Below are 121,896 nucleotides of genomic sequence, written 5' to 3' on the forward strand. Positions count from 1 at the left end.
TTCATTGAAGTGGGAAGAACTTAAGAGCAATGGGGCTGTAATAATTCAGACCAGTTGGAGATCCAGTCTCAGCAAAACAAGTCTTATACTCAAAGTTATTAACCCTCAAGAGTCAATAACATATATGCTATTAAATTGTGAGACAAATGTGTATCTTAACAAGTAAAAAAATACATTGATAACAAGACAATCCTGATTTTAAATAAACCTCAGACTGAACTTGCCCTACAGGTGTTTTGTGTTGAGGAGAAGTATCTGCCTACTGCTGTCATTTACCTCACTTCTTAGGCACATAGATTTCAAATCTACGAAAATTGAAACAAATGGTTTCAATTTGGCAGCATCAAGGTCCTATGAAAAGCAACCTCCATAGAGATACAAGCTATGAAATTATATCTAATAATTCACTCTCTTTTCTGTACCACTCAGCTGGGCATGGAGCGGATGAAAATGGACATGGAATAGGCAGAGTCCCATTAGCCATCCCAGCATCATCCAACAAAGGTGAGGATGCATCCAAGAGGAAATAATAGTATGGCAAACAGAACTGGGTTTTTTCAGACAACAAAAGAGCAACAGTCTGTTTTTCTTTGCATACCTTCTGCAGGGAGGGGAAAGTTACATGTGTTCCATAAGCAGCATGCTCTATTCATATGTTGATATACACAGCAAACAACCATATATTTTCTTCCAATTTCAAAAAGATCAGCCTAATTGTAAATGGTAATTAAGACATAATTATTCTAACCCCACATCCATTACCATAAAAATTAAATCTTCATGACATTTGTAGTTTCCAGCAATACAGTAAAATAAAGCTGCAAAGAAACAGGGCTTACATCTGTTATTTTAACCATGGGGAAAGAAGAATGGTACATATGTTAAAGATTAATCCTGATCAAATTACATAGAAATCTGGGCTCATAGCAATGCCAAAGATGAGGAAACTGAAAAAGCTATCAAGGGTCATATCTGAAATTTAAGAATCAGAACATAACAATCTTTCCATTTTAGTTCAGAATGCATCACTGACCCATGTAGGGACCAGCACTGCAGTACCAGAAACAATATAATGTTGTTGGTTTTGAGGCTGAACTTCCTGTGCAGGTTTTATTGGTATAACATCCATTTGATATCAGTAAAGACACTTCTGAGCTGCACCAGAATAACAACTTGACAGCTGCAGTTATTTAAATTGCTACCATTGCCCTTTTAGCTAGCCACAGCACAGAGCTGAACATCATCTTACCTGTAAGTGTAACTAAATTTTTTCTCTATACAACCCCTAGTATCAAACAGCAGTCCTCTTTTGACAAAAGCAAAGCCTACTGTCTTGTCTGTCTGCAATTAAAAAAGAAGTGATCATAGGAAAAATGAAACCATCAAATTAAATATCTTGATGACTTAATGAATAGAGTTATTCATGTGACACCAACTTCAACTTTACAGCTCCAGTCTAAAGTCTTTCAAAGCTAGCAAGACTTCCATTCAACCAAAAGGCATAAACATCATCCTAACAGTGAGATTCTCAAGGATTTAAAACACTTATCACTATTACAGCTACACAGGCTGGGAAGTGAAAGGCAGGAGTGTCTTTCTGAGCTGGATTCAATGGTTTCAAACTCCAGGACCCAGGTTTGAAATACACAGGCTACCTGGAAAAGTCAGGTCCAGGCAAGACCCACTCTGACTCTTGATTAAAAATCGAGTAGGGCATTTAGTGTATAGAGTGAACGTCAGTTCTTTCTGGCTGTAATTTTCCTGCACCTAAAGTACAAAATATATTGTTTTTTTTTTCAAAATTCAGTTTCTTGTCACATACTTGTTAGGCTGCAGATCCTTCCTGAACTATACCTGCAAGGTAAGTTAAGTGGTATTGCTTTGGCACTTTCACTGTATGGCTTCCCAAAGAGAAAGTGATCGTAACATGTCAAAGGAAAAATTAAACAATCCTCAAAATGTGTTCTGTACTCTATTAGTATTGTGACTAAAAATCTCATTTTAAACTTCTACATGTACATTCCATGTCATTCTTTGATTAAAGAAAATTCTTCTATATAGGAGGTCTCCACAAAGACCCTGTGAATAATACGTGTAACTTGATGCACAGACCACTAGTGAGGGTTGGTCAGCAGTGAATTCATGGAAAGCAAAAAGCAGAAAAAACTAAAATCAAGTCTGAATTAGCTTTTTATTTTCCTTTCTGTCCCAGACCCTAGTCCTAGCTGTAATTCAAACCTGGATGGTAATGTGCCAGAAATATCAGGACAGCTGACCACAACTGGCATCTTCTGAAGGGAGAATTGTTTTTGCCAAATCATACTGAACCAAGTCATTAGTTCCTCCGCATATACTACTGAAGCCTAAACAGAAAATCATAACCACAGTAATACAGGATTTCAAAACAGCAGCTTAGTCCACAGAGACAGCTAGATCACAGAATCTGCAGTCGATCTGGTGTTCACACAAAAGGAGTGAAACAGTCGAGGTGAAGAACTTCTCGGACATGAAAAACAAACTATATCTATAAGGATGAAATATTTGCCTGAATACTTTTAAATGCTTATTTCATTGTGACTGAGTAAGTTTTTTTCCTTCCCAAACCATTTTATGCTGCACTATTAAGGATTAGGTAAATGAGTTGTCTTGGGCCACCAATATGGAGATTCAGCTTCGACCCACAAAAAGTGTTCAAACAACTGTTGCTTTGAAAGCATTCATCCACTGACTACTGTCAACCTGGGATTAGATCTAGAAGTTTGTTACTCCCATCTCAAAAATACCTTTCACCATGCACTGTCTGAAGAGAAGGTGATTACATATAACATTAACAAATGTTTCAATTTCTCCTTCTGTTTTTAAAAACAAATAAAAAATACTGAAGTAACTAGACAATTCCAAAACGTTCATGTTGTTACAATTAGAAACTTTTTTTAAAAAAGAAATAGAATTAGTTCTAAATTTATGCATGGCTATTTGGTACCATTTGGACAGTATTAGGTGAAGTACAAAAAGAAGTTCTTCTCCTTCCTGATATAAACAGTCACAATAGCCTCTTCAGCTTTTTGTTTTTGACACTGAATAAGTCATATTTCTTCATCTCCTCTTGTACAGGGAGTTCTCCCTTCTTCCGATGATCCTGGCTGGACATTCCAGTTTGGATCCACATCTTTCGATCATGAGTGATTTGAGTTGCTCACAACATACCCAGAGGTCTCCTGAGTGCCTGAACTTGAGTATCAGTACTCACGCTTTGGGAGTATTTCACTGGATACACATTTCATTTTTTCCATGGCCATGTCACACTGATGGTTCAATACTCTTCCTGTGTAGGAAGACTATGCAATCAGTGTACACAGATCCTCTTCTTTTGTGACTACTTCCAGCTGCAAGCCTCCAGAAGAGATACATCGATTCCCAGGTGCCCAGCCTTGGGGTTTATTTTATTGATTTTCTATTACTTTGGTTTCCAAGGCTGTCCTGTTCTTTCCTTTATAGTACAAAATAACTGTCTTTATGGTCCCTCCTAAATTTTTGTCATCAATAGATTTCATCAGCATAATCCCATTGTTTATGCCAAAGTCATTAATAAAAAACACAGAACAAAAGTAATTCTCCCCAAAACAATCCTTGAGGAAATAAGTAATCTCTATCCAGACAATTTTTTCATAACTATTAGTTGTTGACATATTTTAAGCAGTTCCTTATGTGCTGTGTACGTTTTCTACCACTTACCATCATAACTAATAATTTGCCATTATTTCTCCCAGTCCCTAACTAATAGTTTCCCAGTGTTAGATTTAAATTGCAAAGACTCCAGAGAATAGTGAAGTATAAAGTATTTAAAATTTCTCCATAAACTGCTGCATTGAAAATATTAACTCTCTTGTTTGACCCATGGGGTGTGAATTATTCTCTTTTCCCTCATGCAAAAATAGATGTAGATCCCAGTTCCGATGAGACTTTGAAAAGAGCAGACAACTACGGAAACCAAACTTGCAAGAATATTTACAATATCCATCACATCCAGCAGAAAACTCAGAGAGTTCCAGCAGGAAACTTCTACAATATGGAGTTAAAGATTTTTCAAGGAGAATTGCATTATCTAAAACAAAACCATGTTGTATTTCAATTTCATCCTTCCTTAAAAGGGCCTCCATTAGATATCAGTATGTCTGAAAAGGCTGTGCTATGAATCCTTACTATGGTCAGCTCTATTTATAAACTGTCAGTTACATATTCAAACTTTTATGAACACGAAATCCAGAGAGTAATTTTGTATTCATTTAGGAATTATTTTTGAAAAAAACCTCACACATTTCTACAAACATTTACTTCCTATAAAGCAGCAGTCTTCATATATTTAACCGAAGCTTCTCTCAAAGAACACTCCACCCCCCAAAAAAACCCACCCAAACCAAACCACCAACAACAACTCCCCCCAGGTTTACAGTTCCCTGAATAAACTATATTTCATAGTTATCTCCTAGATTTTTTTTTATTTCTTAGATGTTCTAACTCAAAACCATTTTTTATTATTATTTTTGAGACTAGTACTTTGGTCCACCAGTTCACTATTTGTTTACTCATTCACCATTATTTTTGCATCTTTTCTAATATTCACACCTTACAAGTTTAAAAGTCAGCAAGATTCATCCCAGTCTCCAACTGTATGCATGAAAATGTTTGCACTGCACCTGCAGCATGGAAGTAACACACGTGGTAGGTGATAACATTTCCTAAGGTAATAAAAGTTCCTACGACAATGTTAGCCACGTGGAGTGGGAATGCTGGAACACAGTCCTTAGCCTCTATCTCTTGCGGTTCCAAATATTTTTAAATTAAATGCTATAGGTATTTGAGAGGTCCTCTCTGCAGTAGGCTGCTAAAAGCAAGAGATATCCATTAGCAAATTCCAAAATAGATTGTGCGAGGTCTTTCATATATTTTCAGCTTTAAAGACCAACAGACTGTTTTAAATAAAGCAAGGCTTTGGCAACGAATTTAAAGTTTCTGGTTTTAGCAGCACTAGCAGAAAGCCACAGAGGTTACGGCACAAGGGATCCAGGAAATCGATTTCTAAACTCAGTTTCCCAAGCTCAGAGAATAATAGCAGTTTTTGCTGTAAGAGTCCTTGACAGAATGCCCCAGTTTTCATACCCTTAACAGTCTGATTTTCAGGGATACAGCCACCTAAAATTCCAACATTTGCAAGCACTAGGAGCCTGGTCAGAGCCTAGGCTCCATGAGTCTTTGTATCTCTAGGAACAGTTTAAGTCAAGCTTTGTCCATCACATCCTTATCAGACAGCTGGAACCCAAAATGACGACATCTATTGCCAGCCCCCATTACAGCTGCCACTTTGCAAATTCTCACTACAGGTGTCTATCTCTTGCTAAATGTTAACTCTTCAGAAATCAACAGCATAAATATACCCCAACACATTTGCACACAGGAAGAAATCTTGGCACAGAATTTCTGGTAGCAACATTGTGAACAAAAAAACCCCAGGGCTTGCAAACTATTAAAAAAATTCTGTGCTGTGCTGTTTCATTTGCATAGCCTTTCCTTGGGAATCCATTCCTGCTCAGGAATGACTGGGGTTCACCATTTGCTTCTTCACATTTTTCTTCCAAAACTACCTTAGCTCTCCCATCACTGGGAAGCATGTTCACTCCCTCTACCAATCAAAGCTTATGCCCCCCAGCTTCTCTTTCAAAGACCTTTTAAAATTATTTTTGTAATGGTTTCTCTTGTTATCAGTAACTTTCCAAAACTCCAACCACTGTTTCACTATTTTAAAAAATACTGGCAAGCTGTTGCTTACCTTCTGTTATCCAACTTTCTAGAATACCGTACACAACAGCAGACTTCCACTAAAAATAAAATTTCATTAAAACCTAACATATCCATTAAATAACAAAATCCTACCAACTTATAATGAAAATATGTAATGGAGATTCTTGGTCCTTTTGCATATTCTTACACTTATCACATGTTATTTCTATCTTTCATTTCTTCCTCTATAGTGCTGGAGCAATACTTCATTGTTCCTGGTTTTTGACTGGTCTCTAGGCTCAAATCCTGCAATGTAGTGTATTTCTGAGGAGTCCCAGAGGATATTTTTCCTACTATATGTTTACAGTACCTTGCAAAAAAGGATTCCAATCTTCAATAAATTATTTCAGTACTATTTTAATATAAATACTGCTGCAAATATGTAAGAAAGTACCATAAGTTAAATGATTTCTTGTGTGGTCCTTGGGATCTCAGCCACAAATACCAGAAAAAGTACAAGAAGTAGTCTACAGAAATAGAAGGTTAGGAATTAGATTAAAAATAACCCAGGACAAAAGAATACCTATCTTATTTAAACTTAGGTTTAAAAATAAGATGGTTTTATTCTGTAGTATTAACCAAATACTCCAAGTCAGGTCTTGCCATGAAAAGAGAAACAGCATGAGTAGCAAAAAACAGCCATTAGAATAAACACCAGTGAATTAGTTTTCCATGGAAACTGAAAAAGAAAATAAAAGGTGCAAAAGCACAAAGTTCTGTAGGGAAATAAACTCATGACAGTGTATTGCAGTGGATGTTACATGTGGTCATTGGTCATTATAGTATTGTGAGAATTTGTCACCACAAGATTTCTGTAAAGCAAGGAGCTGATGGAGCCACTGGCTATCCTGAAAGATAGAGCTTTGCCAAAAACAAAAATACGTGAGGGTGAACAACAGAATAAAGGAATCAATAATAATTTGTAGTCATTAAGTCCCAATCACAGACTAGCAAGGATGATATATACATACAAAAAAGTAACATTATTATATAAAATCAGATCTGCCATGTTGGACCACAACAATGCAAACATACTGCCTCTGACTGATTTTAAGCATTTCTCCAGAGGCAGCCATCATCCCCCAAACTAACAATTGCAGATTAGTTTGTCCATAGACATTCTTACTTTGATTCCAATGGCTACATTTTCACCACCGATAAAAACACATTCCAAGAACGTTCTCAGCACTGACTCGTTCTCCATCCATATGGTCAATACAAAGGGTAGGAGAACCATGAAGTAGGGGGATTTGGCATCTTTAGTGTATCACAGGTGCAGCAATCAAGGAAAGAGTTCCCAAGTAGGTACCTCAGAAGACCTACCGAGCAGAAGGACACCACCTTATCAAGGAACTCAAAAATACCTTACTACTTATGTCTTGATCACCCAAGCACCAATACTACTTGCCCAGTTCCCAGCCCACCCTTTAATACAACAATGAACAGTTAAGTACATCATATGCAAGATACTAAAGTGCCTATGCTTCTCATCAGCACCCAAGTAACACTACCTGGAAAACAACGTAGGTAAATAATATTCATCACCAAATTGCCCTAACAGGCTCAAATTCAACTTTTTATTCCTTTTCCTCATGAACAGAGAGCATCTCAGGAGCCAAGAGTTGGCCTGACCAATCCCAGTAAAACTGGGACGTCAGGATACTCCTACCCATTCACCAAAGCCCATATACACCTTTAAAATCCTTTCATGGAAACAGAAGTGTGGATGTTTTGTGGAAGAGCTTAGTCTCATTCTAAACAAATATGGCAGCATACCAAAGCAGGCAACCATCAGCAAAGTGAGAAAGCTAAAGACATTAGCATGCATCCAAAGTCAGCATGCAATCAGCCAGATTTTCAGCTAATACAAAACAGCATTAATCTCATTAACTTCTTTGGCTCGTAATCGTCTTCTAGATTTACAGCACACACATACCACACATGACTTCCCCCATCAAATTTTTCATGAGCCAAATCTCAGCCTCACCCACCTCCTTCTCCCACAGCCCCTCGGCTGTATCCTGTTACCAACACAACTGGGCTTCATTATCACATCTTCCGCAACCCTACAAAAGCACGTCCTGCACAAAGTGCTTCTTTTGCTTCTGTCTTTGTGCTAGAGAAGCTTGAAAGCACCATCTAATGGCACAAGTAGTATCTTTAATATTAACTTTTAAAACTGCTTCTAGAGTACCTTAAGGAGATATGAATTCATATAAGTAATTTTAGTGGACGCTTTCCATAGAATGTAAGGTACAAAAATGGGAAATATTATTTACCCCACGTCAAGGACAAGGCATTGTACTTTACTAAGCCATATTTATAGAAAAGCGTACCTTTCTATATTGTATGTCAGAGTTTTCTGATATCCTCAATTTCCAAAATGGCTTAAATATGAAGTTCATTAGTGCAGTGACCACAGTTCTGTTTCTGCATTTAGAAGTGAACTGAGTGAACTCTACTGGAGATAATAAACAAGGACATTTCTGCTGTTAACTGTATATGAAACAAAACAAAACCAACAACAAACAAAAAAAAAAGAAAAAAAAGAAAAAATGTGCTGCACAAGATATTTCAGGATCTTAGCTGCGGGCTGTCTCATATCGCTAGTACTTACTAACAGAAACTGGAACAACTGGAAGCTGTCTGATTTCTTACTTTATCCAGACTTTACCACTTGGCTACTGTAACGTTCCCAACTACTTTCAAGAGTACAAATGAAAAGGAACACCGATTTCATTCACAACAGTTTGGAGTGGATTTTGGCAGGACACTACAGATGGTTGTGGTCAGCCTCTGACTCTGAAGTAAACTGCTTATTATTTTATTCAATCCTGAGCAGACTGAATAAACACCCTTCTTGCCACCATTCTCACCACAAGCAGCCAGAACAGCAGTTAGTGATTTGCATATGCCTATTTATATCCTTTATATTTTAGTATCCAAACATGCAGACAAGTGGCACATTATGACAAACAGAACTTACATTGCTCCAGCACCATCAGTATTTTTATCTTTATAGAAAGAATTATGCAAGATGAACTGATGATAGTCTAACAGTAATAACAATTCTACCTTCTCATCTCAAATGTTTCTTTTCTGCAAAAATACTATTTCTGCAGGTAGAGAAACACAGACAAAAAGAAATTAAAAGATTTACCTACATTTCACACAGCAGGTCAGTCGCAGATCTAGAAACAGAATGCAGTATCCCAGCCCTGTTCCAAAGCTCCATTCACTCAACATATACAAAGCATATGTCATGCAATGATTTTAATCAAAGCAATAGCAAAGCATCATCTTCCCAGCTTCCAAGTCTTTCTCAGATGAAAAACTTAGAAATATTGGCAATGCCATTCTTCTGGTTCCAACTCCTTGATCTAGCTTTATTTAAAATAAAAATAAAAAAAAACCAAATAAATTTCCTTTGTGAAAGCAAATATGCATAAAAGTAGGTCTCCAGCATTGTTACAGGAACTTGAGTGGCCTACAGGTACTAGACGTTGGAAATATGAAACGTAAATAAAAATGTCAAGAGAATAAGGGACAAAAGAGAACATTTTCTTTTTCTTTTAATAGAACCAGCTTTAAAAGTGAGGGTGTTGGAACAATTCTGTCATACACAGGAACTTTCTTCCATGTAGAATTTACAGCTGCCAGCAGGCTATAAACTTTTAATACGGAGTGCACGACAACCAAACGTTCAGAAGTCACACGGCCTCCTCTGACACAAAGGAACAAGTGTTATTCCCCCTTAAAAGCTATACAAACATGGATCCAAACATGAATGTACCTGTACAATCTTTAATGTCAGTTATTCTTAGCTATTGAGACACAGATGTTGTCTCTAGCTAGGGGGTATTTATTTTTTCTTTCCTTCATTTAAGTCGTGTAAATCTCTTATTCTGATCCCTATTTTAATTTCCATTTGATGTTGCTTTATCTGTCTCTGACGAATGGCTACCAAATGAAGCTTTTGGAAAGGAAAAAAATCTACCTACTTTGAAATAAGCTGATATTGAAGCGATTTCCATATGAACTAGCAAAAAAAGGTACCTGTAAATCCTTATTACCTACACTGCAGCTTCTCTATACAGCTTTATTTGACTTGCAAACTTTTTTTATTAGCCAAGTCATGGTTTTCCCACATGAAGATCTATTTCATGGAAGATTCACTTCTCTTTGGAACCTCAAGGCTTTCACTAAGACCAGATCCAAAGCATTTTGAAGTTTGACTAGGGCTTTGGAGTTTACAGTGAAAGATGTTTCTATTTGACTCAGATGTACTAACTATATGTTAGTCTCATATTTGCTTTGTTTGTTTTGGGGTTTTTTTTTCTTATTCTGACTGCAGAGAGAAAATACTAATACTAGCCAAATGAACAGAGAACCAATCCGAGCCTGGGATCATCTACAAACAAGGAATAGAGAACGAAAAATAGATCGTTCCATTTGTTACAGATTATAGCATATTTTTACAATGTGTTTTAACTTTTCCATGCAATTGCCTGTTATACTGGGTATATGCACTAAACCACAATATTTATCATACTGAGTACTGCTTGTCTATCTTGTATTTAGAATTGCTTGCTGTGTTTATGTTTAAACCAGATAACGCAGATGGTTACCCCCTCCACAACTGAATAATAAATCTAAACTGTAAATCCCTATTTATTTTGACTGTCTTGACAAAACTTCTTTGAAATTATCATGTATTTCATTTAAAGGATTTTTTTGATTTTCCCATGTTAAAGGAATCTCCTGGGAAGGAAAAAAAGGCACCTTCAAAACAAATAAGTTCTATTAATAGAAAAATATTTTTAAATGGTAAAAATGGAGCAGATTCAGAGCTTACTATTTTTTGTCTACAAATTGTTATTGGGGTATTTTTCTGGTTTTTTGTCCTTTAAATTAATATAAATAGGGCTAGTGGGAGAAATTTTTTTGCTTGGGTTTTATAGCTTGAATTGTAACTGAAGAATTACGTGCCATTGCATATTACAGTCTGTTTTCATTTTATCTCTACCAGTTCAACTGATGGTATGATTACCAAGTGGCTTAGCAGGTAGACACCTGGAAATTGGAAAATCTGTGCTCTACTTTTGTTTCTAGCACTGTCACTCAGTTTCTCTAAAACGCACTGGCATTACACAAGAAACAACATACTAAGTTTTGTCTGTTCAAACTTCATAATAAACCACAAATATACAAGGGGGAACAAGTTATTCAACGGATAACAAGTCAAATTATTATGACAAAGTCCTCAGCTCCAGTCATAGGGTATATCAGATCTCCTTACAAGATATTTGCCAGTCAGGCGTGCTAAAAAAAAAATAGCATAATTAGATGTAGATCAGGATTGTTATTTAATTAAAATTAGGATCAACAATACAATGGACAAACATAAAATTGTTAAGAAAGTGTAAAAATATTATGCTGAATTCACCATAAGCATACTTCTGCCACTCTTGGAGAGGAGCTGCATTCACTTGGAGAGTGATTAGATACCCCGCAACACCTCCACACCTATTTCTTGTTCACAGAGCTCAAAGGGCTTCTGAAAAGCAAGAAAATTATAACTAGGTTCTGTTTACAGATGGGACAGCCAAAGGGCAAAAAAAAAAAAATATGTTCATGTAACAAGTCATTAGAAGAAAGAGGTATTCAACTAGTTATCAGGCCACTAACATTCTCAGTTAAACTGTTCACAAAAAGTCAGCGCATTACAGCTGCAATGAGGTGCTTGGTCTTTTTTCTTGCCCTTTCACGGTCCTTACCACACCTACACCCTAAATGTATTTCTCCACGGCAGTTTCATTTAAGAAAAACATGAAGTGAAAACCAGAAAGTGAGAAGGATGCTATAGTGAAGACAAGCAGACCAGAAAGGTCACCATGAAGAGGAGCTTGGCAATCAAAGATGGAAAAAACCCCACTCTTCTGAGCAGTCTTCCAAGGAAGTAATTCTTGCATGATCACATCAGCACCTCACACTAACTTTAGAACACACTGCCCAAGTTCAACCAAATCTGACAAAGGCCTGTAGGTTTCAGACAAGAACATTCTGCAGCAAATGCCCGGAGGCTTTGTACAGGCCCATGGTGTCCCTAAAGCCACTTATTTCAAGTGCAGCAGCCAAGAGTCAGGGCTTTCCACAGACTTTCCAAGCAGTCAGGAGAAGCAGCAAACTTGAAAGAACATTGGCAGGTCAGTCTTTATATGCACAGCCCTGGTATTTCCTCCTGTCCATAGGCAGGAGAAATGTGATACCACACACAATGTAGGGAAGCCAAGCTTTGTTAGTTTTATTACTCCGAGTAATTAGTCATATGACTAATTATATGCAGAAGAAAATCCACAAAGGAGAAATAATAGACATTGTAGACTTTTTTACTGTTCATATTGATAAAGGGCAGGATGACTGGTGATAATTTCTTCTCCTTTACAGCATTTACTCAATTAACCCAAGCCCCTTACCCATATTCAGGGTTGTATCACATTACAAAGTGTCGAAACCTAGAGTAGAAAATTGACCAGATTATACAGACAGTACTCAATGTCTACATAGGCATGCCTGCCTGCCACCCTTCATATTTCCATGTTGCCAGGAACCAGCAAGACTGCTGGCAATGCTGACATTTTTTTCCATATCACATTTTTCCTCTCATGAATTGATGCTTAGGATTTCACTCTAACCTTTGGAGGGTGGGGGCCAGCACCTGGCCTATTAATTCTCCATTATTCTAAACATATATAGGAACAAAATATTATTTTTGCCTTTCATGGATTAAATGTTTGGTTTTTTTAAGTGGTGTACCTGAGAGTCCAGATATCCTCGCACATCATGATATCTGATGAAATACATCCCAATTTAAATGAATATGAGGGTTGGGACAGACTAAGACTGGCAAAACATGCTTAAAGATCTGTGGAGATGCATGGGAGGTTGCATATCCTCTGAAAGAGGCAAAAACCAGGACATCCCTTAAAAAAAAAAAAAAAAAAAAAAAAGCAGAATGACTCCCAGTAGTTAGTTTAAAAGAAATTTGCATGTTTGCTTCTGACAGAAGCTAAGAGAGCACCAACATGGACTTTAAGAATGAAAATATTAGGACAATATAAAGTAATCACCATGCACTTGCCCTTACTAGCAAGGATAGTTATTTTTTTCAGCATAAGAACCAAAGTTTCATTAGATTTCACTAAAATTCTTTTTTTTAAAAAAAAAAAAAAAAGAAAAAGAAAAAAGAAAAAGCAGTTCTGGAACACTAAAGCATTCTGACTGAGTTCAAGTAAGGAACTAAGAGATTTACTCTTTAAGTTGCTCCATTTCTTTAAGTAATAAAGGGAGCCTTTCCATTACTTCAAGGGAAGCCAGATTCAGCTCCCACAGAGTTCAGGTGGAGGTTGGGCACTAAAATCCCATAACACACACAGAAGAGAACAGCCTTTTGTGTTTATACCAAACACAGTCCATAGAAACCACTCAGTGATGGCAAATTATAACATTAAGTGGACACACACACAAAAACAAACCCCAAAACACGTTCTCATAGGAACTGAAACTAAATCATTAATTTGGTTCTAGTTTGGTAAGTTTTGTCCAGCAATCATTTTTTAAAATATCATATGTCAAAACACTTCATTAGCTCATTGCCCAACATTTCAGTGCATTAACAAATGGATTTTGCTTTGGACATGATGCCTTAGAAGATACCAATGCCTTTGCAAGTATTAAATCAGCTGTTACCATGCAGCTGAGAGGATTTGCACCTCAGTCTTATTTTGAGCTCAAGCTTCAGGTTGGGTGTCTCATCCTATGGTCAAGACTATACTAATTACTGCCTCAGGATGTCCCTGGGTGGACATGCCCTTTGTCATGCAAGCAAGTCATATAAGTGATGTAAAATTTGTAGAAATTGCCTGGAAAGGGGGGAGGAGGGGGAAAAAAAAAAAAGGGTTATCTGAAAAAATACCACTAATCACACAAAGCCACCATTAACTTATAAAAAAGAAATGCTGCCTACGCTTATTCAGAGAATGTAGCTCACCAAGAATGCCTTTTCCAAATAACTAAGAGTAAGAGATCGGTTGTGCCAAGAAGGAAAACACATTATTTCAAAGTTGTCCAGATCAATGGAATACAGGTTTGGAAAGATGTCAACAGCGTAGGAAGAATGAAATCTTTCTGTCCCTTTTATATGCTTCAGTTAAGCTGAATTTGCAATGCAAAAAACCTTTCAGGTATTCTCTGAGCCATTTCTATTGGTTGCCTTTATGCCCTTATAAATTATTTTTTTTAAATGTTTATGCCCCTCTCTCCTTCCAAGTGTTTTAACTCCACTATAAAAATCAGATGCTGTTTCACAGACAAAGATATCTTAGTCAAAATAACTTCTGGAAGAAGCACTTGAATAAGCCTAAGCAAACCGGTGCCAAACCTCCTCCTGCTTCTGTGCTGAGGGGGAGCTGGTTGGATACACCAGGATTACAACCACGTGACACTGCTCCACAAGAGCTCCATTTTGAAGACCTTTTTAGGATTATTTTGCATTACTCCATCAGTTTGCAAATCAGACTGTTCTTAAATGAAAGACTGGGGGTAGGGGAGGGCAGAAGACCATAACATTACCATGTGGTGAATGTTTTTCTGTTAGCTGATGAACTCCTACAACACTTCCATGGATACCTCTTAGATTATTTTATATATCTATCACTAAAAGCAAAACCTCCACAAACAGATTTAGATTGGTAACACAAGGCAGTAAAGCAGAAAGCCTAAGAGAACCAGATGCAATTTCATCTTTAAAACGTTTCAGTTGACTTTATGGATTTTAGATTTAACTATTTTATTGCACAGCAACAAGGACTACAAGTGAAGGAAGAACCATTTCATAAAAGGCTGAATATATCCTTTGATACCATTTCTACATTGTCTTTGGTTTTGAAGAGTTTAGTAAAAAAGGCAGATCACTATACGTAGATACATGTTGTGGCAAGTAGATCTAATAATTCAGTACTGAAAAAGTTAGACATGTATGTTCAAAGGCCACACCACACTTAAGCTCTGTTTTTATAGAAACTACCTCAGCACATATAAACACCCCTTAAAAGGTCTGCTAGCCAGAAAATTATGTCGGCTGTATGCTATGGAGTACTGCATTGGGTCTGGCTGAGCCCCACAGCAGCCCCCGTAGTGCTGTGCTTGTGTCGGTAGCTGGGACGGTGGTGGTGACACACCAGGGTCTGGCTGCTGCTGAGCAGCGCTCACACAGCATCAGGGCTGCTCACCAGTAGGCTGGGGGTGGGCAAGGTCTTGGGAGGGGACACAGCCAGGGCAGCTGGCCCAAATTGACCAAGGGGATGTCCCATAGCATATGATCTCTGCTCAGATATAAAAGCTAAGAGAAAGGAGGAGGAAGGGCAGGCATTTGTTACTAATGATGCGACCGCTACCCATATTGAAGCCCTGTTTCCTGGGAAGTGGCTGAACATCACCTGCTGATGCGGAGTAGAGAATAACATCTTCTGTTTTCCTTCACTTCCACGTGTGCAACTTTTGCTATTCCTTCATTAAACTGTATCTTGACCGACAAGTGTGGTTCTCCCACCCACCCACCCCCCACCCCCATCTTATTTTCTCCCTCCCTGTTCTGCTGAGGAGAGGAGTGGTAGAGCAGCTTGGTGGGCACCCAGCATCCAGCCAAGGTCAACCCACCACAAGTACAGGTGCACTGTAGGACTGCAGAACAGAGTGCACCCTCTTGTGCTGTGCATGTCAGTCTCATATTTCCAGGGCTGGTATATAACTTTCACATATGTAATCCACTTCACCTTCCAAGCAAGAGTAGAGCAGAGGCTTTCCTTTTGTAACATGGATTTTGGCCAAAATGTAATGTTTACGAAATCAAGCATTTGAGAAATTTTATTACTGAGTATATTCCCAGAAAGAGGGGAAGCTTTAAACCATGCCTTATTCTAGAGTAGAAGTCAAGCTGAAACACCTAACTGCCTCTCCGCTTCCTGACATTTATTAGGTTGGCTTTATAAACCCAGGACAAAGAACACGTAAAAGTGGTTGGACCCACTCTTTCAACATTTGTTAGCAACAGCTTTTCGCAATTATTTTTTTCCAGAAAATTCATCAACTAACAAAAATTGTTTATCAGCAGCTTGCAGATGTACGCATAAGAGAAAAGCAGTTCATGGATCACAAAACAGAGAATACAATTCAGAGAAAGCTTGGAATTTTCAGATCTACACAGAAATCCCCACTTGCACTGCTGACCGATAGCTGCAATACACCCATGGCCTCCCTGCTCTCCTTATGAAGCATCAGACCACACATTCCCTACCTTCAGACCCAACACACAAATGCAAGGCATCAGACATGAGCAATTCACAAAGCCGGCGTTTTTGACTTTTTCCACAAAACAGCATGTGCAAAAAGTGACTAAAGCCATTTTTCATGCAGAAATATCCTGCTCCAAAGCATAGGGCCTCTAATATTAAAGTTCTCTAAAATATACCCTCCTGTTAAAAAAAAAAAAGAAAAAATATTCTCTCAAAATTCAATACACAGTTCTGACTAAAAGCTTGCAAAATTTTTCAGTTTCAGATGAGCAACCATTACAGAAAATAGCAGAGCACACCAAGACACAGCAATGTTGTAACCATCCAAAAAGAGTAACAGGAAACAAACATCCAACTTTTGATCTGTACTGCAAAACACTCAAGAACAGCCTACAGTCCCAGCTCTGCAATAATTCATTAGGTACTTACTGTCAACTGGACCAAATTCTTCATCCTATTGAAGTCAGCGGCGTAACTCCCAATTCGCTACTCTTCACATAGCTCTCTGGCCTCAGTTTAGCTTGGGGATGTTTGTTTTAAAAAAGTCTTGAATGTTTCAAATGCGCCTCGTATTATCAATCAGCAAGACATTTATATTTCTCTTAAATGCAACATCTGGTATTAATTACAAAATAAGAATAATTTACCCCACATACCCATTCAGGAGCTAAATGGTTTTCCCTGGAAACACCAGCTTTATTGTGCTGTTGGGAAAGAAGAAAGCTTTAAAATATTACTTTCTGAATTAAATTTAGACACTTTCTGATTTCTAAATCTCATCCCCCTTACTGAATTTAGTAATCGATCCAGATACTTTTCTTGAAAGTTGTTTTTCTCCTGTCTCAGGGATAACAAGAGTCCTGAATCATCCATTCATTCCTTCATTTTTCACACATTTAAACTCAAATCTCATAACACTTCAGCTCTGACGCCAAGGGGAAATGACCACAAGTCTGATTGATGCTCAAAGAAAAAGCATCAATTGAACTTTACAGTGTTTTCTAAGACCAAAATGTTTCCTTCAGAGGCTTTAATAAAGGTCATAGGTTTCATTTAAAAATGGAAGAAATGTTTTTAATTTAAGCTATTAAAAAAATGACAGTTTCCACTACTAACACAAGAAAAAAAATCCTATGAGGCTGTCTTTAGTGTAAAAATCAACATCTCTCTTTTGATGAATCAAAATTAGGTATTATTATAGGACCCTGACAGCAACCAAAAAAAAAGATCAGAAAACGAACTCCTGGGGGCTGGAGAGGTGGATGTACTTTGCTTTACTATACAAGTACAACAATAACCAAAATCCTTATCCAAATTAAAATGTCCAGCCACACTACAGCTCAAATAAATAATATTACTGGAAACAAGAGTGTAGAATTTGGAGAAGATCAACTACTTTGTGATGCTATAAATGCATTATATGCATAAGGTGGTCCTTCATGCACACAGACCAGCTACAGGGCATTGCAAGCCGCAGCATGGATTCCGTCCTGCTGTTAGCTGGGAAGGATTGAAGTACCCTCATTAGCATGGGCCATTCATAAGGTCTGTAAATTGACTAAACTTCTGCACCTTTCAGCTAACAAGCAAGATTGCATACCTCAAGGTTTACGCATACTTTTAACATCTTGTGTCTGATATGCCACTGTTCTGCATGGCTACACAGCACAAACACAGAACTTCACTTTCACCAGCTAGTTCCCATACATGGGTAGAAGTTGTACTGTGCTTACAGTACCATAGGTACAACAAGAAATCCAAAGAATTTTAGTCTCTTGACCTGTTCCTGATAACAAATGTTCTTTGTACCTCCTTTAAAAGCAGCCTCGACAGACAGCTCACATTATTCTTTAATGCCACTGGCCCCATGGCTCCAAATCTTTGTTTGCATCACTACTCTCAAACATATTACTGACATTTAATACTTATGGGAGAGGGAAAAGCTACGACCTCTTCTATCAGGAAGTTGTTCATCACTGGATTTTATCCAAGGGGAATGTTAATGATGATACAGAAAAGTGGTTAACCATTTTTCATAAATATAAAAGGCATCTCCTGTTAAGGATATGTTTCCGGCTTACTGTGGGAAATACACTAAGAGGTGACATATTAACCTCAGTTTGTTTATATGAACTCTTATCTTCAAATATGGACAAAACTGCTCCAAAATTATTCTACCTAACAGCTGAGGGACTATTCCAATTTGTCCACTCAAGACAAAAGGAAGGTTTAGACTAATTATGTGGGGGATTGGACCAGGTCCCTGTGCATACATTGTACTGTACACACACACTCCACACAGCAGCAGTAAGAAAAACTATTGAGGAGAGTACATCAGCATGGTCTCTGCAGCCACTCTGCCTTGCGCAGTATCTACAGCTTACCTTGATTAGGAATGCCAGAGGACACATCTCTGCCTATTCCCTTTAGCATCCTAACAGATATGGGCAATGGTCTCTGCCTCCCTCTCAATAGCCTTCCCAAGAACATCCAACATTTTGTTGGCTTTTTTGACCATTGCACGCTGATACAATGATTCCGGGGAACTGTCAATGATAGCTCAAAGACTTTCCTGAGTTTTAACTGCCAGCTCCAAGTCGAAGATCATGCAGGTGTGTTCCCTCCACAATGCAGTACCTGCACTGCTTATGCTGAATCTTATCTACCACCTTTTTGTCCATGTAGTTTTGTAGAGTTCCTCCCTATCTGCTCTAAGAGTCAGTAAACTCAAGGCAGTGCTATCATAACACAGACACATCAAGTAATATCTGGTAACTGAGTGGTAAAAATGGATAAATTAAAATCCAAGGAGTTATTCCGGTTAAAAATGAGAATTTTGTTTAGAGTTATAATAGGCAATTATTGTTATATTTTTCATTCAGATTAGTAAACTAGGAATTTAAATATAGTCATTCCTTTCATGCAGTAAGTAACTAGGACTTGTGGTTGAAGGAATAAATTAAAACCTCATTGAGTTGTGTTGAAAAAAAGAACGGTAGCACCAGCTCCACAGCTACTTACACAGTGAATACATACACGTAGCTTTAATTGCTAAATCATGACTTTGGCCAGACTTCTCTGCACCACTAGAGTTAGCTTGGGCAGCAGTTCATACACCGCACAGCTAAGACCAAGCAGGGTCAAATACACGTCCCATGATATAGCTCCCCATAAGCAACAAAGCATCAAGAACGTGACCTACAGTGTATCAGGTTTGACAGCACTTTATAGCTCCATCTCTGCGGCACCTGTGCCGTTGGAAGGGCACAGCCATTATGCTAGTGAAAGGAGCCAGCAGAGCTGCAGGGGGCTTTTTGCTTCCTAAGGAAGGATTCCTCTCACTTGCTGTTCTCTTAAGACAGCAAGCCTGCTCTCTCACACCAAGCATGCTGAAGCACAGAGCAGAGCCATAGAAGGCAGTCGATATTGCAAATTTTTTCGAAGAATTTTAAAGAAAAGTACTTGTATCCATTTTGGAGATCTCTTGGTCCCTCTCCAGCAGTTCCCTTTTGCTATCCAACTCAGATAATAGGAAGGTGCTCTTCAAGTCATTCTTAGTAAAAAAAAAAAACCCAAAAACAAAAAAAACACAATCTCCTCCTTCACCATACTGGAAATGGATTAATTTTGCTGAACTTCAAAGCAATCAGCAATTTTATCAGTGTTAAATGAAATCAAATCCTTATTTACCAATGGAGCTGTTCACACAGATGAAGACAGATTACACAATAAAAATGTCCAGAGTTATAGTCCTAAATAATGTCCAATTACCATTAGGTTTTGTGTTTCGGACTTATTTTACAGAACGTTGAATACTGCTGTATTACAACATATTTAAAATCTCTGCTTTCTGAAATGTTACTGGCACAGCGTCTCCTGTATTTCAGAACTAAATTGTTTAGCAATTCATTAAATAAATCAGACAAATCAGATTCTAGCACAGCATGTAGCAGAATGGACTTGAGTCACTGGTATTTAAGATGCTTTGCAATTGAAAGCAAACAGGCCCTACCCAATTATTATTATGAGGTTTTTTACTTGTAATTTTGTTTATATAAATAGTAGCTCTTTATACAAACAGTAGCTGTTGAGTTGCATTAGAAGTGAATGTGTATACATGCAGAAGGTATATATAACAAGGATTTTTATATACTTTGTATAAAAAATTATATATATCTACACACAATGCACCTAAATTTTTGTATTAACAGCTTTTTTCAACATACTGTCATGAGTTATGAATCTTTATTAATTTAGGATTTAGTCTATTAGTGTCGTGTAAAGCCAGTTTATCAGCCCTTTCAAATCTACCAAGTTGTTTTATTAGCAATGTAAATCATTTGCTCTAAGTTGCTCTGCAAATCTCCTTTCCCCGCAAATGAAAATATGATTAGACACAGCACCATGCAGTACTTCGGAGGTGAGAACAAATGTATGAAGTGTGAAATAGATGTAGCAGTACATGAATCTCACATTCCTAACAGCTGTTTGGCAGTACAATGTGTGTATGTGACAGTAATGACAACACACTGTCCTCAAGAGGTAATGAGACTTATATCTCAATGAGCACAGAAGATACATCATAGTTCCAGGAAGCCCCAGGACAGACATCGTGCTGCACAAAATGCATCACTTTGGGTTACAGGAAACCAGGGAGCAAGCATCCCTACAAGCATTGGGGATTTCCCTACCCAGGTGGGAAAGCAGTATTGATTTGTGGTGTGATTACCAAAGTGGCATGGTTAGAGCTGGTCTAATAATATATTATTCCTTGCTGTTAGGTACTGAAATGCAGGTCTAAGGCCCTACTTTGGTCTCCTTTAGAGCAACTGTATATTTAATTCTATTTGAGTGAGTAAATAGGAAGTTAAAAATCAGAGCCTTTTTCTTTTAGAAACTTTTGTCATTGCTGACAAGGGAACAGGGCAACACAACAAAGCTGGGATGACTACATCAGAGAAACCACTGAGAGCTTCTAGTGGAATACGAGCAAACAAGACGGTCATGCAAAATCTACTGCCAGAAATCCCAAAAGACACATCCAGCACAGAAGGGGAACAAGTATCAGGAAAGCTTTTCTAGTTTCTATTATCCCTTCTCTCTGGTGAGGTCTTTCCAAAAACAATCCAGGTCATGAAAATTTAGAAATGCCGTAAAGACCCAGTCATCCACAGAAGTAACCAGGCTTACTTGTGAGAAACCATGCTCTCCTCCAGGCAGACTTTTCATTTATTCCTGTTCTATCGGAACCAGCACCTCAGGCAACAGGACAGGCACAGCTGCCCAGTTCATCACACAAGAAGGACACATCCCGATACACAAAAAGGGGATGTGCTGCCTTGCTCAGCTCAGGTATGAGCCTTCCAGTGTGCAGCACCACTGGGACTGCTCAGTGAAGGTGCAGTGTCTCTTCCTCAAGGACCTCTTACCTCAGGTACCACTAAGTCCCTTCTCTTGTGAGGGGAGAAACTATGCACAGGGTGCCAGAGATGGAGTGCAAGATATAAGGCTCACCAAAATGCATCTGATTTTCATTACCCAGCAAAATCATTGGTACATGATTCCTCAAGTGTAAAGCAGTTGATTACAGCTCTGTATCGTCACCTATTCATTAATTTAAAATACTACATAGCTTGAAGAAAATAATCAATAACAACTTGTTTTGGGTTAGAAACAAAATGCTCTTTGTCCTGCATAACATAAGGGAAGATATTTGTCAGCTCACAAGGTACTACTTTCTGTTGCAAGCACAGGGAACAAACAAGCAAACAAACCCCAAAACACCCACAAAAAACCCAAACAAAAATATGCAGATTGATGCACATTTATCAGCAGAAAAATGACCTGGAAGTTTCTGAAGGGCCAGCACTGCCTAAAAATTGTTGTTAAACCATACATACATGCTGGATCTCCTGCAAAGTCAGTATTTGATTGCACACAGACCAGCCCCATAGTCCTCACTCCTATCAACAACCAGTTAAAACCCAGTACTATTCTAACAGTATAAAAGTAATGCACTCTTCAATAGTAACAGAACCTGTGCAAAATATGCAGAAAAAAACAACTGTTCATTTAACTAGGCAATGCTAAATGGCAGACAAAAGTAATTCTCATTTTTCGTAGAGCTGTGCTCCCTTCTCTGTCTACTTTCCAAGCACAGTTTTCAGGACACAAGATGATACTTGTTGGTGTTTTGGTCTGATAAAAGTAAATTTGGGATGTCACAAGTCTAGATAGTATTCAGTCTTTCCTGACTTCTCATAAAAATCAGAATAGTTGATAAGGATCACGCTCTGAAAAATTTGACATCATATTTTTTAGCTAAGAACCTTTTGCTTTTTTGTTTACTAGCAATTTATCCAACAGCAGGGAAAAAGAATAATCTGCTGGTCAGCCATTGTATTTCAGGGGGATTAAATGGGTTCTTAAGAAAGGAAAAGATATTAGTGACGAGGAGAAGTGAGTTCTCCCCAATTACCGCTCTTGAGGGCATGCATGGGAAGGACAGATTCAGAGAATGCTGCAAGGCTAATTGTTTTATGAGGGTTAGGGTTTTTTTAAAACTTTTTTTAAAGCAGATATAATCTTATAAAGAATTTGCCCAGAATACAACCTGATTCACTTTGGAGCCAAATGCCATATTTTAACTATTTATAAAGCTAATATCTAGTAAAATTAGAATTTATCAACACTACTTACATATACATTAAATGTCATACTCAGACCATTTATACTTCAGGGCAACTGTCCTTCAGTCAATGCACCAAAACATGCAAAAATATTATTTAGCACACGGGATGTCGCAAGATTCAGGCAGACAGGCACTTGCTATTCTGCTAGAAACTCACGTAACGCATTGTGATTTTCTGAAACCTAAATTCTAAAAGCAAGCATGGCCGAAGGAAATCAGGTGTGTTTCAGATCAGGATCTTCTCCATATAGAACAGTAAACACCACACAGTGCTTGCCTGCAGATAAAATATTTCACCTTGCAAATAGAAACATTAGGAAGCAGGTGGTTAAACAGCAGCAAAGCATCACACAAGGAAGAAAGGAAGGCAGACAACTTCTCTTTAATATGTATTTCTATGATTCCTGGATATAAGAGAAACTAATTCCCAGAGTAAAACTGATGAAAGGGCCAAAGCCAGAGACATCTGAAGCAGTAACAGAGGTCTGCTTCCATCTGTGTTACACAGCTCTGCCAGAAGCTAAGTCTGAATATTTTCCTGCAGCCACCTTGATGCTAAGCTTGAACATCGAATTCTACCTTGGACTCCAAGGCAAGTAAGGCTCCATAGGCCATGTTAGCTCATGGAAAGCCAGGACTCGCAATGGTCAGGTTTTGCTTTGTTTAAAACAGACAAGCTAAAGTTCTGCTGGCAGGCAGGTGTCCAGGATGAGACTGCATTGCACTCTTCCTCCGACCGAGTTCAAGTGTGAAGAAATATGTTAATAAGACAAGCCAGAACAGGTAGATAATTAACCAAAGGACTCACCCAACAGTCTGCAACTGGAGACCAGAGAGGAGTCCAGAGAGAGGGAGGGAGCTTAACTGAACAACAACTGAAGTGTTTCAGTTTTGAAACACTGATAAGTAATTGCAAGGAGGAAGGACTCAGGTGACCTGAAGTGAAGGCTTCACAGCTTACAACACAACACACAGCTCTTTGCTAAAAAAAATATGTACTGAGCCCTATATTTAAAAAACACTGTTATCAAAAAAGACAAACGATGGGGTAAGAATGATTCATCACAGCAGGTACAAAAAGGACGGGATTAATCAAATACACAAGTATCCAAAGTTAACATCCATGCGTGGTAGACTAACATATTAACACAAAATAACTTTCATAAATTGACAAGGTGTTCTCGGTGCAAGGGACTGTAGAACAACCAAATACTGAGCAATTCCATATGGAACAGATTTTCAGGACAACATTGTGAAAGGTGCATCTTCCAAAAATTCATTCCATAAGTGAGAAGTACTTTTTCCTACCACTGATTTCATCATTCCGTCATGACCAGAAGATTTAGCAATAATCTGTGACATGCCACCTTCCACAGAAGTGCAGTTTTACAGTGCATCCAGATCCACTTTTTGCACAGGAGACAGAATTCATTGTAAAGAACCACACTCATTCAGGTACTGAGGCTGAGTATTAATTTTCTGAGTCTGAAGAACAGAACACAGCAAATACTGTTTATGCATTTCTAAACTTTAGTCAAGATCTCATTTATCAGTATTACTCCCTTTGAATTTGCTAGTATTTCTCAAAGTGGAACCAGTCTCACTGGATCTTTTATTTGGCTATCGACTTTTGCTGGTGCTGCCACTGACCACCTTGGCAAGCATGTCTGCTGCTGTGGCTATGACCACTGCATATATTCACACAGTAAAAGAACAATGCAACCTATGTTTTCACAAAACTGTTGTGACTAAGAGGAATGTGCTACTTATCATGCAATAAACACCATAATTAAAACCAGATATGTGTGTGTCCTTTATCCATTTTAATTAGCAAACTTAGAAACATGTAGGAGGCCAGACACAAGACAGACACTGACAAGGAGGTTTCTTATCATTTACTGCAAAATAAACAGCTGTGCACTTTACCACATTTGAGATTTTTTTCCACATACAAAACAAGACATGGCAAGACTGTACTCCAACCTGCCTCAAATGTATTTCTACAAAGCATCAAGTAAAACAGTTGACCATTTCATTGATACTGAGCTAGGTTGTGAAGTTCACTTCAACCAAAATACCAGCAACTCATCACAAGGCAATCTGGGATAATATTTTAATTAAATACCCCACGTTTGCAACACTTCCAATTTTACCAAAAGGACAAGTTAGCTATTGGTCTTGTGCTTTCACCACTCCAGTAAACCAAACAGAAAACTATCCTTGTCTCTCCCTCTCCTGCATGATACCATATCTTGCTCACTTAACTTCACAGTTATAACAAAAAGTGACAAGACATGCCAGACCTTGTGCTTCATTTTTTTCACAGGCCATTTACGTGCACGCTTTGGGAGAGATGGCCATATGGGCATCTGCAGTTCTGTTTTCAGTTTTTACAGTCCTCACTGATGAGCAACATCAGATAAAAAGCTATTCAAAGTCAACTGTGTGCCAGCAACAAAAAGAGAACTTGAAGGTGTCAGACAAATGACATTTCTCTTTATCAGCCTCATTGAAGGGGTCTTTTTGTATTATCTAGTCTGAAGTCTTAATTTTGGGAGGAATTGTCAAATCCAGTAACTTCAGTCCCTTATTGTTCATCCAAAGTCATGAAAATAATACAGATTTTAAACTATGGAACAAAAAATCAGATTTAATTTTCAATGGCTTTTCTCTTTAACATTTAGCAGTAGAGAAGACCATCATATCTCTATAAGCCACACGAAGGCTCCAAGGATTGATGGTCTTCTAGATAGCTGACACTTGTCTAGCACTGCTAATAAGTTAAAATTTTTAGATAAAAACCTTCAAATTTTACCTTACAGTGCAAGAAAAGTAATTGCACTTTAATCTTTTCATAGGTACAAATAAAAGCGTAACAAGACATTAATTAGTTGCTTTATTTCAAGTCAAAGTTAGCTATTCTTTCAGTAGAGTCCTACTCCAGGAGGCAGCAATGAGGTGAGGTCCTCCAGCAGAACATGAGTTACTCTACAGCTTGCTACCCACATGGCTCCTAACCCTGAAAGCACACAAAAGAGCCAAACACCTCAAAAAAGCCAGAAGACTTACCCAAATCTGACATCAAAGTTAGAAACAAAAGCTCTCTCTCTAAACTCCTATTTATTGTGTTTAGTTTTTCCTCCTGAGAGGCTTTTTGTAATAATCTGAACTTTTACACATCATTCATTTTACAGAGATTTAGAATTTTGCTAGTCTAGGCGAAGGAAACTACGGTTTTTAAGTAACATTGTGTCCTCCAAGAATGTGTGAAAAGAAAATGAGAAGGGCAATAAATTAAAATAAGGCTAAAATATCTGTGATTGCACATACATACTCAGCTATCCAGGTCTTACTCAGTCCAAGTTTCACAATGCATAAAGGTGTAAGAGAAAGTACATATTCTGAGAAAAGGAGACCCAAAGTTCTCCAGCCACTCTCAGAAAAAGACTAATTAAGGATGGCATCTTATCCTCACAGATGAGCCAAATTAAATTACAAACATTTTTTTTAAAAAATCACACTGCCTATTTCCTCACTAATAGAAAAGCATACAAACAATACAAAGTTCTCTGGTAGAAACTGCATTTAAGAATTATATGTACATGCCCACCACAATCTCCTTCAAATCCGTTTTTATAGATGGGAACATTAGCTTTCATTTCTGCCTCCCCTGTTTCCTGCTTTCCCTGCCAGTGTCAGACAATGTTTTTTCTTGTACCAGCACTGAGCTAAGTGTGAGCTCCCTAAGGCAAGACTAATCCAGTGGACCACATCTGCCTTACTAAGGGCATAATCCTTTCTCTGCAGTTTTAAAGGTCTTGAGACAACAGGTTGCCATTGAGAAATTTCTGGCTGGAGGGAACAAGGACTGTGAAGCAGACTTAACAAAGACAAATACATAGCAGTTAATCAAGAACATTTCTGCCAGCTGCTTTAATTTCAGTGTTCTGAGTGTATCATGAGGTATTACATGATCTAGTTCTGCCTGCAACATCCAGACAGCCCAGGTTGCGAGGTGTTCAATGTTGGAGCTGTACCCAGCCACATTTATAACCTCCCAGTTTACTAGTGAGCAAAAGACACCAAAACCAACAAATTACCACACTAAGAAAAAGAAACCCTGGGTTGCATCACCTCTTCCTACTTCAGCCTCCACTTCCAGTGTTTGGCATTTTTCACAGGTGGGGCAGGCAGAAGCTAACAGCACTCACAGCACCTCATTAACCCCAGGTGGGCTGTCATTACTTCAAAGCTGTTTCCAATATTCAAGCATTTTTAATCATCTGCTATCTATCCCCATCAATCACAATCACCATGAGTGCCTTGAAGCCCTTTTCAAATTGATAATGCCTTTCTAAGATCAACTCTGAAACCTACGTTAGAGCAAGTGTACAGAAGTCAGCCAAATGTAACACACTAAGCCAGATTTGGGGAAAGAAGGTAGTTATGCAGTTGAAAATACAAACATCAGTTAGCCAGCCAGATACAAAATTAATCCAATTCTATATCCCTATATGCTTTAGGGAACACTTACATTTCTTTTTAGCTGGGAACATCCATATTAACCTTGAATAACGCTGTATGCTCTGATCTCTCAAAGGCAGATAGAGCTCCTAAAGGTACGAAAAGACTGATTAGAATAACAAAATATACTTAAGCATCAGTTTCCACCCTTGTGGGCTCTACAATAAGACAACTGGCGGAAGCAAGTTACACATCTTGAGCTGCAGGCATCAAAATTAATTATTTTACACCAAAGCATGCCTCAAAAGGGACCACTGTAATTAGGATAATAAGCATTAGTGCACATTGTGAATTTTATATGTTGGGTTTTTTTAAGTTTATAAATCCCTTTTGTACATGATCGTTTTGTTATTTGAAATAAAAACACAAGCCAGAAATTTAAAATCTTATTAAAATATATGCAGTTAAACATGGACTAAAGTGTACATAATCCTCTCCCAATTTCAGACTTTATAGACAATATCTATCATTCTAAGTCTTTAAGTATATTAATTGCATGGATTTTAAGTACCATTAACATTCATTCAATATTGTTATTCCAGAAAGCTTCCAGCTAGGATTAAGACCTTTTGGAAACAAAATTTAATTTGCAGGGAAGATAATCATAACATTTTAATCTATTTCAATGTATTAAAATTAAAGAAAAAAAACCCCAGCCAATATTGTTTTTAAACACTGGAGACCTGGCCCACAGTTTACAGAAATTAAAACCAATCCCTCCATTGATGGCAGAGTGTAGACCACGCTATAAGCTAACTGGGGCCCCAGTTGGGGTAGTTCACTACTTATTACACATTTACTGCTGCATGGGGGGTGCGAGCTAATGCACCTTTTCATACTCTCACCACCTCATCCAAGGCCCCTGAGAGAGGGAACAGATGCTGAGGTGGAAGCAGACAGTGCATTGATTGCTTCTTTTAGGATTAGCATTAAAGTGTGTAATATATAACATTTAACCCCCACAAAACACCCTCTGCTCCTGCACCTTTTGATCAGCCACTAGCACACTGCACAATGACAAAAAAGAAAGATTTTACCTTAAGCCAACAGAACATTTATAATCATTTGACTTTGTAGGAACAGCATAGATTAATCTTGCTATTGTTTTTGAATGTGGTATTTGTTTGCTTTCAAAAGTGCTACAAGGCAACATTAGGTTGTTGTGCCAGATACCATATTTATAATTACATCTCAGAGTCAGTTTATAAAACAATTTGTTAACATACAAAAACTGTTGCTGGTAGAAGGAAAATTTTTGAAGGACAGTTCTGCATGTAGTCACTATGAAATTCATAGTGATTTCTCTGAAATTTATGTTTGTTAACCTCAGTCTTCAAGCAATTTTTTCTAATTAATTACCAATTTCCTCCCTAATTTTCTCCAAAATTTTAGTTGTCACAATATGTGCAATTTCCTCCCTCAGATTATTTCATCATATCACAATTAGCTTTAAAACAACTATCACTTTCCACTCAGAACTTGCTATGTTTTAGAAGTGAACAAAATTTTTTTTTCTACTTTTAGATCTGTTGTAAAACCTAATTAACATCTGTAAAGTACTCCAATATCTTGGATACAGACTAAGTAAGTGTAGGAAAACAGTTGTTATCAGTGCTCATTAATTTCTTCAGGAAAGTGGAGGGGGAATTCTTCTACCAATTTCTTTCCACTGTTCCCTTTTAATAGGAACATTATATGGCATAACATTTGACAAAAAAAATCACAGTTTTGTTGCGAAGAACTGTGACATGTGTTCTTTGAAATATCCCCTTTAGAGAGGGGATGTGCATGCTGCAAGTGCTGCCTGAAAGAAGAAAGGAAAATTCCACTGAGAATTTAATCTGCCACTTACCATTGCTGAAATAACGGCTGATAACACAGATCACACTAACTAATCACACTGTTAACATCTCTTTCCACATAAGTTTCAATATTACTTAGATCTCACACCTGAATCCATCTTAGTTGTTTATGTTACAGATATACCCTTCAGGGCGCAAGCATTTGTGATCCAAAGCTAACGGAAACCTTTTGCTTTATGTTGGTGGGCTTTGGGTAAGTCCCCTGAGCTCCAGACAGTGACAGAACACGCACCTGGGCTGTATGAGCCAGCAGCTATGAAGTCCTCATCTACAAAATAATAAAGGGAAACCTCACAAAGGTAAACTTCCAGGACTAGTACCATAATCAAGTAATCTAAGGATGCAAAACCAGCCTCAACAAGTTTATGTGCAGCAGAACTAGAGCATTTTAATTAACTAACAGAAATGTTAAGTGGTGGGGTTTTTTATGAAGTAAATAAGACACACATCTGTGAAGACCTTCAGAAGACACATTTCATTCCATGTGTAGGTAAGGAGAAACAGCGAAGGGAGGCAAACAAAGCATTGGTGATTATATGACACTCACCAGTGTGAAAGAATACAAGGAAGATAAACTGAACTATGTAAATTTTAATCAGCAAAACAAGCGTGTTTAGATTTGTCCCAAATGAAAGGAGGGGACTGACTGCAGTAGTATCTGGCTTATGGCAAGCCTCACATCATAAATGCTTTGGATAAATATCTGCTGACCAAACCCTGACTTGTTCAGGGCTTCCCAGTAATCATTATAGAACAGACTAACTTTGGTCTGCTTCAGAATCTGTTTGTAGCCTACACGAGGAATGCAGACATACTGAAGACTAGCTGAATATTGCGATTCATGCTTTCACATCTACCTGAATGGATGACTGCCATTACCACAAAGAAAAAAGCAAGCTCTAAAACAGGTGAGAGGCTTAAAAACAGGAGGCGGCCACTCCTGGACATATCAAAATTGTTGATAATTTTTAGGAAGCAGAACAGGAAAACAGCCGAACAAATGCTGACACTATGCAATGCTTATAATTCATTTCAAACAGGTGGTGACCAACCTCAGCACACACAGGAGTACATGAGTCATTATAACTCTATACAGCTCCTAAACTCCAAGAGTACAAACACTGGCAAGGGCCTCTCTTCTGAACTCTGGATACAAACCAGAGGTAGAATATTGCTATAGGGAAGAAAGATGCTACTGTATAAAGCATTTTACAACACAAATCAAAACCCCCAGACATTTACAAAGGAATACAATTAGACTGTGGTAAGACAATATACAATCCAGCTGCCGCTGATAGCAGGGTCTGGACTTGATAGCAAGTTGAACTTCCTACAAGCCTATACCCCAAGACCTCAGTCGCTTGGTTACCCCTACACAGGCAAAATACAAACTGCCTAAAAAGGCTGATAGAAAATGCATTTTCCTACTACCTACCTACTGCATTTCTGAGAAGTTACCAGGCCTTTTCCTAACATCTCTATCAAATGCACATCAATTTGCTACATAGCCTATAAAACTAGCTTTTGCCACTCCTTCTTTGGCTACCTTTTGGAAACACAACTACAATTTACATACTCAATCACTAGTTACATTTTAAGTTTCCAGATACCTAATGGTTCTAAAGCAATTAACTTCTGGAAGTCACCACAACAGTAACCGTAACACATTTTGTTCATTTCCATATTCCTTACCTGGATCACCACATCCATTTTTCTCCAGGTGCTTATGCACCACCTGAATTCTTTTCTTGTATTGATTGTATTTAAGGAAAGAGTTTCATTACATTTCTGCAGGTCAGCCCCAGTTTTTAATAACTTTATGCCTTGCTGAGGGAGTAGCTTTTGACACACACTACAAGCAGTATCAAACCTTTTTGAAGTCAGATACATGTTTACATTTCCTCCAGCCACCTACCTTTTTCAATTTTTTTTCCAGCTTACTTATTCCCCCACTCTAGAACTGGCATTTCATATGCTTACTCCTTATAAAGCCTGTTTTCTTTCAGATGCTTGACCCCTAAGTCATTGTTTCTCTCTATCACCCAAGTTTTGCAGCTGTGGCTCCTCATCATTCAGCTGGAGTTCAGCCCATTCAAGCCCCTCATGAGCTGGAGGATTTAACCCTGAAGAGGTCCTTCCATTTTTCTACAGCTGACAACAGTTACTCTCCTTAATGAATCCTAGTTATGGCTGATTTCTACTTCCTCTTATTTTCACTATCAGAATAGGTCCTCACCAAGTTCTTCTCTTCTTTCCCATCCGTTTATTTCCTCCTAAGTGAGGCACATGGATGCACTTTGGTGAGATTATCGCAATTTAGCCCTCTCTCCCATCTTTCCACAACTGTATCAGCTGCTTCCTTGGGGTCTTAGCATTCCTATTCCTTCTTCCATAAAATAACTTTGCTGTGCTACATTTTAAGCATTCAGAATATGCTGGTTTATCATTTTCAAAAGAAAGCCAGCTCATCTGGCTGCTCCACCAGATGGGACTCTTCCCACCGCGTGACAGGACCCACCATACCTCATGTATACTCCAGTCCCTGCTAACGACAGAATTTAAGTACTCAGCTCCCCCAGACAGGAGTTTCAGTAGCCAGATTCAAACATTGTGGAAGTTCTGCCCATGACTCTTAGAAACTGTTAGCTTTTGTTTGTTTACTTACATAGTCATGGGGTTGGAAGAGTGAGCGTGCCCTCCCCAGGTGCATGGTGTTGACTCCCTCTAGGTACCATCTTCCAAACCTTTTCTGTAACCTTTTATGCATTTCAACCATTTTTGTTCCCCAGTCGCCATCTGTGTGTCCTCTCATTGTATTTAAGCAGAACAGGTTTATTCATTCCTCTGGATTTGTAAGCAATTTTTCAGCTTGTGAAAAGCTTCAAACAAAAGCTGCCATGTGATTTGCCTTTTGGATGTGATAATTGAGCTATCCCAATTCTTTGTTCACACTTACCCTGTTGGGTTAATGTATAGCTCTAGTATGATGTCTCTCTAACACAAATAGTTGCCAGCAAACTGGTAAGCTGAGGCACATTAAAAAAATTAATACTACAGGAACCTCCCACTTTCTCCATAAAGCAACTTATCAAATGGACAAAAACAAACAAAAAAAATTATCTGTGAGCTCCAGTAAGTAACTACAGGCACCCCAGAGACAACACAGGACAGCATGAAATACATCAGGTAGTTCACACCTTTTTTCCATAAAATCATACCATAAGAAAAAGGAATATGGAGTATTCATGTTCATATAACCCTTGCATTTAAAGACATGATAGAATTTGGGTGTCTGAATTGGCAGATATTCTTTCCAGAAATATTTTGGTTTTCTGATCAGTTCTTTTTCCATTTATATTTTATTCAATTCCACCACTTTTTTTTTAAAAAAAAACATTTTAAATAAAATCCTGTTGCTATTTGTTTCTGCCAATTTTGTTCTACTGAATTCAGTTTTGCCTACAGCAGCATTTCAATTCAGACTTACGACTTTCACTAGTAAGGCCAATTAAACTGCATGATTCCACTTTCATTTAACCTAAACAGAATTAACAGCTTACCTCAAAGCAGATTGGTTTTTTCTAAGTCATATTTTAAGTGATACAGGAATGTGAAAAAAAAACCCCAGCAACAACAAACAGAAACAAAATAAAACAAGACCAAGTTACAGATAAGAAAATACTGTGTTGTCCAAATGCATTTGCGAGCACTGGCTGTTTTAAGAAATGTATTCCATGAAAGGCTCAAAATGAGCCTTGGAGATACTGGAGATAGAATATTGTAAGCATCGGTGATATTTCAGCAAAATTAAATACAAACATGGCCAAGGAGAGAAAAAATAATAGTAATAATTTCTGATTTAAAGAGCCTCCTTATCAGGGTCTGCTCCTCCTTCACAAGCAAAAAAGTGTCCTAAACTCTTACTATGAGTTCCTACTATCTACATCCTACTGTACTTAGCTGAACTCTTGTTTTTACTACAAGTTTCCCCACTACCAACAAGCTATAGACATATCACTAAAACCAGGAAGAAACATACCAGACAGGATTTTAATCCTTGTATTTTCCTCACATTATCTCTGTGATCTGCCTGTAACAGAGAGACTGCATCTCCAAGAAAGCACATTGCCACTCAGCTGAAACAACCCAAGCCATTTGCTTTTCATTTACCCTAATTTAATACATCTGGGGGCAATCCAAAGACACCTGACACTGGTATTTGGTTACCAATTTTCAACCTGATCATCCCTGTATTAGGTTTTGGGATGCACGTACTCTCTTTCCTCGGCAACAATATAGAAGGAAATGATGAGCACTTCAAAAACTTGCATTAGATTCACAGACCTTAATGCTGCTTTAAGATACCGGGGTACTATAACAATAAAATTAAAGCAAACCAAAAGGCTTTTTTAATTGAGAGTGCATGGAAACAGGCAAAATACCTGCTTGTGAATTTATGTTCTTCCTTCTCTTTCATTTCCTGATTATGACAGGCTTTTCTACAATGCTAATGCTCTCTTGAAATAGCTCTTAAAAACAAACTAACCTTATGCTTTTACTTTCTTCAAAGCACACAAGCAGAGGAGATCCCAAAGCAATGAGCAGAGGCAGAGAAACCCTGTAAGACTCCCTTCAGTGAAGAAAGGGTTGGAGGTGCTAAGGCAGCAAAAGTATGAGGAAGAAAAAGCAAACACAGTTAATGGAAGAGGAGAGCAAAAAGACAACAAAAGAGATGGGACATGATCACTGCTAAAAGGTGGGGTATCTTTTACAAAAGACAATGTAGTAAGCTGGTTGCAGGCAGCCTTCAATCAAGATACCTATGGAGGAAAGTCTGAGGAATGCACAGCCAGGTCCTGCTTTGCCTTAGAGCAGCCTGCCCAAGAGCCACGTTGTCAGAATGTCCAGAGGCTGATCTCTGTGAGACTCCAGCTTCTGAAAACCATCACTGCCTATTTCTGTTTCATCCCTGCTTCAGACACAGCATAAAGAACACAGGAGCAATGTGGCAAGTTTCTTTTCCCAGCTATGAAAATCTCTCCCTGGGTGCTATTGGTAGTCTGGTATAAAGAAACAGACACATCCTAAATTGCAACACAACTGTCAGTCTGACCCAAGATTTTCATAGTTTGAAATCTGTTGTACACATATTATTCAGTGAGGCAACAAATGTTCTTCCTCCCATCTCTGTGACTTTCTTAAAATCAAGGTTCTCATAAGTGTCAAAGTTTGCAGTGGAAGTGAGACCTGCCAGATGTGCCAGATAGCTTTTGTACTGCCAGCTTCTCCACATGTGATTCTGGAGAGTTTGTATAGCTGTAACTTCTAGATAAGTAAAAGCCTATCTTCCTGACACCAGGTTCTCCCACTTCACTCCAAATGAAGACTAGGTTTTTTTCTTGAACAAGCACATAGAAATAAATATGAAAACCAGAAAAGAAAATACAGTCCGGGGAGAAAAAGAATGGTATGTTTTTGGCTCTAAAATAAAAAATCAGAACAAAGTATACTGTGCTGATTTCATGTTGCTCAGATACAAGGCAAATTACCAAGAATGTTGCTGATCCTGTGAATTGACAAAGAGTTATAATCTTACATAGCTGCACTTTCCTGTATGGATTCTCTTGTTTTGGGTTAATGTAATTAAACTAGAACAGACATTGTTTGCAGTTAACTTGCCCTAATGTTGAGGTAAACGTCCTGTGGTTATAACCCTACGCTCAAAGCTAAAAACCCAAATACTGCAAAGGAAACAATAGTTCTTGAAAAACATGCATAATCTTAATGCCCATATATAGTTTTTGAAATATGAACAAAGACATGTACCTCACACTTTCAGACAGGTTTATAGGGTAGTATCAATTCACCAAGATTTCTATGTGCTTATATTTTAGAGTTACATGGCACAACTGGGAGGTAGTAAGCATGTCTTCCACCAGTTGTTCAAAGCACTCTACATTCCTTCAGCGATAAAAAGACTGTTCCAGCTGAGCTGTGTCAGCTCTTCCTTAAGAAAACAGTATCCAGATCCTCACAAATTGGTCAGGAAAACATGCTCTGGGCTGAATATAAACTGGGAATGGCAAAACCACATTGTTTCCCAGACAGTTCTGAAAATTGACCTTAACGGTTAAATGTGTTCATGAATACAGCCTCACTCCCCAAGTACCTGTAGGAAGCACACACATTTCATTCAGTACATTTCTAAAAGATTTATGTGTCTTTGTGCTAGTATTTTGATTTTAGCAATATTTCAACATATTGACATCACCCATTAGATGATTTCAACATCTAATGACTGCTGACTTCATAACACAGAATGATTCTGACCCTCTACATGTGTTTCAGAGGAGAAAATGAAGAACATCAGTCATTATGACCAGAATTGTCCTCCTAAGCCTAGTAGTCCAAGCTTCTACTATAAAGGGCAACCACATCAAAAACACAGATCTGTACTTTGAAAAAAAAGAAGCTGAATGACAATTATAACACACAGCATTCTTTTTTATATATGCTTATGTAAATGTACAGAGAATTTGGGTAAGTATAGACTGATATGCTTACACGTCTATACATTTTTATGTTTCTTTGTGGGTATACTAAGAAAGGCTTCAGGAAGTTATTCACCTTCTGTAATTCATATTTTCTAAAGACCAAAGCATTCTAAATGCTGCTACACTTTGGTGTTAAAAACTTAATAATATAAACTTATTCAATAAAAGCACTTTAAAGAAAAAAAGCTTGGTAACCATGCTGTGATCCTCTGCTGGTTTGTTGTTCTCATCCTCATATTTACATAGTTCATGTTAATCAGTTAAGCCAGCCCATCGCAATAAACCAAACATCACAGTAAACAAGCTGAAGTCATCTAAATTATGAACAAGCTAACATGTTCTTACCATTCATTAAGGTTGCCTAGGAACTAGTTTTACTTTTTTGAAAAACAGTCAATGTCTGGATAAACAACTCAGCCCGAAAAAAACCATAGAGTGAAAACAGATAACATCTGAAGGCAGTGAAACCAGTGTCAAAGGCACACCCTGGCCTGGCCAGGCTGTCTGAGAGCACTGACATAATGACTTACAAACAGGGATAACAGCGTGCCCTGGCCAAGAAGCCACCTAAATTGGACTTTTAAATCATATGTAATCATACAGAGATATGTCCCAATTCTTCGGATCATTAACAACCAAAATTAGCACAACTAGGTCTTCTAGACGTTCATTAAACATGAAAGAAGATGGTTCCAATTAGCCCCATTAATTAGCCTTGTTCCCCCACCCTCTGCCCCAGCAGTGTTCCCCATGCTTTTTAATGCAGTACCCTCTATGATGTGTGGTGGAAAAGCAGGGAGAAAGAAATGCAGCAGAAACGTCTTTTACTCCTGTCACGCAGAGCTCTTGCAGATAAGCTCCTGCTACATGAGCAGATACAGGAGATGGAGGGTTCTGCTACAGCCTGTTCACCCAGGTGCTTTTCCAACTCCACAATGGAGGGACTTCAAAATGCATGCTGAATGTGTAAACCTGTGAATCTCTGGTAGATTTTATGCTTTGAAATTTGGAGCAAAACTAAAGTTCTGCCTCCAGTGCAAACGCTCCAAACTGGTGGAGTGTTTGAAAATTACAAGCTGATCTAGACTTTCAGTTTTTGGAAAATATAGATTTGTGAGCACCAATACAATATACTGAGAAGTTAGCTTTTGTCTTGCAAAAGGTGATACAACAAGGATACTTGTTAAACTATTCACAGGAGTAATGAAAGTATAAAGGACCTGAAAAAAAGATAGGATCCAAGATGATTATTCCAAGTTCATATTTTTATGCTACAGTCATATGCTATTTAAACAAATCAAGTATTTCATGTGCACTGAAACACTAGAATAGAAATTCTCATTAGTGATCTCGTCCAATGATAGAATCATTCTGATCAGGTAAGTTGCTGCAATGAAGCAATGGTGTATTTTTAAAGGTAAAAATATTCCTTAGTTTTTATTCTGTCCTAAATAACACAGCATACTATTGTGTATAACTTTTACCACAACATCTATTTTATATCATCTTTCAGATCAATCCAATTGTTCTAGGCAAGTCTTTTCCAAACTTTTCCCTTCACAGGAGAGGCCAACTATTTGCTCCAATTCAGAACACACATTTTGAAACGTGGAGATTTCCTGCAAAATGGCAGCTTCCATTTTCTAGCCATTCACACATTTTCACATTGAGTATTAATTGCCTCTATTTTCACTCTGCCAGGACATTATTCTTAGCCCATATGTAGATGTAAGTAGTGAGATAAGGCAATGAAGACTCAAGCTCTTTGATTCTGTAGTTCTTACACACATTTTCAGTAGCATACTGGGTACTTTGATTAGATCTTGACTGAAGTGATGGATTTGCGAGGAAGGGTTACTTCCACAGTAAATCAGGTACCACTGCATAGTTGGAAACTCACACCTATTATCAACATGATCATTCTGATGTGTATTGGAATTTAGTTGCTTTTTCTCTTACTTTAGAAAATGTTTGCTCTTATTCATAATAACTTGATTAGAAAGTGATGATTCTCAGACCATAGTGGTTTGCACATAGCACTGCTCTGGGGCTGAGACAGTAGGGGGTTTGAATTTTCACTCTGCTATAAGCCTCTTGAGGATCTCCAGCAAGTTAGAGTGATTAAATGGCCTAATTCCCTTATAAGATGATGACAATAGTACTTCTGCCCTGTTTGTTTTCATCACACAGGAATAGGGCATGGTTAGGTTTCTGCCCAATATGTGCCCGGAACAACTGGGTGTTCAGCCACAATGACAATAATCATTATCCTCACTTTTAACTGCTTTGATGAAGGGGCGGGGTGGCGGGGGAGGATAGTTTTGTATAGAGAAGCAAAAGAAGCTGCTTAATACCTGTGCGTTAAAAATACCATCTTTTACTCTCCTGTTACTACATCTCTTCTTCAGAAACAGCAAGACCCCCTTCTAACTAGAAAATATTTTTTTCTCCAAGCAATCTGCACAGAGAGGAAAATCAATCTTTCTGTGCTTCTGTTTAGCTCAAAGAACACGGTAAATAATGTTAAGAAGGTATTATAGCAGTAATTCTTGGTAAATGTACAGAATTCCAAAAGTAAAAACTGACTTCTAAGTCCTTCCACAGTTAGATTGGAAAAAAGAATTTTTCACATAGTAATTATCACTGATAACACTGCACACTCTCCATTAAATTTTAATCACAATGATTACATTCAACAAAAAGTAGAGGCCAGCTCAAACACCAATTTTTGTTTCTCGTCTTGTTCCAAAGTATAAATGTGTTTTTATGAATACATGCTGTATTTAAGTTTACCACAGTGGGAAATCTTGTTTGTTGTTTTGAGAAAAGGCATTTTAAAAATTACTAATTACACATTAGTTCAAACCCATGTTTTCAGAAATGATTAAGCAACTCAAACAACATCTTTCTTTGCCATAACCACAGCCTTTTCCAGAAACTGATAATTTTATGATCAGTTAAAAATTAAATGGGATAGTTCTTATGACCTGCAAGAGCCTTAAATCACTAATGTGTCAACAGAAGGTGCCCAAACCATCCTGTTCTACTGCACAATAAAAGAAGCAAATATAGTCACAAATTTTACAACTTAGATTTCTTTATTTCAGTATTTAATGTTGCTTCTAAATTTTAACTCAGTGCTACCATGAACATAATTTTTACTTAAAGTTTGCTTCAGAATAGATGAATTTACTCAAAGGAAGGGTAAACAAAGGGCTACAATGTGTTCCCCCACTAACAGTACTCAATTCAGTTCACACGTAGCACCACATATTGAGAATAAATCACACAGCCTCTCCAAACATACTTTACCACCATCATCACTGCTTCCAGCTCTAAGGAATTTAAACATAATTCCTTTTACAGGAATACTTTCTTGGCTCAGATTCTGCCTTTATATCACTTGAAGCACAAATGATGCCACTAGCATGACATTGTGTGATCAGAGCTGAATCTGGAACAGGCACGACAGCTAGTAACAGAAATGGGAGCCAGGCTTCACAGACTTTTTGATCATGATCACATTCAGCGTTCACTGTCTTGTGCTGAATTTTGTAAAAATATTTTTTTTAATAACATGATCTGTGTAATATTTTATTTAACGGTATCTATCATTTTAAAAAACACATTTGAAATATAAAATTTTGCTGCCAGTTCCCAGAAAGAACATGGCCACCACGATCATGCAGAATGGGTGAACACCTCAAGGCCAGATTTAAATAGCAAAACCACGCTAAATTGTATCTGTGCCTGCGATGAAGCACTTATTAAAAAGCGAAGCCTGTAAGTAAGGCAAAAAGGCTGATTTCCAAAAGCATAGCAATATGTTTGATAAACAAAGGATCCCAAATACCTGCCTCCTCCCCAAAAATGGCATACTTTTAACTCCAGCCTGACATTTCTCTGAGGCACTCAAAAGAGGGCTCTTAGCTCTCTCTGCCCCAGTCAGGTAAAAGGCAGCATGAGCAGCCTTATCAAGAGTGCTCTTCGTTCATTTAAACAAACAGCAGATTTTTGACAGGAGCAAGACAGACAAGTGAGGAAGGTAAAGAAAAGGAAGGATACAAAAGAAGGAAACACGTCATGCAGTGAAAATCCCCTCATTCCTGTCAGCTTTAATATTAAACTACACGATGGGTCCAGCAAACCAGGGTCTACTTTACATCCAGTTTGGACACAGATCCCACACAGGAAGACAGGTATCTGCTTTTAGAAACTGCCAGTCCTGCAAGCAGCCTCTGTGAGGATGCAGATGGAGTAGCACTCAAGCAGCAATCTGGCCTCCCTGCATTTTCTGTCTGCATCCCACACACCTGGCCTGTGCCTGCACACTGACTGCAACCCTGTGGACTGCAGAGCAGTGCAAGCACAGTTCAGGGAGCCCACCCCAGTCCCTGGATGCTGCCTTGCCAGCCTGGGCTCGTCTGGCTCAGGTCTTGCTGGCCAGCAGCACAGCACCCAGTACTTGCTGCTGCTGTGGAGATCACTGCCTCAAAAAGATGCTGGTCTCCGTCATTCGGTTCCCTGGACAGTGAGAAAATGACATGGCTCTGTCACCTCTGCTTCCTACAGATCCTCTCACTCCCCTGGGAGCCCAAAAAACATCTATAGGGGGACACAAAGTTTGCACCGAGGCAGCTGGCATCCTCCTGTTGCAGAAAGAGCTCTGGGAGAAGGGTCAGGGTTCTGCATCAATATGGTGACCTGACAGTTTCATCAAGCATAGATTAACTCTAGGAATAAAGAGGAGTCTAAGTCCCCATCCCTCCTCTGCCCACAGAACCATCAAATACTACTTCCTTGTTAGTAACGGCAGATGCCCATGCAGGGCTGGAGGCATTGCACCCACTAGATACCCACAGGTCTGGTACAGTCTCACTGCAACCCAGACCTAGAAGGCAGCCAGCGTGCTTGTGCTGGCCACCTGCACAGCAACCCCTGCACTCCAAGCCCCATTACACATGTTATATCAGCCACTGAATTCAACAGTCCAAATCCCCAAAGCAGTTGCTGTTGTTGTTAAACTAATGACCTAGAAAAATTCAATCTAGATTAAAAATATGGTTCTATTGACCTGTTTTATAAACTTTAAAATTGAAGGCATCACACCCTTCTCACTCAGTTCAGCTTCCTAAATTCATGGTAGAAGACAAACAAAAAATCTACTACTTATCTATCAAAATAAACCCAGTTAAACTTTAAAGTGTTTAGAAAATGCTGAGATTTGAAACATTGGCTTCCTTAGAGTCTTCATATTTTCCAGCCTCTGCTTTTGCTGTATGCTATGATGATTATAAGGGATACAATTAAAACATGTGAGCTGAGGAAGACTACAAGTTAAAGCATATAGTTTCCTGGAAAGAGATTAACTATCTTAATTATTCAAGAACCTTAACAGAAAAAAAAAAAAAGTAATAATAATAATGTAAATTTCCATAGCTCTGGAGAAGCAGACCTTGTGGATATTAGCACCACTGCTGCTCAAAGGTCTGCATATGACCTCCCTAGCCTGTCCCAAAAGACAATTTTCACTCTCCGTTTCTCTCCTTCTGTCACATACACAAAGTGTCTAGTATCACTCTTACTAGAGACTGCTAGCTGTAGCAAAACCTTATGGTCTCACATACACAGCGGATGACAACAGTAATATATGTTTCTATTCCTACAAGACAAGCTGCTAACATTATTCCTACAGCTGATCAAAAGCAGGGCAGTGAGAATTACAATGTTAACCTTTTTTTCAGAATTTTCTTTCCTGAATATTTTCCAGTAACCTTCAGTTGTAGTAGACATGAAAGAAGAGAACACACTCTGAAAACACAACTCATTGGCAAAAGTGGATAAAAATTTCTAAATAATAGATGCACTGATTTGGGATCGATTCTTTGTACTTTTCTCAGAAAAAAAAAAAAAAGATATAGATATGTAAACAGGACATGACTGAAATACTCATTACGGTAGAAGGAGAGTCTTTTGACAAGTCTTCCTAAATAAACATTTGTAAGTTTTCTTATCTTCAGGCAAATCACTAGCACACTCTAAGCAAATGCACAGCTATATCCCATGTGCAAAAGTCCAACCTATTTCCTGAAAGAGGCAACAGTAGGAAAATGCATCAGAAATGCATATTCTTTTGAATACAATGAATAGAAACAGCATGCCACATATCTCACAACCTGTGGTGCTTTCCTTAAGGCCTGGCTCTTGACACCCAGAGGCATCTACATATGGAACATTAGCTTTCAACAATGAAAATAACTTTCTACTCCTCATTCTTGCAGAAGGATTATCTTGAAAATGTGAAAAAAAAAAACCCACAACCCAAAGGTTCAGGTGTGAATCATTGCAAACATATTAGTAAAAATCGGAGGGTTTCTAAGGCAATATGATATTGAGGTCCCAATGAAGATTTGTTTTCAACGATTTATTCTAAGTATAGTACTACTGATTTTAATAAACAATACTATTAGAAGAGATACTTAGTTGAGTTGATAGCAATAAAATTGCCCAGTCCAGTCACCTTCTTAATGACAGCTGTTTGCTCTAACACAAGCAGTAGAACGAAACCTGCTTCCTGAAGCCCTTTCTTCATTATAGACACCTCAATCAATTCTGCTGGGAAGAAGCCTCTTTATTTACAGCAATTCAATGAAAACAGAATTCTAATCATCAAGTCTATTATTCACTGGATGTTCCTGTAAATCACCTTTCTATAGTGAGTGCATGTTTCAATGGTCATAATGTTACAAATCTGTTACTGGGATTCCAGACACAAAACTGCTGATAATGAGGATATTTTCCCAAAATTACATGAAATGACTTCTTCTCTCTTATGCACATCCACCAGAAACAGACTGAACTCAACAGAGAGATGAAGGCCCAAATTCAATTTTACATGATTCTTTTAAAAAAGAGTCAATTTAAAAAACAAGTTTATTTTTTCATTTTATTCTTGTTAAAAATACAGTTATCATCTACTGTCTGCATCCCTTTCCTGAAGAGAAGTGATGATGGAAGGTAATAAAGTGAACTGATTCCAGGCAGAGATTCACACATCCAGAAGCATTTTGTGTCTCTAAGTAGTCTGTGTCTGATGCTGGCATTGGGATTTGGCTTCAGTTCTTTCAGCTCAGCTCTGAAACAACTGAAAGATCACTAGAGGACAAAACCCTGCAAGCATCACCTTATGGAGATCTCCTCCCTGTCAGCTCCATCCAGCAGGTTTTACCATAGAACAGCCTGAGGCAGAATTGTGCAATAACTGCCAAATGCATTGATGCTCAGTAGAGTTTTGTAATCAGTCACACATGTAAAAGAATTGTTTGGATATAATAAATATGTCCCATATGTCAAGAGCCGCATTTAATACAACCAACAACATACATGGGAATAAAAGAGCACACTGTTGTAGCCAGCTTCAGGGACTGTAGAGGCCTGAGTAGTACTTACTGGCAAGTGGCTTCCAGTCCCTGTCATGATAAATCTGTGAACACGCACATAGTTCATCATTAGAAGATATCTCAGCACGATCTCTCCAGAAAGGAAGCCAGTTACAAACTCCCCAAGTGGCAGGGGGTAGCATGCTGCCAATATAGACTGCTTCTATCCTGACTGCTGTTCTGATGAAAACGCAGATCATTTTTCTTGACATGACACAAATAAGATCAGGGCAAAAGATTATGTCACAGGTGAATTAGTGTGTCTGCGTAACGCACTCATGGCCCATCAGACACAGGCTGGAACAATTAAGTTTGTATCATGTGCCTCAGTTCTGCATTTCTATCTGAGCCTCTGATTGAGCTAACAGACTTTCAAAAACAAATTATAGCCAAACAAGACCCTACTGATTATACGTGTGCAGATGCTGAAAAGCAATTATTATTCCAGCTGAAGTTTCTACTGCAGAATCCAAATGTTTCGTCTTCATTTGACTTCTCCTAACACTAAGTAGATCCTAATTACTCTAAGTCACAAAAAAGTTACACCACCAACCCTTGAAAGATATTATCATCCAAGGTCATGGTGTCTTCCTTAAAAGGGCCTTCAAAAACACAACTAGGTGTATAAAAAGATTAGCCAGCAATCTGCAGTTCTGTGGTTCCCATTGGAAGCATTAGCTCTGTCTGGTACTATGGTCAAGATGACCCTAAAATAAAACAGAACTTCCGAAATCCTGTTCTTGATGAGCATGACAGCCTCAGAAATTCTGCCTGAAAAGTTGCTCCCCTCCTGTTTAAGAGACCAAGAGAAACAAACCATCCAACACAATCCCTTGTACACAAAGTCCTTTTTTTACATCAGCCAGCAGTGACATGAAGAATGCAGCTCTAGGACATGTATTCCAAGGGGGATTTAACATAGCTGTTTTCTTCTCCCGTCTACTCCCAGAGAATAAACTTTGACGGATTTATTGAAGCAGTTTTACATATATTGCAACAGTTAGTGATTCGCTAGTGATCTAGTTAGAACATTCACTAGTGATGTTCTGAACATTCCAGTTGTGCTTACAGGCAGCCCAGGGGATTGCGAGAGAAACTGAAAACGTTTGTACACCGCTTGCGACCCCTACTTCAGAAAGTTGAAGGCAAAAGGAAGGAGCGGGCATCCCGCAGCCATCCCTCGCACTATCCAGGCAACCTGGGCGAGTCCCTGGGCGCCGGCGCTGCGCTGCCCAGGGCCGGGAGACACCCGGCCTGTCACCCGCCTGGGGGACCCCCACGCAGCCGGCGGAGCCGTGCGGACCGCTGCCTCCGCACCGCGGCGGGCGGGGGGGGAGGGGGGGGCGCCGTCTGCGGGCGTGCCAGCGGACGGGGCGGGGGTGTAGGAAAGCGGCGGGGGGAAGTGGGCGGGAGACGGGTCAGAGGGGTCTGTCCCGGGAGATGGGTGGGGAGACAGCGGGCGAGCTGGGCTGTGCCGCAACGCCCCTCGCTATAAACCGGGGGCCGCGCAGCGGAGCGGGAGGAGCGGCGCGGCCGGGGAGGGAGAGCGCGGAGCGCAGCCGAGCCGAGCGGAGCGTGGTGCGGGGCCAGCGCCGTCGGGGCTGAGCCGCCCGCCCAGCCGGGCTGCGGCCGCTCCGAGCCCGGCCCCGCCGAGCCAGGTAAGGCGCGTCCCCGGGGCCGCCGCGGGCGCGGGGCCACCGCCGGCTCTGGCCGCCGGCTCTGCCGCTGGGGCCCCGTCGCGCCGCGAGCGCGCTGCCAGGCCCCGGGGGCAGGAGGGTGTCTGCGGGGCCGGGTGGCGCCTCCTGCTCCCTTCGCACTTGGTTTAGGTGCGCGGGCAGAGGAAGCCGCGGTGCCGGGCGCAGGGCAGGCACACAAGCCCAGTGCCCCGGCTCGCCCCTCGAGGCCCCCTCGCTGAGCCCAGACGGCCGAGTTACACCGGCGACAGCGACAGCCCCGCAGGCTGGGGCCGTGCCGGACGGGCGGGCTCTGGGGGCCTGGCAAGATCGAGCAAAGGCGCTCGGGGGCAGGGCACGGCGCTCGGGGCACCAACACCTTCCCACCACCAAGGCTCCCGGCAGCTTAGGAGAGGCAGCCTTCCTATCTCTGGTCAAGATCAGATGAGCGCTTGAAGTTTTCATTACTGTGCTAAGCAAATGGTATAAATTAATCAAAAATCACTAAAGGTGATGCTGATGACTTTTGAGACTTGTGCAGATGCTTCTGTTTGTCAGTTTTAACAGGCAGTACAACTTCCACCGGTTAGCAGCCAGTAATGGTTTCATCAAAATTGTGTAGCATACACCTTCCATGACCACACTTAGACCTTTTCTGCAGAAAAAACTGGAGGGATTGGAACCAGAGATTAAATTTTAGTTAAAATGCCCTTCTGTGGTTTTTTTCCCTTCCTGACATCAGCCAGCTTCTAAACTTAGCTTGGACTTAAAACCGAAACCAGACTAGAAGTTCTTCAGCATGGTCAGGTGAAACCCTGTAATGTATTTACTGTGCTCCCATTCTCCATGCATTAACACTTAAAATATTATCAGTTATTTACAGGCACACAAGCCCTGTATTCTTCCAAGCAAGTCAACTGGCATATCAGTAACTAAATAAGTCAATCAGATCACACTGTGTACAAGCAGTATATCTGCAGGAACCAGTTACCAGTTACGCCCATTTCCCTATTTCTGCAAACCTACTATAATTAATTAGATGTATGGCAATAAGCGACAGCAGGATTCTGTCCAGAGCATGCTACAGTTGACTCTAAATTTCCATCTCTTCCATTAAGTAGCAGTATTTGTTTCATTTGTGTTGTGGATGCATGGCATGGGACAGGCTAGTAAATGGGCTCAGCAAAACCACAAGCCCCCAAAAAGGATGAGGGTTAAAGAGGGATTTTTGTTAAGAGGGGATGTCTTCTCTGCCAACGTGATTAGATTTTTGCCTGAATAGGAGGACTGAGTATGGCCTGAAGCAGGTAATTACCATGGTGATCTAGAAAGGCTCTTCTAGCTCTGTTTTAGTGTCAGACCAATGTTTCGCACTTCGGAATACACAATCCATTTTACTTGTTGCCACAATAATCTTTTAAATTACAGCATCTTTCAAAAATACAATGAAGTGCCCACAAATTAAGCTTTCACTGATGTATTAAGAATTTTAACTATATACCTTTCCAGAAAGAACGTGGTTTCTGTGTGCTTTTCCTCTCTACAACTTGAACTACACAGCAGAGAAAACTCAGTTACAACTATGGAGTGCTTCCTAGTTTATGCTGGTAAACTGAGAAAGCAAAGTGGCCCTGTACAATTAAGAGAGGTCATGTTTATCATTAAATTTTAATATAGTTGGTTTCATTCTCCCCTTACTTTGTGTCAAGGTAGTAGAGAGAAACAGTTAATTCTCACGCTGGAGCAGAGCAGAAGCGTGCCCATTTTTGATGGTGTGAGGTGTCTTGCCTTCTTGCTTGGAAACACTACCTTGTTTGGGTTGGACAGCACATGAAACTGCAACGAGAAGATACTGGTTTAAAAGGCAGTAAATACCAGCCTGAAATGCCAGTATCCACAGCACTGCAGAAGTGAGGAGTGCTGCCTTTCAGTTTAAAATGTCACAACTCCACAACCTGCTTTTTACAGTCATCCTACAATAAGAAGATGCATGATTTTTATTTGTGTTACCCACTGAATGAATATTATCTGTAACTTTATTAAATATATGAAAATTTATCGCATTTTTTTGCCATTTATAATACTGTAAAAACAGAGGCAGATACAGAATGTAAACATGGTGATTATTTATACTTTCTAGCATAATTCTGTTGAAATGTATGGACTATCTTTGCAGATGTGGAGATATATGTCAGAGTTAATTCTGCATGTTTTTAAAAAAATATTTCAGATAATAGGCACTCACTGAATTCTCTTACACTCCTAAGTTTTCTGCAGGCTAACTTTATCCTCAGTGTTTGTTAAAGGAATACATTTAGGTAGTCCTTTTCTTTGGCACTGCCTATGGTTCCTTACCACAGGTCCAGTATTTAATATGTAATGTAAAGTTATGTAAGCTACAAACTCTCAATATACTGTTCTAGTTAAACTCTTTTTTTATACAGAAGTATAATATTAGTTGAAATGTTTAAGCAGTCATAAATTACTCTCCTTTGCTCACTACCTCTCCTTTTTCTCTGGGCTTTCTTGAGGTCCAAAAACTATTAGTCATGAGGAGTATACATAATGTCTCCCATGGCTATTACTGCCCAAATTTTAGGGCATCTAATCACATTGGGAGAAGCATCCAATTGTTTCTGAGTGGTTGGCATGTATCTGTGTTCTCTTCACTCCAAGTCTCCTTTTCTGCCTTGGTGAGTTCATGAAAGATCATGTTCTGTCTTGACTTGGATAGAGAACATGGATGTTTATGCATTATTTTATTCAAATACTATGGCTGACTCAAGTTAGGTGGTTGATCTGCTTTTTTTAGCTGAATGTAATGGTTATCTTCCGGGAGACACCTCAGTAAGAGGAGAAAGACTGAAATTTTATTTGGGTATGTTATACCTAAAGCTGAATTGAGGAAAGTGGTTATCAAGATTCATTAGCATATGAATAGAACTGCTTGCACAGTGTATTAGATACACCAAAGAAAGTTGCTGAATAGCTAAATCAGGGGAGGGGGGACAGATGGCAATGAAAAATAGATGCCTCACCTGTTTCTGACAGTAACAGTAGCAACTCAGGAACTATCATCTTTCTCCAGAAAGGGAAGTATAATATCGGAATCCTTTCAGAGTTGCAAGCATAGTAAGATTTACAGATTACAGCTGGGAGAACTGGGTCAGGGTATAGCCTGGCCACTACAGGCCCACAGCAGTCTGTTTGGGGTAGGCTCAATTCATGTTTAGCAAAATCTCTAGCCTTTGGATAATTTGTTTTTCAAGCCTTATTTAGTTTACTGCTGGTGTTTGTGCCTCATGCTTTCAGTTGTGCAATAATTCCAGCAGAAGCACAGTGACACAAATGTTGTGTTCTACCTACAATGTGTTCCTCAAATACTAATTAATAATTTTGCAGTATTCTTGGATAGCAGTTCTGATTTTTGGACAGTTTTTCCTAAGAGAGACTATGGTATTTTTAATAAATCAGCCTCTGTGTTGTTAGGATCAAGTCTGAAAACCTGGGTAAGGGAAAATTGCAGAGCATCACAAATAAATTTTTAGAATTCTTGTGGGATTCGGTAAACAAAATGGAAAACATGGATCACTTATGAAAAGAAAGTGGAAGTAAGACTTACTTTGTTCTGTTCACTAATGTGGGATTAATTTCCACCATACTAACAGGAATAAACAGGTTGCTTTGCCGATAATTAAACCTCAGCTACTTATCTGGAATTAAAATTTTATGTAAAGTTAAAATTTTGGCATGTATACATGAGGCGAGTTCAAATACATTGGAGAGTTTGAGTGGGTGGCAATGTCATTTACTCTTTGATCTTAAAGGTGTATAGAGCTCATGCGTGAGGCCCAGATGCTGCAGCCTGAAGATCAGAAAGGCTCCAGCAGAGCTGTTTTCTTATATACAGCCACAATTGCACAGAAAGTTACTTATCACAGTATCATTTTCAGTCTTCTCCTTCTGGTCCGAAAAGCAAGCTAGTGTGCTTTTGCTAACCACAATATTTCTTTTAGTTCCCTTTCCATCAACAATTTGTCTCCTAAGATCACTTTCACCAATAGACAGTCATTGTGCTCAGACCACTTGTACCATGTTCTGTACCATCTTCTAAAAAATAATTTGACAGATGTACCCTAGAAGAATCTATGTCATTTATGAACATTTTAGGGAATTTAACAAATCTGACAAACAAGGGGAGTTATGATACTTGAACTTGATATTTTTTTTTACCTCAGCTGTAACAAACAAGTGAAAAGAGGTTATCTTGGCTAAGTCCTAACAGCAGTGATTGTTTGAGACAAAGCACATATGAAATAGAATGGCTGGTCTAATAATTTATGGCCTTATCTTCAGATAAATGATGGATTATACTAAAATTACTTTGAGCTTTCAAGTGAATTGCAACTAAAGGTAGGAAAATATCACGCTCCAAATGGCATGCTGTTAGTATTCTCTGTTGCACCATCATCTGAAAGAACTACAAATTTTGGGCTGTCAGGTGTCTTTTACAATTTTCATTCCATTTAGGTTTTGTTTGATAGCAAAACCGTCCAGGTATCTGCTGTATAACAACGCTAGCTGGAATGCTTGGTTACTATTTGTGGCGTTTATCTCCTTTTATTGTAGTTGAGTAGCATTTTTCTTACAGGTACAGAAAATGGGTAATAACTGAAGCCGACCTCACAGCAGGAAGGCGAGATCAGATTGGCAATGCATCAGTGAGTGGCATGATTGAAGACAAGACAAAAAGTGGGCTACAGCAAAAGGTAACTGGCAATATCTAAAGAAACTGGTACTGAATTTGGGCAAGGTCAACATTTAGACTGTATTTCACTGTTTGAGTTGAAAGCTATAATTAGAGTTATGGCTAGAATAAAGAATGATTTAACCAAACACCTAATTTCAGCTAATTCACCTATTCCTTTCTTTACTTCTAGGTCATACAAGTTTGTCAGTTACTGATAGATTGTTGGCTAGTGGAATGAATGCTCACTAGATGAAGTATAGGAACAGAAATAGAAAATAAAACACCATTCCTGAGTCCCCTCAGTTTTCTGAAAATTGAGAGGGATACACTGAATGAGAGTACTGTGCCTTAGCATTTCTAGCTCAGAGGGACCCAAACAAATAGTAACACATTACAGAAAACCACTGAACAGCTGTACTTTTATGTTAGAGGGCTTATTCAAGGGAGAAAATTCACTCGTTTACTTCCTTTAAAAGACGCTTTTTTGGCAGTTTTCACCCTGCTTTAGCATCAGTACAGCCTGGTCAGACTCTTCACTTGAAGCAGGCAGCACGTACAAAGATGCAGCCTGAACTTGTTTATTGAGGATCCATGCATACCCCTCCCAATCCAAGTTTATAGGATGTGTACCTTTTAATGTTCTTCTGTATAAACTTCTATTGATTTGTGCCTTTTCTCCTTTCTCCCCTCATTCTTGTTATCCAAGCCTAAAAATTTTTACAATTCCCCCCACCCCCCAGCCCTGAGGTACATTGAGCCTAAGAGTTAGGCTGCTACCACTCACATCGCTCAGGATTTCCTCCCTCCTCAGGTTCTTTGCTTAATGTACAACAATCAGAAATGAAAAGCATAGGACAGGAATCAACATGTGTTTTCAGAGTGGGACTCTTGTTCTGCTGTTAGATTTCTGTCTATAGTGTTTTCCTTTTGGCTTTCTTATTAGCAGCTTACCATGGCAAGACAGTTTTTCTTTTTCTCAAATCAGGCTTTATTTCAGGTAGAAGATATTTCTTTACCCATGGCCTTCCTAAGAAGCACTTCAAATTAAAAGGGTTCAAAAATATTTTGCTTTCAGATATATTTTATAATGCTGTTCCATGTTCTTAAACATACCATCCAAAAAAGTAATGTCAGGACAGGACAGCCATACATCCAAGCATTTGCTCAGCTCAGTCGGTAATTTTCCTAGCATTAAAGTAAAGCTCATGTGGCACCTTTTGGAGAGCACCATGTTACCCTTTCCAGGCATCTGTGCAGTTTGCTTGAGAATTAAGACTGCACTTCGTTGGGGATGCACTGATTTACAGTATCATAGCTTAGCTCACACTCCGGCTTTTAACAAAGTTGGGGGGGGTTGCTCCCTCTGTTGCTGGTCCTTAGTATCCACAAGGAATGTCTCAGAGCCAGGACAGTAAAGAGGGTTCACACTAATAAATTTTATTTTACTGGAGCAATATATTTTACTTTGGGGAAAAAACAGGAAGCAAGCTGTACAAATTTGACAGAAAATCTATTTTGGTATCATTCTATTAAGTGTGCTGCCTTCCAGATGAAGCACGAAGGATCACACTGTCTTGTTTTTTCCATGGGTGATACCTTTCACACTGACATGGATTAAGGTGTCTGTATTTGACCTTTCATTCTCTTTGATTAACCCCTTAGCATCTCACTAGTCGAATTGACTTGTACAAAAGTCAGATACATTGTTTGTCTTTATATTTGGCTACTCAAATTTTCTTCTAGTCTTCATAATGATCTGCCTTTAACAGGAATTTTGTGCAAGTGAAAGCACAATTGGGCCTCTGTGTTTTCCATGTTATACTTACTAACAGTTACAATGATACTAACTTCTCTTGGGCTTAGCTGCATTACCATTTTAAAAGATTTTTTTTTGGTCTGATGGTCTGAATAAACTCTTGTACTTTACCAGTTACTCATGCTGTTTTCTTTCCTTTCTGCCTTTGGTTCCCTTTCTCTGACCCTAATGAGGTATTCATTAAGAAGCCTCCATGCTGATCCTTTGCTTTTAATCTTTTAACTTTTCCCTCCAGGCTGTTCCTAATATTCTCATTCAAGGAAGAAAAGTCTTTTCTGAGGCGTATTGCCATTGTGTGATATTTTCCCACTGTAAGGATACCTAAATTAATTATATAAAAGGAAAGTAATCAAGTGTTTCAATCAGACACAGTGAACCAAATCCTATTACGTATGGCTGAATTATGACACATGGAAGACAAAGCTTCCTCTGAACAAAACGGTGTTGAAACCTAACATCCATTTCTTTGCACAAATCCACAATACATTTGCTTTTGCTTCCCCAGTAAGCCAAATGCTATTTTTCAGTACAAAGTCAAAAGAAAGAAAAAAAATGTTCAACATGAAGTTGATTTTTCTCACTAGCCAAAGTGTTATGGCTTTGGGAAGTTAGGTGGAAATCACTAGCCATGGTATTAGAAATGTAATGATAAAACTTCCACTTTAGTTGGTTTAGTTAACATGACAGATACTTTAGACACTGGTGTGTCTGTGTCCACGTAGACATGCTGCATCTGTGTGTTTGCTTCTTTTTCAGTTAACATTTTCATTACTCGGAACAAAAGCTATCAGTCACTTCAACCACATTGGTGGTAGGTAAGAAACAGGGATGTGATTTGTTAGAGGTTTTTAGATCACAATGTGCAACATGAACTACTCTCATCCAACTCATCTAATTTCCATTAGGTTAGAAAGTAGAACACTGTGGAGACAGATCTCTCAATTTCCGGGAGCAGAAGCAGAGAATTTTATGTGTTTCTTTTCTCTCTCACTTTCTGGCAGATTTAACTGTATTGCTCTGCACAGTGCATGTCTAAAGCTTGTTATTCACTAATTTACACTTGCCTTCTATTTTTGCGGGAGGGTGGGGGAGTAAAAATAAAAAGCACATTCTGCAGAAGAGATTACATATTAAGCCTCTAGACCACTTAGGTGCATCATGGCTCCACCTTGATGATTTGGCTTCATGGCAGGAAAACGTCTTTTGAGGGTTAATGTATAGGTAAGGCCTCACACACATCAGAATGTTTCTAAGCCCATCAAAACGTTACCCATTTGCTGCACAACTTGGAGCAAATCCATGTACATAAGCTTTCCCGTAGCACCTTTCTTACTATTTTGCAAGAAAGTACGGAAAGGCAGTTCCTTGTACCAGAAAAGCAGAAGTAATGTTACCTTGCAGAGTTCATTGCTCATCAGGTTATTATCTCACTTTTAACTAAGAAAAGCTGTTCAGTATCTTAAGCTACATACATAATGTTAATTTTTGCCTCTGCATCTTCTGGCTTAGCAGAAGAGTAACATGATTGTGGGAGAGTAGGCAAGACAGCACCCTTGTCCCTGAGTAGACAGAACTACTAGGACAAAGCAAGGAAGCCTCTATTTGGACTAACTTGAAGTTCCACAAAGTCCTATCACCTCCCATCTTTGTCTGCAAAGTAATTAACTGTCCCATACCCTTCTTCCTACAAACATCTTTGCCTAGAAGAAGCAGCGGAAACCTAATTAAAACATCACTTTCAGTAGTTTTATACTAGTAACACCACTGATTGAGTCCTTCACAGTAAACCTATAAAATAGAAAAAGATTACAAAAAATCCTTTTGTCCCAGAAATAGGCAATTTCTTTCATGAGGAAACAATTGCAGCTTTGGCCTTTCTGTTACATTTTTTATTGTGGTCTCTGCTAGTGAAAGATAAGATTCTGACAGTGATTGGATATTGCTGTGAGCATGTCACCATGCATTAACCATTTTAGAACATTATCATTTCTAATTGGGATGCATGAAATCCCATTTTCTGCTAAATTATCAACAACCACTAATGTATCCAGGAGTGTAAACTTATGGAAATTTTACCTGTTTTCACCCAGAGGCTGGTAAGCATATACTTACTGACCTCACTCAGTACCTGGACTTTCAGAGTAGATTGTAAGACCCTTTCTTACAGTCAGTCCTTAACGGGCTACACTGGTATTTTTATTTTTTTTCTGTCTGCCTCTCTATGATTATACTTATTTTCTATCTTTAATGGCACATGTAATTTTGTTATTTTTACATTCTTAACATAATTTTAGAGGCATTTTATCCTTCACTGCATTTTTTTCCTCCCTGGACCAAAAAGCAGAAGAGGCCCAGGTTTCATGGCACAGTGTGTTTCATTTCAGACACACTCCATTGCAGTACAGCTACCCATAGTAAACTAAAAGATATAACCATTTACCTTCGTCATTGGCTTACCTCAATCAATAAAAGCAGTGAGTATGGAGAGTCTTCATCACGGGAGGCAGTGGAGTCTAGAGAAGTGAACTGTGTACCTGTTGCTTCTCACAGCTGCCTGTGGAAGTAGCACCGCATCCCTGTAGAAGAAGAGCCTGTGTCGCAGAAATTGCTTTGGCCAATAGCCATGTTAAGTGGTGCACATTTCTAATATTTTAGCATTCAACTTAAAATACAATGTTAGAGTTTTATATGCTGCAAAAACTGGGAGGAAGAGCCAATATGTACACATGTCTTCATGTCCTGCGGTAACAGTCTATGAGCAAGGATTCCCCATAAGACACAATGTTTTGGGTCTCAGTTCTGTAAGCCATAGTCTACGTAAATAGCTGTTACTCTCAATATCCCAAAACATTACTTACACCATAACTGTGACCATCAAATGATAAATCCCAGAATGCAAACAATAACCAAATAATAACCTCTACAGAGGCAAGGATTTCATTTGGCTCCCAAAAGTAAGATACATAATTCATGAGGTTACCAACCTCTCACTTCTTTCTACTGTATAAAAATATTTTCCATATTCTGTGAATTTTCATTGTGTCTTTTAACAAAAGATGATCTAACTCTCTCTTTCCTAATGCATCTAATTCATTAAAACCTTTGTGTTTGGATTCCTTAGCAAAGCCCAGTCTCTTTCCTCTACCCATCCAAAATGTTCTGTCTGCATCTTCCATATTGCCTATCCCCTTAATATCATGCTTCTCTGAAAACTCATTCACACAACACCAGAAGGGCAACAATCTACATGAGAGACTTCCAGCATTTGCCTGACCTAGTCTGTAGTGACCTTAGTAGGAGCTGCATCAACCTCTCCACTGAGGGTAGGTTTCCCAAAGTTTGGCTGAGTTTCAGGAGCTTTGTAACATCTACATGGTAAAAACACATAGTAACTACGTGCTTTTTTTTAAGTTAGCAAAAGCAGATTCCTTTTTACAACAGACTGTGCCTTTTGGTAACAGAAATGCATCATTTCTGCTAGAGGATTTTTTACGTTTGTACACTCCACGCTTTTCAAGAAGTTTTAAAGATAAAAAGCTCGCAGTGGGAACATGTTCCATCAAAAGGCTAGCCCCAGCATTGCTGCAAGGCAAGTGTCTTGATGCCTCAGTGAAACTAGAGAGGGAACAAGTGGCTGAAGTACAGACAAATCGGCTGGTTTAATCACAGAAGGAGATCAGCCTATAAGAAGAGAAATCCAGGAAACCTGCCTTGCCTTTCCTTGAGCACTGGAGGTGATCTCAGTTTGATAATCATATTGACACCTTTTCAATAGTTCTGAATTTCAAAATAGGCTTACAAAACTAAAGATCCTCAGTTCTGTAAAGGATCTTTATTTGCGAGTGCTGTTTGATCCTGTCAAAGCCAGTACTTCAGCAGTTCTTAGCACAAATTGCATCTAGAACTGAAACTTGTCTCTATAAATTCAGATGTAGTTAAAAACCAGTAAAGCAACAAGCTAATTGCTTAGACATCTCTGTGCTGCTCAGAGCATCACCTCTTCCTTGAACAGCAGAAGAGAAGGGGTCCATCTTACATTCGTAGCAGTTAGTGGAGACAGACTTTATTCCTCTCAAAAGGCCACTCTCCAGGTGATAGCTACCTTCTACTGACCGGTGAAGCCATTGACTAATACTGAGATGATCTGGACAGTGAAACTAAGAACTCTTTCAGTGTTGATTGCACAAAGACAGTCACTCCGGCAAGAAATAAGAATGACCAGAGACAAAACAGCATGGAAAATGTCTTGTAACCCCTTATTAAGCTCTGTGCTTGAAATCACAGTAATATAACACAGTATTTCTCCTACAAGCTGGGAAGGAGGAACAGTTGTTACTGCTATTTTGGTATACTTCTGGAGGCACCCACAAGCTTCAGTGAAGACAGCTGTATAACATTAAAGGCAGATTAATAGGTACATGAAATGTCCAGTAGGTCAGCTGGTGATTTTATATATGATCTGAAAGGAGGTAAGATATCTCACGCATTGTATCCAATCTGTTCTGTTAAAGAGGGCATAAGGGCTTTCAGCAGTGCTTTTTATTTCAGTAAGATTTTTGCTCTCTTCCCTCTCCACAGCCTTTTTAATACAAAAGGCTGCAATACAGATTTGGATCAAGCGCAGAATGAATATAAAATCCCTTATTCTCAGGTTGGAGGAGTTCACAGTAGAAGCTTAAGGTTCATTCCATATGGAAAAAATGGGAGCACTAGAAATTTTGGGTGTGTGGTTAGGTATCCAGAAACTACATTTGTGTACATTGCTGTGTAACTAAAAAAAGGATACTTTAAAACTTCTTATTCCATGGAACTAAGCTATTAGAATAGAAACTTAAAATTCATCAAATTATTTCACTCGCTTAACAAACCTGAATTTGATTTCTGTCTTTTATTAAAAATGATCACATGGGGCACACTATATTTTATATAGGCAATTCCAGCTGCAATAAAGGAAATGTGTTAATCCATTTGTTTACTATCATTCAGAGAAAGTAACCATGCAGCACGTAACCTTTCACAGCTCAAACTAATCTCACTTTTATTCGTTCTGGGACTTGATGGCTTAATTCTTGTTAAGTGTTAACTCTTTTGGGTACATCCAAATACCCTAAAGATACTACATAACCAAGCATCAAATCTAAAGTTACAAATGTGCAGTAAGCTGTATATTCATAATAAAACAGTACCTTGTATTGTGTTGTCTTTCAAAAAAAGCTTTTCATGTCAGTGCTAAAAACCTTAGAAATTCTAGTCCGACCTTGACCTGGAATAGATTTATCTTTTATTTCCTGGAATCTAATGTGCAATAAATAGCATTGTTAGCAATATGAGGAGATGACATGTCCTTGGTAGGCAGACTTTAGGATAGCCTGCTGATTATTGATCATTTTTATCACCTAGGAGGGCATAAATTTCCTTTTTGGTAAAGCTAATGGCTAGAACAGAGCTGCAAAAATCCATGCTAGATTGATGATAATCGTTAATGCCTTCATTTCAAAGTCTTAATATGTCCAAGTGTCTTCAGCCTCTGAGAAAGAGGCAATTCTTTACGCTGGGGTATAAACAAGAAGAGCAACTTCATCCTGATATAACAAATTTTCATATTTAAAAACCTCATTCAGCTATAGGTTTAATAACCTAGATAAGGAAAAGGCGATCTTCATTCCTGTCAAGGCAGAGCAACTGAGGTGACTGACACAAGGGGATATCACGTGGAGATTCACCTTTCAGGCGTCTTTTCTGAAGCTCAGTGTTTTCATGTCCAGTTTCAGAAGTACTGAACTAGAAATATTAAGCTAGAAATATATTTTACTTTGTTTAATTATCTTTCCAGTTTTAAGTTAACTGCAGTGCAGATAATTTTATGTTCACATTTCTTAAGACATATTAAACACCAGAGGGTTTGCAACACATTTGTGCAGCTGTGGTCAAAGAAAGAAAACAGAGATTGCTCTGATGGATAAACATGAAAGAAAGAGACCAGAAAATTGTGTGGAAAAAAATCTAAGATATCTGGAGTATCAGGTACACTGTCAAGCCAGAACCAGTGATCTTTAAAACCACCACCTCACCGATCTTCTCCAAGACATTAGATAAATACACAGCGTGTCGAGAATGGTTAATCCCTCAGTGTTTTGGAGTCCAGTTCTACATTTATTGAACTTAAGAATGTTTTTCATCCCCTTAGCAGAGAAAAAAATTACATGTTTATAGAGGAAAAACTCCCAGAAAACAATGTTTACTTTTAGACCTAAAGGATCTGAAATATAAAACCTATAAACTAAAATACTGGAACTTACTGTCAACTGAAAGACTTTTGGCTAACTATAATGCGTGCTGTGTGGATCAACCAGTCAACAAATCTTTGTACAAAAAAACCCTTAATCATTGGTATGCTAGCATTCACTAGACCCCTAAGTTCTAGTGAGGTTGAGCAATCCTGCCTTGGCACTAACATCTGCAAGTAAAATTTTATAGCAATATGTACATCAGGATTTCCCAAGGATTTCTGGGAAGAAAAAAAAAAAGAAACCATACACGAGAAGGGAATTGGCAGAGTTAACTTTGGCAAAAGAGCTAAGTAACAGGAAGAAATACTTTCAATGTGTCTGGACTCTGTAAGTACTATGAGAGTGCGTACAGAGAGTACACAAAAATTACCAAACTTTCACTGCTGCTGCAACTGCTAGAATTCTAACTGTGACATTATTACACTGTGGGCTGTTACAAAGAGCATGCAAAAATTTTGTCATGTGTTACATTGTAGTATTATTTAGCATTTAATGTCCCCCCAAAGTGCTCAGATTTTAGTTATTTCTGCACAGCCCTGTAAATTAGCGTTGTAGAGATGGCCTTTCACTTTACACCATTTTTTGCCACATCCATTTCTAACACAAAGTCCTTGAGCGTGCGAAGATTTGTTTTCTTTATTCTGCATTTTAAATCTAGCCAACTGCCTGCTAGTTTTCTATTTCTACATATCACTTCTATTCTCTGTAAATGCTCCTATTTTTAGCAGCTTCAAGATACAAATGTCATATGCTTATACTCAAACATCCCTGAAGTGCATAGATATGCTGACACTGTAGAAGCCATTTGACATAAATATAGGACAAGACACTGATTATATCTACGTGTCTGGCACAAGACTATTGTTAATATAATTTTTTTTTGTTCTACTTTTCTCATCTACTAGTTTCAATAAAATAAATGTCACCATAACAGTGTTACAGTAACACCTGCCTTCTCTATCTGGATTGAAAGCTGTTTGCCTTTACTAGCGTCAGAGAACTATTTAGGTAAAAAAAAATAATTTGAGACAGAGTAACAGACACTGACCAAAGGAGTAATGACAAACTCAGGTATATTAGTAAAAAAGGTGAGAAGAAGAGAGCTTAAAAGTGTTAGAGATGCTTATATTTTCCAATTGTGAAATTATGTACAATTCATGAAATATATACAGCACCTGAAGTCTAAAAATCACCATTTGGAATTTAGATAAAAAATGTGTAGGCCCACATTGCCTTTCAATTTCCAAAAATTCCTTAAATCCCTTTTAAAAAGGCAGGGGGGGTGGGGGGGGAGGAGAAGAGGGGCAGGGATCAGAAGTAGTTCTGAAATTATATTTTTAACAATAACAGTATCTTCCTCCAAAAAGGGAAATACATGTTTGAGTCAAGTTAACCTAGACTTGCCTAGAATTACTTTAAAGAATACTCCCTGGCTGATCCTTGGGGAAAAAAAAGTTGTATGATTAACAACATGCCTAGTTAGTTTTAAAATATTCTTAATTTGGCTCAGAAACTTTGGAGAGGTTAAGTTGCATATGTCTTTGAAAAAATGTCAGGAACTTGTTCCATGACTTACAGGTACAAGAACTGGACTGAAGGTTAGCCAAACCAGGAATGCACTAGAATAAAGGAAATTAGATATAAGCTAGTACATACTAAAATAAACTTAAAATAGTTCATTCTAGTACATTATATAAATGTAGAAGTTCAATGGTGGGTATTTTGCCTTGTGTTTGCATCTGAAATAATCTCGAAGGAAGAGGATATTTTGAAAGTGGTGGTACTTGAATATAAAGCAAATCTATCATTTTAAAATAGGAAATACAGACCTCTAGTGGTCAAAATATATGAGTTAAACCCAAGCGATTTAAAAGTCACTGTGCTTAACTGTGTTACTTTCCTTTTCCTTTACATTCCCCCCACCCCGCCCCCATCATTCAAAATCACACACACACACTTCCACCGTTCAGTCATCCCACCAGCATTGATTTTTCCCAGAGGAAAAAGCCCCTTCATCTGTCCTTTTCTCACATAAATGTTATGACACAAACTGAGTACAGTTGAAAGATAATTGGGAAGTGAAGGGAAAGTTAATGAGAGCAGTCTATGAAAACAAACACAAGAGAGATGTTCATTCTTTTCAGAATAAATGACAAACCCACAGAAGGTTTGTCAAACCCACAAATAAACAGAAGGACAGACTCTTTTGAAGTATGCTGGAGGAAGGTCAGAGTACATAAAGCAGTTAGCTCTGGTAGCACAAAATAAGTTAATAAGCAATTTAGAGTTTTGATATTATAGAAGAACCAGATCCTAGAAAGAACATAGGCAGTTTATATTCCAGGTATAAAGAGCCAGCAGAAACAAAGCAGGCCACCCTCAGTTCTTGCAAGGGGAAGGCACAAAGAATCCACATACAGGTTAGAGAATTAAAGATAAAATACTTTACTCAAAAACAAACAAACAAACAAACAACCAACAACAACAAAAAAAAAAACTACACCACAAAATTAACAGCAATTTCAATAGACTGGCAGTTGCTTCCTGGAAGACTGACCGGGAGGACAGCTATTAAATGAAAAAGCACAGGCCAGTACAAGGTCCTGCAAATTGTTTGTTCTCATGTCAGACCACCTCCTGATCCAAAACTGGAAAAGCAACAGCCAGCTTGACAGTTACTAATACAGATCTTCTGAAGCTCGCTTTCCGTTCTTGGTGCTCATGACCTGATATACAGACAGTGCTCTGGTCCTATACTGCCTGTTGCAGTTCCATTTCAGTAACATTTTGATTTATTGTCGTTTACCATGAAGTCAGACACTGACCTCTGTGGAAGATAGTGGCAGTGAACGCAGCAGGCCTAAGCACACTGCAAGGCCACAGTAGATTGAATTATGTGCCTTTTTTTACCCAAGTGTTTGCATTTCTCTCACCCTCCACAATGCACCTATCAACTCTGGACTAAAAACACTTAGGAAAGCTGTGAGTGGGGAACACAGACTGTTAGAAGGAGAGAGCAGCAGAAATAAGGGGTAGAAGAAAGGTAAATTTATGGCTTCACAGTGGTACTGCTCAGGAACTCCAGAAAAGCAGAGATGATGCTGAAATAGGCATACAAAGTAGAAGTAGTTATAATCGTTAAGGCAATGAGGATAAAGGGGGTGATTCTGCTGGATAGGAAAATAAAAAAGGCTGTGAAATAAAGCATGTGGGAAGTGTCATTAGTTTCTCAGCAATTAGAAGAAGGTAGAAGAAATTGGGAAAGAGGGAGGATGGGACTAAACTCTCAAGATAAAGGAAAAAAGCTTATGCCACCAGAAAGAAATAAACATAGCTAATACATTGAACACATTGTTCCAAACATTTTTCAGCCTCTCTTCTCCCTGTGCAGTAATTTTATATAAAAATAGAATGAGTCGTCCTCAAACACGGAAATATCTTCTCATCTGTAAGAAAAGCAAATAATCCACCTACCATCAGAAATAAAAAATCCTCATATTACCTAATGGCGAGGTGGCTAAACTGTGGCAGGGTTGCTCAGCCTGAGTTTATTTAGCCTTTGTCAAAGCAAATATCAAAACCACATTTTTGTTTAAAATCTGACTTGTGACACCTGCTTACCTATTTATAGCTGATTAAGCTCTCACAGAAAGCCACAATCAGTGCTGTCTTATCTTTCAGTAGGCAAAGTGCTGTTTACCTTGCATGAGCTCAGTATTCCTTGTTGTTTCCACAGGCAGTTTAATTAGGACGCATGTTCACCCAACAGAAGCAATGAACAGAGTGGTGAATAATAGTTGGTAGAGCAGTCTGAAGCATTTCATTATCAGTGACTTATTATAATCATTGTAATTAAAAAAGATAAAAGGTCAAACAGGACAGTAACGTACAACAGGGGTTTGCTGCTCACCAGATAATTTGCTTTGAGATTGATGTTGCCACATCATTCACGGTTGCATCAATTCAATCCTCTTAGAAAAAGCTCCATGTGTATCAGCCTTAAAATGATCCAATTATTATTACGTTAACTCAGATCATTTGAGATTCTTTAAATGGAATTATCAATGCACACAGTTTCAAAACTTGCATTTAACTGGTTTAAGCTGCTCTGGTGAATTCTGGCAGCATAAAGCTGTACCAGCCATCTATTTCTGTAATGTTTTTAAACAATCTGTGTACTTCCAATGTAGAAGTATCTGCTTTGCATAAAATGTGTATAACCATGATCCTGGGACAAGCAGGTAAGCTGTGGCAAGTGAGAATAACAGCAAAAATGACAGTGGTATAGAAAAGAAATCATTGCCTGTAAGGAGTTCACATCACCATGGCTGCCCTGTCGCACCACTGTGCACTGCTATGGTCCCTTGCCTTCCAAAACAAATGATGACTTCTCCTGTGTTGAAGCTTTTCCTAATGCTGTGAAGTCACAGATATCCTCAAGGCAGCAGATCTACCTGAGGCTAGCTCTGAAACTTTAAAATTTCCAGGAAATTTAGAAATTCAGCTTGGGATTATTGGTGCCTTCCTCACTGTGCTTCAAATGTAGGGCTTTCATGAGGTTCATTCTCACAGTAACATTCAAGCTGTTTTCAGATATACATATGGCAATCTGTATTTATTTACACTAAAGCAACTACATTATGCATTTGTGCTTCCTTTTCACTTGCTGAAAATAGTGATAATTTCTTTATTGATTGTAATTCTTTAGTATAATTTAAAACTGAAAACATAAAAAACACATCTTGTGCACAATTCCACAGACTTCAATGTTTTACCAGAACTTTTAATTCTGGAAGGTTTACACAGATAAATTGAAGTATCATACTATTTCCTGACCAATTTCCTGTTTCTTCATGGGAATTGTTCTGCCTTTTTTAATTCCCAAGCACTCTAAAATAAGCTCAGGGAATTCAATACCTTAGAGTGTCAGACACAAGTTTACCCAACTCAGTTATCACATTTCTGAAAACATAATATAATCATTATTACACTTTCTTGAAAGTACATATGCTATTAATTGCATCAACTAAAGCTACTACTGGCACAAAAAAAGTACAGGCCACCATGTAGGCAGAACAGGGAAACTGGAAGTTAGACAATGAAACACACTACACCAAGGGTGGATGAATTGGCCAAGAAAAGTGCCTTGGTACCTAGCACTGCACAGAAACAGTCCCATTGAAGGGGGAATATTCACCATCAGCTACATTAGTCTTAGCAACTGAGTCTGCCAGGTAGTACACAGAGAGCAGGATGCACTTGCCAAATAGCACCACCAGCTTGTTCATCTAGTCACAGAGAAAGGTCTTGCTCAGCCTTAACTGGGCCCTGATCTACTTTACTGCAAGTCTAACTTGCAGTGGTGATTTTCTTAGTAGAGACTTCACTACAGTTTCATAGTGCAAAGCTCTGGCATGTAATCTCAGTGGGTATGTAAGTGAGCGAAGGCTATGATAATGAATAGACCATGCAGCACTGGTATGTAGCTGGGATAGGGCAAATACTGTCAGACCTTGATGTTGCAGAATGTATCAGTCACTGTCAAATTTCTGTGGGTACTTTCACAACCAAGGGATGAGATAAGAGGACTTATCCTGATTTTATTTATTTTTTTTTTTTTTTTTTTTTTGTTCTCCCTGTCCTACGGATAGCATGATCTTCTACAGAGCCAAACACCATATATTCTAGATTTGTCACAGTTTGAAAGCTAGGAAGTTTTGCTCAGGATGTATTACTAAGAAATGTACAACATTCTGATCATGTGTGACAGCGTATTTGCCTGACTTGTTAACTTCATAAACGTGGCAAAAATAGCTGATGTCATTTTGAGGTATCTGTACCAACTGAGGCAACAAGACTAATTCACAGAATTAATTGGAGAGACTAGGATGTGTTGTGTTGCACATCTTGAATGCAACTAATAAAACTTGCATCAATAGATATTCCTAACTTGACAGAATTATCAAGAACCTAAATCTTGAAATTACCCTGCTACCTTTATGGAAACGAATTATTTTTGTTCATTTATTATGAAGCTCAGGTTATTAATGCAAACAGGTAATAAAACATGAGCTAAGATAGAGAAATACTGAGTCTTTTAAAACCATAAATTTAGAGCCAGAAGGTGACCTTGCTCACAAGGTGCTGTCTTCAACCCATATTCTGGGTTCAGTTCCTGGCTTCTCTTCAGACTTCCTGCATGGGCTTTGCCAAGACATATCCATGCCTCTTCCCTATTAAAAAGTCAACCCATTTGGAATAAGGTTTGTCTCAGAACAAGAACATGTCAGACACTTAAAGTAGCATTCTGCATTTAACTGGAACATCGGTACTGAACAACAGAAATAATGAGCCACCACCTCCATAACAGCATAGCCCATATTTCTATAATGACAGGCATCTTTTCTGACCGAATGCATCTGTACTACCCAGGGTCCTAGGGTGTGTATATTTATCTATATATAAAAGTGACTTACATTTATAAGGGGTTTGCTTGTTGTTGGGGGTTTTGTTGATTTTTTTTTTTTTAAAGCAATTGTATTTCATTTCATCTCTGTTTGAGGCAGCACGAGCTGGGTTTGTCTGACAGCTGTCAAGATCCTGCAGACAGGAATAAACACTGCAATAGTAACTCCCTATAATTATTATTTAAATATCCACTATTTTTGAGAAAAGATTGTCTATTTTTAGAGTCTGGAAAAGATTTAGTATCAGACTCACAGCCTATTACCTTCTTCCTAAAGTCAGAAGTCATTAATAAGGAAATCGTTCTTGCAGAACACACAAGGCCTGGCAAACCGAACAGTTGCCCTGTAAAGGAGGTTTCATACTGTTGCCATTCATTTAATACAGTCCAGAAAAAAATTTCCTACACTAAGACTAAAACTCTTGGATACATAAATTTTGTCGGTAACTGAACAGGTAAGAGGAATTGTTGTTCCCCCTTGTGCCCTTCTTAAACTCTTTCTACAGTTATTAATATGCAGCAGATCAGCACATCACAGATTATTTTTTTCCCTCACTAGTAGTTAAATACCATAGTTCCAAGCCAGATGGGGAGTTAAGTAACTTCTGAATCTTTAAGGTATTTGTGGTACAACAGAACACTAGATTGTGTGAGTGTCTTCACTGTAAAAAAAAAAAAAAAAAAAAGTCTCAAAAACTTAAGGTAAATATTTAAAAAAATAATTTATAGTGATTCACATCAGAGATCAAAATGCATACCTAACCTGAATTCACTTATTCTCTTAATGCATTACACTTTGCATTTACAGAAAGAAATAGTATTCAGAGTGCATAAGTTTAGTTTCTGAGATATTTGAGTAACTTTGCTCATTATATATATCACCTATTTATGGAAAGAAAATAACCTAAAGACTCTTCTGAATTTAGTTATCTGCTATTTTGAATCTCTATTATTTTATGACACACATTCACTAACCGGTCTTATTTTAAATTAGAACCTTGTTAATTGAAAGGACTTTGTTGATTTTGTTTATGTTAAAAAGAATGGAAAGATGATCAGCCAATACATAACATTCTTACCTCAGTTTTATTCTGCAAAGTCTATATTAAAATAGAAAGAAAACACTTGAAGCTGGCTTCAAGTCTTTAATTAATTTAATTTAATTAATATCTTAAATTCAAAGACATTGACACATTGCGTTAAACACAAAAACCTGACATTTAATTGAAACTTTAAAAAATTTTAATCCTTGTAATGAATAATATTTTCTTCCTCTTTTCCCCTCCTAGGTGTAAACTTCATAATTTCTCCCTGAAACTAGGTTACAGCTGAAAAGATCAAAATGATTCCAAATTACTCTGCTGAAGAAAACATTAAAAGAATCCATGTCGACTGTCCCATTTCAGGAAGGCACAGTTACATCTACATTATGGTTCCAACTGTTTACAGCATCATCTTTATCATAGGCATATTTGGGAACAGCCTGGTCGTTATTGTCATTTACTGCTACATGAAATTAAAAACAGTAGCCAGCATCTTTCTTTTAAACCTGGCACTGGCCGACTTGTGTTTTTTAATAACTCTGCCACTCTGGGCAGCCTACACAGCCATGGAGTACCAGTGGCCTTTTGGCAACTGTTTATGTAAGTTAGCATCAGCAGGGATAAGTTTCAACCTGTATGCCAGCGTGTTCCTCCTCACATGCCTCAGTATTGACCGGTACCTAGCCATAGTACATCCAGTGAAGTCCCGGATTCGACGTACCATGTTTGTTGCCAGAATAACTTGCATTGCCATCTGGCTTCTTGCCGGTGTGGCCAGTTTGCCCGTCATCATTCACCGTAATATATTCTTTGCGGAGAACTTGAACATGACAGTCTGTGGTTTTCGGTATGACAACAATAACACAACGCTCCGGGTGGGGTTAGGTTTATCCAAAAATTTGCTGGGCTTTTTAATTCCTTTTCTGATCATATTAACAAGCTACACCTTAATTTGGAAGACCCTGAAGAAGGCATATCAAATTCAAAAACATAAGACCAGAAATGATGATATTTTTAAGATGATTGTAGCAATAGTATTTTTCTTCTTCTTTTCCTGGATTCCTCATCAAGTGTTCACTTTTCTGGATGTATTAATTCAATTACATGTAATAACAGACTGCAAAATCACTGATATTGTGGATACAGCTATGCCCTTCACCATCTGCATCGCTTACTTTAACAATTGTTTGAATCCTTTTTTTTATGTTTTTTTCGGAAAAAACTTTAAAAAATACTTTCTTCAGCTAATAAAATACATTCCACCAAATGTCAGTGCACATCCAAGCCTAACAACAAAAATGAGCTCACTCTCATATAGGCCACCAGATAATATACGCTTGCACACTAGAAAGACTGCTGGGCCTTTCGACACAGAGTGATGTGTTTTGTAACATACTTTTTTTTTTTTTTTTTTGACAACCTTGTGAACGAAGCAGCAAGAACGACAAAATTCATCTGCAGCCCTGACCATCACAGCTTACTGCTCATTACAGAAACATCAGATCACCTCAGAGAAATCACACTGTAAAGATTTAGCAGTGGCCTTTTATTTTACATTGTGAAGAGGATTGCTTGGTTTTCATTTTGTTTATAATGGTGGACAGGCACGCCAGAGTTTCTGCCAGCATCCTGCTGTTAACTCAGAACTACAAAAGAATAGAAAAAACTCCTAACTTAAGTTCAGATGTCTTTTTAAAGGAAAAGCTTGTATAAATTACATGAGTTATAAGTGACCCATTATGCACTTACATGAGATATTCCAAATTTTGTTCAAGGAGTTGATGGAGCTACGCTGCTTGTTTTGTTGGGGTTTTTTTAATGACATAAATGTAATATTTATAATATATTTTCAAATGTATGCCATATAGAGGGGCCCAATTTTGAACTCAAATGGACATTTAAGGCCCTTGAAATTGGTCTTATTCTGATTTATGCTACTATTTCTCATTTTTAAAATGACAATTTTTTCATAATAATATATTCCATTAAATGCATATTTATTAAATATAGAAGATATTTTTAGATTTATATTCCTACTCATAGATTTCAACCATTGCTTCATAAATTTACATTTATATCCCAGTGGGTATTTTTATAGTGGTTTAAAAAAAAAAAGTATATATATATATACACAGACACACAAAAATGGTGTTCACTCAACCTTTCCTCATAATATGCCATGCTGACTTTGAAGAACATTACTTATGGAGGGGGTTGATTCCATACCCTGTGTGAATTAAAGTCTGTTTTTGAAAACTGAATTCTGGGACAGAGGTGATCAGAAAATTGCAAACTATTTTTGTATAATAACCAGGGCACTCAATGAGAGAAATTACCAGCTAACCAATACTACTCAATTTTTCAAATTCCTGGACATTTAATAAACTCACATTATGATAAGCAAAACTGTGACAATACTTTCATTGCGGTTTAACTAATAATGCTTTTAGTCACATCACAAAACATCCGAGAGCAAACTTTACTCTTCGAATTTATGGAATTTCTCTCTGTTTATACATAACTAAGCCTAGAGAATTTGCTTCCTGTAGAATCTTTTTTTTATATGTATGGAAAAAATTCAAATTTATACTAGCATAAATCAGAACAAAAGTCTGGTTCAAACTACCCATACAAATGAGGGGGGGAAGGTGATAAGCACTGTAGGAAGTTTCAACTAATGATATCCTCATACATCCTTTTTACCTCCAATAATGAACTCCAGAAAATACTTACTCTTGAGTCACGCTCATTTATTGTCTTCAAAGATAGATGAGTTCATAAATGCTTTTTACCATAACAAAACTTAAGAATACAGACAACTTCATGACCCTTGAGACGCTGCAATATTTATAATCTAGACAATTGTATATCTAATGTGTCTCTGTCTCAGGTTGAATTATCCATATTTTCTGATTATCAGTCTCTTGCATATGCACAAATATTTTAAATTATTTTTACTTTAGGGAATTATTTTAAATCAAAACAACAAAAATGTTATTTCTATAGTTTAATAATTTTAAAAGAAAAAAAAAAGACTACAGCAGTGTCTGGGAATCTTTTGCCTCTTCCTGCTCTTTCATTCACTTATTTTAAGGCAAGTGTCTTCAGTTTTGCCTTTGTTCCAGCTGCAAAATTGGAACAATCTTTATTTATATATGTCACAAGGCACTGTGAGGATTCAGTAAGACTTCTAAAGCTGTATCTTACAAAAAACTTTAAACCTTTAATGAAAGTGCATTAATTTAATTGCAGGCTAGCATCTCAGAATTTGAAACCTGAATGTGTCATTTAATGACACAGTTAAATTATTATATAGAATGCTTTATATGTAGTTTACATCTATTCTTACATGTGAGACAGCCATTTGTTAAAAATGAATATGGCAATAATCACATGCATTATAAGTCGCATACAGAACAGTACCACTGTCTCAGCACCCTGTAAGCTGACGATGGACTGACAGAGCTTGCCATTTATCTGTATGATATTGTTTGCGTACACATGCTGAGCAGCATCGGGAGTTTCCCATGGCAGAAACAGTGCTCTCAGACATAATGCAGCGTGCTGTGCTTGCCATCTGCTGGATGCAGCCACAAATTTGTTTCTCATCTCAAAATTTGTTACAGAAAGAGATAGAAATATTTCCCCTGCCTCTTGATGGCTCTGGAGATCCTTACCCGTGGCAAAACTCCTGTGGAAATGAAATACAAACTCGGCCATCTGGGAGGCACTTACACTTCCTTGACAGGGGCTAAGCTAGCATTTCCTCATCACCTGCTGATCCCATTGGTCACTGAAATCCAGTGTCCCCAGCAACCACAGAAGTAGATCATTTGCAAAACATTGATTGCATTACTACAAAAGCCATCCCAAAGGGAAGAAATATATGTAAGTATAAAAATAAAAATCAAAGCGTATTTGTGCAAGTGATAACTGAGTATTTAGCTGAAAGGACTCATTTATCACCGAGAAGAAACAGCAAAAACCAGTAGTGACCACAAACAATAAAAATGACTGTATTACAGCAGAGAATCCATTGCTTAGTGGTTTTGATCATTTCATGCCAGATCCTGCATTTTTAAGAGACTGTATCCCAGGCTGCTGGTGCCACCGGTGCCTGTCTGCCTCATGGGGAAAAAGCATGAGCATGCACATTTGGCTGGGTTGCTGCAGGAAAGGTAGGAAGGGATTGCAGCTGGTGTGCTTTGAAGGCAAGACTGACCCTGAGCTGACAGGCGAAGAAAGTGGAAGGCAAAGCTGCTGTTAAATAATGCTGGGACATTTTTGTTCTCCTAAGGGGTAGGAAAGAGGTCATCAGCTGCCAAATAAATTGGATCCTAATTTAGTGTTTCCTAAAAAAAGAAAAAGTTTTTTCCAGAGATAAAACTCACCAACAGCTCTATCTGGGCAGCAGCAGAGAGCAGATGCTTTTGGAGCGAAGAGTTACTGTGTACAGCCACATCCTGCAGTTTCAGGCATCCCCACAGAGTCCCGACCTCACAGCTAATGGAAGAGTCCCTGTTGCATACCCACACCACTTCCATCATGCATCTACCTGTGACCAGTACAGGTGCTGAGAAACACATTGCTGCGCATTAGATGCCCCTGCCCACCTGCCTGCTGAAAATACTGTACGAGAGACTTGTGCATGGGGTATGCAGAGCAGCAGTGTAAGAGAATACAGGATCTGGCCTTTGTGGACCCTTGGCTGTAAGGTCCCTAACTGAGGGGCAGGTAGGAGATGGCCAGAGTATCCTTTGGAGCAAGAACCTACTCCTTGCTCACAGAGAAAGGAATAAGGTTTGGCTCTGTATGACTTTGCCACCTTTGGGCAACTTCAGGTTGAGACCTCTCAATATCAAAATAAGAACTAGCTATGAACAAACTCCCATTATCTTGAAGAACATAAAGTTAATTAAGATGCAAAAGTGTGCTGTTATTTTTAAAAGTATCCAATTTCATTCTCAAGGTGAGCAAAATAAAAGTACTCGACGAATCCTTAATCTGTCCTTGTGCTTTCCTGGTGTGAGGAACTCAAGTTAGTATTAATGGGGACAGCATATAGCCCTAAATACAGGCACCACAGTTCCTGTTCTGTCACAATTAAATTCTGTTGACTTGCTTGAATGAATACTTTCTTTCTGCTGGCAGAATAATTACTAAATCACATTATGTTTGACATGGACATGCATAATATTTATTTATATTTATTGTGTGATAGTACTTTATATGATTCATGTTCATCTCTCTGCTTGCTTGCCCATTATATGCCTGTCCTAAAGGGTACTATATAATCTGCACTGGTTCACCCAAATTCCAACAAAACCATTACAGTTACAATGGGGCTTAATTTGGCTTCTCAGTTTTACAAACTTCCTCACGTTTACATGGTTAAGAGACTGCAGAGTAAGCCTGAGGCCAAAAGTCCTTGAACCGAATTACTATTTAGGTGATGGTTTTCATCATCTACTTGCAACTGTGACAGCAGCAAAGAATCCAGTAGGATTCCCAGGTTTGGTTTAGTTTTGCTTGCATAGCTTCAGCAATGATTTACCTTTTACTGACCTCCTTTTTCAGTAGAGTGCAAGTATTCCCAGGGAGAATTTTGACATGGAAAGGAGAAACAAATACTTTGGAGGGTGTGGAAGAAGGCTTAAAGCAGGGACTTACTGATTTTGGAAATATTTAGTGTTAAATGTAAATACTTAATTTTAGTTTTGCAACAGATTTAAGGGAAAAAAAAAGAAAAAAGAACCTAAGAATACATTTTTCAGCTAAGTAGCAAAATTTTCCAGAAAGTCTTGAGAGGCTTTTTGAAGTTTCTTAACAATGTCCTGCTCAGTTTAGAACATATCAGACCGTTCTTGCCCCACTCACAAGGTCAGGGTCCCCAGCTCTGCTGTTCTACATGATATTACAGGCTTGGCCAGACCATCATCCCACCAGCTTGTGCAAAGTGGTCAGACTGTTCTATCAGTCAAGTCCATTTCAACAGCAACCTCACTGCCAAGGCTGAACTAACAAATCCTCAATGTTAACGGCAGAGCTGTCAAGCTCATTGTCACTGGCAAGTTCTGCAGATGTGATCAGACACTCAAGAAATAGGTATAGATCACGTTTAAGAACAGCATTGTGCGATCTTTTTAGTGGAGTAGTGCCATGGCCTGCAGCTTTAGAAGTACTTGGTAAATTAAGTAACAAGAACTAGATATTTAATCATAGAGTCACAGAATCGTTTGTGAAGTGGTAGATGTTAATGTTTTCTATTTCAGTAGAGATAGTTTTATATTGTAGAAGTTCACTACTATTACATAAGAACTTTTATTGTCTGAAGTATTATTAAAAACATACATATCGTCAACAGATGTCTTTGTGAAAGCCATCTCGACTCCAAAGCAAAGAGATATGTTTGTGTATTACTGTATCTACACTATTATCAGTGTATCTATAGCTATGTATCTTAGGCAATAACATCCTTACCAAGTTATTTTTATTTAATTCTGTAATATTTTATACCACCATTCCTCATTCCTTTTAATTCAAAGTCTAACCCAGTTCCACCTAAACTCTTGAGACAAACAGGCTGCAATTCATAGCGGAAAGGATACCTAGCTAGCTCCAAAACCATGTGTAGAACAACAGTGCAGTAATTCACTTGTGTTTGCCAGAACTGGCTAAGCTGAAGTTTCCTTTGAGTGGATACTTAAAAAATTGCTAATTTTCTTATATACAGGTTAGAATTTAAAGTAGAATTTAGGTGTAGCTTTTTAGAAGCTAAATTAAATTCTAGAAACAGACTTACGCAGAATATCGTGTCAAATACAGGATCATGCTACATTATGAACAATGACCCTGAAAAGCCAGGCTCAGGCTGCCTATAGCTGGGCGTTCGCTGTAAATACAACTACTTACTTGGAATAAGCTTTGGTGTTTCTATGCAGTGCCACATTGTACAGGGGCTTCAGTGGAAATGGGATCAGGTTCCAGCATACTAAGAGGGGAATCAGTGCTTTTTTGTTTGTCAGAAGAATGGTAAAATGGATCACATATTTCCATTCTGAACTTGTATGAAAATAAAATTGAATTTAATCTTGCATATCCCTAGTAAACCCTACTTCATACTCTGTTTTATAGTGTCACACACTGGAAAAAGTGAAAAACAGTTAAAGGCTGGGTCTATGAAATTCTTATAGATTATCTACTGAATACCTTACTTATTTTCTGTGTATTTTAGTTATTCCCAAAATTTATATATTGGCAGTGCTGTGATCCTACATTCAAGCACAGGCCCCAGTAAAGGGGGAGGTATACATACCCTGACAGACACACAATCCCAAGGAGCTTTGCAGCCTAACTGGAGGGTGACAATTGTTAGCATAGGGTTGAAAGCAAAGACTGTTGCTGAACAAATACAAAACTGTGAAGATATTTCACTCTGCCATTAGTTTAAAAAAAATAAAATTGTTTTTTAATTAAAAGTGAGCCAAAAAGCTTCTCTCTCATTGACAATAAGAAAACAAAAAGAGTAGAAAAGAAAATACTGAAAGTTTTTATGTTACGGGTTAGGAACAACCCCACACATGCACACGGAGACTTTCAAGCATCTCCAACTAATATTCTCAAGCAAACTTAAACTTGACCATTTTTATGAAATTGAATTAATAACCACAAATGTTTAGTCAGTGGCCACATAAGTGATTAGCAGCTGATTTGCCACCGTTGACCTTTCCTTCAAAAAAAAAAAAAAAGTGAAATTATGCATTAGAAACCCATGAGATAATTACATGCCCAGAAAAGGAAGACAATGGACTGCATATAGGCTTCCATGAGTTTTGCCTACCTAGCCTGAACTCCTCATGCTTAGTTTATCGCAAGATAGACAAATACACCCCAAAAAAATGCAAAAAAACCCCCACAAAACCCAAACCACCCTAAAAAAACAGACCAGAAACCAAAACAAAAATAGAATAATTTCACAGAAATATAGTATATGTTATAGTAGTGCTATGTATATTTAATTTTGCTGAACACCTATGAAACACTAAGGGATCTAAAGTTTGTTTTCACAAGGTTTTATTAATTTAAGTAGCTTTTTTAAGCTTTTATAAGGATTCAGTTTTGTACTGCAAAAAAACTCCCAAGTATGATAAAAATTTGCAGACCCAAAGCCCTTTCTCTGTGTTAGAGCGCCTATAAAGTGAGGGAATGCGTATGATACGTGGGATACCTGTCAAAGACAGAGCATAAATAAATGTATACATGATGTAATTTCACTTATTAGAGAATTTTTAATGTTGAACCCGAGTTTTATGATATGATTACTCTGGATGGAAATGTAAAGTAGTACGCAGAAAGGCATGCTTTACATTATATACTAGACTGTACTATACAACACTTGTTAAATACAGCAAAATTGTGTGTCTGGGATTCTTGAATTTCTCTGCTTAGAGACAGTAGATATGCACCACTGTTTCAGAAAAAAAACTATCACATTTTAGACAGGTTTCTGTCTAGAATAACTGTGCCAAAAAAAGTAAGCATTTTTCAAGAAACATCTACACCAGACCAATAGTATTTTGAAATACTAAAAATAAACAATCCAAAATAACTTTCAGTAAGGGTTGGGTTAACTTAATCTTCACACCATATGGTTAGATAGTTATTTGTAGGTTTGATGAGGAACAAAAGAACAAAGTACAGAGTCTGACAAGAACACTGGATTCTAAATGAAAATGTAAATTATCTGCACAGCTCATGCCCCAGAAATTCTGAAGTTGCATGTAGTTTTGTTTTGATCAAACAAGGTTTGTGACTCAATATTTTGTTAATTAAAGAAAATTTTAAATGTCTATTGGAAAAATACTGTACTTATTCCTAATAAGTCTAGATAATATTCTATGAAGGGATATGCTTCTATAGTTCTTTTACTTGTGATCTCCAAGCACCTAACTTCAGTTTTCTTGTGGGACTCACCACTCACTAATGTGCATTTCAAATGTTTCAAGAGCTTGACAGATCAGTGCCAAAATGTCAACATTCATTACTGTGATCCACAAGTCCACATCAGATTTAAACGTGGAACTGAATCACGATAGTGTCAAGACACTAGGAAATTATACAGTACATTAAAAAAATAAAAATCTAAAGGCATATTCCAATTTTGACATCTTACCTCCAGCCCAGAAGACAACCGCAAACTTCATGTGCAAGGTAAAATTTTCCTTATACTTCACTGCTTATCTTGGAGCTGTTTAACGGCTAAATTTTCTGTCAAGTTAATTCAAGTATTTTGACAAGGTTATTCCATGACAGAACATGCCTTTCTCTCTCCTGCGATATCATTTGATTGATGATCTGCCTGTATCACAGGAGAAGCTGATCAACACTGCAAAGCTCCATAACTTCCAGCTACAAGCAGATCATCACCCCCAACGTACAAACCTGCACAGAATATTAGTGTGCTCAGCACATGTTAATGAACCCAGTTTCACTTACTGCAAACAAAGTTTACTCGTTTGGCCCAATACAGCCATGGAGGCACAGATATCCAAAAAAACCTACTGTAGATAGGGACATCCTTAAATTTCCCCCACAATGAAATACCTGAAATGCTTGCAGTATTACGTTTACTGATAATACATAATACTGCTATCCGGCACATATATGATATGTGCCACTGCTACACTCCAGCATGCTGCAAATATGCACTAAAATACGCTATGGGTTGTTTTATTTGGCAAAGCCTTGTATTTAATTAACCATGTCTACATTTAACTTTTTTTTCCTACTGTATGTTCTTGTCCCAGCTCACAGAGGATATTTCATGCATAGCTTTTAAGTTCACTATAACAGTGGAGAAAAACACATGGGTAGTGCTAAGGATGCACTTCATAACCACATTAATCCCACATTGTTGTTAAATGTGTGTTTTCACAGAAAACAAAGGAATCTAAGACTTTCTCTATATGGTTTACATTTAGGAAATGTCTGATTTCCCAAAACCATAGTGCGATTCTCTCAGGAGGTCTCTACCAAATTTGAAAACAAGCAAACATTCTTACACACAAGTTCCGAATCATGATTTAAACATTTTTTAATTTAAACTAGACTTCTGGTCTACTATTCATTCTGCTGACTGTGCATTTGACAGGATTTTGCTGGCAGTCATTTCAGTACGTATTCCTCCTTCAGAGTACCTCTAAGTAACAGGAGATAAAATATTTTTTTAAGAAGTAGAGGGAAATCACAAAATACACAGAACAAGAAATATTTGAAGATGGGTCAATGCATGTGTGGTTCCTAGAGCTGCATTACGCACTATTACTTTCATTAAAAGTGGGTAGATTTCAAACTAAGAACCTATCTAAAAGGCAGAAGTTGTCTGGAGGCTCAATATTACTGCAGGCTGTTTGAAAAGTGTAAATCCTCAGGCATTACAAGAATCAAAGTTGCAAGCGTGCATTTAAGTACACTTTAAATCCTTTGATATTCTACATTTTGACTTTCAAATTCCACCTTTTAATAGCAACCATTGCCATTGATTTAGAGAAGTCAAAGCAGTTCTGCAAACATTGGCCATAAACCTGTCGCAGCTGTTCGTGTGAGCAAACACTGCAGTCCAAACACCTCTCCTAAGATTTCTGTAGTGCAGTACTGAAATCTGTTTTATTTCCATCAAAAATGGTATTGCTGTATGGACAGGATTATAAATTGCTAGCCTGTTAATTGAGACTTTACATTTTTAAGATTGGGGAGAGGGGGAAGAGAGAAAAATGCAATCACATGCAACAATACTGAAGAGCTTTAAGAATACAGGGAGCGGTACTGTGGTGAAAAAGAAATTTATCAAACAAGCATGAACACTGGTTGAATCCTGTTCATGCTGATGTCAGCTGGAATTTTACTATTGGCTTGAATGAATAACACTCCGTTCTAAAAAGTCTCACATGCTACCATTAATTTTAGAAACAGAGTAAAAATAGCATCTGAACAATCATTTTATTTCCTCTTGTATAGAGGTTAAAATATAGCATGCAACCACAAGAGAACTATTTGCATCATCATGGCATATGCACTGTGCAATCAGATGGGCAGCTCAGCACAAAATAGATTAAGTCAAAATGACGGAACCAAGAATTTGATCCATCTGCTTGGAAAGGTGGTTTTAAATACCGACAAGAATCTAGAAAATACAAAAGGAAATAAGGTATTTAATTTTCATGCTATGAGGCAGCTTCCTAGCCACCTTCTTTGGTTTTTATAGTGTACAGCACTTCTTCGTAGCATATATTAATCAGGAAATTAACCTGATGTTATTCTGCCTTACTATCAGAGAGTTTGAAATCATTTGCATTAAAAACATGTACAGTGTTGCTTAGTAACAGAGACAGTGGAATAAAGCCATAAATTGGGAGGAGGAAGATGAGGCAGGAGGAAATCATAGCAGCATAAAAACTTTTATTGGCACTTAAGCATATTTTTCCCTGATTGAAGCAGAATTCATGAAGCAATTACAACCCCATGACAAAGGCTGGTAATGATTAGCCCTTAAGAACTACTGTTATTTTCTGACAGTTCAGAAGCTGGTTTTGTTTATTTCGGGAAAGGAAACATCAAATCTTTGGACTATCCAAAACTGAACACACAGATTAGCACCAGCTAATTATCCAGTGCCAGCATTTCATTGAAGCGCCCACTGTGGAATAGAGGACTTATGTAATGATTTGTAATTTTAATTAATTCTTGTCACTCGATCAGGGTTTTTAAAGTAATAACATGTACTTCAGTACCTGGTACTTACATTATGCTGCACAACCATGGAAAATACACAATCCAATTATAGTGAAGGAATTATTGGAGAAAAAGAGTTGTGAAACAATTTTTGTAAATTCATCAGTAAAATGGTGGTGGTGGTGGGTCTTAATTTTTGTTGGTTTGGTTTGTGGGCAGGGGGTGTGCACGTGGAGGGGGTGCATTTATTACAATTGGTTTCTCATTTAGAAAAAGCACAGATCCCATGGTCTGTTGTCATTCTCCATTTCACATGCCTCTTCCAATTAATCTTTTATTTAAGTATAACCCTTTTTTTCCCCAGACAAGGCCCTCTGTCTTAGTATTCTTTAATATTCTTGATCTTTGCTTTGATTTAATCAAATTATTTCAGTAAACTTTGAAAGGTCCAATCCCAACCCAATTGTTTCAAAAAATAGCTCAAAACTTTAGACAACCAGCTTACTCCAAACACCACTTCAGAGCCCACCATCAGCACGTAACCATAAAGCCAGGTAAAAATACAGCAGCCCCCATCCCAAATAACCAGCCACGTCTGTCAAACAAGTATTGCTGGCCACTTTCCCTATCTAGAAGAGGTGACCACCTTCCTGTGCTTATGCCACCAATTTCCACAAGGAGCAGGGTTTTCCCATTCTGCTCTTCCAAGTGAGGGCACAGAGCTGCATGGAGTTGATAGAGAGCCCCACCGGAGCAAAGCGCTCCGATTTCTCTGTTGTCCTCCAAGTGACATGTGTATCCTGTTTCCCCTGCTTTGTTGTTGACCTCCTTGTTATGTCTCACCTTAAAATGAAATGTTATGCAGGCAAGGGAGACAAGTGCATCCATTTGCTCTGCAAATTCATTTGTATATTTAAGATGCTGGATAAACAACAACACAATAAACTGATCTTAACTTAAGAAACTCAGAAAAAAGACAGTTTGTATTTGAGCCATTGGAAAACTAGATATAAATATATATTTAAAAAGAGATCATTTCTTATTACAAAAGTGAGTTTACCTCAGAACCTACTCAGTCATAACTCTGAAGTCAACATGAACCTCTGATTATTTCTTTTTATATAGACCCCTTCCACAGTTTAAATACCCTTTTTGATAGATTATTTTTAAACCTTTTCTGTCATCTCAAGAACAGAAAAGACAGAAGAGGTAAAACTACTTCTCTACAAGGATTGTCATCTACCACATGAAACATGCATTTAGAAGCAAGTACAGAAAGAACTACAAAAGTACAAAGTATTAGAGAAGTACTGATTAGACTCAGGATAACCCTACTTCTGTTTATACATGTAGTCTGCCATTTGATAGAATACATTTCCTCTCAGGCAGCTGTTTTGAGACTAAGAAACCATAATATAATCTTTTAACCACAACCTTTAAAATAGGCTGCTTAGTTTACTACATCGTACCCATCAACCCAGCATCAAGTCCATCCAAAGTCACAACAAATTTCAGGTTTCATTGACAAATTGTTAAATACTTCCCAGTTTGCCAAATTTTCCAAGAAATACAAAACTCCATAAAAAAAATGCTGCTGTGAAAGACAATTCTGTGCAAAGTTAGATACACAAATAAAAATAAATCAAGCTAAGACATCGCCCCATGTGATTTCCTGAGGGAGAATACCCCATAGGATTTCCCTAGCTGGGAACAAAATAATAAGAGACAATCTGTGAATTAATGCTCAAATCCAAACATAAGGACTTTATACACCAGAAGAATCACTTTTATCCCCCCTAAAACTTTTTAAAAAATGTAAGTACTGTTATTTATCAGCTCCCTAGAGAAAAATATTTGTGGTTTTCTTTTAAAAAATGATGAAGCAAAACAGATGCTGCAGTGCAGAGAGCACAGCAAAACAAGGAACAGTTGTTCGCTCGCTCTCCAGTGTGCCATCCACATTATTTGCAATCATGCAAGACCTCATTAGTCCATGTGCTGAGCCAGGATGCAGCCCTACTGCCTTGGGAGCCACACACGTGCAACTGAGATCAGGATTTGGCCACATACTTTCTTTCCGGGCCCAACAAGCATGATCCTCGCAATATAAATTCTTACAGATGCATGGACAAACCGGCCACAGCGTAACTTCGCTGCTGGCAAAGCTCACGTTCCCTGCATTGGATACGGCTCACAGAGAGCACGTTTGCTTCTCACCAGGACACTGACCAATAAAATATGAAATAAGACTGCCTGTTCACTTCATTTATCAGCACAAAGGGCAAGGATCTCTTAGTAATTCTGTCACATCAAAGCCCACCAAACAACCAGCTTACCCCAGAAAATGGTTCTGTCCTCTCACTGCTGGGCAGCCAGTGGCCACCAAGGCTGCAGCTTTAGTCCTGTGGCCTGGCACGAGCCTGCAGCCGAAGGGGAATGTGCTTACACCAATCTTCCACTCCCCACAGCACAAGGAGTTTGTTTTCCACCCAGCACAGGGCTCACAGAGACCCCAGCCCAAACAAGTGCCCACCACAGAGGGGAGACAGCCTGAGTACTAAGCCCTCCCAGCCTGCTGCAGCCTGGCTCCTAAGAAGGCCACCTCAGGACCCTGAGAGGATGCCTTAATGAGTCTGACAAGCACCACCTGAGAGAGCTACCTCAGGGCTCTGAGAGGGCACCTTCACAACCTGAGGGCCTTAACAGCCCTGACCAGCACCACCTGTAATGTCTCTGCCCTACCCTTGGCCCAGGACCCGGGTTCAGCCCAGCCTGGAGCCGTCTGTCCCAGCCCCAGTGACATTCAAGGACTCTGGTCTCCATCCCTGTCCCAGCCCAACCTACCCCCTGCCTACCCCCATGTGCACGGCCCTGCCTGGCCGTCCTGGGCTGTGTCTGGCCACGGGGCCCTCACCAGGCCCATCCTGAAAGAGGAAAGCTGAGAAGTTTGAAATTATTCTGGTCGTGGTCTCTGGGGCCCAGAGCCAGCTGTAGTAGAGACCAGGATGTAAAAGTTTTCCACACTTCAGAATTCGTAATGAGGTGGGGGCTTTGGCTGGGATTGCCAAAATTATTTCATTCTGTTTTAGCATCTAGCAGCTTTTTAAGACGGCGTCTCCCCTGGGGGCAAGCCTGAGTTTAGTTGGAGATTTAAGGTGATTTAAGATAAACCAAACATTTCTCCTAAACCTAGTCCACCTGATAAGCATTAAAAAACCAGGCAGGGAAGAAATGTGTAGCACAGTCTGGCTTGGCTTAGTGATAAACCCCCTCAGCAGGCAGGTCCAGCAGGGCGCTCGCAGCCCTGAACCTGTAGCTCCGCTCCTTGACCATTTTCTTCTGTGCTCGTTAGACCAGAAACCAGACCATTTCCACGTTTCAAAGTTCAACCAGTTTTATCCATACATTAACAGTTTTTTGTCAAAATGTTACCATTTCCTTTTGCAATGCCTATGAGGGGAAATGTTGGCATCAGTAGCCTGGAAAATTTTAAGAACAGGTGGTTTGGGCAGCTACCGGGCATGGCACAGTTTATCCAGCTTTGGGTCAGAGCGGTGGACTAGCTAACTCGTGAGGATCTTTCCAGCAATTCAGAGGCTACTTCTGAGGCAGACAGCAAAGTGATGGAATAACTCACTTATCAGACATCAGCTCTGGATTTCTTAGTTCTTGCTGCAGTTCATAACAGCAGGCAAAGTCACTGCCATTTATTAGAAACAGGGCTGGCCTTGTGCTAAGGTCGCGGTTCGTGATACCAACAACATTAATACACAGTAGACAAATAAGTCTGTGATAAGCTCGGAACAATTAGAAAAGGCCTTGGCAGAGCTTCAGCACAATTGGAGATGGTTTTTGGCTTCTTGTCCCTTGGGATGGTGTTCCTCTAATAGGTGGTGTGTCACAGGAAATCTTTAAGAGCAATACTCTTGAACTACCCCTGATTCTTTCAGAACTTGCCGTCTTTCCCACCAAACAGCTTACAAACTCTCATAGCAAGATATACAGTACAAACATGGCAGGAGGGACTCTGCTTTGTGCTGTTATTTGTACATTCTAAAAGAGGCATGAGTCACAGTGACTTATATTTATGATGAACCATTTGTATTGTGAACAGGTGTGCTTTACAAGGTTCATCATTTTCCCTGCAGAGCTTGTAAAACCTTGGAAACACTGATGCTAGAGACCTGAAAAAAGTATAAAATTCTTCAAACCTTGCAGATTTGCAATGAAGAATGTTCTTAGATTAAAAAAAAATGTGATTTATTTGACTCTACATGTAATATGTAACTCCATTCACTCCTCCAGCCCTAAAAACCTGGTCTAGCTGGCAAACAAATCAGAAATTACTCCTTTCCGGATCCATACAAGAGTTATAAACAACAATCTGAAAGAATTTACTTCTGAATGATATTGAAACAAGACTTCAGGGGATCTAAGACAAAAAAAAAGTAAAAAAAAGATTTCACTTCTGTTATTTAGAGAACTTCAATTTTTCTTTTAAAATAAACATTTTTTTCCTTTTTCTCAGCACTTCATAACTGCAAGGCTACTTCTTAACAACACAATTACATTTTTCCTAAATGGGCACAAACCTTAAACAGCTATTTTATTAATATGCAATTTGGGACAAATGGGAGGGAAAAGCAAATAAGTACCCAAAATATTAAGCGTTAATGCAACTTCAAAAAATCAACTTGTAACATTATATAGCCCCCTGTAATAATCTGCAAAGAGCTCCATACAGCTTCATCTTTGTGACTGCATGGGATTGTGGCCTAAGTCAGCATTTCTCAAATGTGGTCCCTAGGAAGCAGAATCTTTCCTCCAACTTGCCAGATGCTAAACTGCATTAAAAGAAGTGTAACATACATTAAACCCTTTTTCCATGTAAGTAATTGCTTCTGTAATGCTAGAAAATTATGAAAGGAATGAAGGTCAGCACAATTTCTGAATGGGTGGAAACAGACTACACAAGGCAATCTTTTTCTAACCATGTGGCCTAGCCCAGAAACAAGCTTAAGAACTCCTGATGCAGGTCTATTTGCAATGCAAATTTTTTATTTTTTTTTTAATGCTTTGTGTTTGTCAGGGTGCTTATATATGCTTCCATAGTTTGTTTGCATTATTCAAGTCTCCTAGCCTTCTGGCTGACTGCAGTTCCTCAGGGCAGAGTGAATTATAAAAGAAAAATGGTATAAATCAAAAGTCCATGTATATTACACTGTGGGGAAAAAAAATATAAAGAAACACCATGCTCTTGCCACCTAACTCTCAATTATAGAAAAATAACATCAGTGAGAAAATTACTACTTTCATAATTACTCCTCTCAATAACTGTTTTTTGAAATCCCATTAAAAGCTCTCAGAGTGCATTTTAAACTTTGAGGCAGTGAAGTAAATCAAAGTATGTGAATGTTTATTCTTTCTTATTAAGGAAGCTGCACGGTATTTGACAGCTACAGGCAATGTGAATTGTGTGAAACTTGTAGGATCATAACAGCAATAAACTTGAAGCAGTATGTGTCTTGATAGATTTAAATACAAAATAAGAATGTAATGTTGCCAGTTAAATGGATTGTGGTGTTTTTCTCTCCTTCTCAGGCCAAGCATGCAGTGTTTTAGACAAGAAACAAAAAAGCCCAATGGTTAGAAAGGAAAACGGTATTTCTTGTAGTCATGAAAATGCAGCTCCCCCGTGTTTTAACCAAACTGTATTTGGGAGGGGTGGGGGGAATAATTTTAAAACAAAGCCTGAATTAAAGAGGTAGGAGGTAGGACATGGTTAAATGGATTAGATCACCTCTGGAACACAGACTTTCACCAGGAGCATGTGTATTGCTAAACATCAAATCTTCAATATGGAAACACTTCTATGGGTACAAATAGATCAGAGGCAGGGTTAATAGATGACACTCTCTCTTTAACAGAGAGATCAATTATAGAGAGACTAAGAAAACCTTTTCTTTTGTCATTCTGTGCGTTGAACAATGAGTCCAGCAGCATATCTGTTTCCTATAAGGCATGGGTATGTCTGCTAGAAGTAAATGTGGAAAGAATGTGATCTCTTAGTATCACTGGCCCAGCCTTTGCAATGAAAAACTCATAGAGAAGCAAAATATCAAGGAAGATGTTCTGCCTGAAAGCACAAGTTCCTCCTCCAAAGCAACATCTACCCTTTGCTTTGTCAATTTTCCAACAACAGCTGCTAGTTATCTGTCATATTAATATGCTTTCAATATACTGTGCTTGAAGCAGCTGGATCAACTTGAAACCAATTTGGAAAACATGTTTATAGAGAAAGACAAAGGAAATGACCTGTAACATTGTAGACACAGTATGTTCCACATGAGAGCTCCATCAGTTGAGTTTTTACCAATTCAGTTGTTTTATTATCATCCAAGGTCTCCAATTTTCATTGTGCTGCTGTTACTGTCTGGGATGTCTCTGACTTCCAATCTCTCTTCCCAATATTTTCTGTGGTTCTTTGGTCCCAGAGGAAAAGCAGCAGTAAAAACAGACATCTAAGTGAACAGTTCCACCACACATTCCTGTGCATCTGCAGCAGAGTGCAATGACTAAACTAGGATTTGCTTACCTAGCAGGTGTGTGAGAAGAATGAACAAGCAGGTATTTCCTTTCTTTTGTGGCTATGAAGAAACTAGAATGATCTTCAAAGAATAAGTTCTACCAAATGGTTCAAAAGAAATAGTTTTTCTTCCAAGCAACTTCCCTGCAAAATGTGATGAAGCTTCCTTGTAACAAAGTGATCCAGCTCCCACCCACTCACCACTCATGCCATCAGAATTTAGTGAAATACAGGAGTCAGACAGAACACAGTTTTAACTATTTTGGATGTTAAGAGTCACATTGTAGAATGTAATGAAGGAGGACATTGATGAAAAGAGCATTCTCTCATCTTTCATTCTGCATAAAATTTTTTACTTGATCTAGAATTATTTCCAGTAAGGCAAACTAGTCACTTTTGTTTCATGAACTTTGAGGTTGAGAATGTAAATCTGAAAAAACAAAACAAAACAAAAAATCAAACAAAACCCCAAACCAAAACCCCACAAACAAACATTTTTCCTACAAGTGCTGTATTATTATTTTTTTTTTCACTTTTCATAATGAAATATATACGCACCTTTAAACAGATGTTTGATAAAGGAAGTACTCAAGGCCCATTGCTCTCACTTGGTACCAATAATTGTGAATGTTTTGGTTGTTTTTGCATTTGAATTCTCAAGCCTAAACTCAAAATCTCCAGGAAATTTCATTTATGTATCCATGTGATTTTAAAATGGAAGTCAGAAAGCAACCAGTGGCACTGCTCATTGAGGTAATGAGCTATGCAAAGTGTCAGTTAACTAGAGAAAAGATTAAAGCATAAGACTGACTGAAGCACTCAGCCCTGCATGTTCTCTATCAGCTGATCAAGTTGCTGTTCTGCAGAAACAGACTTGTTTCAGTTGTGGTCAAGAACAAGCTGATCATAAGCATCTGGTGCAATGCCATCACGGAAAAGCCATTGCAATGCTACAATGTGTGACATGAAGTGCTGTCAGGAGTTAGGAAAGCACTTTGCTATTAAGCAAAGTCTCCAGTGGTTCCTCCTCTGGAATGCTAGTTTGGTTACCTACAGTTAGAAGCAAGACTTGAGAATGAAACAGCACAGAGCAAGACAGTGAGGAATGGAGTGCACGCCTCTTAAAAAGGGCTTCTTTAATCCAGCAAATACTTCAGTTTGTTTAGTCTAGCAAAATAAAATCTAAGATGACATAGGATTATTCCTCATAAATACATCACAGAAACAAAAATGAAGCTTTTCTAAAGCTAAGGGATAATGCTGATACATAAATAATTGAGAATCAGCTTATCTTGAACAAATTAAGGTTATAAATTAAAAGGCAGTTTCCAACCATCAGAAGCGTGACGATCAGAAACAGTTTTCCAGCAGTAGTAGTGGGGTCCCTGGGCTGAAGAGACCTAAGGTGGCACTTGATATGTTTGTGAACAGAGTAACAGTGTGACGCCTGAGCAAGCAAGGAGCAAACCTGGTTTTCAAGCACAAAGATCTTGTTCCCCTGGCAAACTGCATTACACAGCTCCTGGTCTTGATACATTCATTAAACTGGAATGTCAAGAAAAATAGATACAAGACCAAATTTAGTGTACAGTGAACATCTTGGTGGTCTATAAATTTAAATTTTTTTCTTGCTTTTACTCTGTTCTGGCAGCTTAAGGGAGCATTTATTTAAATAATATTTAGACATACAGTAAGTAAAGTGAGCACACATACCTTGCAGGGTATCTGAGCATGTAAATATAAAATCTTTACTAATGACAACCAAATTTTTTAGATTGAACTGCATCTACTAATAAATCGAAAGCCTGCTGATAGTGCAGTAGAGATAGAACGAGACTTTTCTAATTCCAGTCTCCCTATCGTCTCTTATGCTCAACCTGGCTTCCCACTTTTTTTTTATCATACCTTCAAAATTTCTTATCTCTGTTTTACATCTGATCAGCCAGGAGATAAAGAAAATCTGGGTAGAACTCAGCAGCCTCAGTTTTTAAAGACTGTTTCTAACTTCTGTTCAGCACGTTGGTTGAACTGCTTTGCCATCCAATTTGAAACATTGCTTTTCCATGACGCTGCTGATACCTTGATGCCAAATCTTACATAAAATATTTGCTTTCACAAACAGCATTTTTTCAGCTCAGATATCCTCATTTACTGATAGGAAAGCTCTCAGTCAGAGTAATTGTCTCACTTCTGCCATATTATAGAACAGAAATGCAGAGAGAGCATATTACAGCAACCTTTAATATATCAGTTTCAGCAAGCATGTTGTTACCCTGAATCTGCAGAAAAACCCGCAGCAAGCTTGCATCAGGACTTAAGCTAGCAAATCTGCATTGCTTTGCCTGTGCCACACAGCCTCATGAGCTCAAGAGCCTGAAATATCAGGCAACACTGCTCCATGCTCCATTTGTTAGTGCCAAGGGTTTGAATGGGTTTGGAAATGTCAACAGTCCAACAGACCCCTATAAACATTACCGAGCATGAAAGTACAAACAGCAACTCCCCTTGAGGACATCTGGGGGCTTTCTATCTGTAAAAAGTCTTAGAAAATCTATAAATCCACTCCTTTATAAAATATCATGAAATATCATGGAGTTCTGCACTGCAGAACCAATGAATCCTTACTGGATTTTTCATCCAAAATAGAAATCAGAGAACAGCAGAATTTTTCCTCTTGGGCCTAGATATTCTTCCAGCAGTGCTGTTAGCCAAACCTCTCCTACAAATTACACTGCCACTGAGTATATAACAGCCATTGCCTATATATCACAAGAACTGTAAATCTTAAACATAAATTAAAAAAATTAAATTAAAATTAAAATCCAAATATTATATATTCCATTAATAAATTATTTGCATGTGTTATTAACTAAAAGTGTCATGAATCTCTCTAACAAAATCAACTCTGCACTTCCAAGTTTAAATCAAATAACCACCAGTAAAGCAAGTAATAAAAAAAAAAAAAGACCTCTTGTTTAATCTTAAATACCTTTACATTTAGCATAATTTAGAAGGCTTATTTTGGGATTGCATAAACAAGGATACTTTTCATGCCTACTAAATATTAGCATAGTCTATCTCATATAATGTATACCCCATTGGATTACTCCACATGGATCAATAATAAAGAACAGAACTTCCCATTAGCAAATGCTCTAACATCCATCTAAAGACCCTAAAAAGGCCAGAGGGAAAGGGGAAAGTTTCTGCATTTCAAGGGTTCTGGGATATGGCTGACAGCCTTACTGGGTTTCATTTTTATTATTTAGCCCTGACAAAACCTCTCAGTTCAAGCTCCAGAAGCTTGCTGTTCAGTGAAGGGGAGGTACTGAACATCATGACCTGTTCTTATTTTCCTGGACTGAATAATAATTACCAGTTTCTTCAAACGTGTGAGCAGTGCCAGCAGTTTACCTAGTTCAGAAAATAGGATGGGACAAAGGCAGCATAAAGCAGACAAAATATTTAATTAAAAACTATGTATGAATCAGAAACAAGCAAAATCCTAAACTTTACATATTCTGTTGTAAGCCTTCCTGTGAGAAAGCAAAGTCAAATGTGAGCAACATAGTGAACAAACCAAGAGGCAGTTTTGCTTAGGTAGGAAGACCTTTGGCAGCAGAAGAAGGGGGAAAAAATTCCCCAACCCTTCTACAAACATTCTGCTGCACAGTAGTAAACCCATATAATCACATCAGGGAAGGAACTTCACCTTTTGCTATGGAACATCTCAAGGCAGGAGTATTACAGGGTTTTATAGAAAAAAATAGTATTTATACATATAAAATTGATTTTATATTCTGTAATTTTATATATTTTAGTATCATTTTTCTTCTCTTTGGCCAGGCTCTTGGACCAGATCCTCTGATGACATTACACCAAAGCAGCAGCTAAGCTGCTGCACTGCATGGCAGGAGTCCTTAGTCATCACTGAACATCACAGGTGTGATATACTGACTGCAGAATACAGCATGGGGCTTTGGGATACCTTTTCTACCATTTCCATGAAGCACTACAGCAACATTTCCACATCAAAATATATCTTTTTTTTTTTTAAACTGTTTTAAATAATTCACAGAAAATGTAAGGATTTCAGGTAGCTGTGATGTTCAGGAGGCAGTGGATCAAAGCATGGTCTCTCTCTCTCTCCTCCTCCTTCACACCTTCCCAGCAGATCTGATTTCAGGGTTGGAAGCTGAGAAGTGCAGAGAAATGTAAGAAGGAGACATAAATTAGTAGCAAAAAGCCTCTGTCTAAAACTGGACCTGCATGGTCCCAGTGCTTGAAATACCTGTATTACAAACTAATTTTACAAACTGGTTGCAATCAAGTTGGTAAAAATAATACTGTTTTGATCATGCTCTATCAAGCAAAAAAGCAAAATGATTGAATTTAAACATCCAGACTTGCATGGGTGTAACAGCAGAATCTGGACACTGAGTTTAAAGCAGCTATCTTATCTTTGATGCCTAAACATTTCCATGTGTACAGACAAAATTATTTTCCAAGAATGGTGTTAGTTTATGTTCTGCAGCTTGCTTTTTTGCTTCGTCAAGGCCTTTTCATACAAGTTTAACAGAGGTGTGTCCAACAATTAATTTTCAGATAAATTCATGAAAGTGAGATTAGACTATGGCTACATGATGAAATTGTTTGCACTCTGTATGGTTTTCTTTGTTTCGTGAAACCTACTATTTATGGAAATAGAAAATTATTCATTTCTTGAGAAGTCCAGTTTCTATGGAAATAGAAAATTATTAATTTCTTGAGAAGTCCAATTTCATGTTTAATCATTTGACTTCCTTCTATGAATAAAAGGAACTTTTCACGTAGACAATATCCATGCCTCAGTCAGATTTGATTCCACAGATTTCAGTAGCATGCATTTGATTTATTATTTTTTCCCTGTGATGTCTCACAAATAGCTAATACACTTGCTTAAGTTAGACAGGTTCTCCACTCATTTTGAACTTCATTTTATTACGTGTTCACAGAGAAACAAAGAGTGCCAAAATTAATTCGTTCAACTTAATTTGCTACCCCATACTCATAATGAGTGAGCTTTCACTATAGTTTTTGCAATTAGTGTTTTAATAATGTTGTTCAAGCATAGATTATAGTCCAGTTGCTTTGGGAAGAGTTTTATGAATACTTCTGATCAACTAAGAACCATGAGTCTTCTGGAAAAGTGTTACATGAACAAATTGATGTGCAGAATACCCGATTAATCTGTTTGGAATTTTTGGTTTGGTGGTTTTTACATGATTTTTTTGTTGTTTTTTCCTTTTTTACAATATGACATGAAATGTAACTCCAAAATCTGGTAGAAAGTAAAACAGGAATTAATTTTAATGATGTTTTAATATATATGTTTTGTTGGGGAGGAAGGCAGAGATTTAGCTGAAGTTCTACTTGATCATAGTGGAGTTCTATGTTCTTCTTCAGCTTGTGAATTTGGGTTACTTGAATAATTTTAAATTGAAAATTTTATTCATTTCTAAATGGTCTTGTTTTTCTGAAATGGCAGAACTATCTGACCTTTGCCCAGGTACAACAGCAGTTGATACAACCTGCCTCTCAGCAAAGGACACCAGATATCAAAATCATTCAGAGTGGAAGGTTACTATCCAAGTGCTAAGCTTCAAACTTCAAGTCTACAGATGAAAAACAAGCTATGCAGGAGAAGAACGTTCACCATTTACATGATCCATGAAGGCAAACACATACAAAACCCAAAACAGAACAGATTGATTATCCAGCAATCTGTAAAAGAAATTTCAGTTAGGCCAAAGTGTGGAATCAATCTGCTCAGTCCACTTGCTGATGTTTTTTTATGGACCTGGACTCTCCTGTTGTCATCTGTCTTTAGTCCCACTCACAGTGATCCTGCTGTGCTGTGTTAACTCTAGTATAGCATCACGCTCTGGATCATATTTAGCTGGATGAAATGGAGATTCATCTGTCTGTCTAAATCCTTCTGTTAAAACTGGAGGTGAATGATTGCACATTGACAGCCTGATTTACCTTCAGCCCCTGCAGAGTCCAGAACGGGAACTAGGGGAATACTGAGAATGACAATGTGCTAACAACCCATATTTGATATCCTGGAGAGGCCTCAACAGTGGGCATATACTCCTGTATCTCATTATAGAATAGTTCTAGCACTGCCTCAGCAGCATCTGGTTCTTGCATTGCTGGAGACATTATCTAGGCATAAATGTGCTGATCTACACCAGAAGAGAAACTCCTACACCCATCAGATACTGCATGAAGATGAGAGTTTAAAGTTTAACTGGCTTCTGTTAGAATAGCGAGTGTCTAGTTGCTCATGTACTTTTTTAGATTATAAACTTTTTCCTGTAGGTGTGATCCCTCACTAACTACCACGTGCTCATCTCAGTGCTTTAAAAATTGTAAGGGGAAGGACCTTATGCTTTTTTGCATCTTTGAGCTGTTGCTGAGTCCTCCCATGACCCTGCTAGCCTTACAGATGCCACAGAATAGGCTTGAGTATGAGAACCTGCCACACTTGTGCATGACAGAAAGCCCATCCCAAGAACAAGCTAATTAAGCAGATGTCCTGTGTCAGGTCAGTCCTTCTCATTGCTTCATTAAATATCTTTTTTCTGTTTGGCACAGAACAGATTGTTGGTGCTTGGTTTCTGGCAATTCTGGGACTGCCAATACCTTTATCCACTGCTTTTATTTTAGTGTATTTCACACTTTTTTCAAGCAAATAAAAATCTGAATGTATATGGTATTACAACAGCTTCTAGCTAGGGATATAAAATACTTTCTAAACACTAAGCATCTGTGCATTGATCATGTAATGAAGCTGCAATACACTCAGTCTTAATTATGACTTAGACATCAATGGTAAAAAAATGATACTCTTTGCTGGGTAAAAAACTGGCTGAATGGCCAGGCCCTAAGAGTGGTGGTGAATGGAATTAAAACCAGTTGGTGGCCAGTCACAGTTGGTGTTCCCAGGGCTCAGTACTGGGGCTAGCTCCATTTTAGATCTTTCTTGACAATCTGGACAAGAGGATCAAGTGCACCCTCAGTAAACTTGCAGACAACACCAAGTTGTCGGGGTGGGGGTGGTGGAAGTTGTTCTGCTTGAGGGCAGGCAAGCTCTGCAGAGGGGTCTGGACAGGCTGGACCAATGGGCCGAGGCCAGTTGTATGAGGTTCAATGAGAAGAAGTGACAGATCCTGCACTGGGGTCACACCAGCCCCACACAGCGCTACAGGCTGGGGCAGAGCGGCTGGGAAGTGCCTGGTGGGAAAGGACCTAGGGGTGCTGGGTGACAGCTGGCTGGGCATGAGCCAGCAGTGTGCCCAGGTGGCCAAGAAGGCCAACAGCATCCTGGCTTGTATCCAAAAGTGTGGCCAACAGGACCAGGGCAGCGATCATCCCTCTGTATTCGGCACTGGAGAGGCCGCACCTTGAATGCTGTGTTCAGTTTTGGGCTCCTCACTACAAGACAGACGCTGAGGTGCTACAGCATGTCCAAAGAAAGGGCAACAAAGTTGGTAAAGGGTCTAGAGCTTAGACTGGAGAAGAGGAGGGTCAGGGAAGACCTTACTGCTCTCTACGACTACCTGGAAGGACGTCGTAGTGAGATAAATGTTGGTCTCTTTTCCCAAGTAATAAGACAAGAGGAAATGGCCTCAAATTGCACCAGGGGAGGTTTAGATGGGGCATGAGGAAAAATTTCTTCACCAAAAGGGTTGTCAAGCATTGGAACAGGCTGCCCAGGCAAGTGGTTGAGTCACCAGCCCTGGAGTTATTAAAGAGAGGTACAGATGTGATGCATAGGGACATGGCTTAGTGGTGGATTTGGCAGTGCTGGGTTAATGGTTGGACTTGATATTAAAGGTCTTTTCTAACCTAAATGATTCTATAATTCTATTTCACAGGAGATACTTTGGCAAGATCCACCAACCCTACAAAAGAACAGTTACACATTTCACTGTTTCTCACCTGATGCGTCAATAGCAGAAGTAGAAACACATCCCAGAGTCATGAGAGCTACCTTTTTTTGCTCCATACCCTAGATCTTATCACTCCCATTCTTTCCTCTCCTTATCCAGTTCCTGTTCACACACATTAAGTAGCATCCGCAAATGTGGAGGGGAAAAAAAAAAAAAAGATACCGACACATAGATACAAAAATAGTAGGATATAAACATGTCCCAGAGCACTAAAGCTGAAAAAGCTTTTGATGACTTAAAAGATGCAATATTAATAATATATAAAGGCAAAAAAAGTACCAAGAAAGCTTGGAGCACATGCTGGATATCAGATTCTGCTGATCCTGACCTCTTCAAAGTACTGCCAAAAATCTTCAGAATATATTAAATAGTATTAATCTTCAAAACTAAGGTTAGAACATATTACCTTAACAAATGAATTATGATAAGGGGGTCCTCACAATTCAAACACATGTGTCTGGTCTGGGGCACATGTTAGGATTTTGCTATATTACATACATAAGCAGTGTTAAGATTTGGAATTGAGCAGCTTCTCACTGATCTTTTAGGTCATAATAAATATAAAACAATATTGAAAAGATCAAATTGTCAATCAAGGATTATAAGAACTGGCAATATTTTGTGACTAAAAGATAGCAGACTTTTTAAAATATAGCTCAACAAACTACCTTATTCAGGAATTCTGTATCTACTGAAACTCCTAGAAAAAGACATTATTTATCCTCAGAGTTTTGGACTCGGTTTGATAACAAATGGGATGAAAGGCTTCATAGGATAAAGGAGGCTTCTGAAATGCTAACATTGATGTGTGTTTTTTCCATTTATCAGTCTGTGGTTAGCCTTCATAAGCTTTTCAAAGTGGAGTACCAGAGTTACTTCTATTTCTAAAACTGAAATAAGAAATTACTACCAAAATGAATTTCAGCTGGAATATAGCCAATTATTAGCATCAAAACATTTTAGAGCTCATGTCACTAGACACAGGGAATACTCTTTGTGAGTGACAACATCATAGAAAACTTTATTTTTAATCATCAAAAAAGCAAACAACTGCAACAAAATTACAATAACTGCTACTTTTTCTCAGCTGTGCTCAAAATACATGTCCTGAAGGAAATTACTACACACTCTCCTTTTGAGATTCAGCTGGTTTTGTTACTTTTTTGATTAAAAAAATTAAATTTTTCTTCTTAATCTCTTCAAAGAGATAGGTAATACTAGCCTCTGCACTCAGTATCATGTAGTAAAGGCCTAGGTTTACTCAGCCATGGCCAACTGATGTGCTCTTGGCTTGTAATCAGATGCTAAAAAGAACAGATGGCTTAACCAAATTTAATTTGCTATTTTATTTATCCTTATGCTACCCCTTTATCATACAAATATTAAACGTTTATATTATACAGTTAGAAAAACAAGACAATGCTTAGAGCTAGTTTATGAGCTAATCTGATGAATAACCATCAATCCTGAGATGTAAAATAAATCACTTAAGTAGGATTCCAGGTCATTGGTTTTTTTTTCTGACAGATGGAAACAGCAACGACTGTCATTAGAAATTATAGTATTCAGTAATGCTTGCCAGCTCAGCCGTTGATGGCAGTAATGCTGTGTCAGTGATTGTTTGGAGAAAAACATACATACAATAAAAAAACCCCATCATCTCCAACTGCATGAAAAAGCAAAGAATTTCTTAAAAGTAAGCTCAAGCATTGAAATCTGGCAGTCTACTATTTCCAAGATGCTTCTCAGTGCTCGACAGGGAATGATGACATCTGCAATTTGTTTGATTACTTCTTGTGATCATTTATTCATTGTGAGATCTGGGCTTGATCATCTCCACGTTATTGTCTTAGCAGTGTTCATGGGATCAGACTATTTTATCTGATACTGTAGACCTCATCATCGTAAAGTTAAAACTTCTGAAGACTTTGCAGTATTGTTTTGGCACTCTGTCAGGATAACTCCTGCTGTCATCCTTCTTAGGAGACGTGACTCAAAGTAAGTTTATTGCGGGGCAAGAGCCTGCAGTGCTACAAATTAGGTCATTAATTGTAAAGTAAGTTCAAACCCTATGGTTTGGCAAAGACGGTTTTGGATAAATAGGCTCAGTGCATTTTTGGAGTCTCCTTTTAGGAACATATTCGTCATGGGTCATATTGTTAAGTATAAATTGCTGCATTTTTGGTACCTTTATTTTAATAATGTATTTCTAGGTATTCTGTATATAAGGCTGCTACAGCCTTACTGAGCTAACTCCAGAGAACCTCATAAAAAATCAGGTGCAGAGTCTAATGCCACATTCATGCTTAAAATGGTCATTGATAATTCACATTTCTGCACTTTGAAACTGTAACTGTGTATTTAATCTGAGATGAATATACATTAATTTTCCAATATTTTTTTACATATTATATGATACACACACACACACACATATATATATATATATATTTCTGTAAAATAGCAGACATGGAGTCAAAGAACATCTTCAAGATTATCTGTGCCTGAGCCCCTTAATTTGTCTGGTCACTTAGGCACAACAGAAAACAGAACTGAGCTCATAAATTCAATTCTTTATATATTTATACACTGATTCATTTAGAGGCTCCCTGTTGAAAACATCAGTCACCTCAGGACACAGCATCAATAAACAATTAATATTACATTTAATGCCAAGTACTTGTTAATGAAAACTAAACAGATGCAAGTGCAGTGATGCAAACACACTACCATTTCTCAGATAGTTTAGGCAAAACATGAAAGGTAAAGTAAAAAATGCTTTTGCATGACTATATTTCATTTGATCTTCTTAGCCTACTTATAATGCCCACTGTAGTGCTTAACTTTAAAGATATTTACCTCTGATCCTTACATGATCGAATTAGTGAATATGCAAGAATCAATGAATGTATTATGTGGAGCATATGTACAACTCTGCTGCTACTAGAAATTTCTACACTCTTAGTTCTGCAGGCACCTGCCTTACTCATAAGTCTCAGTGAAGTGACTGAGGAAAGAACAAGTCCAGTACTTCTCTATTGGGGAATAAAAGATAATTGGTACATGCCGACTGGGTTTCCTCTTGCTTTGTCAGCCCCATGTAATTCAGCAAGAGAGACGATACTGTGCCATTAAGACCAGTTATACTGCAACAACATCTGATAAGACATCTACCATTACATAATGTAACAATAAAGTATCCAGCAACCAAATGAGTGCAAAAAACCCAAAATGAATCAAAATTCACATGCAACAGAAAAGAACAAAGTTAAATTCACTTCCTCATGTCAAGTGTTTATGCAACTCAAGTAGCAAGATCCTTCAGCCAGCCCACCCCCCTTGAGACTTTCAGCTGTTTTCACAGGTGTGGAGTAAAACACACATTATAAAAGGTATGCAAATAAAACAAGGTCATCTATCAGTTGATCACTGAGCTGTTCTGCTGTATAGCTGATAAAAAGCAGGACAAAACAGGTTATAAAAGCAGCACGGAAGAGCTAAAAACATTGGGGGGGTTTCCTTAAAAAAAAAAAAAAAACATGTGGGTGCTCTTACTTCTAATAGGTGCTGCAGCTGTTTCTGCTCACCTGCAGAATCTTGCCTTTGATGGGTAAGAACAGACATCAAGTTTCATATTTGCACAATTTCTTCTGCATGAGCAGAACCTTCCAATTGACTTACCCGTTTCAAACCCCGTCTTTCTCTTCCCCTTTCAGGCAGAAGGTGTTTCGTGTGATTCCACAAAATGATGAGCAGGTGGAAATCATCAATTCCCTTGCCAGCAACATGCAGGTAAAGAACTTGGGGAAGGGACTCTATTGTATTTGAAAGGAATGGTTTTCCTCTTGTTCAACTAATGTGTGTCTAAAAAAAAAAAAAATCATGCAACTGAATTAAAGACCTAATCTTGATTCCATTCAAGTTAAGCTGTAGTGTTTCTTCAGAAGGAACAGGACAAGGTGATAAAGCTAGAGCTATACAAATACATTACGATACCTTTTTAGAAGCTAGTTAACCCAGTCTGAATATCAAAGGGCCTACCAGAATTTATTAATAAACTAATCTGAAATGCTGTATTCAGTGTGGGGTACTTTCAAGAATATATTAGATAAAACATGGAAATTTCAGCTACAAGAACTTTTACCATTGTAGGCAAAACATTTTGCTCACATAAATCTAAAATTCCACACTCCCAACAAACTGAACTTTTCTTTGGCCTCTAGTCGCTCATGTCATGTTTTCTTCTCTGACTTTCTTTTAAAGCTTCCTTTCTCTCCTACCAAGCTGCATGTTTCTTACTGACCTTGATGTAGAAATATGATGACACAATGACATAAGGAAAAACAATAAAGATAGCAAATATGTTTTCAATATTTTTCTTCAGCTTTGATGTTGTAAAATAGCTGTTGGTGAAAAAGACACCATTATCTGTAGGATGAAAGGATGGTATTTTTAACGAAGTACAGATGTGGAGAACTATCATCAACAGGCTAGCATAGCATGCTGGAACAGTATTCTGTAGAAGAATATACTATTGGAATGGTGCTACCCTTATTAAGAAAGCTAACATACCATGCTTGCTTTTAAGTGTGTAGTATAAAAGGATTGCTTGTCTTCTTTTTCTTTTAAGTAAAGAAAAGATCCCTGAACTACCATTGTTATATAAAGGAATCAGTTAGGACTGATATAGTAGTATATTCTGGAATAGTCATCTCACTTGAAGACACGTAGTTCTTGAATATGCCCATCAGCCCCCAATTTCATTTACATTCACGAGAAGAAAGGCTTAAAAGGCACTAGATTTGCAAACCAGCTTTGCTTTCATTGGCCTTTAACAGGGCGCTAAATCCAGAGGTTTGGAAGCTGACTTCAACAAAAATATGTGATACGGCAATAGCACTGTTGTTTGTCCACCCAGAGTTAAACACCTTTGAAAGGCACAGGTTCCTTGTACCAACTTCAGTGAACTGAGTCTTAAAAGTACTCATAGAGACAACAGTCTTTCCCAGCTAATTGACATGAAGTATTCATGTAGCATCCCTCTGCTACTGAGTCAGGAGTCTGTCTCTGTCTAACACTTAGAGACAGAAGCCTCCACTGAAATATGTACAAAGAACGAAAGAAGTTGTAAGGATAGTTACAATATTCATAAGTGTATGCATTCAGACGCTGTAGAATACTTGACATTTGTGAAACTGTCACTGCCATCTCCAGAATTCTGCCATATAAATTGCAGGGCCTAATAAAATCTTCTTAATCATTTTCCAGTTAAAATTTAGGTTGATAATTCTAGCAAGCACAGTCAGGTCAGTGTAATAGGATAGGAACAAAATTTGGTATATTAATCACAATCAATATCACCATGACACATACACCCACCTAAAAATCACAGCCATACGTATGTATTTGTTTATTTATCGACCTTATTTCAGGTTGACTTTTGGCAGCCAGACTCTGTCACACTGGTAAGGCCAAAAATGCAAGTTGATTTCCGAGTTGAAGCTGACAAGTCCTTTGAGGTTGAAGGTCTTTTGAAAGAAAATGGAGTAGAATATAGGTAAGTTTGTTCTCACTACTTTATTTTGAATAAGAAATTAAATACGAGGAAAATGTGTTTGATCTTTTTGTATTGGTCAACTGATCCTCCCGTCACAAACTTCACCCCTCCTCTGCTGGGTTCAGCTTCCCTATGGCAGGCAGTTCCAATGGACTGTAGGTGCTCCACATTAAAGGTGTGGGGTGGAATGCTGACAGAGGTAAGAGGCAGGAAGCAAAGGCTTACTACCAGGAACCTCCCAGAGGTGGAAGCTCACTGCAGTACAAAGGCTGGAGTATGGAGGGGATGAGAAAGATTTCCCACTAAAGGTGAAATGTAGCAAAGGTCTAGAAAGAGCCACAAAGTACACCAGACAGGTTGGCATATAGTATCGGGGAACTGAAGTCAGAAAATGGTGAGCTTCAAGGGCCACCATGAGGGGCTTCCCACTGAGTCCTCTAACTGCAGAATAATAGCTAGGGGAGCAAAGCGCCCAGCTGGTGGCAAAGAGAAGACAGTTATCAGGTGAAGGGCCAATGGGGTGGGGAGAAGAGATTTCCAGGACAGCCTTGGGCTTACTCAAGTTGCACAGCAGATGCATGGCAAGGATTTCTCCAGTGAGAAAGCTCGTAATTAGCTTAAATATTTTGTAAATATATTACCTAGAAGAAAGCCCTGAGTTTCCGCAACCGAATACAACTACCCGTAAGTGGAGGGAACAGATTACACTGCCACATTACACATCCCTGGGAACAGAAACAGTGTGGTGAATAGCACTAATGGAATAGTGAGGAGAGAAAAAAGCAGGACCAGGCAGCTGCTTATACTTCATATCTTCCAGTCACTATGCAAGCATTAACTGAGAATGAGAAGTTGACTTTGGGCTGGGGTGGAGTGGGGTTGTTTGTCTTCATTTTAGCTTCACCTGAGCATTGCAAATTGGCTGAGCCCAGCTTGATTATCAGGCTTCTTTGATGTGTAATGGATATTCTATCATCATGTACTTAGACACTGAAAGTCACTGTGACTTGATCGCAGTCTCACAAGTTCAACTGACTGAGTGCAGAGGTTTTGTCTTCCAGCCCCATTGTTTTTGCCACCAGATCAAATGCTTCACTGGACACCACACAGATCTCATGACACATGACTTTTATGATCTGCTAAATCCAAGGGTAATCCAACCCGAAATTTACTGGCCTCATGTTAACCATGTCTGATTTGGATGCCGCTGGGGGAACAGAATCTAAAAACACTCTAGAAGAAATCGTGTTCAATAATGTCACAGCCCACATACAGCACAGGAATCCGATTTCAGTGGAATTTCCTCTTTGGCAAAGGAGGAGTTACTATACATGTTTTTAGTTTTTCCTATAATACTCATGAACTCCCTCAGGTCCATGCACAAATCTTTTGATTGCAGCAAAGGCCAGAATGTCTGGAAGGCGTCCCTGACAAACTTGAGTGGAGCGTCCTTGTGACAACCCAAGCTGCTACAACTCCTTTGAAGTGCAGCTATGGTGCCCTGACATCATGTCAATGTAGTCACTTGCACTGTTTGTTCTGAAGGCTGGTGGTGCCTCACAAAAAGGCCTCTTACTCTTCTATCCAAATCAGAAATTATCAAGGACATATCCTGGATGAGTAAGATTTGTAAGAATGTTAAGACAAAGAAAAACAAGAGGATTTCATTTTTTGATAGCCAAGGTTAAAATATAAGCAAAAGGTCCTCAAGAGCATGCTCAGTGATGAGCTGTGCCTTTGTGTCAGCCCCAGGGAAAGGTGAACAGGAGAGATCCAGCCACTCCAGACAGGATGCTGGTGTTTTCTCACTGTTGTGTGTTCTAATTTAATAGCCCTATTCACATGCAGTAAAGTAGTTTGGAGGATGGATAATGCCACCTGCAACAGAGTTGTCCAACCACACCTAAAATTTGGAAGCTTGGTTTGACAGAGAATTTAATCTGGCGAACATTGCTGGGTTGCTGCATGGGACTGTTACTTTGCTGCAGTTTAACTCTCCTTCAGTGCCATAAGCTCAAGAGAGAGCCCCTTTTCTTATTGAGGCAGAAGCAACCTGGCAATACAAGGTCAGCCCAGAGCTCATTTTCTGCATGCACTCTGTCTTAGCATTGCCATTCTTCCTAAACCAAACTGTTGCCACCCTGGAGGTTTGTTAGTATGGGAGTAAGTAGGCAGGTGCTCGTTAGGGGGAATCTATTGCTCCCTGATCATTCTGGTGGCAAAGCTGAGGCAGGAAGTACATTGAAACTGGAACCTAATATATCTTATTTTCAAATGCATAGAACAGACCACCCCATCACCAGCCCCCACCCCCGGCATTTCACTTCACAATCCATGCAGCTTTAATTCCAGGAAGACCCTGAAATGTCCACCTGGTGCTTCCTTTCCTGCTAGTAAGTTGTATGTTTCTCTTTACGCTTTTCCTGGTGCCTTGCAGAGTTTTGATTGACAACCTGCAGGCTGCACTGGATGCCCAGTTTGACAGCAAAGCTCGTACCACCAGACACAGCTATGAAAAGTACAACAACTGGGAAACGGTAAAGTCTAGAAGTTTACCACTTTGTCAGCTTGGTACCTTAACCTCTGTAGTAAAAACAGCTTCTGATATGTTTCTAGCCCTCTTTCTTTTTCCTCTTCTGTTCCATCCATCAATATGATAACTCTTTCTCTAAACTTTCCTTCCTCTTCTCCTATATTGCTCATTACTGACTTAATCTGTATAACCCATCCCCCTACACCTATTTCCTCTACTTCTGCTCACAGTGCTGCAAAGAAACTAGCAGAAATCCAATGACCAGGCTGCCATGCTTCAGTACTGATTTGCTCTTTCCTTTTCACTCCTCCCACCTTCTCTGCTAAAAATCTTGATACCATTCCCTGCCCCAATGCTAGCCTTCATCTTCCACCATAAGCTCTCCAATCCTCCCTACTTTTTTCACAGCCATGCTCATTTTTCCTGACATGTAGCATCTTGACCATGTCACTCTTCACATCTTTGCAGTGGCTCCTTATCATCCATTGCATCACAGTTCTTATACTTGCAAGTATGACGATCTCCCTTTCATGCCTTTCCTTGCAAAAAACTCTCATTTTTGTGCCGATCATTGCCCACTAAGCACCTGTTACATTTGCAAACAACAAAATTTGTATTTTGTCTCCAGGTGGTATCTTTAGAACATATACAGAACTAATCAATTTTCTTCCATTAGAACTCTCTGAAAAAAAGAAAAAGTCTCCTTTTACAAGGCTATTTAAAAATAAGAACAAAACTTCTTCTGACTCTGCAGAGGTTATTGGCATGCAAAAACCCACCATCATCTATAATGTCAACCATTATTTCTAATATTTCCTTGCCAGTTTGTCTAGATCTGTCTGCTGTTTCCTGCCTTTTCCTTAGTTTATAGATAGCTGTTTGGGCATGGAATGCTTTTATGTGTGGATGTGACAACTTTTTTGTGAGCTCCTGAAGGCCCCTATAACAAAGGGAATCTGGTCCAATATTAGGATAATGAATGCTGTTACTACTTCCCTTAAATAGAATGAAGGAGATATTCTTTATTTTGTATCTGACATTAGTGAACAGTTCCTATAAATCCCTGTCCAGCACTTCTGTCAGTAATTCAAAAATTATGCTGAATAAAAGAGCCATGACACTGAAAAACACTACAACATGTAGAAGGTTTAAGACACTCGGTCTACGTAGCTTAAAAAGAAAATCAGTTTTTGTTAAGAGAGTTTAAGGAGTGACTCCAGGTCTTGCTGGAGTCTTCTCTTCTCCAGGCTGAACAACCCCAGCTCTCAGTCTGTCTTCATAGGAGAGGTGTTCCAGCCCTCTCCTCATCTTCATGGCTTCATGCCCCTCCTCTGGACTTACTCCAACAGGTCCATGTCCTTTTTATGGTGGGGGCCCCAGAGCCGAATGCATTACTCTAGGTGGGGTCTCATGACAACGGAGTGGAGGGGGAGAATCACCTCCCTCGACCTGCTGGTTACACTTCTTTTGATGCAGCCCAGGATACGGGGCTTGCAAGTGCAACTATCAGGTCATATTGAGCTTCTCACCAGCCAATACCCCTAGGTTCTTCTCCTTAGGGCTGCTCTCAATCCATTCTCTGCCCAGCCTGTAATTCTGCTTGGGATTGTCCCAATCCATGTGTGCACATGGCCTTGTTGAACTTCTTGAAGGTTGCACAGGCCCAGCTCTCAAGCCTGTCAGATCCCTCTGGATGGCATCACTTCCCTCCAGTGTGTCAATCATACCACACAGCTTGGTGTCATCAACAAATTTGCTGAGGGTACACTCAATAATTCTTGGAAATCTACAAACTGTATTAAATATTAGGTCAAGTTAGATGCCCTGAAGGACCATTCTGGCTTGAATTCTGTGAATCAATTAGTCTGGACCTGAGGAACAGAGATTCATTAAATTTAACCTCTTTATTAAACAGATAGCTGCTTGGACTGCTGATATTGCTGCTCAGAACCCAGACCTTGTCTCTCGCAGTGTAATTGGGGAAACATATGAAGGACGGCCAATGTACCTTCTCAAAGTAAGTGCTTTGATTTCTTTGTGACAGACTTCCTCTATTAACCTTCACAAGAGTATGACATCTATTAAAACACCAACGATGCTAAGATAGTATACATTTTGCAGAAAATCTAATACATTTTGTTCACTACTTCTATGATTTTTTTCAACCTTTAAGGTTTTTTTTTCTAAAAAGGGGCATAATGAATTATTCGAAGTTCAGTCATATAAATTCAACCACACTCCCGAGAGCTATTTGAATGACCTTTATGTTCTTTCCATCTGTTGTTTGTAAACCCATTTACTCTGAAAAGATCTATAAATGTCAGTCTTTCTAGCAATAGGCAACGAATTTGCATCTTCATTATATGTAATTTCATGCCGGTTTTGGCTGAGGTAGAGTTAATTTTCTTCATAGTAACTAGTATGGGGCTATGTTTTGGATTTGTGCTGGGAAGCGTTCGTGTTTCAGGATGTTTTAGTTCCTGATGAGCAGTGCTTACACACAGAGCCAAGGGCTTTTCTGCTCCTCATACCACCCTGACAGTGGAGCAGGAGGGGACACAGCCAGGGCAGCTGACCCCAGCGATATTCCGTACCATATGGCATTATGTTCAGCAATAAACTAAGGGGAAAGTGGGCTGAGGGACGGTTGCTGGCTGACTGGCTGGGCATCGGTCAGTTGATGGTGAACAACTGTTTTCATTTGCATCATTTGTCTTTCTTGGGTTTTATTTCTTTGATATTATTATTGTTGTTGTTGTTATTATTTCAATTATTTAACTGTTCCTATCCAAACCCATGAGGTTTCTCTCTTTTACCCTTCCAGTTCTTCCCCCTCATCCTGCTGGGGGCCGACAGTGAGCAAGTGGCTGTGTGGTGCTTAGTTGCTGGCTGGGGTTAAACCCTGGCAATTTTTTTAGCATAAGTCTTACAAATATAGTAGATACAATGCCTCAAATAAAGGCAAAAGGATAAAGATTACGTGCCCAAAATTGCATAAGCATTTACAATAATACATTATTGAAGCAAACAAGATCAGCTTTTAAGAAACACTACAGGAAATAAATCAACACTGCAGAATAATGAAATAATTGGAGGGGATGGGGGGGAGCTTATCTACATTAATAAAAATGAAATTATTAGAAGTTTGTTATTTTAGCTTGAATATCATGGTCAGCTACAGCTGAGAACACTCTATAGATTTCCATTTAATCAAGGAATGCTGTATTTGTATAAAGTTTGACTGGTTAGGTCAGCAAGCTGACTTGTTCTGAATACAAATTATTTTGTTCAAGACCTGTTTTCTTTCTTGTCTTTTTACCTAGATGGGAAAAAGTCATCCAAATAAGAAAGCCATCTTTATGGATTGTGGTTTCCATGCAAGAGAGTGGATCTCCCCTGCTTTCTGCCAGTGGTTTGTGAAAGAAGTCAGTAAGCTTAATGATAAAAAAAATCTTACAATTTGCAACTATGTTTAAGAAAATCTTAGTGAGCAGCAAAAGCTGAGGTCACTGCAGATTGCTTTTTTACCTCTAAATACCTGTCTGCACATTCCTTCTCTCACCTCAGGTGGTGAGGGTGTAACTAGTTAAACCAGATCTTAGTGGTTGGACCTGCAATCTTTCAGCAGCTTAAGACTATGTAAAAGCACGTGTAAGAGGGACTGACCACTGCAAAGGTTATTACCAGTCTATAAACTCCTTTTTACACCTGTAGCCAGAGAAAGGTGAGAGATAAGCAAACAAGTCTAGTAACACTATAAACATAGTCATGTCCTTTACATAGTGGTAAGGATTAGGGAATAAGGAAATTCAACGGCACAACAGACAGGGTGGGAACCTACCCTCAGCTAAGCACAGAGTGCACAGAGGAAATGTACCCAAGAGAGAAGGAAGACTATAGATGAAGCTCCCTGAACTCCACTCAGGAAGAGTGAAATGCATATACACCCCTTTGAGCTTCCACTTCAAATTGTATGGAATAGTTTCTAAAACATTAAACTATATTGAGGAAAGAGCTGCACAGGTAAAACTAGCTTCACTTCAAGCTGGGATACTTTAGGCCTTGAATTAAACAATTTTATCTCCTTTGTCTTTTCCTTCTCCTCACCATCAATACAAAGCAGGTGGGACCAATCAAATGCTGCATAGTCTTCTCTACAGAGAAGAGGTATATTCCCCCTCAGCAGGGGAAGATCATTCAGTTTAGCAGAATGACTCATTGATTTAATCCCAAATTTTGTAAGAATTCCTGCTTGAAGATGAAAACAATCAACAAAACAAAACAAATCCAAACAACAGCAAAAAACTCCAACCAAAACAAAACCAGAGGCATCAGCTGGAATTTAAAACCCAAGTAAAGCCAAAGTATGTGAGTGAGCCATGCTGGCAGAGCCATCGGTGGCAAGTATAATCTGTTTTATCAGACAGCCATGTGGTTTTGCATAGGAAGGAGGGGAAATTGAAAGTGACATCTCAGTGGAGTCAATGGGAATGTGATTTCATTATCTCCTAATAAGGCTGCAGACAGTATGTGCTACCATTTTTCTCTTAGCAATTCACGTCACTACAGCTGTCATTTTCACTGTCTGGTCACTTAACTCATGGGTATACCTGACACCAGCAGTGGCTCTGCTCAATAGATCCAAGTGTGGACAGGCAGAAGTGTTTTAAAAGCATAGTCCTCTAAGTGTCATCAGCGGTTCACCTGGGATTGCTTCTAGACATAAAAGAAAAGCAAAACTAGAGAAAAACACAAGCAACATGGATTGTTATATGTATCTCAATAAAAAAAAAAAAAAAAAAAAAAAAAAAACAACAACAGAACAACCCAAGCATAAAAAAAAAACCCAACAAAAAAACAGGAAACAGTAAGTTCTAGTGATCTGAAACTGCTCTTCTAGATTCTAAACACAACCTTCCCACTTGCTAGTTACAGGACAAAAGATGCCTTTCTCCATTGCATTGCTCCCTGTGTTATCCTTTACGTCCATGTAAAGGAAGCATGGCTGCAACATACTTAGAGCAAATTCCCATGATCGTTGCATGCTCCCTTGACACTGATACGTATCTGTGAACAAACATACAAACTGCCAGGCTATGAACAATCAGGATATACAGGTTTATGGAAGCAGTTCTTATGTCTGTTATTCAATATATATGTCTGGAAAAGTGCAGGGGAAAATCTGCCTCCCTATGAATATGTGCGTCCACAGCATTACGACTGGAAATGTGTAAGGATGTATTTTGGAACTATTGTCTATAATCGGTCATTGATGACATTTCTCTGAAAAACAAATTTAAAAAATGGGAATAATATAATGATTTTTCCTTCTTGCATAAATTAAACCCAAACCTTTAAGGTGACAGAATGTAGGGAGAACATATGGACAGGAACTTTGCTCTCTGTAAACAAGAAGCTAGTTGATGGAAATCTCTTTTCAGTGATTTATTATCCTCTTCAAAATCAACATTGCTTCAACATATAATATCTACCAGAATGAGATGACTTTCTAACAAACAGCAATGTGGTTTGGGTCACTGTGAGTTGTCTAAGTATATGTAATTTCACAAAGCTGTCATCTCATGTGATGGAGTGACCTGGATGACTTTGCCCACCCCATTCACTAATTCCTGATCCAGACCCAGGCCTTTAAATACACACTGGAGATACAGATCTCTGAAGGCATCATCAGCTTTTTCTACTTTTCTCCAACTAGGCTGTTGAGACCTATGGAAAAGATCCTGTCATGACCACACTTCTCAACAGATTGGACTTCTATGTTTTGCCTGTTTTTAACATTGATGGTTATGTTTACACTTGGACAAATGTAAGTACGTTCTTCTTTCTCAAGAAGAGTATTGCTGGAAAAGCCAACCGTTAGATCTTTCTCTTAGTTTTGATCTATGTTTCACCATTCTATTTCAGGACCGCATGTGGAGAAAGACACGTTCTAAAAATGCTGGTAGGCGTTGCATTGGTACAGATCCCAACAGGAATTTTAATGCTGGCTGGTGCAGTAAGTGTCTCCTAACAGTATCTATAAGTGATCATACAGACATGTAATAGCCAAAACACTTAATTATGGATTTTCCCTACCTGATGGTTGGTCCAGCTCAAGCTTGAGTCAAGACCGCCAGTATAGCATTGTGGAGTAGCTGGTGTTCAATTCTTGGAGCTGTTTTGGGCAAAAAACAGACTAGTGTCATTGGTATGGCTACTTCTATGAACATATATATACACACACATACATGCATGTATATACACACATATACACTTATATATACTTATATACACTTATACTTATATACACTTACACAGATGTATACACATATATATACACACACACACACTTCTTTGAGTTCAGAAAAGAAGCCAAAAGAGTTTCCTTTTGGTTGGTTTCACTATGGGGAGAGGGGTCTCTCGAGTGGTTTCCACTTGGCTGTTTCCTGGAAGCATCCTAGAAACAGAGGAGATACGCAAGGAGCAGGCTGTGAAGTACTGAAGCAAATCGGTATCCCAAGTCACATAACATAGGACTTTACATCAATACTCACGTTCTTCCAACTATGCACACTGCAGAGGGCATATTTATTTAATGCTATGTCATGTTGCCCAGTGTTTTAACTATGCAATAAAACATTCTCTTCTCTGATACAGCATGTGTGTCACTACGATTTCCAAGGCTTATCTACAAAAGCAGTTTAACATGACTCTCCTAACAACCAACTTTTTTCATTAAATACTAACTAAATTCACCTTTCTTCCCAGCTGTTGGGGCCTCAAAAAACCCCTGTGATTCCACCTACTGTGGCTCTGCACCTGAGTCTGAAAAGGAGACCAAGGCTTTGGCTGATTTTATTCGTGAACATCTTTCTACAATCAAGGCATACTTGACAGTTCACTCCTATTCCCAGCTGCTACTGTTTCCTTATTCATATAATTACAAATTACCATCGAATTACGAGGAACTGGTAAGTCTTTTTGTCATTTTGACATAATGAAAAGAATAAGTAAAAATCATCACTTGCTATTTAGGTCCATTTAACTTGAAGCAGTTTCCTTAACATCTGGAAAGAATCTGTACTGACAGTTTTTTGAAAATCCTTGTCTTTCATAGCAAGAACAAGGGAAACCATGATGACTTCAAGATAGTTCAAGCACAGGATAAACTTTAGAGCCTTTTTTAATTTCCACATACACAATGAATTTGCCACAAGGTCAGGTTTGTCTTCCAGTCGTGCTACACAGAAATCCACTATGCTGTGCAGCACTGCTTCTTCCCAACTGAAGAGGTTGCTGTGTATGTAGCTTTAATACATTACATAGAACATTATGCCCTCTAACTCAAGCTAACAGCTTGATAGATTGTAATAACTATGAAATGACTGAACTGATATCATCAATAGTAGACAAGGATCTGCCTACCTTTTCCTACCGAACCTTAGTTCTTACTGAAGTTCTTACTGAAGTAAACTGGTGAAACTCCTATAAATACAGGTTCAGGACAATAAGGCAGTTTCTGTTCAAAAGTATAATTAAAACCAGTTAGACACAAACCAGATAAAATTTTCATATCTGAGGCGTTTCTGAACAGGCATGGACTCAAACACACCTTTTATTTGGAAGAAGAGAGGATTAATGTGGTGTTTTAAAGGACAACGCTGCTTTTATTCATCCTAGAGAAAGGCCACACTCTAATGCCATTTAAGTAAGATAACAAAGGTCTGGAATGTATATTTTTTATCTTTAAAAACAGAGAGAGGGGTTACAACTATTAAATGTGTACAAAATTCATAAACATTTTATAAGGCCAAAAATCAACAGTCATGAATAATAAAATTACTTCAGTTCTCTGGCATATTAGCATTTAGAAGCTGTTGGCAGGGAAAACAACATAGCAAAACAAACAAGTCTTGATTCCCCCGCTTTCTTGAATGCTGCCAAAAGTCCAAGGCAACAACACTGTGTGTTGCTCTGCTGTGCAGGTCTGACAGATTTATGAGTGCTCCCAAATAGATGTCACCATTCTGAAGCACAAACACAAACTCAGGCCAACAGTGAAGTTCCGTGTTACATTTTTTACAGCTTTAAAGAGAGGATGAAATTAAGATGAAGATTTTGTTTTCTTGATTTATATTTCCAGAATTTTTTAGTTGTATCTATGCCAGGGAACTGCAGTAATTTCTTGTCTTCAATTTTTATAAAAGCTTCACATTTCACACATTGCAGTTCAGTCTAAAGTAATAAAACAACACAAACCCCTTGAAGCTGCTTTGTTGTCAAGATCACAAAGTTCCCATGTGTTAAAAATTTGCATGACGTTCTGCCCAATTTTTTGAATCAAGAGCAAATGTGATGAAACATAACTAAAAGTACAGCATGTTTCTCACAGTATTAAATGGAAAAAGTTTACATTGACAGCTCATTATTAAAACAATCCTTAAGAATAAGAAAGAACCTGTGTGCTTTTCTAGGTTTTAAAATTCTTTTATGAAATTAAAATTGTATATTAGCAATGTTCTATTATAAAACACAGTAAAATTTAATGAATCACCCATACTAAGGTTCTGCAATTTTTATCAATAAAAACTGTCCCGCCCTACAGGACAATTCTGCTATTACCATTCAGCATCAAAAATAAATAGCTCAGGAATGCAGGTTATATAGTTCTCTTCAACCATTTGATTTCACTTTGTAAGTTAGTCTTTCCAATATCACTTTATCCTCTATTTTAAATCAGGCACACTGATCCCAGAGGGAGTTCCATTATTTTCTACTACAAAGTAATGACAAATCTCACCACCACGACAAGGTGACCTTATCAGTGTTTTTCACATCTTAATTAAGGGAAAATATTTCCTCTATTGGTGATCCCAACAAAAAGACAGCAGGATCCCAGAGGTGTTAAACATGTGCAGTATCTGATTTTAACAAGGGAAGACTCCTTGCCAAAAATCCTTCTTTTGGAGAATGAGATCAGATATCATCCAATCAACATTGCCGGTAGTTGGGATAATTAAACAGAGGGGGCCTAATTCACTCCAATGGCAGTGAATTAAATAGAACGACTGACTTAACAGGCTCTGGGTCAGGTTTGAAAGTGCAGCTTTTCAGGTTAGTTCAAATAACTAAACCATATTCATTTAATCTGTGACTAAAGAAAATTTAAGATTTTCAATCAACATTTGTGCTTGCTTGAAGTGAGGCAGCTACAAAAAGAGGTATTATTTTTTATGCCAGTTGTGTTTCATGTCTAGGTCAGAATTTAGAGAAATGCTGAACAATTAGAATCTCAATTTTTAACAGAAATTGTTTGGGCATATAAAAGGATCATGAAGCATTTTGCAAATGAAGAAGCAAAATGTATAGTGCCATTATCTTAGCTGTTATTTTTATTCTGACACATCTAATAAATTAAAGGAAACATAGTTGCAATTTCTTATCTGTTTCAGTGAGCAACTGGACATGTGCTTAAACAAAACCTCACGACTGCTTATTATTAACAAGATTTTGTTCCATTGTATTTAATTAAAGTAGCATAATATTGTGCAGCTTATGCTGCATTCCTATGTCTGAGATATAGAAGGGCACAAAAATTGGGTAATTTGAGATCGAAGTCTGCTGAAGAGAAAGATCTGGGGAATACTTATATATCCCTTTCCTGCGAGTGTACTGAACAGCATGTCCTTGCAGATCAAAACACTTTTGCTGTTCACAGCCTTAAGAAATCACCAGAAGGCATAAAACTGTCCTGGTTTTGCTTTCTCAGGTAGAACAGGGCACTCTGCAAATCCCAGACATCCTGTATGCTCCACTGCATTGCTACAGCAAATCAGAACAACCTCGAAGTTACTGTAACTTACTCTGAGTCAGGGATTAGAACTATCCCTCAACTACCCCTGGCTCTGGAGTATAAAACATGATGAAAGTCATGTATGTTCCTTCCTTCCCACTCTTCTCCTTAGACACAAGAGGATCCCATCTCTGAGGATCTCAACCACACAGCTTACAAGGATTTTCCCAAAAACTTTTCTCCCTTTACTGAGGGTTGTTGTTTTGTCCCCCTCAGATGTTGCACAAAACTTTCACTGTTATCCAAACAATACTTGAACAACAAAAATAAAAACACCCAAGACAGTAAAATCTAGGTCAGGAATTTCTCAGAAGTTACACAATATTCTTGGGATGACACCCTGAAAGAAATATGTACTCCTTTTGGTGAACCACATCTTCCCTGCTCCATAATCCTATTGACTCATTCTTTACTATACCCTGGTGTGTTACCCTGCACACAGAACACACACTTGAATCCATCTCCTACAGAGAACAAAAGCATTAGCTTTTCACAATTTAAAAACGTGCTTGGCAAGACCAGTATCTCCCCACGCCCCAAAAAGGTTCTTTTCATCTTCATTTTACTATTCACATTTTTGTCCTCTGGCAATAAAGAACTCTGTATTTAATCCACTTTTCATAAACAGTTCAGCCCATACTTTTTAATCAGTTCATATTTTGGCCTTAGCTTCCTATTCAGTCACCCTATGCTTTCCTCATTCTCAGCAGACAAATCTAGCTTTATCAATTCTTATTTGTATCCAAATTGGCTCTGAACTACAATTTGATAGAGCAGAGGAATGTGCGTCATGCCCTTCCTTCCTTTTCAGGTTCAATTCCATCTCCCAGTTAAATAACAAACTCAGTGCCAAATACATGTCTGCAGCCAGCTCATACTCACTGCCAGATTAATGTATGTATATTATTACAGTTTGGCAGGCTGCAGAATATTCATCTACAACACAAGATAATTTTCTAGACACAGGATTTCAGTTTTTATTACTTGAATGCATATTGGCCACACTGGTTATTGTTTCAGCTCACTGAAATTAACCTTTCATATTGCATTGGTCTAGCATTTCATTTCCTCTTGAGTGCTTAAAATAGGATATAGTAGAAAGTAAAGATATGCCTGGAGTCTGTGCAGCCTGCAAGAGTGAATTTCAAATATATTGCATGACTTTGTGAATATCAGTCTGATTATTTAACCTGATGCCTGGGAGCAGGGTCCTGAATGTTTAAGATACATGAAGACCCGTGGGTAAGAATATTTGAACAGCCAGAACCCTATCCTCTAAGAGACTTGGACATAGCAGTGAGGAGTTGCAACCTACGCTGTTGCAAACTCCTGTGACTGTACTACTAGTCAACTGGGAAGCACAACAAATTGCAAAGGAGGCAGAAAAACAGTATTTGGAATTAGCTTGACAGCTGCTCCACCAAGTTTGCCGCAACAGATGTCCCACAACAGAACTGTTCTGTACTGACAGTCTTACAGTTGTGAAAAGGATGATTTTTAGTAGCAGCATCCTCCAGATGAAGCTGATGTACAAATCTGGCTGAAAAACAAATCTCCAACAGGTGTAGGGCACATTTACCTGAACTCAAGTCACACTGGAAACCCTCTCAACAGGGATCAATTTCTTAAATACTCTGTAAGACTGCCACAGAGAAACATGCTTGCAAAGAAAAAAGAAGCAAAATAGTGAAGTCCTCCAGTTATCCGGATTCCCTGGACTCTTGGGGCATATGCTTAACTATAAGCAACAACAGAATCAGGAACCAAGTTGTACATCAGTCCACCAGTTGGACTCTTTTGAGGGGAATCTGTATTAGCAAAACAAGGAGCCTCAGAAATTTAACTTCACTTGGCTAAAGCTAACTTTGCAAGTATCACATTTACAGCCTTTCACTCCAGAGGAAGCTGAGGATCACATAAGTGGCACATGAGACTGAGGTGAAGTGAAAATGCAGTTTTCAGCCTTGGGCAAATCAGTTTGCAGTCCAGTGAGGGAAGAGAGCAAGAGGTCCATCAATTAGTGAAAAGGCTTCTGCAGATCACTGTCAGACTGTGAGGGCAAAAGGAGTTGTCCACATGCAGCAGCTGTGTAATCAACATCCCTGAAGTGTTTCTAAACAGCTGCAATTTGCTGGCAAATCTAGCCTGATGATACAAGAGTAAAATGAGGGACATGCTCCCCAAAATATTACCTATTATCACACAGAAGATGCTTAGCCTAATAATTTATCTTATTAGGTCAAAACTCCAGATGTGGTGAGAAGAGGCCATAACATATTTTTTCAGTTATTAGCTTTTAATGGAAGATAGGTTTAAAGGTTGTGAATTATGTAAGATAATGGGAACTGAGAACAGAACTCTGCTGTATCACCAGCCCATGCACTCTGTACACAAGATCAAGGAAAATATTCGTAATTGCTGTGTAAACACAGATGGGTGATCAGTTCAGGGAATACTACCTTCTGCTGAAATGACCAGCCCTGCCAGTTCAGCTGCAAGTCAGAAGCTGAAAAGCCATTTCTGCTTCCAGTTACAAGGTATTAATTTGGAGTTGTTTCTAGGACTTCAGGGCACACTTCACGGCACCAGTTGTTTTTCTGCTACTATAGCTTTCAGCAAAATTTTCCTTGCAAGAAAGGTATTATTAGTAGTAAAAAAACAACCAACACTTCCCCCCCAAACACAAAAAACAACAAACTCCAAACAAACCACAACAATTCACTTAACCCAGTTGTGCAAAGATCTAGAAAATCACTCAACAGAAAAGAACATCCTCAAAGGTCAAAAAGATACCAACATTTCTCTTTCCAGACGTATTCCAAATAACTTACAGGCTTGAAAATCCAAACCACTTTTCAAATGCTAAATATCACTTGCCCATGTGGAAAATGTTGGGCATTATTTATATACCTGTGCATAAATCTCCATGTTACTTTTACAAATGGTAATTGTACTACTTTTTTAAAAAGAAAAAAATTTTCCTCATATTTTGTATTTATACTCACACTTATTTACTTAATTTTTATTATTCTTGCTGGTTTATATTTTTTATTATTATTATTTAAAGGTGACTTTAGTTCCTATAAAGTTGAATTTTTATTTTTTTTTTACTTTGGGTTTTGTACTATAAATTATTAGAAAAGCAAATGGTAGAGAGTCACTTAAAGGAAAAAAAAATCAGATCTCAAAACTTCAGTTTTATTTCATGATGAAGTCATAAATGCTCAGTCATGTTTTTCACTTAGAGAGGGTCATTTAAAATACCACCTCGATCTCCAGCCTGGAGAGCTTGAGGAGGTTGTTTATCTGTGTTCCAGGCTCTTAACAGCTGGAAATCTCAACTGCTCTTTCTACAAATATCTCTTTTTACAGCTACCTGGCCAATAATAAAAAACCCCTCAGGTAAAAAGATTTCCTGACATACTTTTTCTGGTATGTGTTCCGGTATGATTTAAAGCCATCATCTGGCAGCTGAGTGAAAGAAATGCCCTATTCTTCTAAAAGGGCAGCTCTGCTGTTCTATTGTCCCTAACACACAGTTTTTACTAAAGAGAGAGCACATACTAGTTACCAACAGGTCCATCTGTAGTATCAGACTACCTTTTCAAATTTAATATCCACTTCACATATATTTGAAAAGAGGAAGAGTCAGTTTACATTTAAAAAATTCATTTACTATTGAGAGATTTGACTCAATCTCAGCTGCTGATTAAATGAAGATATAAACAGAAGAGGACTAAAGAAAACATGGTATTGCTATCAGTAGTCTCCAACCTCTACAATTCCCTCAAAATGTGTTAAAAATTATTATGAATTTTAGAAAAATCAGCTTGTTAAGGGATTAAAAAACCCCAACCAAACAAAAGAAAAACCCACACTGGGGCAGCTGGTAGTTCAGCTATCACAGTCGCTCAGAATCCAACATTGTGAAATGCAAAGTAACAACATTCTCCCTACAATTGCTTCTGTTTGGACCACAGAGAGTCCAGAAACCAAGCGCCCCGTTAGGTAAAGCCAATGTTATCGGTGGAAGGACAAGCTTCAAATACTGGTCTGCCTTGTTCAAATATTCTTAGCATGCTGAATGACCACAAATTCCTACAGCAAACTTCCATAATTCTAGATGTTCAAAATCCAACATTTGGGAATGGGGAGACATTTGCTGTTCTGCAGTAAAATAGGTGGTCAGTGCTAATGCAACAAACATTTTGATGCTGTGTTGCAGAAGTTGAGAAAGCTCTCTTACTTAACTAAGATTTTCCAAACACATTGTCCAATTTGCCTTTTCGAGTAATTCACAGAAACACTTGAAGCATAAGGATGAAAAGAGAATATTTTTCAATATATATCTTCCACTGGGAAGTAAGCCAGAGTATAACCTACAGAGAAAGAAGGAGCTTGAGGAAATTCCTGGAATATTAAGCCATTCAGCTGCAAGCTATAACAAAAGATATGGCAACCCATTGCTTATTCTTATACTGAACATCTGCTTTCAAAAATCATTCATATTTATCATCTGTTAGTAATAGTTTTCATGTTTTATTACCAACATGCTGTATAATGAAGAACTGAAAATACCACATGTTCCAAAGAAAAGTCTGTAATTTTCCTTGATGCAAACATATAAAGCTTCATAGTACTATTGATGGGCCTGATCCAACCCTCACTGAAATCAGTGGGAGTTGAATGAGTCCCTCTGTGCACAGGAAATGAATTGAAATTAATGATCCTACATATGGTTCCAGGGTAATTTATGCCTTTTCTGGCTGTTAATATTTATAAGACCTTAATCTGCTTCCACTTGTATCAGCGTTCAACTCCACTGACTAAGCTGACTCTGCTCTGAATTTATACTGCTTGAATAGAAGGAAAAGGCTGTTGCATGTTCACAATTTACTGTATGAAGTTACTACTATTCTCTTAGATTCTCTTATCTCTAATTAAGATTCCTTATTTAGTTTTAATCTTGTACAAATTTCTTCTAAATACAGAAAATCCTGTTACCTATTGTCCCCTTACCTATCCAAACTATACTGGACAATAGCTGTACATAGAGACAGCAATACACAGACTGGACAATACTCCATTAAAGCTTGGAGAGCGAGTTCTTTACTGATAAGCTCTTCACAACATAACAAGCTGTGTCTTCTCAGCTACTGGGATCTAGTCATACCGAGAGGTGAACAACAGTTGTCAAATAAAAACTTCTCAAGCATGGCTCTTCAGTTTATTTAACAATGTATTTGCTTAGATTCACTCCGAAAGCTTCTGAAAATCTGCATTTATCATTCTCCTTTTCCTACAGAACTCTGTTGCTCGTGCTGCATGCAAACAGCTGGCCAGTTTGTATAATACCAAATATACATATGGCCCAGGAGCTACAACAATCTGTAAGTACTGGCCTAAACATACTAGCCATCTATATTAAGCGCTACTAAGACTATCAAATGCAGTTTTCTAGTTGACTGTTGTTCCCCTTCCTAAGTAGTTCCCTTCTTTCTTCACATGCATATACTCAGAGGTATACATGTCATCTGTCAATTCTAAAATATGGGATGATATATTCCTTAAAGATCCCAGGGAGTGTGCCGCCGCCCCCCCACCCCGCCCCGGAAGGTAAAGTGATGTGACCAAGTGTTTAGGAACTCATGTGCAAAGCGTGAATTCCTAAATCACACACAGCTTAGATTTAAACATAAAAATCTCAACTTTCTGCATTTTCAGTGTCTCCAAGTCAAAGTGAAAAGATTATGTGAACCCTAAAGAATTGGCTTCAACTACTATAGCCACACAGATAATTATTTCTTTTACTTTGCATTACAGTCTAAGACAATTCCATTTGTCTACCCTTCTTGGAAACTCAGCTGTCAGGATATGGCCTTTGCAGTTCAAAAGCCAAGCTGAGGTTGCCAAATCTAGATTTCCAGAGCTTCAGTATCTCCTGTATTTAAGATCTCCTAATTTACTTAAATATGTAAACTACTCTTTTCCCTATTTCTCTTCCCTTAAATAATGTAAAAAACCTTTAAGAAACAGTTTCTCCCATTTTTTAGAGTATTATGGTGATTATTCCTTTAAAAATATTTTGGTGGTGCTTAGCAGTTCTGGAGGCTCCTTCCTTCCATAGCAAAAGAGACTTTCTACATTGTACCAAAGTACTGGAAAGGGAGGATACCATTTGTCCAGAAGAAAGATGGAGCTAATATCCCAGATCTGCAGTTCTTTCATATCTGTATGAATCTCAGAAAGCTACCCAGAGAGAGGGTATTTGCTTCTGATACCAAATCTATCTAAACAAACCCATGCAAGCATGCCATTCTCTGTTCCTGGACATTCCTCCCATGGGCTCCCCACAATATTGACAAGGAGGGAGCAGTTTAGCTTGTTTACATTAGTTTGCACACATCAGCTGGAACAAAGCTCACAAATGGCCTAAAATCACAGAAGCTTTTCCATAAGCAGGAAAAAACAACTGATTCACTTATTCTTCCTTTTTATCTGTCTTTTCTGCATTTCTGGCTACGTGACTTGACTCCAAAGTATATCGCATTTCAATGCGTAGCCACACTTTTCCACTTAAGCTTTATTTTATTTCTTTATCAACAGATCCTGCTGCAGGGGGCTCTGATGACTGGGCTTACGATCAAGGCATCAAGTACTCTTTCACTTTTGAGCTCCGAGACACTGGTAGATATGGTTTTGTTCTCCCTGAATCTCAGATAAAGCCAACCTGTGAAGAGACTGTACTTGCTGTTAAATACATTGCCAATTATGTCCTTGAGCACTTGTATTAGAATGGAGTTCTAAAAACTATTAAAGAAGGCTTTATTCAAAGATGCCTTCCTTTTTATTCTTCCCTAACCATAGGTTTTATTTCTCTTTACTTAATGTTCTCAGTCATACCCTTAGTCCATCATAGATCAACAGAACTACAAGTTTGTCAAGAGGAATTACATCTTTTATTAAGGCAACTGATAGGGTCAGGGAAGGTCTAGGGAAAAAAAAAATCACAAGAAGCTTAATCAACTTAAGGTAAAGGTTGCCTTAATAATTAAACTTATCTGTACACATAGCAGACAGGCAAAGCATTAGAACTTATACAGTCTGAACGCTGTATTAAGGAAACCAAAACAAAACAAAACCAGCTAGGTGATTCACATCCAACCATTTATTGCCTTAATGGCCTCAGTAGTAAGGAAGGGTCGCATCATATACTATTTAAATTACGTTAGCTGTGATATGCTCTTGTGAATTTTCTCAAAACCCACCCTGGATGTGCACCATCACTGAAAACTGGTTTGGATCTGAGGTCACTGCTAGTCCGATCTGAAATCGGCACTGAAGCTTATAGTTACTATTAGTTTTAAAGACCGAGACTTGATACAAATCATGCTATAAACTACCCTGCATTTAAGGTTCTCACTACAGTAGCATCTCTCAAAATATTCTCAGCGCCCTGGTGCTTCCTGGGGCCCCACATGTTCCTACTGTCATGAACAGAAGAATCATAAACAGCCATAAAGACCAAGTCTGGTTATAAATGATTAACTGTTTCTTTCATGAGAAGCTGTAAAGAATTATCCCCCTCCAATCGATTTTCTGTACAGGTAATGTGGGTCTGATTGGGTCAGAGTGAGTGAGAGTGATAAATAGCCACTCTGGGCAGCTTTCTCATGCAGCTGCAGAAAATGTGTTTGGCATTTATTAATGCTGTTTAGAGCTTGGCTAATACGGGACACGGTCTGCAGAAAGATGGGGAAAAACCTTATGTCAACACAGAACCTGGCTGATCTCCCTGCCATTTCTGGAAGCTCTGAACAGAGATTTCCGCTGCCTGTTGATGCTCCTGGAATCAGCACTGTTTCTGGCAGGTCTCTAGCTGACTCAAAACAGCCCATGAAACGCATCTTACAGAGAAAATGGTTCTTCCAAGAAAATCACCAAATTCAGACCTGTCAGAAACTACATGTTCTTTTTTGCCTCTTCTCTGTGGAAGCAGACAGAAAGACAAGCTTTAAATATAATAGCAAGCTTATATTTAAAATGACACTTTCATTTACATGTATAAGAAAAAGAAAGGAACACATCCACTAGCCCACTCCAATTAGCTCGGCAGTGCTCAGATTGAACTAGTCCTCACACACGACTGATCCATCTGTTTTTGATCACTGGTGAAACTGAACCCCTGTGTGAAAATAGCACGTACCAGTGAAAAGACGTGTCATTCTGTTTTGCAACAGAAGTTGGGGGAAGGGTAATCGGCATTACTAAAAATAGCACAGGATGCAAACAGAACATACTGGCCAGAGCCAAACATGTCACAAAGGGCAGGGAAATAAATTACTCAGAATATAAAATATTTTTGGCTAATTTTAACTAAGTATTAACAACCACCCAGGGACTATCCTAATTATAACTGTATTATTTAGGGAGATATCGGAGGCCTTACCACCGACTGCAAGGTGAATTGTTGATACTCAGCACCACTCATTACTAGGAAGGCTCTCTGTAGGACTGCAGGCAACCAAACACACAGTTACAAGTGCAGCTGAGGGGGAGGTCACGGCGCCCAGCAGCTCAGCAGTGTTAGGGCCACCCCAGTTAACTCAAAACTGTGACTCCAAGGCAGAACATGGCACACGCTGTCATTTGGTAGCACTGACATTCACGAAGTCAAGGCACAGCAAAGCAGTGATACGCAGCTTTTCTGTGCCGTCTCACTAGCACCTCTGATCAAACTACATACATGCAGAGAAGAAGAGCAATTAACCATGATATGTCATCCATGCAGCTTGGAACATCAAACAAAGAATATATGGGAGAAATTTAAGCAGGAAAGGACATTCTGCTAGGAGGTAAGCTGTTGGGGCTGAGACACTAAAAGAAAACATGGAGAGGAAGCAAAGGGTCAGCAACAACTCACAATGCTTCAGACTTGAGCATTGCTTTCAAAAAACATAGAAAACCTCCACGCAACACTGATTGATAACATATTTTCAAAGACGCCAGTGTAGTTATTTGGAACCAGCTCCTCAGTTATGAAAAAGTTCTTACAGAGAACCAGGACAGACACAAAAAATAAAAACATATTATACAGATGATGGAGGTACATTGTGACATTTGTGAAGGGTGGGCTTTTCCAACAATTCTAAAAATCCCCAGTGTTCTCCAAACTGAATCTTTTCTTCATTTCTGAAACCAAATAAATCTGTAAAGGAACAGTAAATATTCTACCAATGTTAAAATATAAATAGAATCCACCTCACAATTGATCTGTGGTTTCGATTTTTCTTTAATTGCACAGTTTAAGCTGAGTCTTTACTGAGAAAACTATAAGCCTACACTGCAGTTTTGTAGCATATAAGAATATTTTTAATCATAATCATGTTTATGAAAAAAAAAAAATAAGCCATGAAAACAACAGGGGAGTAACTCTGCAGCCTGGACATACCTGGGAATTTTGTGAAGAATGGAAGACTCTATCAAAGAAATACCAGTAAACGTGCACTGACAGTAAGGAAGGTCGGCGGTGTCCTGGGGTGTGTTAGGCAGAGCGGTGCCAATGGGACAAGGGAGGTGATCCTCCCCTCCGCTCAGCCCTGGCGAGGCCAGATCTGGAGGGCTGGGTCCAGTGCTGGACTTCCCAGTACATACAGGGAGACAGGGACACACTGGAGCAAGTTCAATGAAGGACCATAAAGATGATTGAGGGACTGGAGCATTTGTCGTACAAGGAGAGGCTGAGAGAGCTGGGACTGTTCAGGCTGGAGAAGTGAAGGCTCGGGGGAACTCATCTATGAGTATAAATACCTGATGGTGTAAAGGGTGCAAAGACGACAGAGCCAGGCTCCTCTCAGCAGTGCTCAGCAACGGGACAAGAGGTAATTAGCACAAATTAAAGCACATGAAACTCCATGTGAGCACAAGAAAAGACTTTTTTACGGTGCCGCTGCCCAAACACACTGGAACAGCTTGCCCACAGATTTTGTGTGGAGTGTCCAGCCTTGGAGGCTTTTAAAACTTGACTGAACACAGCCCTGGGAAACCTGCTTTAGGTGATCCTGCTTTGAGTAGGGGGTTGAACTGGATGGTCACGAGTGGTCCCATCCAACCTCAACTGTTCTGTGATCCTGTGAAATTAATGTCTGCCTAATGCAGGTCAGCCAAGGACTGAGATGAACAATTTCAGCTTTTCCTATTTGATTTATACTGCTCCTTTAATTAAATAAATGGAAAATGAGAATTCTGTTTTCTTGGTTAAGAATCACATCAAAAAGCTGCCATCTTTCTCATATTAAGCTATTGTTTCACTCAATACATTCAAACAAGCAATTCATTTCAGTGCTCCAAAACTCAAAAGGGATCAAGAACTGATGAAGAGTTTTAAAGACAATGTATTGTCCACGTGCCAGGTCTCCCAGGAGTGATACTGGAGATACCAGACCCCTCACAGAGGAATGTCCCTTCAGTGCATATCACAGCTCCAAAGGCCCAGCAAAGGCAGCACTTAGACATTCCGGATTCTTTAACATACAAGGCAGGTAACTTGTACACAAAAATGAATGAAGTACCGTAAGTCCTGACAGCTGTGAGAGAGTTAAACATGCACTTCTGGGGAAGATTCTGCTCAAAGTTTTCAACCAACTGCTGACACATAGTGGTAATTCAGAGAAGGAAACTTGTTCTTAATGTTGTGGACTCAAGTGCCTCAAAAACTGTGCTAGAAATTAAACCTCTGCTTACAACGCAGCCTGTTCCGAACTCGGCTTTGCTGACATATGGCCTCAGCATGCTTCCTGTCACTTTGAATTTTTCCAAGGACAGATGTGGGCTGTGCATTGAAGCAGGTTGTCTCTGTGCTCCCCATTGCAGTCACAACAGCTGCATTACAGCTGCATAGTTTTTTACCACAAGAGGAGAGGAAACAGCCGAACGCCACTTTTGAGAATGGGACTGCATCCCTGTCCTTTACAGGAAGGATGCTAGGCTACTCACAGTAAATTTTGCAACCACAGAAAACAGGGAATTTGCTATTAATAAATTAATATATGCAGCTTAGCCAGGAAATAGGGAAATATTGCAAAACACCTAAAAATTTTTCTTCGAATCTTTTTAGAACAAAGCATACCAGTTTATTGGCAAACAATTAAGTGTTTTCTTTCTATGTTTAACAGAAGACCTAAGATGCTTAACCCTGCAATTCTTAAAAAAAGTATGAAGTACATTGCTTTAAATAAACTCCGAATTCCCCTAGCTTCATGGGGAAAAATCAAATATCCACATTTCTTTTTAATACACTGATACATTAGGCCATGAGCACCAGCATAAAGACTGTAATGATGAAAAATGGAAAACAGCTGAGGAGTAACCAGGTGTCATCCCTGCAGATCCCTGTGCTGCTGCTGACATGAGTGAGTGAGGCCACAAAGTACAGTTCAGTGTCACAATGATCAACCAGTTCACATCCAGAAGTGATACAGGTCAGAGCATCTCTGTTCCTACCAGAGTTAGTCCATAATCTAATCAACCTGCTACAAAAATCAAGATATGCTAGTATATTTCAAAGACTTCAAAAGACAAATATGCTGTGATGCAGCATTGACATCATTGTTGACATGTTTGTTGCATCATCACCATCACTCATCAGTGTGGTCCCTTTTCCACCAGTGCAAAGGTGCAACATCCTCAGATTATGAAACTGTAAATACAGTAGGAGATGCAAAAAGCCTACTTTTCACTGATATTTTCATGCCCCTGTCCATAGGATGAGCATGCATAAAGATAATAACCTCACACATGTAATGTTTTAGAAGTTCAAGTGTTCAAAACACTTAGAAATATTCTAATATCCAGGTTTAGAGTACATTCAAATCCAGAAACTGAGATCCTTGTCTCTTAAAAAAATATCCCTTGCACATGACAGCAGATACTCTGCTCACCCATTCCCTTCCCAGGTCTATGCACAGTAATGCCACCAAGGTCTGTGAATTCACTCTTCATCCACCCTGGAGTGAATGAAAGGAAAAGCGGGTCCTTCTTGTGGTATATGTAACTAATGAGTTCAGACCTGTTGAAATCAACTTATTTCACTTAAAAATGAAACTGTGAATACTGCAAAAAAACATCGGAATTTCACTGAGGGTTTTAAATGTTATTTTTCACAGAGCTTCTATTAATTCTTCAATGATTTTTTAAATGTGCCCCAAAATCGAATGAATAAAGGGTTCAAAAAAGAATGTTCCTTTTATACAGACCTTCAGAAAACTATTCTTACATTTTTCTCCACAAATGGAAATGCTGTTCATGACCTGAAGGCTCTCTCTAAGGATCATAAATAGAACA

At 38.6% G+C, this 121,896-nt stretch overlaps 2 protein-coding genes across 3 annotated transcripts; both read left to right on the forward strand.

Moving 5' to 3' along the window:
* The first annotated feature begins 49,597 nt into the window (after positions 1-49,597).
* AGTR1 (angiotensin II receptor type 1) lies at positions 49,598-71,052 on the forward strand. The gene is made up of 2 exons (XM_027787288.2): positions 49,598-49,702; positions 65,545-71,052. Exon 2 carries the CDS (start codon positions 65,598-65,600, stop codon positions 66,675-66,677), a length of 1,080 nt encoding a protein of 359 aa, XP_027643089.1. The 5' UTR covers positions 49,598-49,702; positions 65,545-65,597; the 3' UTR covers positions 66,678-71,052.
* CPB1 (carboxypeptidase B1) lies at positions 49,605-116,388 on the forward strand. Of its 2 annotated transcripts, none has more exons than XM_055817401.1 (11): positions 49,605-49,702; positions 95,328-95,403; positions 97,044-97,168; positions 99,606-99,705; positions 101,617-101,718; positions 103,025-103,126; positions 105,418-105,528; positions 105,627-105,717; positions 106,470-106,672; positions 114,860-114,944; positions 116,161-116,388. In XM_055817401.1, the coding sequence occupies exons 2-11, from the start codon at positions 95,398-95,400 to the stop codon at positions 116,346-116,348; spliced, it is 1,113 nt and encodes a 370-aa protein (XP_055673376.1). In that variant the 5' UTR covers positions 49,605-49,702; positions 95,328-95,397; the 3' UTR covers positions 116,349-116,388. The 2 variants fall into 2 exon arrangements, with proteins under 2 accessions (XP_055673376.1, XP_005237781.1); XM_005237724.3 differs by lacking the exon at positions 49,605-49,702 and adding an exon at positions 95,115-95,221.
* Positions 116,389-121,896: the final 5,508 nt, after the last annotated feature.

Source organism: Falco peregrinus, chromosome 12 (genome assembly GCF_023634155.1).
Source record: "Falco peregrinus isolate bFalPer1 chromosome 12, bFalPer1.pri, whole genome shotgun sequence".
NCBI lineage: Eukaryota > Metazoa > Chordata > Aves > Falconiformes > Falconidae > Falco > Falco peregrinus.

What these genes read in the sequence shown, in the direction of transcription:
- AGTR1 (XM_027787288.2), top strand. Translation starts at nt 65,598, where the DNA reads ATGATTCCAAATTACTCTGCTGAAGAAAACATTAAAAGAATCCATGTC.
- CPB1 (XM_005237724.3), top strand. Translation starts at nt 95,151, where the DNA reads ATGTGGGTGCTCTTACTTCTAATAGGTGCTGCAGCTGTTTCTGCTCAC. An exon ending in AGTACAACAACTGGGAAACG is followed by an intron (nt 99,706 to 101,616) that starts GTAAAGTCTAGA and finishes TTTATTAAACAG; the next exon opens with ATAGCTGCTTGGACTGCTGA. An exon ending in GCCAGTGGTTTGTGAAAGAA is followed by an intron (nt 103,127 to 105,417) that starts GTCAGTAAGCTT and finishes TTCTCCAACTAG; the next exon opens with GCTGTTGAGACCTATGGAAA.